The 144,179-nt window shown below is 38.1% G+C and overlaps 1 protein-coding gene across 1 annotated transcript; it reads right to left on the bottom strand.

The window, feature by feature from the left end:
* Positions 1-34,192: 34,192 nt before the first annotated feature.
* Positions 34,193-118,200, bottom strand: CFAP95 (cilia and flagella associated protein 95). Its single transcript, XM_007182246.2, has 6 exons — positions 118,049-118,200; positions 96,554-96,662; positions 80,344-80,462; positions 79,406-79,465; positions 51,764-51,821; positions 34,193-34,470 (listed from the first exon to the last, which is right to left on the bottom strand). The coding sequence occupies exons 1-6, from the start codon at positions 118,198-118,200 to the stop codon at positions 34,279-34,281; spliced, it is 690 nt and encodes a 229-aa protein (XP_007182308.1). The 3' UTR covers positions 34,193-34,278.
* Positions 118,201-144,179: the final 25,979 nt, after the last annotated feature.

Here is a 144,179-nt window from a genome sequence, read left to right as displayed (position 1 = left end):
CCATTGGAGATTTGGATTAATTTCAAAGCAATGTAGATATTCTAGGATGTCAAGGGGGCTTTGGAAAATTATGTAGTCTGACGTCTAATTCTTGGATGAGGAAATTAAGATCTGAGAGGTTAAATGACTCATCTGAGGTCACACAACTAGAGGCAGAGTTGGGACTAAAATCCAGGCCTTGTGACTCATAAACTGGTCCTTTCATCTCTAACATGGCAGCCTCCAGCAAAACAGTCCAGAAAGAAGGCACCCATCTACAAGCCGGGAAGAGAGCTATCACTGAAAACAGAACCCTGTCAGTCCTTGATCTTGGAATTCCCAGCCTCCAAAACTGTGAGAAAATAAGTTTCTATTGTTTAAAAAAAAAAAAGTCCAGAAAAATGTTTATTGCACAAATTTTAAATTTATACGATGAACCCAACGCTACTCTAAAAATATATATATATAAGTTAAAATGAAGGGCTTCCCTGGTGGTGCAGTGGTTGAGAGTCTGCCTGCCGATGCAGGGGACACGGGTTCGAGCCCTGGTCTGGGAGGATCCCACGTGCCGCGGAGCAACTGGGCCCGTAAGCCACAATTACTGAGCCTGCGCGTCTGGAGCCTGTGCTCCGCAACAACAGAGGCCGCGATAGTGAGAGGCCCGCGCACCGCGATGAAGAGTGGCCCCCGCTTGCCACAACTAGAGAAAGCCCTCGCACAGAAACGAAGACCCAACACAGCCATAAATAAATAAATAAATAAATAAAAATTTTAAAAATGAAGAACGAGGCACCAAAGTAGGAGTTCAAAAACATACTGGATTTTGATAAATTCACTCTAACAATTTCTTTTGAAAAATAGGTGAATGATGATTTAACTGGCATTTTAAATTTTTTAAAATGTATGTTCTTAGCGAGGTGTCTGACTACTTTTACATATGGGAATAGCCTTTTCTCACACTCCTGAACTATGAATTGTCATTTTTTGAGTTTTATTTTGTAGATTTGGTGATTTTTTTTTCCTCTGCAGCAATGAATTAATGCTGTGTTCAAAAGTATTCATCCTAAAGAGATTCTATTTTAAAGAATTCTGACTCAATAAACCAATAAAATGGTTATATACCTGTTTATAATCAACCTGGTTTTCAAAGATTGAGTTAAAAAAATCTGAACATTACAACTGAGTCAATCATGTTGTGGTATTTGTGTGTAATTATGTGGAACCAATGAAATAAGTTTTCCTGCTTAGATATAATTAAAGCCAGAGATATTTATTTCTCCAAATCAACTTTTCTAGTGAAAAAAAAGAGGAGCTATAAGAAAATGAAAAATTTCAGGGCAAAATTGGAGAAAAAATTAAAATACACTTTCCGATGTTGGGAGAAAAGGGTGTAATTTATTGTATTTAAAAAGAGTGTGTTGCCCTGAGAAAACCATAATTCAAAAAGAGTCATGTACCACAATGTTCATTGTAGCTCTGTTTACAATAGCCAGGACATGGAAGCAACCTAAGTGTCCATCAACAGATGAATGGATAAAGAAGACGTGGCACATATATACAATGGAATATTACTCAGCCATAAAAAGAAACGAAATTGAGTTATTTGTAGTGAGGTGGATGGAGTTAGAGACTGTCATACAGAGTGAAGTAAGTCAGAAAGAGAAAAACAAATACCGTATGCTAACACATATATATGGTATCTAAAAATATATATATATATATATGGTCACAAAGAACCTAGGGGCAGGATGGGAATAAAGACGTAGACCTACTAGAGAATGGACTTGAGGACATGGGAAGGGGGAAGGGTAAACTGGGTCAAAGTGAGAGAGTGGCATGGACATATATACACTACCAAACGTAAAATAGATAGCTAGTGGGAAGCAGCCACATAGCACAGGGAGATCAGCTCGGTGCTTTGTGACCACCTAGAGGGGTGGGATAGGGGGTGGGAGGGAGACGCAAGAGGGAGGGGTATGGGGATATATGTATATGTATAGCTGATTCACTTTGTTATAAAGCAGAAACTAACACACCATTGTAAAGCAATTATACTCCAATAAAGATGTTAAAAAAACAAATTAATAAATAAATAAAAAGAGTATGTTGGGTAGATATAATAGTTAAGAAAAAAGCCAACCTAACTGAACTGGATTATGTTAAAAGAATTCTATTATCTCAAAGACTTGGTATCCATAGCAACTGAGACATCTCTATACTTACTTTTTCTATCCATAACAAGGGAAATAAATAGCCAAAGAGCTTGCTATTTCCTGATGTCATTATATCATAGCTAATAAATCACTATTTGACTGAGACATTTTAACAAACCCTACTGTTGTTTTACTTTAAAAACAGGACCCCCTCCCCAAAAAAAGAGAAGAAATAAGAAAATGTAACCAAAACACAGGAATGAAAAATCAGCTCACAAGGGAGAGTTGCAACAGCACATCTAAGGAGGGAAGGAGTTACTCTCTGAACTTGGCCCCATGCTGGCTGATGTCCAAGGCAGAGAAGCATATTCTGGGCTCCTGCCAAGCTACGGGTCACCTGGTCTTCCGACCATGCAGACTCGCTTGGTTTGAAAGGGAGTCCAGACCCAGGCAGGCCAACCTCAGACAGACCAAAGATATTTTAAACAGAATGTGCAACCACTGACAGAGGTGTGCCTTTTGCATATATAATTGATTGTTGTTACAGAATAACTTTTTTCATTAATTAAACATTTGCTGTATGTCTATATGTACCAGTCACTGTGTCAGGTGCTAAGGATGTTAGATGTGAACAAGGCAGTCCCAGATGACAAGAGGCTCACATCTCGCGTGGAACCTAGATATATCAAATTTTCTACTAAGAGCAGGAGAGACTCATTAACATCCATCTATGATGGGCACATCATTATATAATATCCTTAGTACCCAGGACAGTTTTTTGCAAACAACTGACACAAAATAAATGTTGACTGAATATAAGAACTCAAGGGTATGATCAGGATGAAGCTAACAAACAACACTGAAATTATCTTAAGAGGGAGGTCTTCAAAACACAAAACCTCAAGTTTTAGTTAATGAAAGGAATGCAGTTCAAAAATTGTTATAAATAAAGATAAATAAAATTAAAGTTTTCAGAAATTCATGATAAAGCTGGGATTTGAATCTGTGCAGCCTGGCTCCAGAGATTTCCTTTTTTTTTTTTTTGGCCGTGCAGCATGCGGGATCTTCCCCAACCAGGGATCGAACCCATGCCCCCTGCAGTGGAAGTTTGGAGTCTTAACCACTGGACCGCCAGGGAAGTCCCTCCAGAGATTTCTGTGCTTAACCATTGTACTATGCCACCTTTTAGAGCAAAGTAGAACAGAAAAGGAGGACAGATGTTAAATTCTTTCTACAGCTGCAGTAATTAAAAAATAAAATAAAATAAAACTAGTCCAAAAGTGCAAACTGCAAACCTTTAGAAGCCAAACATACAGTTTTAATTACATCTATTCATTCATTCATTTATTGAACAAATATTCATTGTGCCTCCCTGAGCCAGGCATTCTTCTGAGCACTGGTTTTCATGTATAAACACTTTAAACCATTGCTCTCATGGTCTCTTTTCTCCATAGGATTGGCTACCTTCAAACACACCTATGATTTACTTATTTATTAAGCTTATTGTCTCCTCTTAACAGAATGTACATTCCATGAGGACATAAAATTTTGTGTTTTGCTCCCTGAGAAAAACTGTCCTTAGAACAGTGCTTGGAACACTGTAAGAAACATTTGTTGAATGACTGAATCATGGAGTTTACTTTCTAGTGGGAGATAACGTAGGTTTTTAGAATGAAATAATACTTAGGAATATGTGCCGGGTAAGATCATAAATTTCCTGTGCCTCATTTCTCTAAAGTACAGCAGAGATAACTCTTAATTACTATTGGATTTGGAAGGACATTGTAAGTTTTAAGCTGTATGTGCAAACACTTTGGATCCCTGGGAAGACTGTGGTCCCTAAAATATAAGAAAGCTTTATAGTCTCCGTTTCTAAATGCCTTCTATTTTAAAGTATTAGGGAGATAAATCTGAATGTGTATTTATTATTTTCAGTGTTACTCCAGCATATCAATAAATGATACAGGTAATGCAATGACCAGGCATCCTGCCCTCACAGATGCTCAAAACCCCACACTGACCAACATCCGCACTATTTTACGTATTTTATCCCTATATTTGTCTTCCTTCTTTCAGCAACCCTTTATCTTTTAAACATTTTTGGGAATTCCCTGGTGGTCCAGTGGTTAGGACTCCGCCCTTCCAATGCAGGGGGCATGGGTTAGATCCCTGGTTGGGGAAGTAACATCCCACAAGCCCTGCAGCACAGCCAAATAAACAAACAAAATTCCCTCCCCAGCCTTAAGCAAACATTAATCTACTTTTTGTCTCCATAGATTTCCCTATTCTGGATTTTACTTTTGAGTAGAAGCATAAATATGTGGTCTTTTGTGACTGGCTCCTTTCACTTAGGATGTTATCAAGGTTCATTCAAATTACAGCATGTTTCAGTGCTTTATTTTTACTTTTTGGCCAAATAATATTTCATTGTATGGATATACCACCTTTTGTTTATCCGTTCATCTGTTCATGGATATTTGGGTTGTTCCCACCTTTGGGCTATTATGAATAATGTTGTTATACACATTTATAGGCAAGTTTTTGTGTGAACGTATGTTTTCTTTTCTCTTGGATATATACCTAGGAGTAGAATTGCTGGGGCATGTGGTAACTATGTTTAATCATTTGAGGAACTGTTTCCAAAGCAGCCACATTTTATGTTCCCACTGGCAGTGTATGAGGGTTCCAATTTCTCCACAACTTCAGCAACACTTGTTATTATCTGACTTTTTAATTCTAGCCATCTTAGTTAGCATAGTGGTACCTCATTGTGGTTTTGATTTGCATGTCCCTAATGACTAACGATGTCAATCATCTTTTCATGATTTGTGTATCTTTCTTGGAGAAATGTCTATTCAGACCATTTACCCATTTTCTAGTTGGCTCATTTGACTTTTTCTTATTGAGTCATAAGAATTCTCTATATATTCTAGGTACAAGTCCTTTATCAGATGTGTGATTTGCAAATATTTTCTCCTATTCTGTAGCTTGTCTTTTTATTTTCTTGATTGTGTCCTGTGAAGCACAAAAGTTTTAAATTTTGATGAAATTCAATTTCTGTTTTTTCTATTGTTGCTCCTGGTTTTGGTGTCATATATAAGAATCCTTTGCCAAATTCAAGGCCATGAAGATTTGCCCTATATTTTATTCCAAAAGTTTCACAGTTTTAGCTCTTACACTTAGACCTTTGGTCCATTTTGAGCTGACTGTTATATATGGTGTGAGGTAAGGTTCCAACTTCATTCCTTTGTATGTGGTTATCCATTGTCCTAGCACCGTTTGTTGAAAAGACTATTCTTTCCCCATTGAGTGATCATTGGCATCTGTGTTATAAATCAGTTAACCATAGAGGTATTCATTTATTTCTGGACTCTCAATTCTACTCCATTGATCTGTGGTAGCCCTCCTTAAAGGGGGTACATTTGTTCCAAGACCCCCAGTGGATGCCTGAAACCATGTATAGTACCAAATCCTCTATATACTATGTTTTTTCCTATACATAATACCTATGATAAAGTTTAATTTATAAATTAGGCACAGTAAGAGATTAACAGCAATAATAATAAAATAGAACAAGAGAATATAACAATATACTGTAATAAATTTCTGTGAATGTGGTTTCTCAAAATATTTTATTGTACAAATTTAATGCCCTTTTCATCTTAACTAAGTATGTATCATGCACTATGGCCATAACTTTTGTAGTTTGAGGTACAACAGCAAAACTAGCATGAATTTCTTTTTTCTTCCTCACAACTTCATGGACAGAAGATTTGTTTTTACTGTAGATCTTAGCAACTTCAGCATACAATTTCTTTTCTTTCCTTATTAAGTTGAGAACTTTCACCTTTCCACTTAAAGGAAGCATATCTTTGGCATATCCAAACAGCCAGCATCACTACTCTTGCTCTTTGAGGCCATTATTAAGTAAAGTAAGGGTTACCTGAATATAAGCACTGTGATACCACAACAGTCAATCTGATAACCAAGACAGTTACTAAGTGACTAACAGGTGGGATAAACTGGACAAGGGGATGGTTCACATCCCAGGTGGGATGGAATGAAATATTGTAAGATTTGATCATGCTACTCAGAATGGCTCACAATTTTAAACTTATGAATTGTTTATTTATGGAATTTTCCATTTAATATTTTCAGACTATGGTTGACTGCAGGTAACTAAAACTACAAAAAGTGAAAACGGGGATAAGGGGAGACCACTGTACATGTCTATTATTGTGCCAGTACCATGCTGTCTTCATTACCATTGTTTTGTAGTAAACTTTGAAGTCAGGAAGTATGCGTCCTCTTATTTATTCTTTGTTTGCAGGATTTTTTGGCTATTTTTGGCCCCTTCAATTCCATATGAATTTTAACATAAGTCAATTTCCACAGTTGGCAATTTCTACAAAGAAATCAGCTCAGATTCAGGTAGAGATTGTGTTGAATCTGCATATCAACCTGGGGAGTATTGCCATCTTAACAGTGTAATTTTTCCAATCCATAGACACAGGAAGGTTTTCCATTTACTTAGATCTTAATTTCTTTCAAAATTGTTTTGTAGTTTTCAGAATGTAATGCTGAACTTCTTTTGTTAAATTTGTTAATAAGATTTCATTCTTTTTGATGCTACCATAAATGGAGTTTTCTTAATTTCGTTTTTGGTTTACATGTTGCAAAGTGTATAAAATTACAATTGATTTGTATCCTTCAAACTTTGGGTATGCCCTCAGTAACCCTGGGATGACAGTGATATTGGTAGGGCTCTCTATTTTTTTTCTTTCTCTGACCACACCCAGCTGTTAAAATCCACTAATTGCTAGCTAGTTGTGCTATTGTTTTGTATGATACCCATAAACAGCTCCATAAATTAATCCTATCAAATTGTGGCTCCTTTGAAGGGATGGTTTCTGATGTCAGCATTTGATATTTGTTCTCACCCCAGGAGGGTTCCTTCCAACTGTCTTATTCTGGTGTTCTCTTGCAAAGTAGCCAAGATGTAGCCAACCTCCCTCTAAGCTCTATTTTATTAAATCCACAAATTTGCCTCACAACTGCATTTCGCCACTATTTCCACTGTTCTTAAGAGTGCCCTTTGGCTTGTATTTCTCCATGGTTTATTGTGAATGAAGTCAGTTTTGAGGGGAAGAGATTGACTGCTGTCTGTTTTGTGGCCTGCTTCTTTGCCCAGGTGAAAATCTCTGAGCCAGGGCTCTGGAGCTGGGGGTGGGAACAAAGGCAAATTTCTCTCTGAGTGACACCTGTGCTCTAGGAGCTGTGAACTTGGTGGATGGGGGAGGCAGGAGCCTGAGTTTGCTTATCCTGGCATGAAGCCACTATGTCATAAGCTGGGGTAAGGGTGATGGAGCCCCAGTACTCTCAGCATGTCATGCGCAAGGTAAGTCACCATTCCGTGAGCGGGGCCTGATGGGAAGGGCACCCTCATTTATTGATTGTACTGACCCAGGCCTTAGCCTCAGCAACAGAGAGCTGGAGAGCAGGACGAGAAATGCTGAAATCCTATGGAAGCATAAAAGACCCAGAATTGCCAAAGCAATTCTGAGGAAAAAGAACAAAGCAAGAGGCATAACCCTCCCAGACCAGACAATACTACAAAGCTTCAGTAATCAAAACAGCATGGTATTGGCATAAAAGCAGACATATGGATCAATGGAACAGAAGAGAGAGCCCAGAAATAAACCCATACACCTACGGTCAATTAATCTTTGACAAAGGAGGCAAGAATATACAATGGAGAAAAGATAGTCTCTTCAGAAAGTGGTGTTGGGAAAGTTGGACAGCCACATGTAAATCAATAAAGTTAGAACCCACCCTCATACCATACACAAAAACAAACTCAAAATGGCTTAAATACTTAAATATAAGACATGACACCATAAAACTCCTAGAAGAGAACATAGACAAAACATTCTCTGACATAAATCGTACCAATGTTTTCTTAAGTCAGTCTCCCAAGGCAATAGAAATAAAAGCAAAAACAAACAAATGGGACCTAATCAAGCTTACAAGCTTTTGTACAGTAATGGAAACCATAAACAAAATGAAAAGACAACCTATGGACTGGGAGAAAATATTTGCAAATGAAGCAACCAACAAGGACTTAATTTCCAAAATATACAAACAGCCCATACAACTCAGTAACAGAAAGAAAGAAAGAAAGAAAGAAAGAAAAGAAAGCGGGAGAGAGAGAGAGAGAAAGAGAGAGAGAAAGAGAGAAAGAAAGAAAGAAAGAAAAAGAAAGGAAGGAAGGAAGGAAGGAAGAAAGAAAGAAAGAAAGGAAGAAAAAAAGAAAGAAACCACAATAAAAAAATGAACAGAAGACCTAAATAGACATTTCTCCAAAGAAGACATACAGATGGCCAACAGGCACAGGAAAAGGTGGTCAACATCGCTAATTATTAAGAAATGCAAATCAAAACTACAATGAGGTACCACCTCACACCAGTCAGAATGGCCATCATTACAAAGTCTACAAATAACAAATGCTGGAGAGGGTGTGGAGAAAAGGGAACCCTCCTACACTGTTGGTAGGAATGTAAGTTGGTACGGCCACTGTGGAAACAGTATGGAGGTTCCTCAAAAAGCCAAAAATAGAACTACCATATGATCCAGCAATTCCACTCCTGGGCATATATATGGAGAAAACCATAATTCGAAAAGATACATGCACCCTAATGTTCATTGCAGCACTATTTACAATAGCCAATACATGGAAGCAACCTAAATGTCCATCAACAGATGAATGAATAAAGAAGATGTGGTACATATATACAATGGAATACTACTCAGCCATGAAAAAGGATAAAATAATGCCATTTGTATCAACATGGATGGACCTAGAGATTATCATACTAAGTGAAGTAAGTCAGAAAGAGAAAGACAAATACTATATGATATCACTTATATGTGGAATCTAAAATATGACACAAATGAACCTATCTACAAAACAGAAACAGAATCGCAGACATAGAGAACAGACTTGTGGTTACCAAGGGAGAGCAGGGTGGGGGAGGGATGGACTGGGAGTTTGGGATTAGTAGATGCAAACTATTATATATAGAATGGATAAACAACAAGGTCCTACTGTATAGCACAGGGAACTATATTCAATATCCTGTGATAAACAATAATGGAAAAGACTATGAAAAATAATGTATATATATGTATAACTGAATCACTTTGCTGCACAGCAGAAATTAATACAACATTGTTAATCAACTATACTTGAAAAAAGGAAATTTTTTAAAAAAGAAAGAAATGCTGAGGTCCTGTTTCTCCTGGGAAGAAAGCCCTCCAGCTGGGAACCGGGAGGAGAAAGATCCCTGTCTTGTTGGCTGCAGCAGTCTGGCATGAAGTCTCTGTCTCACTGAGCTGGGAGAGGAGAAGGAGAGAGTGCTCCTTGTTCACCTTTCTTACCAAATTTTTGTAGATTTTCTTGAAGAGATGTTCCTTCATTTGCTGTTTGTTATTAGGACCATTTCCAGAGGCTTTAATATTTTTTAAAGTAGTTTTCAGCAGTTTCTCTGTGAAGCAAGTCATCAGATCTCCTCACACTGTAATGCAAGAGGTCCAGCAAACCTTCATTTTAATGGGTTTATTCATTGCTAACTTATAGCAGAATGGCCATGAAGTACATGCTGTCCATTCATTAATGCCAAATGGATTTGTATCAACTAGTAACATGATGTGAAGTCCCCAATTAATAGCGGCAAGATGCTTATGGTGAAACCATGCTTTGCGCTGGTGAGATCACAGGCACTAAGAGAAAACAGCTCATAGAAGCTGTCGGTTTGTCAGTAATCAGATAGACACCATACACTAACACAAATGATTAAACTTCTAAAACTCAACCTGTTGTATGGGCTTTGAAGAAGCTGTGAACCAATTAGTCTTTTTATCTTTCAGAAACAGCCTGGAAAACAGGATCTTAATTCTAGCTCAGCTTGATTTCTGGGCTGAAAATAAGATGTCGGTGATATAAAACAGGGAACAGTTGATTAAATCTCATCTGAATTTTAAAAGCTAAATGCTTGGAAAAGCTCTAGTCATTTGCAATAATCACGTTTACATCTACCTTGATGAAAATGAGATACTGCTAAACCTCAGAATCATTCTCAGCTCTGGAAGGCATTTCATGCTGTCCAAAGTCTTCAGAGAGGTGTTGAGGAAGCACCTGATTTTACATTGTGAATATTAAGAACACAGAGTCCTTTTGTTTGCAGTTGCGCCTTTCCTTTGATGCTAAAACCTAGCATCCAAGAACTACCAATGAGTTTGAAAAAGAAGAGTCTATGTTTTCTAAAGATGTTTCAGGAGGAAGAGAGATGTGTTGTGCTCAGATATAATTATTTGACTTTTGACTCTAGGGGTTCCTGCTCCCCAGTGGACTTAAAAAAAAATCATTCCCATAATGATGTTATATCTTCTAAGCAGAAAATATGGGAACAGCAGGGGACTGACATTTACTTCATTAGGTTGGAATTGAGGTTTCTCACACTGATGCCTCTGGGTACTGAAAAGGCACACTCTCCCCAGAGAATAACCTCTCCCCCACATCTGTGTGTCCAGAACCAGCATGAGGTGGTATTTATTTAGTTGGGTCTCATTTTGTAAGTTGTCTTTTTAATCCTTTCTTAGAATTTATATATAACATATTAGTTTTCCTTGCACTTACAAACTGAGTGATAATAATGTAAGTGGATACATATATGTGCTTACTATATACCAGAATCTGTTCTAATGGCTTCGTGTATATTAGTTTACTATTCACCACCATAACCTCAGGAGGGATGTGAGGCATAAAGAGGTTAAGTAAATTTCCCAAGGTGAAACAGCTGGCAAAAGGCAGAGCTGGGGCTTGAAGCTCTGGCAATCACTACAATGGACTGCCTCCACATGAATAATAACTTAACATTGCTTCCTGAGGCAGCAGAATAAGTGAGCAGTAGAGTGGTCCAAACAAAGTCAGAATGGCTTTAGGGCTCTATTCTCTCTGCTCACTAGTTCACTATTAGGTGAGGGTCTGCACACACACATACGGGTATGTAGGAATGGTGTTACTATAATGGATGTGGAAGTTCCAGTGGGCAGATAAAAGTAACATACTGAACTGATTACAAAAGGTTTACATAGGCATTTTAGCATTGCAAGATGAGCTTAAGGCTGAGACTCCTGGACCAATAAATAGAACCAGATATGCAGATGTGCTTTCTAAGGAATCAACTTATGAAGAGTCTAACATTTCCATTAAAAAACAACTTTAGATTATTCACTGAGATAATCCAAAATCATCTTCTACAGTAATAATGAAACCAAAATTTTGTAACCCATCCCAACACAAATATCACCCTCTCATCAAAATCACTAATTTCCAGTTCAGAAAGCCAGTCAATCCTCACAGCTAGCTATATGGGAACCAACACCCAATCAAGGAGGTTAAGTGGCTATGCAAAGAAATTATCAATCGTCTGTCAAGAATTAGTGTTTCTTAATGTGAAAAAGGTCACTTAATTTGGCCATTTGGAGTTGCAGACCAGGTAGCTGTGTTTAACCTGGAATCATCATTCATACAACTTAATGAACTACAAGCTCTTTGAGGAGCAAAGATCATGTCTCACACATTTTTGTATATCTCTTTTTCTGACATGTATTAGGCCATCAAGAAATATTTATTAACTTATTTTGATGCAGTGATTGCTATAAAATGTTAGAGACATGCATCATACATAATTTGTTATACATGCACAGTTGGTCAATCAGGCAATTTCCATATGCATGAAGATTGGAAAAACCTGAGCTATGAACCCCTGTCCTGCATATGCTTTTTGGACCTCAGTTAAACGGAAGGGAGGGAAAGTATCATATCCTCCAGCAGAGGGAGCCAGATTTTAAGCGTTAACCAGATCACAATTTATTCCATAGCACTGTGTGCCAGATCTAGAAAGAGAAAATAAGCATTTTGATACATAATCTTCATTTCTGGGTCTTAAATAACACAGTAAAAATGGTATCATAGAGACCAACACTAAAGACAAGATTTTTACCTAGCAATAAATGGTAATTATTTCTTCTGTTCTAACCATTCTCTATCAATTTCATCAGAAGTGGTAGGAGTTTTACAAACATTTACTCAGCTTGTGGGTATCTGAGTTCAAGTTCAAGTAAAACTTAGATATATAAAGGTGTCACTACAGTTTGGTCATTTTTTTTAAGTGGGAACTTTTTCATTTACAGGTAAAGAGAAAAGTCTTTGTTTTTTATTGAGATATAATTGACATATAACATTGTATTCGTTTTAGGCATACAACATAATGATTTGATACATGTATATATTGTGAAATGATTACCACAATAAAGTTGGTTAACATCCATCACTACACATAGTTACAATTTTTTCTTGTGATGAAAACACAAGAAAAAATTAAGATTTTTCTTAATTTTTAAGAAAAAAAGAAAAGAAAAATTAAGATTTTTCTTCAAGTAAATTAAAATTTACTTTCTTAGCAACTTTCAAATATATAATACAGTATTATTAACTATACTTCTCATGTTGTACATTACATCCTCAGGACTTATCTTATAACTGGAAGTTTGTACATTTTGACCACCATTTCCTCCACTCCCCATCCCTGCCTCTGGCAACCATCAATCTGTTCTCTGTATCTATGAGTTTGGTGTTTTTTGTTCGTTTGTTTGTTTGTTTTAGATTCCACATATCAGTGAGATCATATTTGTCATATCATATTTGTATTTGTCTTTCTCTAACTGATTTATTTCACTTAGCATAATGCCCTCAAGATCCATCCATGTTGTTACAAATGGCAGGATTTCTTTCTTTTTTTATGGCTAAAAAATAGTTCATTTTATATATATATATGAAATATATTTTATCCATTCATTCATCAATGGACAGTTAAGTTGTTTCCATGTCTTGGTTATTGTAAATAATGCTGTAATGGTACAGATATCTTTTCGAGATAGTGATTTCATTTCCCTTGGATAAATACTTAGAAGTTGAATTGCTGGATCATATGGTAGTTCTATTCTTAATTTTCTGAGGAAACTCCATACTGCTTCCCAAATTTGCTGCACCAATTTAAATTCCCAACAACAGCGTTACAAGTGTTCTCTTTTCTTCACATCCTCTTCAACACTTGTTATCTATTGTTTTTGATAATAGCCGTTCTAACAGGTGTGATGTAATATCTCATTGTGGTTCTGATTTGCATTTTCCTGATTAGTTATGTTGAGCATCTTTTCATGTACCTGTTGGCCATCTGTATGTTTTCTTTGGAACAATATCCATTCCCTTCTCCTGCTCATTTTTTAATCGGATTGTTTTCTTTTTCTACTGAGTTGTATGAGTTCTTTATATATTTTGGATATTAACCCTTTATCAGATATATGATTTGCATATATTTTCTCCCATCTGTAAATTGCTTTTTAATTTTATTGATGATTTCCTTTGCTGTCAAAAACTAAAGATTTTAACACATATATATGGAATCTAAAAAAAAAAAAAAGGTTCTGAAGAACCTAGGGGCAGGACAGGAATAAAGACGCAGACATAGAGAATGGACTTGAGGACATGGGGAGCGGGAAGGGTAAGCTGGGACGAAGTGAGAGAGTGGCATGGACTTATATATACTACCAAATGTGAAATAGATAGCTAGTGGGAAGCAGCCACATAGCACAGTGACCTTAGTTGGCTTTGTGACCAACTAGAGGGGTGGGATAGGGAGGGTGGGAGGCAGACGCATGAGGGAGGAGATATGGGGATATATGTATATGTATAGCTGATTCACTCTGTTATAAAGCAGAAACTAACACACCATTGTAAAGCAATTATACTCCAATAAAGATGTTAAAAAAAAAAAAAAAAACTAAAGTTTTTTAGTTTGATGTAGTCCCACTTGTTTATTTTTGCTTTTGTTGCCTTTGCTTTTGGTATGATATCCAAAAGGTCATTGCCAAGACCAATGTCAAGGAGCTTCTTTTGGGTTTCCCTGGTGGCACACTGGTTAAGAATCCACCTGCCAATGCAGGGGACATGGGTTCAAGCCCTGGTCGGGGAAGATCCCACATGCCGTGGAGCAACTAAGCCCGTGTGCCACAACTACTGAGCCTGCGCACCACAACTACTGAGCCTGCATGCTACAACTACTGAAGCCTGCGCGCCTAGAGCCCGTGCTCCGCAACAAGAGAAGCCACCGCAATGAGAAGCTCACGCACCGCAACAAAGAGTAGCCCCCACTCGCCGCAACTAGAGAAAAGCCCGCACGCAACAACGAAGACCCAATGCAGCCAAAAATAAAATGAATAAATTTTTTAAAAAAATGAACTGTTTTCTTCTAGGATTTTTATGGTTTCGTGGTTTGGGGTCTTACATTCAGCTCTTTAATCCATTTTCAGTTGATTTTTGTGTATGGTGTAAGATACGGGTTCAGTTTCATTCTTTTGCATGTGACTGTCCAGTTTTCCCAACACCATTTATTGAAGAGACTATCACCTCCCCATTGTAAATTCTTAGCTGAAAAGTCTTCATTACAGTATTTTGGGTGAAGAGGTCAAGATGGCAGAGTAGGAGGATGTGGAGTTCACCTCCCTCCACAAACACATCAAAAATACATCTACATGTGGAACAATTCTCATGAAAAACTAACAGGAACTGGCAGAAGAACTGCACAATCAAAGCTATAAGAAAGATCTCCATGTAACCGAGTAGGTTGGAAAAAAAGGCATCAGCTTGGGACCTGCGCCCCAGAAGGGTTCTGAAAGGAAGAGAAGGTCCACATGGGTGGACCCTTGCCCTGGGGAGCGAGCAGGTTGAGCCACAGTCTGGGCATCCCAGTCCTGTGGTCCTGTGCAGAGGAGACAACCCCCCCATGGCTGCTGGGAGAACTGCTGGGACAGACAGAAGGGCTGGAGAAGCCTGGACGCTACTTGTGAGGAGTGTATGCATGCTGGCTTGCCAAAAGTCAGGGCGGAGAAAGCCTTGCACTGATGGCTGCCGCCTTGCCACACTCCTCAATCTGATGGGGCAAGGACACCAGCCCTGCTCATTCTACACCACAGCTTGGTGTGAGATCTGGGCCAACTGAGCCATGGGAAAAGATTCAGTCTAGCTATGCAGAGACAGACTGGGGGGCCTGGGGTGTGATCTAGGTGGGGCAGAGGTGGCCATTGGCAGTGCAGGCATGGGGCGGTAGTGCTGCAGGAGTGTGCAGCAGGTCATCTCCCAGAGCACTCTGGCCCTGCCCACTCCATACCGCAGCTTAGCGCTACATCTGGGGCAGACAGGTCCTGGGAGAAGACTGCCACAGAGGCAGCCCACATCTCTGGCAGCAGCACAGCCACCTCAATTCCTGCAGCCACAACACCCTGACTCCCAGTCCCAGCCTAGAGAATGTTCTGGCCTCACCCACTCCACACCACAGCCTTGCACTAGATCTGGGATGACCGCAACAAGGGAAGGGACGCTATCTTGGGCTGTGCCTAAGCAGAGCCACGGACACCCACACAGGTGGCACATCAGTCCTCTGTGAGCGCACGAGCCCCACTTGCTTTAGCAATCGCCTCCTCTGGGCCAGGGCATGCACTCAAGGGGAATGGAGACTGACTGAGACTGGCCCTCAGGGCTTCTACTCCAACAACTGGGGAGCAGACCACACTCCTGACAAGGTGGTGATGGCCACAGAACAGAGGAGAAGTCCCACCTCACACCTTGCACAGGCTTTAGATCCCTCAACACCAACCACAAGTCCTATCAAGGTGATAACGTCCAGCAAACCCTGTGGAAAGACGTGGCTGGTGTCCATATCAAAAAGAGCCTTCACATCAAAGACATTGGACACACACAGTCTACAGAGGGATGCTCCCGCATAAAAGCACTCCTTCAAGACCACAATAGATAACTGTTTCTCCTAAATTCATAGAGTCTGAGAAAGTTAGGTAAAATGAAAAAGCAGAGGAACTACTCACGATTAAAAGAGCAAAAGAAATCCCCTGAAAGAACAAATAATGAAACAGAACTCACTACTCTACCAGACCCTGAGTTCAAAAAGGTGGTAATAAAAATGCCAACTGGATTAAGAAAGATCATCAATAGAAATGCAGATCACTGTAACAGGGAACTAGAAACTATAAAGATGAACCAATAAAAAATAGATAATTCAACTTCCAAGATAAAAAGCAATCTAGAAGCAATGAATAGCCGACTAAATGACACAGAAGAACAAATAAGTGTCATGGAATATAGAATAAGGGAAATCACCCAATCAGAACAGCAGATAGAAAGACAAATTTTTAAAAAATGAAAGCAACATAAAAGTTCTATGGGGGATAATATAAAGTGTGCCAACTTATGCATAATAGTGGTTCCAGAAGGAGAAGAAAGAGAGAAGGGGATCGAAAATGTATTTGAAGAAATTATAGCTGAAAACTTCCCAAACCTGAAGAAGGAAACAGATATCCGGGTACAGGAAGCAAAGAGGATCCCAAACAAGATGAACCCAAACAGACCCACAGCAAGACATATAATTAAAATGGCAAAAGTTAAAGAGAGGATTCTAAAAGCAGCAAGAGAAAAACAGAGAGTCATATACAAGTTTTCTAAGAATTTCAACAGACTTCTTCGATCTCATCCAATCCATTAACTTCCCCCTCAGTCTACTTTAGTGATGCCCCATTCATCTATTCAACAAATATTTATTGAGCACTAATTATGTGCCATACTCTGTCCTACATACTAGGCATACAGAATTGAAATACTCCTGTTCTCATGGAACTCACATTCTATTTATACTCAGAACTAGCCCAGCCTGACTATCTAAATCTCTGGTAATGTATTCTCTTATCACAAGCTCACACCCTGTTCATTTTCTTATCCCCTCACTCTTCCAAATCCCATAATTCCATCTCACAAGGTCCTCCAGTCTCTTGGCCACTCCATACATCCACACTTGACCACGCTTTCCTTCTTAAAGAGTTTGGACCCATGCATATAGTACAGCACTTCAGCAACACTCTTAACAGTTTCAACTGTTTAACCCTTTTATCTACACACCCTCATCCATGATGATCTTCTTACTCTTCACAAGTAAACTCAGTTTTAATTACTAACTATGTATCCACCACAGAAAACTCTCATAGCTCCAGATCATTCTTCTGGGCCCCATTCCCATTATATCCAACCAGCTGCTAGACATCCCCACCTGGATGTCCCAAATTCAACATGTCCCAGACAGCACTCATCTTCCTCCACATTCCCACTTTTCCTTCGGTGTTCTCTATCCTTATCAGTGGTACCATTCATGTCATCTTGGACTCCTCCCTGTCGCCCTCCCTAACTAATCAATCACTAAGACCTGCCAACTCTAAATCTTAAACTTCTCTGTCTGCTGCTCTCTGTCCACACTGACATCATCTCTCTCCTCACTCTTACGGTAGCTTCTTCACTGGTCATTCTGCTTCTAGTCATGCTCCTTCCAAGCATTCCTCCACACTGCCTTTGAGTTATCTTTCTAATCATATTTCTTATCATATTACTCACTGCTTAAAGCTCATAATCTCCTGGATAAAGTTTTTCCTTCTCCATGATATATATGGCTTTTTATGATCTGGCTCCTGTCTTCCTCTATTGCCTCAGTGTCTTAGTCAGTTTTGGCTACCATAACAAAATACCATAGACCGGGTGGCTTAAACAATGAACATTTATTTCTCACAGTTCTGGAGGCTGGAAGTCGAAGATTAAGATGCAGGCAAATTCAGTGTCTGATGAAGTCTCTCCTCCTGGCTTGCAGACAGCCATCTTCTAACTGTGTCCTCACAAGGTGGGGAGAGAAGCGGGTGATGGGGGGCAAGCTCTGGTCTCTTCTTATAAGGGCACTAATCCCAAAATAAGGACCCCACCCTCATGACCTCATCTAAACCTAATTACATCCCAAACACCCCACCTCATAATACCATCACACTGGAGGTCAGAGCTTCAACTTACGAATTTCAGGGAGGACATAAACATTTAGTCAATAACACTTAGCTTCCATCACTTCCTGCCACTCTCCCAATCAAAGAATTTTTCAAAATTCATCCTGCCTCTGTGACTTTTCTCTAGCTGTTACCTCTGTCTAGAATTCTCTCCTCATCTCACCTTGTTCAATGGTAACAATACTCACTCCCTTTTAGGCAACTGTGTGCTCTTTCATCATGTTTCAACTCATGTGTCCCTCCTTATTGAGTAGCCTTCTCTGACTTTCCCCTAACAGACCAAAGAACATCTCTAGAATTCCATTACATTTGCACACATATCCATTATAGCAATTATCATATTACTGTCTATTTATAGATTTATTTCCTATATAATCTATGGTTTTAGATACAAGCCAGTCCTAGGTGTTTAATAAATATTTGTGGAATGAGTGAGTAAGTGTATGGACAACATACATTTCTAACAACACAACACTACTAGGTCTTCTGCTTTGAAATGTGTTTACTATTCAGAAACCATTTATAGTCCACATTTTTTTAAATGTTGAAAAGCAATTTGGCAAACTTCTCAAGTTCAGCTGTTTTCTTCAATAAACTTTTAAATTGAAGTATAATATACATATCAAAAATAAGCATACAAAGGCTTACAGCCCAGTGAATTTTCGCAAAGTAAATATAGTGTGGTAACTACCATACAGATCAAGAAAAGGAGCATTATGCTCCCTGAAGCAGCCCTAATGCTCCTCCTAGTCATATCCCCCAAAATAATCACCATTTCAACTTCTAACATTCTAGATTAATTTTCCCTTAATTATATGTTGAACTTTTTATAAATAAAATTACAGAGTGCTTTTTTTGCATCTGTGGACCCTTTTCTGTACTTTTCACTTTTTTTTTTTTGCCTACCAGATTTCTTTTTTGGAACTAGTTTTGCTGAATGCATGTAGAAGTATTTTAGCCATTTAAAAAATAAGGTATTTCATCCAAGCAAATCAGCTTATGGAAAAAACAAGCTTCACATCACAAGGCTTGGCTATCAAATATTAAATATCACATCTTTGTGACAATTTCTCAGCCAACATCTTCAGGTGCCAGCATTTATCATAAACGCTTTTTAAAAAATGTTTAAATAAAATTTTCATTTTAGAATAGTTTTAGATTTACACAAAAGTTGTGAAGATAGTACAGAGTTCTCATATACCTCTCACTCAGTTTTCCCTATTATTAGCATTAGAATGGTACATTTGTCACAATTAAAGAACTAATGTTGGTGCATTATGATTAAGTCCCAACTTCATTCAGCTCTCCTTAGTTTTTATGTAATGTTCTTCTGTTGTACGATCCCATGCACGATGTCACATTACATTTAGTAATCATGTGTCCTTAGGCTCCTCCTGGCCATTACAGTTTCTCAGACTTTCCTTGTTTTTGATGACCTTGACAATTTTGATGAATACTCATCAGATATTTCATACAGTGTCACTTAACTGGGATTTATCTGATTTTTTCCCATGATTCAACTGGAGTTAGGGGATTTTAAAGGAAGCCCACAGAGGTCAAGTGCCATTTTCTTCATATAGTATCAAGGGTATACACTGTCAACATTACTTATCACTGCTGATGTTGACCTTGATCACCTGGCTGAGGTAGTGTTTATCAGGAGTCTCCACTACAAAGTTACTCTTATTTCTGCACTTACATATGGTACAATTTGTAAGAAAACCACTATGTGCCGCATACACTGAATAAATTGGACGTTATGCTCACATGCCCTACTGTTCTACTGTTTAGTTCTTCTGTTTAGAACTAAAATTCTAGAAATATTTTCTACTGTTTAGTTCTAAAAGTCTAGAAATATTTAAAAATTTCATCACTGATATTTTCCCATGAATAATCATCACCTTCACTCCACATCAGCAGCAATTGAAAGGTGAGATGATCCACTTATCCTCTACTCAGAAAAACTCCTTCCCCTACTCCAGGACTTTAACTGAGGCAAGCTCATCTTCAGAGAAATCGAAGGTTCTTTAGCATGCCATCTGTCTGGCAATCTCTGGAGATACTTTTCTCTGTCTGATTTCTCTGAAGTGAGAGGCATTAAATTTGCCTCCACACTTACTTCATCTACTTTTTTTTAAACTGTCTTATCGTGCCTCTCAATTACCCATTTCCTTGAGTTTTTTCTTGTCTTTCATAGCTACTGTTTTGCAGTTATTCAATAAAATCAGAAATTCCAACAGCTTTTTTCTCTATTTTCCTGCTTTATGAAAGAGCTTTTTGCATACTCCACTGGACTTTAAACTACTTATGAGAAAGAGGCATTCTGAAAAGAAATGCTCTTTGCTTTATGATTTCCCTACGTTCTTTTCTTTTCCTAAGCTGGCTTGAACAGAAAAGTGTTTTCAGATTCCTATATTTGCTTGAGCCTTTTAGAAATATTTGTTTGATGTACTTCAGTTTTTAAAAAGACATTATTTACACTATGCAATTTGTTTTTTAAGCATTGACTAAGGGCTTTCCTGTGGTCAATTCTTGGGTCTCATTAAAAAAAAAAGCCCAATCAACTCTTTAATTGCCAGTGTTATATCAATTATCTTATCAATATACTATCTGAAATAAGTCTACTCAGAGTTTGTATAATTTTTTAATAAAAATGTGAATTAAATCATCAAAAGTGTACAATATTGAAAAATATGCTACTTTTAATCCATTTTTTCTCTCCTCACTTTCCAATTACAACTTGAATTTCTCCTCTCCCAAATATTTCCAAATTTGCTCCAGATTATCCCTTTCAGTCTGTTTTCTTAACTGGCAACTCTATCTATTTGTATAGACTTAAGTTTAATTAAATGCAATTTTTTTCTGATAGTTCTTAAGGGTAGGCTAAGAACCTATAGAATCTTACATTCTCATGTTCAATAAATAAATGGACATTTATTAGGCATCTATATGAATTCAACACATTGTTTTAAGGTAGGACTTCCCTGGTGGTGCAGTGGTTAAGAATCCGCCTGCCAATGCAGGGACACAGGTTCAATCCCTGGTCCGGGAAGATCCCACATGCTGCAAAGCAACTAAGCCCATGCACCACAACTACTGAGCCTGCGCTCTAGAGCCTGCGCACCACAACTACCGAAGCCAGTGCACCTAGACCCTGTGCTCCACAACAAGAGAAGCCACCGCAATGAGAAGCCTGCGCACCGCAATGAAGAGTAGCCCCCACTCGCCGCAACTAGAGAAAGCCCGTGCACAGCAACGAAGACCCAATGCAGCCTAAAAATAAATAAATGAATAAAATTTTTTTAAAAAATACCAACCAAAATATTAAAAAAAAGAGTTTTAAGGTAAAAAGAGACTCTTGTTAAGTCCTTGGTCTGGTAGTACAATATAGAATAAAATATTTATGACCTATGAATACTTGATTCTGCCTATAATAAAATGATAATTGAAACCCTAGGCCACAAATTTTAGTGGCTTTTAATGAAAATCTCAGAGTGAAATGTGACACAAGCAGTTTTCAGAAGGTAAAGCAGAGTTAGCCATTACCCTTCATTTAGAAAGATAAGGGAGAAAGAGTAGAACATGTACATGCCAATTACCATAACATTTAAGGTAAATCTATACTTTGTCATAATGAAGTTGGATTTCTGTCTAAGTCTGTTTACTAAAAGAAGTACTTGGGCTTTTTTTCCTTATTAGTGGTATTGGAATTTTTTTTTTGAAATTAGGAAAATACCTTTATTATATCTGAAATGTTCCAATATTCAGTGTAAAAGCCATGATAATGGCTTTTTCACAACTTCACAAATTATAGAAAAATGACTTTCCACCTTCTTTACAGAATTCCCCCCCCCCCCACAAATTAGACAGGGCTCCATGATAGCTGACACAGGGCAGGAAGGAGGGGCAGAGAATACAGCAGGTAGAACCAGGGCTGTCTTAAGCAGCCCGAGGCTTTTCCGGCACAGTTAAAGCCCAGGCTGAGTCCCAGAAACCTGTGAGCCCTGTGAGGGAGGCTCAGCCCACACACATCTGTGGCACACTGAGGCAGGCCTCTGTCTCAGAGGCAGCCCTCTGTCTCAAAGGCAGGCCACCCACAGAAGGCCTGCAGCGTGGCACGTGTGGCTGGCAGGCCCCAGTATTGGAATTTTTTTAAAAATCTACTTCACCTATGAATATGGTTCTTACTAGACACTCAATAAATATTAATTTTGCTCCTCATCCTTATTTAGAAAATGCTTAGAGTGATGTTTTCCCTATTTTCCATGAAATACTAATATCCCAGGATATATGAAAACATATTCCCAGCAAAAATGATTTTGTGATGAAATAAACCCAGGAAATGATAGATTAAATAGGGGTTAACTGCCTTCTGTTCTACAGAATTTCTCAGGGTCTTTAATATTTGAATGTGCATTGTAATGCTTCAAGACAGGGATATGGTATATAGTATTCCCCAATGGCATTTGGCCAACAGAACACTTTCTTCAAGGAACACCTATTAAATCCCCAGACCAAATTTTGGGAAGTGCTAGATTAATAGAAAGAGCAATGGAGAAAGAAATTAAAATGACTGCTGGGAGGACAGTGATGCTCTTAATAGCAATAGGAAATAGGAGAGATAAGTTTGCAGTGGAAGATTATTTCATCTTGAACCCTTTCCTGTCTGGTGGAGATGAGCAGCATATATGAGACTCAAGCTCAGGAGAGAGGTCAGGTTATCGGTTATTATTGATTAGAAGTCCTCTACTACACAGTCTCAGCACTCTGATCCATTGCAATTGCTTGTGAGATAGGTCACAAGTAAACTTTTACTAATATTGCTCAAAATACCAAGTTTGCAAAAGCTTTACACTTTCAAAGAAAATAGAGTATTATAGACTTTTCTCTACATAATGATACGAAGAAAATTTCTTTTCTCAGCAACTGCTGAGTAAATGGGTACTTCGATAAATCTGAGGGTTGCAGCTGGGCTTCCAGGGCCACAAATCAATAGTAGTAAGCAGAGATTCCCTGCATGAGACAAGGAAAAGGGTGTGAGTTCAATTCCTGAAATAGAAAAGGGGAGAGAAACTATATGAGGATTTGATGAATGGAGGGATGCAAGAGAAGGGGGAGGAGGAAGAGCCGTGAGAGCAGAGACACTTAATGGGGGGTTTTCTATTAAACTGTCACGTGCTATATGATTTAACATCCTCACGTCCCAGTAACTGAAGTAAGTTTTCAAAAAACCATATAATGAGTGTGGTTTGATTCTTTTTTTAAAGAAAGCAATCTTTTGTTTAGCAGAGTACCAAGACAACACCCAGTTGCATGAAAAAAAGGGACAGCCAAGATCCAGGTGACTCACTTGATGGACTTTGTTGGCTACCTGCCCAACATCTGCTTCCCCCTTCTTTCTTCTTGACACCCTGCTTTGCTTCAGGTAACCATGTAACAGGATCCAGTGGAAGCCAACCCCATTTGCAGCTCAGGAGGAGATTCCGGTTTGTCTAAGCCAATCATGGTATCCCCCTTGCCAGGGATGGTTTTAGGAATGTACATATGAACCAGTTCTGGCCACTGAGATTACATGAAGGAGACTTTCAGGAAAGTTTTCCTAGCTTCTGAGAAATGCATCAAAGAAGAGACAATCATTCTCTTTCCTCTGAACATGTTCATGCCTGGACATGAGGCCTGGAAGAGCTTCACCCATTATGTAGCCAGTCTGAGGAGGGCAGAGGCAAGAGAACTCAAGAGCCTAGACACAGCAGACCAAGGGCCTGTCTTACCTTTGAACTTCCTGTTCCATGAGATGATAAATGTGCTTATTGTTTAAGCCAGTATAAGAATTTTGTTTCTTGTAGGCAAAAGTATATGAACTACGTGCGCCAATAATAAATTCACTCTCACTGACCTGCATTCTGAAAAGCTTTCCCAGGTGGGAGAGAAAGCAGCACAGTTAAACCCAGCCCGACCTAAATATTCTATTATCTGCAGTCAATCTAATCCATATCATACCTTTGTAAACTGCTTTAGTGACTGTCATGCCCACCCTCTTCCCCCACCTGAAAGCATTCTATGCACTATTACATTAGTCAGGGTTCTCCAGAGAAACAAAACCAATAGGGTGTCTGTGTGTGTGTGTGTGTGTGTGTGTGTGTGTGTAGATAGATAGATAGATAGTTGGATAGATAGATAGATAGATAGATAGATAGATAGATAGATAGATAGATAGGAGATAGATTTTAAGGAATTGTCTCTTGTGATTATGGAGGCTGGCAAATCCAAAATCTGCATGGTGGACTGTCAGGCTGGAGACCCAGGAAGAGCTGATGTTGCTGTTGAAGTCTACTGCAATATTCCTTCTTCCTTAGGGGAGGTCAGCTTTTTTGTTCTATCCATCAAATGACTGGATGAGGCTCACCACATTATAAAGGGCAATCTGCTTTACTCAAAGTCCACCAATTTAATTGTAAATCTCATCCAAAAACACCCTCACAGAACACATCCAGAATAATGTTTGATGAAATAGCTGGGCACCATGGCTCAGCCAAGTTGACACATAAAATTAACCATCACAACTATTTTTTTAGTTCCAAACCAATTTCTTCGGACCTCATCACACTTTGGGCGAATTCAAGACATTATGTCATACACGTGATTATTTTCTGTCATTGGCATCATGATAAATAAAAGAATAAAATCAGTTCTACATAAAGGTAATAGTTGAATCCAAGATATTGTATACCGAAAACAGGGTAAAAGTCAACCCAGGGAAATACCTGGATATTAGATGTAGGAAAAGGAAGACATCCAGCAAAGGAGGAGTTGAAGAAGGGAGGGGCAGTGCATCCACAGTTCACAAAAGGAGTCTAGGGTCAACATTGCCACTGCTGTGAGAAACAGAAGGTGCCAGAGTCCAAAAGACAATGTTGGGACTAGATCTGTAAGAGCTCATCTGTTTAGGGATCCAGGCAGGAAATAGATAACATGCTCAATCTGGGCTATTTAAGAAGCATTTAATAAAGATAGTATTAAAAAGGTATGGGGGACTTCCCTGGTGGTCCAGTGGCTAAGACTCCGTGCTCCCAATGCAGGGGGCCTGGGCTCGATCCCTGGTCAGGGAACTAGATCCCACATGCAGCAACTAAGAGTTCGCATGCTGCAGCTAAATATCCCACATGCCGCAACCAAAAGATCGCGCATGCTGCAACTAAGACCGACACAGCCAAATAAATAAATAAATAAATATTTTTTTAAAGGTATGGGAAGTGTGAGAAGGAAGTAGGGAAATGACAAGGGTTAACGAAGTACCCAGGTACTATTAAGGAGGAACAAAGAATGTGAACATTGGAGAAGTATTTACCTTCCCTAGGTCAGAAGGCACTTGGGAAAGGAGAGGTTCCTGGAACACAATGACTGCCTGACAGGAGCTGTGACCATCTGTCAAGGGATAAAATCAGCCTGTATCAACCCAGCCAAGAGGGAACAGGGCAGGGAAATACTATGACCTCACTCTCATTTCCTCGGTTACCTGTTAGTACTCCCATTGACTAAACCAATGGGAAGCCAGAGTAGGGTTGTCAGATAAAATACAAGACACACAGTTAAATTTGAATATCTGGTAAATCTAAGTGTTTATATTCATATGGCATGGGGCATACACTAAAAAATTATCGATTTACTGGAAATTCTAATTTAACCAGGTGTCCTGTGTTTTCATTTGCTAAACCGGTCAACCCTAAGCCAAGGGCAATGGAGTCTACTGAAGCATCTCTAAAGTACAACCTCTCAGGGTTCAGAATAGGAAGAAGTGTGGGAAGTGGATCCGAAGGGCAATAGTTGATATGCAGCACAGATGAACACAGAAGCCAGACAGGAAGGAGTGGGTGGGCAGAAGGTGCAGACAACTAAGTATTGTCCATTTTTTGAGAATGACACAGTGGTTTGAAAGAGTAGCAGGATTAAGGGGTGGGGTGCATAACTGATGTAACAAGCTGCAGAAGGGACAACCTCTCAAAAGCCCGATTGGAGAGGCCAGGGCCCTTTTCCTTGCAATTTGTGGGACTGCTTTAATGCTTCTCCTCCAAAGGAAGTCACCTATGTTTCTCTAGTTGGTGCACTGGATGCTCTCTAGAAAACATTCTTAAAGGATAAAGATCTAGAAAATGAAATTAGTGGATAGGCAATACTTTTAAGATTTCATATTTAACTTTTAACCAGATTGCTCATTAGTATTAACAAACTCAGGAGAATAGAATAACCTACTTTTTCTGACTCCTCAGAGTTGAATTATTATAATTTTTTTCTTCAAGTACATCTCTTCCTTACATTGCTGTATACCAAGACTGCAGATTGCCGCCTTCTCTTGTTACAAATTTTACTATTTGGTCAACCTCTATATTTTTAAGACCCAGGTACTGTTAATATAAATTGAGCTTTCATAAAGAGAATATAAATTTTAAAATAATATTTTTATCTGGAAGATGCGAATTGGTACCCACCATCAATGTTGTTTTTTTTTTTTTCTTTTAATTGCAGCTCTGTAGCGTACCTACTTCCATGGTTAATTCTTGGTCATCTGTGGTGCTGTAAATAGGTATACCATGGAGAAGTCAAATTTGAATGTCATTCATTTTGATATTTTTGTTACTTATTTCAGCCTTTTGGTTTGTTTACGTGTTTTACTTCACTGGGACAGCTGCCATCCACTCCTAGTATATGATAGGAAGGTGACATAAGAGTAAGGTAGTTTGTGTTCAGACAACAACAACAAAAAAGACAAAATTCTGTCACTTACTCATTAAATATTCCTCAAGCCCATAACACAAACAGAAGGCATGAGTAGAGATAAAATGAGCCATCACAAGTGACCTTCAGAGTACTTATGAAACAATCTCATTTTCTACAATAAGAAATTTGAGTGAGGAGGGCTGAGACAAACACAAAAAGGCAAACTACACCACATTAAATATTTATCCTCAAACATCCAATTCATGACCATCATTCTCCAAGTTTATAGCTGCCATGGTCTGTTACACTTTAGATAACCAAGTCTGTACAATGACTGTGGACCTGAGAAAGGTAGTGTGCATACTGATTTACTTTCGGTGCAGCATTTCTTCAAAACAGCTTTCCTCTCAGCTCCTCTTCCACGCCAGCTTTTCAGCTCTCAGTCTCACTAGCTGCCTTTATCACACCTATTGCGCTACATCATTCAACTTTCACCATCTTTGGGACATGAGCAGTATTTGTTCAAATTGGTGCTCTGGTTTGTGAGCAAATTTTTTTTTTTTACTTTAAGGAGGATTTCAGTCAGATTAATGGATGCTCTGGCAAACTGTCTTGCCATACAGGACATAAAATTTTCTTAGGCCAATTTTGCCATTCCTCCCATTTCCCAAGATTACCACTGAAGCTCTTGGTAATATAAACCTGTTAATTATCTGAGTCTTTTTAGCTAAAACCATTCTGACCATATGGATTGCAATTATTATCAATAACCCATGCACTCACTATACCAGCATATGGTTATGACAGATGTCTTTATGCCAATTCCCTCAGCATTTCTGAGTGCCCACTGTGTTTTAGACACAAGTGAACCCCAATGAGTACACATGATGCCTGCTCTCCAAAAGCTGTTAAATTGTAGTAAGAAAAGCAGGTGAGTGCCATAATAGAGAGACACACAAAAAGCACAAATGACTGGTGAGCAACCAATCCCAGACTTAAGGAGAATTAGGGAATATTTTAGAGGGGGGAATGTTTCTCAAACAGTCAGAAATGGTCACAAATCCATGTTTTGAGCCTCTAAGTCCATAGCATCCTTTATCTTCTGGTTCATAAAAACAACGGCTGATAAATTACATGGAAAAACAAGGATTTCACATACACATAACATCAGGCAGAAGGTGGTCGGGCTAAAGAAGTAAAGAGCTAGCTTTCTATTAGGAGGATCAGGTGGGCCATGGATTGTGTGGCCATTTGACAAACTGGCCACGACACAGGACACTGGAAAGTCACAGGCTAAATGAACAGTATCTCCTTAATCTCCAAGAGTTGAATCATACTCGCCTCAACAGTGAGGATATGGAGTTGTGAGCTCACTTTCAGGCGATCTTGGTTTGCATTCCAACAAGTCCCTTCACCAATTGGAGGCTTAGGGGCCAAAGTGAAGTACTAATAATAATCACACACACACACACACACACACACACACACACACGTACATATACACACACACATATACACATCCAATATCCATTGAAGTTGTTGTGATGATGAAATGTTGTAAGTATACTAAAAGTGCTGGCACATGTTGGTTCTCAGCTCTGGTAACTGACTCTAAATCTGTACATTCTGTACTCTAGCCTCTAACCACTTTTAAGAGACTCAGTTTAGTCTCCTCACCTATGTAACTGTTGCCTCCTCCAACTTCTAAGCCTGGATGACTTGGCTTCAGGGTATCAGCAAACCTCCCGAAATGGTATGTAGCATTGGATGGATGGTACTGTCCTACAGTGTGCCAAATTTAAGGGCTGGCTGCCTCCCTGAGCTAGAAACTGCTTTGATCCTTTAACTGCAACGAGACAGTTCTAGGATACCAAGAGATAGAGAGAAGTCAACATATTATTTTTTTTCTTATTCCTTTATTCTCTATTTGCACTATTTCCAGATCTCTGACAAAGGAGGAACTCTTCACAATTCTCAGCTATCCAGGACCCCTGAGTGGAGGGGTTCACTTTGTCTTAGGAATGGATCCAGAGAGGTTATCCTAGCCCATAACTAGGCTCCATGAAGACCAACAACTACATGAGCAAAGGGCCTCAAGTGACAAAAAAGCACCAAATTATGTTATCAATTTAACACAAATGGGGAAAACTCCCTCTCTATGCTCTAGTAGAAGTACTGAACAGGAGGAGGCATAACTTCTGTACAAAGGACTTTTCATAAGAAGCATGCAACAGTAAAGACTGTGGTAGACTGTAAAAATGGACACAAATTACCCCCTCCTTCTACCCACAATCTTTGGTAGAGCCCACCCACACAGACTCCAGGCTGGCCTCTTGACTTGCTCTAGACAGGCTTTAGTAAACATGACACAGGCAGATGTCTGACAAGTCCTTGTGCACAGAAGCATCGCCATTTGCTGCTCTTGGGATCCCTGCCACTACTACCAAATGAACAAACCCAGTCTGTTATGCCACATGATGAACAACTCATGGCCAGGGCGTCCCTGACATCCCAGTTGTCTTTGAACCAAGGGCCAACCAGGAGAGGCCATCCTAGAACTGTCCAGCCCCAGAACACAGAAACCACCCAGTGGACCACAGAACAATAAGAAATAACATTTGTTAAGTCAGTATGTTTTCAGGTGGTTAGCAAAAGCTAATTGATAAAATTACACATTCTCTTTCATGGTTGCCAAATATAAATACATTATGTGCGTGTGTGTGTGTGTGTGTGTGTGTGTGTGTGTGTATACATATATACATATACGCATGTATACTTTGCCTTCTGGAAGTGGACACACAAACCTAATATGAACTTGTTAAATATTCACAATTTAGTTAATCTACTTCCAAAGGAAAGGAAAACTTCATTACTTAGTGATGTTAGAATGTTTCCCAATGTTCTTCTCTTAACAGGAATATTTGTAACTTTCTCAGGACAAAAGGTCTGGATTTCATTAGATCATCAAAGGAGTTTATAAGCACAGCAGGTTGAGATCCATGCTTAAAGGGGAAATTCTAGTACTAGGGAAGAGTGTTAGAGAATGAGATGAATTTGATTCCTGGAGAACAAGCCCTAGTTATTACCCTGACAAATGAAAAGTAGAACTATGTGATGAAAAATTAAAGAACACATTTCCCCAGAATTTTTTGAATAATTTCAATATTACTTTATTGACTTACTGTATCATCATTATCACTACCATTATCAAAAATATTGATTAAACCACATACGTGTATTATAAATTTTCACTTGACAGTGCCTGCCTACAAGATCTTCCAGGTTCTATTCATTTTCAAATATTCTGTGGCATTGGAACAGAAATTCCAGTATTTGATTCTAAATGAAAGCTTCTAAGCTACTTTTCAAGCCCAAACGAAAATCTTTTTTTTCAGATTATGTGTTCCAATTTTTTTGAAAATTGTTACAAAAGGTTATGATCATAAAAGCTAAATAACCCAATTTAAAAATGGAAAATGGATCTGAATAAAGATTTCTCCACGGAAAATACACAAATGGCCAATAAGCACATAGAAAGATGCTCAACATCACTAGCCATCAGGAAAATACAAATCGAAACCACAACTAGACACCACTTCACACCCACTAGGATGGCTATAATCAAAACAATGGAAAATAACAGATGTTGGCAAGTATATTAAGAAACTGGAACCCTCATGCATTGCTGGTGGGAATGTAAAATACTCTAGAAAATAGTTTGGCAGTTCATCAAAAGGTTAAACATAGAGTTACCATATGACCCAGCAGTTGCATTTCTACATATATGCCCAAGAGAAATGAAAACATATGTCCACACAAAAACTCATACATAAATACTCATAGCAGCATTATTTAAAATAGCCAAAAGGCAGAAATAACCCAACGTCCATCAACTGATGAATGGATAAATTGTGGTATAGCTGTAAAATGGAATATTATTCAGCCAAAAAAGAATGAAGCACTGATACTTCATTCAACACGAAACCTTGAAAACATTATGTTAAGTGAAAGAAACTAGTCACAAAAGACCACGCGCCGTATGATTCCACCTATAGAAAATATCCAGAATAGGCAAATCTATAGAAACAGAAAGTGGATTAGTGGTTGCTTAGAACTGAGAGATTGGGAGGGAATGGGGAATGACAGTTAATGGATATGGGGTTCATTGTGGGGGTGGTGAGAATGTTCTAAATTGATTATGGTGATGGTAGCATACCTCTGTGAATCTACCAAAAATCATTCAATTACATACTTTAAAAGGGTGAACGTTATCGTTTGTGAATCATATCTCAATAAAGCTGTTAAATATTTTTATAAAGCTTATGATCTTAATATTTGGGACACTGATTTACTGTGTGAGATTTTGTTTGGGTTTTCCACTTTGATTTACAATATTTGCCTCATGCTTGCCCTACCATAGCTATTTGGAGTGGGCTTTCAGCTACTGGCAAACTGCACTGCTGCTGACTCTAAAGTTAGCTTTTGGTCAACATAGCTTTGAGAAAGAATCTGCTGCTCTATTCTTGATGGTGGCAGTGCCAGGCACTTCTGTGGTCTCTACCAGCCTGCCACCTCTACTCTATGTACCATAGGAAGGACATTACTATTTCTGCCTAGAGTCTTGGTGAATCTGGAGTTTTTCTGTACCTCTAGAAAAAGGAGCCCAGGGGGAATCCAGGGGGTGATTTTCCTCTGTAAATAAACCAGTGAGCTGGCTGGGCCCTGCTTCTTGTCTTCATCTGCCAGCTCCATATTCTAGGGGTTGGGTCTGGTACCCTCACTTCCTGCCTCAGCACAAATGTACTCCCAGTATAAACCAGTGGATCTAAGATTATATTTCTAAGGTGAAGCGCTTGACCCACTCTCCATCTCTATTTTCTACGTCATATACTCCGGGATCTTGATGCCTACTTGAACTTAACCAGATTTGCTGTCTCTACTATTAGGATGTGGCTTCTGCCTTTATCATCCTAATCTTAGTCACCAAGAAGCTGCCAATTTTGCCATTTTTCTACCACCCCCTTCCCTCTACAACTTGTTATTTCATATTTGTCTGACCTCTCCTTAGGTAAAGGGTAACAATGCCTCCATAAATAAGTACACCAGGTGAGAATTACAGCAAAATGATGAACTCACCCCCATCCAAAGAGGGTCCCCTATCATATCCCTGCTGATTGTTGCTGTATCAAAATCAGACCAGTGCTGCCAGATCTGCAAATGTGCCAAGGACATAAAAATTCAAATTTTAAAGTAAAATGTCCTAGTCTATAAAATTTGGCTCAATTTTTTAAGATTAATGAAAAAAACACTCTGAAGACTAAATAAAACTTATCTGTAGGCCAAATTTAATCAAGGACCACCATTGCCATACATCTACTTGGGATTTGCCCAACCAATTACCCATTCTCCCAGCAGCAGTCTGCATTCTGCCATAGTGAGCTCACACCAACAGTTCTGACATAATAACACATAAAGGCCAAAAGAAAAATACTGACCAAATATGAATGCTAACTGTATAAACACACAAGATACAGTGTTATTTTGGTGTCTCAGGTGGAATCCTATGAAGTATACATGTGGAACCATCAGAAGTCAGTGTGGTCATTTCCTAAGGAAGACATTCTCCAATGATCATATCTGAGTTCCACTTTTTATTGTTTGAAATGGTCTTTGATACTGGTGAGGTGAACCATTAAAGAAGTTATCTAAAGAAATCCAAATTAACACAAAATAATTTTACCTGAAAGATCTAGGTAATCTCTATTTTTTTCAATGCATCATTTTATTCTACTAGTTTAAATAAAATCCCTCTTATTTCATTCTCCTTCTAACCAAACAAAAACTGATTTCTAAATTGATCCCTCATGGCAGGCCCAGGTCATTTATGTAAAATGTAATGTTAATCATTGTGACAATATAGAATTCCTGATAAAGTAGGTGAATTTTTTTCTAAGTAAAGGCATTGTTCAAAGGTAATGATATGGCCATTAAGACTTTTCCTCCTTCCAAAAGGAAAAAAAAAATCAAATGATGAGTAGCTTGACATACAGATTTGCATACTTCAAACATCTGTCCACCCTAGATATGTTAATGAATGTTCGGAGTGATTAAACTTGAATTTGTAGTCTGTGGAAAGAAAGGTAATCCTAGGTAGGTATACCCTAGAATAGGTAATATATAAAGAATTAACAAACTAATGCACCATTGTGAAGCAATTATACTCTAATAAAGATGTTAAAAAAATTAATTAATTAAAAAAAAGAACTAACATTACGTATTTATATATAATATACATATTTATACATATATATTTGTGTATATGTACAGACATACTTTAAAGCAGCTAGAAATTATAGTAAAACACTGCTGGTGAATGCTTCCTTGGCATATCCACATTTTCTTTATTTACTATCATTTCTCTACTCACAAGGCTTATAGTTTTCCCCATATTTTGCTAATCAAATTAGCATTTATCATGAAATACTATTTTATGAATTTCTTTTTTAAAGAAAAACAATGAGAGTAAATTTAACCTAGGCCAACCAAATAAATAAACCCATCCTCAGAAAAAAACAAAAGTTCAAATGTACCTCAAAGATCAACTAGAATCTATTTATGTAACCCTGGGCAAGCTACTTGAACCTCTGTGAGTCTCTGCTCATCTGGAAAACGGGAGTGCGAGTCAAAACAACTGCTAAGATTTATTCTACACTTAACACTAGATGACTGGATTTTCCATTAAACCCCTAAAGTTTCACTAAGATTCTGTCTGCATCTCAGCTACTTCATACAATAAAAAGTGTTATATTGTATAAGGAAAAACACCATGCTGAATGATAATCCACAGAGCAGCTAGCCACCATAGATATGTTAAAGTCTATAAACAGACACACTCCTCCCCAATAAACACACACACACACACACACACACACACACACACACATGCACTCAACATTATTACAGGGCCCTGTTGCTCAAACTTCAGCCATTTGAGTTTCATGTAGAATTTGAGTACCACCTAAATTTTTATTCACTCAAAAGTGGAATTTAAGTTATCTCTTTTTTTTAAATCAGACACACCCTAAGCAATCATGAGCTTGATTGTGTGAGCTTTATGCATTTTTTCCTAATAAAATTTAAAATAAATCCACAGTCAATAAAATAAAACAAAATAAAGTAACATAAAATAAAATTCCTCCGAGTACCATCTAGAATTGGGTTATATACCTTCAGTGAAAAACATACTAAACTTTGGAAAATACCAGAGTAGCTTATGAAAAGAAAGATATACACACTGTTCTAGAATATAAGATTTTGTGTTAAAGGAATCTATTATCATAATATTTCCACTGCATTTATTAGGATAGAAAATCATCAACTGCTACATCCATTACCTTTCATTAGTTATAGAATCTGATTCCATACATTATTTTAAAAAGGGAACAACAGGGCCACTGGTTAATGGGTAGAGTTCTCGTTTTACATATGAATTGGCATAAGTCCCACTCTCATCATGCCAGGTGTTGATGCCAAATCTTTTGGAACCATTTAGATCTGTGAACTGAGAATGGCATTTTCTGTGGACAACTGAATAATCATCATCTTGACAAGGATAACCCTAAGGGAGGAGGGAGAAAGATAATATTAAATGACTGAAATATGTAAAAAGGAGTGATTTCCAAAAGTTGATCTTTAATGTGTTAGTTGTATTATGATGAAAAGTTAATTTTCAAACAATTGATTAATTTATTCTCTCAAATTACTAATACCTCTTGTATTTGGCTATTGCATTTATAAGTACTTCTAATTCTGAAAGAAGAATCTAGTTCATGGCTGTTTTATTTATAAAATTAAAATTACAAATTATCATATATGTAAATTTTTCTAAACCATAAATATACAGCATAAAGAACCATTTAAATTGTATGACCATCTGCAGAAAGACAAAAACAATTACAATTTAACTACCATTCAATATCTTTTTTACTAATATGTTATAATCATTCCAAAGAATAATATCGTGGGTTATATTTTTAATAGTTGCTATCAAGTCATACTTGCCAGTAAATGCCAAGCTGGAAGATTCATTCCTATGAGAAATTTACATCAGTATAACCCAGTATAATATTTAAGGTATTTATCCTTAGAGCACTTCATAAAAGCTTCTATAGTAATAAAATAAGACACTATCATTGACCATTTCCCAAAGGAAATATTGATTCTCTCAGATTACATCAAGGGTAATGGTAGACAAGAAACATAAAGCCCTTGCACTGATTATCTAATTTCTGCTTCAAATTGGTACTAATTTTAAAGCACTAGGACAATATTGAAATTAAATCACCAAAACTATAAAACAATGAAAGAACACCAAAACAGTTCTAATCTTAGATTGGCTTTATTGAAAATAAGTGAAAATTCTAACCATATAATAATCATTATAGTGTCTATTTATTTACTGAGTGCCTATTATGGGTTGAACACGGTAGTTGAGTATTTATAACTTTTAATCCACAACAGGCTCTGAAGTAAGAATTATTACTCCCATTTCACATACAAGACCATTTGCTTAAAATCTCAGGAGAGAATCTAAAGAATGCTACTGATTCAGCCAGGGCTTCAAGCTATCTGCCTGTAAGACACATTATCCCACCAGCACCCTCATGAAATTCTTAATATTTCCTTTAGGAAAAGGACCGGATTCCAGAACTATGATTAGAACTAGATCTCAACAACTCACGTGTCATTAACTGATGGATGTATAAACAAAATGTGATCTATTCACACAATGAAATATTATTTGGCAATAAAAGGAATAAAATACTGATAGTTGTATAGCATAGATGAACCTTGAAAACATTATGCGAGGTGAAAGAAACTAAGCCAAAAGACAGATTGTATGATTCCTTATATGAAATGTCCAAAATAGGCAAGTCCACAGAGACAGAAAGTAGCTTTGCCAGGGGACAGTGGGAGGGGAAGGAATGAGGAGTGACTATTAATGGGTGTGATTGGATCACGAGGCACCAAGATATGTGGCTAAACATTATTTGTGGGTTGTATCTGTGAAAGTGTTTCCAGATGAAATTAGCATTTAAACTGATGGACTCAGTAGTTTGCCTTCCCCAATGTGGGTGGGCATCATCCAATCTGTTGAGGGCCTGAATAGAAGGGAAAGGCAGAGAAAGTAAGAATTGGCCCCTTCCTGCTTGATTGCTCAAGCTGAGACATTAATCTTATCCTGCTCCTTGGTACTCCTGGTTCTCAAGCCTTCAAACTCAAAGTGAATTACGTCACTGGCTTTTCGGGGTTTTCAGCTTTGGTTTTGTTTCTGTAGAGAAACCTAACTACTACAGTGGGTATGGGGTTTCTTTTGGTGGTGATGAAAATATACTGAAATTGACTGTGGTGATGATGGTATGACCCTGGAGATACACTAAAAATCACTGAATTGTATGTTTTAAAAGGGTGAATTTTATGGCAGGTGAATTAAATCTCAGGAAAGCCATTATTTTTAAAAAGTGGTAAGTAGGGGTGTGCAAATCTGAAGTTAGGAAAACTAATTAAGAGAATGTTTGTTGCCTGTTAACACATAAAACTGAGTGCCTCCCATTATCAGAGATGTATTGGTAAACCAGCTCCCCCCACCAAAAAAAAAAACCCACACAACTGATTTGTAATATTTGACAATTTCTGTGGTGTAAATACTCCTGCCATGGTTGACTTCAAGCTACCAAGTGAAGTCAGTAGTGAACACTGAGTTGGGAAGACGTGAGCATGCTCATCTCATGCAAACTTTAAGAGGTGACACCAGCTCACCCTGAATCCACCTCTCCCATTTCGCATTGTGTAGTAGCCATGCAGTGTGAGTAGGTTAACCCCCCTCCAGGTCTAGGGGCAGAATCTAATTGGCCTAAGACAATAAGGATAATCTCACTCCACTCTCAATGACAGTGATTGGTTCAGTGTTAGGCATGTGACTTGAGTTTGTCCAAACAGCTTAAAGCCTAAGGTTTTGTTCAAGGGTTTGGGGGAAAAACATTCTTTTTTCCACTATTGGACATAAGTAAGGAAGCATCTAGCCCAGGTTGCTGTTGGCAGCCTGCCTACAATCAGTATAGCATGAAACCAACACCATAAAAGGCAGGTTTGAGGGTCAGTAAAAAGTATGATGAAATTGCTGTATCAATCCTTTCTTGAAGCCAGACTTTTCAAAAAAATATGAGCAAATAAATTACTTTTACTGTCTGATCTGGTTTCAGTTGGTTTTTGCACAACCTACTAAAAGCATCCTAATATATACGGAATAATCTGCAATATTGAAACACTGAGGTTCTGAGAGTTAAAGCAAGGAAATGGAGCAAAAACAAGGGAGCAGCTGGGCATATATAAAAAAGTAGGAGTCAAGGCAAGCAGTAAATTTGTGCCTAAGCATATACTCAGGAATTAGAAGGATGCAAACATGGAATAGGTGAATAAAGAAGGTTTTCAAAAATAAGAACAAACTATCAGGAACCGGGAGGGTATAATTATTATAAGAAAGCAGAACAAAGTATGTTTTCCAAAGTTTAATACAAAAGGCACAAAACAGCATAGAAAAAAGCAGCTTCACCAAGAAGGTCCTACCTCAAAGGACCTTTATATTGACTGCAGTTCATACCCAAGGCTAAAGTGAGATGGTGGGAGTTTTGGACAAGTGAGTAATTTGGTGTACCTCTCAAACCAAGTATACAGGGAGGGTGTAATCATTTCAAAATTATTAGTAGTTTTCCCTTTTCTGTGTGTGTAACCACCCATTTTCCCAAGGGGAGATCAAAATTTGTTTTAGAAAAAAAATGGCAACCAAAGAGCAAAGTAATATCACCTTCTAATGCAAAATAGGGTTTTTCCGAGAGACAACAGCCTTGCAATCCAGTTCACAGTCTTGAGGGTTTTAGAATATCAATGACCATACCTGGAAGACTCAGATCATAGATTTCTCCAAGCATGTAGAGAAAACATCCTTTGCCATGAAGGCTTAAACTAGAGTTGGAATGGAGAGTAGGAAGATAGGGAAGAAGTCTGGGGCATTGTACGAAGACGAAAATAAGGGATAAGTAAAGCAGGACAGCAGAAATAGTCGATGCGTTTCCCAATTTTCCCATCCGTAGACTTAAATCAGACAGAGTCTCATTGACGTAGACAGAGTCTCATTGATGTGGACAGAGGGAAGTGCACTGGATAAATGAGAATAATGGCACAAAGGTATAAGGGGTCTCCTGGCCCCCCATCTCTCATGAGAACTCGGAACAGACCACCACTCAGGCTGTTCTTTCATTTGCCTGGGGCACAGCCAAACCCAAACTGGCGGAACAGCATGGTCAGGCAGAGGGAGGCCCTGAGAATCATCAATTCTGAGCCACGTTTGTATCCTGTGGCATAAACAAGACCCTGAAGTAGTTGTAAGTCTGCAGAGGGGGTTCAACTGTTAGCTGCAGAGCTGAGCATTGGAGCTAGGTACTGAATGGGAGTCACAGAAGGCTTCTGTGGGGTCCACAGTATCTATGGAAGTGGAAATGAGGCTGAATCATCTCAAACATGCCGTCTCAAACATTTCAAACATGCCATGAGGGCTCCAAACAAGCCCAGAGAAAAAGAGTGAGAAATAGAAAAAGACTGACAGTTAACAACAGCCATAGACTATAGCCACTTATGCTGGCAAGGGAAAGAGCAACAAGCTGGACTTGAGATATCATCCCAGAGACCAGAACAGGCAGAGACCACCGCACAGAAAATGCTGCTCTTCCCCTCTGGCATCAGGATGCTAAGTTGCACCCCTCTTTCCATATACCGGGATGCCATCTCAGGGAAAGATACAGTTGCTATTGCTGCATAACTGGCCAACCCATACATAGCAGTGTAAAACAGTAGTCATTTCCAGATTCTTTGGGTCAGGAATTTGGAAAGGTACAGCAAAGCCATCTTATTGCTTCACAATGTCTGAGGCCTCAGCTGGAAAGACCTGAAAGCTGAGAGTGACTTAAGTGCTGGGGTTGGAAACATCTCTCATTCCAACTGGTAGTTGATGCTGGCTATCTGCTGGGACTTTAGCTAGGACTGTTGATGGAACAGCTGTACAACAACTCCTTGTGCCTGCATGGGGCTCCTCACAGCATGGTGACTGGGTACTGAGAATAAGGATGGCAGAAAGAGAACCAGGAGGAAGTTGCGTTGCTTTTAATCAACTACTCCGGAAATCACATAGCATCACTTCCATCATAGTCACAGTTCACCCAAATTCCAGGGGAGGTAGCATGGACTCTGCCTCTCCATGTGAAGAGTGTCAAAATCACACTGTAAGAGCATGTGCGATGCCAGCACATGTTGCAACCATTCTGGGAAAATAACAATCTGCCACAGGGAGAAAAGTAGGGTGTGTTGGGATTCCTAAGACCACCCCTAGATTCAGTGACTTGGCAGGAGGGCTCATAAAACTCAATATATAATTGTACTTGTGGCTATGATTGATTACAGCAAGTTGATTCAAAGCAAAGTCAGCAAAGGGAAAAGGCACATGGGCTAAAGTCCAGAAAAAACCAGGTGCGAAATTCTGAGACCAAGAGCCCCTCTCAGTGAGTCACACAAGATGCACTTAATTCCCCCAGCCATGTGTTGTGAAATGCTATCTACTGGGGAAGCTCATCAGAGACCCCAAGCCCTAGATTTTTCCTGGGGGCTGATCACATAGGCACCCTCTGCCTAACACATACCAAAATTCCAGACTCGCAGAAGGAGAACAGGTGTTCAACATAAACCACATTGTTTGTGCAAACAGTTTAGACACAGTGAGCTACTCCTACTCAGGAATTCTTATCTCTAGATGCCAACCAAAGGCCAACCTTGTAAGCAGGACTTTTAGCAGATAACAGTCTCAAATCTGCTTTTCTACACATAGGGGATGGGAGAGGATCTCTGAGAAAGTGAGAGTTTTTTCAAGGAAGGTAAAATATCTCCTATAGGAACTATTTAAATTATGGAATCAGACTAAGCTTTAAGAGTTAGTGTTTTCCCACTGGTTATGGGCTCGGGAAGAGGGCCAGTTATCAGTTAGACATACTTCCTCTGCATATGTGAGTTGCAGATAGTCGTTATAGTTTCAACACCCTAACATAATATTTAAATGTTTATTCAACATTTATTTAGTGGAGGTGGGAAGAAGTATTTAGAAACTGTGTATAGAAAGAGATTTGTGAATTATCACACATTATTGGCTGATCCACTATTCTGGGGCCACACAGACCCTGAGTTCTGACAAAGTTCACTTAAGATAGGACAATCACTGCAAGCTTTTTCTGAGTCCTCCAGATAGATGAGGGTAACTGAAAGCATTTGTCTGAAGTGTGGAATGCGTGGGTATCAGAGCACAACAGCTTAAGAGGAGCTGGACTAGAGGAGACATTTCACAGAAAGAATTTAGAGGACTTACCAGCCTAACTGTGGATAAAGAACCAAAGATGTTCCATAGCTTCAAACCCAGATGTCTGAGAGAGTTCTAACACTGCTAAAAAGAATAAAAAAGACATGGAGATGGAGAGGACTTGTTTAAGGAGGGAAATGATGAGTCACTTCTCAGACATTTTTAATTAGAGATGACATCAGTACAAAATGTAAAGGCAGTGTTGTGGGACAGATGGCCTGGAGAGAAGTCAGTGCCCTGTGCACAGCAGTGATCATTGGCTGGGGAAACAGCTATAAAGAACATTACTGGGATCATGGATTGTATTTGAATATGGACTGTGGCTTAAATAATTATACTGTATCAATTTTCCCCTAGGTTGAAAACTTTACCATAGCTATGTGTCTTTGTTATTAAGAAATACACATTGAACTGTTCAGAGGTAAAGGGGAACAAAGTCTCCAGCCTATTCTCAAATGGTAAATAATTTCTGACTCTAGGTAAAGATTATATGGGAGCTCCTCTTGCTAGTCTTGTAACTTTCCTATAAGTTTGAAATTATATAAAAATAAGTTACCCCCCAAAAGTGATGGTTATAGAGCCATGGGAGTGGATGAATTCTCTGAGATTATGTACAATGAGAGGAGCAGGGTTCTAGGACCCAAATCTTTGGGACATTCATGGCTGGGTTCATAAAGAAGCCATGAAAGACAGAGAAGAAAAGGTATGGAGAGAGTGTTGCAATGTCATAAATTCTGAGGAAAGGGAGGGCAAAGAATGCTGTGGTAACCAACAACTGCTCACTTCCAAAGAAGCATCATAGAGGTCAAGACCTGACAAAACACAACCAACAGTAAGAAGCAATCTCTTTTCATCTTTGAGTGTGCTGTTTCAGAGAAGGGTTGAGGACGTTGAATGAAACATCCTGATAGAAGACGGAAGAAAGTGTCAGAGAAAAGAATGCTGAGGGCAAACAGGTCCTGTAGAAACAGGAACCACTAAAGACCCAGCAAGACAATCACTGTAGGGAAAATCTGCGTTAAGGTTAATAAAGCTTTCTTCTTCCTTTTCTTCTCTTTCTCTCCCTTCTTCTTTTTAACAGATCATAGAAAGACAGGTTAGGATATTACAGAAGGGTCCTCTTGAGTCCCCAGTCGACCTTCCCTCATTGTGAAAGACAAATAGAACACAGTTTTACCACTTATATCAGTAAAATGTATCAGTGTATCTTTAAGTGATGGGTATCCAATTCTTAGATTCCTATCCCCTTCCCACCCTCATTCCCATAGCCTCTAAGCATCAATATCTCCCAAACCTTTTTTTTTTAGAATAAGATGACATTGCTGTTTCTTAGACAACCATATACCCAGTCCTTACCCATTTTTTCCCAGTCTTCCAAGGGGTTGTTCTGTGGTTACACTTATTCTTATTTGATTTCATCCTTTTTCTTTAGGACCTTTTATTTTTCATAGTTTTATTTTTCAAGGTCATTTTCAGTTTTAGGCCTGCCTTCTGGAACATCAGTAACTCTGCCTAATTTAATATTACAAGATAATTTGAAAGCACAGTCTCAATTCCTTCATCTAGATAGCTCATCCATAAAACTACATAATGGGTTATGTTTCCTGGCCAAATCAGTCACTGCAAACTAACCTTGTGTCCACCATTACAGATAGCTATTAGCCACCTGGCATTCATACAGCAAAGATCATTCTTCCCTAGCATGCCTGTAAGTATCCTCATTTGGTATACTCCATTTACTCTTAAAAAGGTATTGAGGCAACAAGCTTATTTATTTGAATGTCACATTGGATGGAATGAAAATAGATATTAAAGTAGATTGCTGTGATGTTTTGTTTGATTATTTTCAGTATACATTATGTATAAAATTCTTCCCCACTTATGTGCACTTGAATGAAGACCCACCTTCCCCTAGTAAGGTTGTGTCCTAAGCACACATGCAGAGTGATGTGGGAAGAAAAGAACAATTCCCCTACAGCCAAAATTACTTTACTAACCCTGGGGATCACATGGGATAGGCATCTTAGACAGATCCCTTCGTTCATTTCCCTTCACTACTTTTAAAATGATTTCATTCCTATGGGATATTTTTTCTCCCAGTGATTGAATTACAGATAAGAGTAATTGGCAAATGCAGCTATAAAGAACATGTAATTAGTTGGATATATTACTGTTACCTATTTAAGAAACCGTTACTATCTCTTTTTATTTGATAAAATTTTGCAAAGAAGAAGCATTTGTAAGCAACACAGGTATTCAACTAAAGAAAAATAGTTATGGGAAATGCAAGGAAGTGTAGGCTGTGAATATAAGTATAAACATCTATATCATTAATGAGTCTGGTCATCACAAAGAAAAATATGGAGATCTATATGAACAATCACATCACAAAATAAGCTGATTTTTTTTTTAAACATACATATTTTTACATGTATGTAAATGAAAACCCAAAGAAGTGGTTTAGTGGGTCTCCGAGGAACCCTGGTTCTTTTTTTTATATATAAATTTATTTATTTTATTTATTTTTTTATTTTGGGCTGCATTGGGTCTTCATAGCGGTGTGCGGGCTTCTCATTGCAGTGGCTTCTCTTATTGCAGAGCACGGCGTGTGGGCTTCAGTAGTTGTGGCATGCGGGCTCAGTCGTTGTGGCACGCGGGCTCTAGGGCGCAGACTCAGTAGTTGTGGCGCACGGGCTTAGTTGTTCCATGGCGTGTGGGATCTGCCCTGGCCAGGGCTCGAACCCGTGTCCCCTGCATTGGCAGGCGGATTCTTAACCACTGCGCCACCAGGGAAGCCCCTAAGCTGACTTTTAAAGACAAATATCATTCAAACTTTAGTAATGGCCAGCATCAAAAACTAAGCAATACACTATTAAACCTTAGTTATTGACAAGTTTTTCTTTCTTATGCACAAATTTTGATTGTTCCTATCATTTTAATATAAAAAATAAACATCATCTTTCTTATTCCTCAGTCTACATTCTATGAGGACACTTGCCACTGTTTTATATTTATAGTGGTGTGGTTAGATATAAATTTGAGGCCCAGGGTTCTTGATTTTCAATTCTTTTTTTTTCTTCTTTACAAAAGTCAAATATGCTCACTGTAGAAATTTAAAGATAATCAAAAGGAGGAAAATAAAATTTCCCAGAATCCCAAGTTCCCTGAAGTAGAACTGAGCTTTTATGACTTGACCCAGAAACAAAAGGAGGTCATGGTTACTTAACTTCAGAAAGCAATATAAGATGAAGGTATACTATCAGAGGAAACAGGGTTCTTTCCACTAAAAGGACACAATGCTAAAAAATACTTGGGGATCTGAGTTTCCTGAGAATCAAAACCCAAAATTTCTCAGCTGTCGGTGATACATGAGGTGAGCAGGAGTTAAAATATTTATTTTTTAACTTTCAAGTAGACTTGAATTAAATGTCTGCCAAGGTACTTATTCAAAAAGATTACTTGGTCACAAATAAATAACTATTAGGATGAGAAAGGATCAATGAGAATCAAATCAAATCAAATCATAGAATTTGAGAGCCGGAGAACTCATAAAGATCTTTCTGTCTATATCAGTGAGAGTTCTCCAGAGAATCAGAACCAACAGGAGACAGATAGAAAGAGAGAAAGAGAGCATAGAGAGATATGATAGACTATCTACCTATCTTATCTATCTATCTATCTTATCTATGTATCTATCTATCTCTGGGGAAGCCCTGTGGAGCTATATGAGTAGCTGCCAGCAGATCCTAAGGTTGAAGATGGGGCCTAGGAAATGCGGTCCCTTAGTGCTGGCAGAATGCCATGAGACTCGGATTCAGAATTGTTTTCCTATAAACTACAAAATCATGCCTATATGTATACATATAAGGTCAGCACACATATGTGCAACACACATTGAATTTAGGTGGAGGAATTTAGGTGGAGGCATGAATTTAGGTGGAGGAAGGCCACCATCTCCTTCTGAACCCAAGTAATAGAGGGCTGTTTCTCTGGTTAACTAGCAGCAGCATTTTGGAACACCTTGACATTCATCAAAGAATACTAGGTACAATCAGGTGACCCCCTTCCCTCTTCTCCAGTTCCACTCCCCCACCAGCACCTCTTTTGCAGAAGAATCTAAAACTCTAATTTCATTTCAGTCAATAGCACATAATAAGATAAACAAGCATAATCAGCAAAGGGCCATGATTCTTTTGTTAATAGATAGTGATTCAGAACCTTAACAGGACAAAAAAGAGAAAATTAAATAGTAGATATATTAAGATGCAGTACAAAGCAAAGTAGTACTAAAATAAAAGTCATGAAGACACATCATTAACTCTGAAACATTACCTAATTAAAGTTCAGCCTTAATTTTCTGAATAAAAGTTTGGCAAAACCACACTTTAATCTAGACTATAAGGCTTACACATGATTATTCCCTGTGGCCAGAATTACATCGCACAACTTTTTGTGCTATTATGTTTTTAAAACAGAACAACAAAAACAACAAAAGAACAAGAAAAAAAGAAAAAGACTGTCTATACTGGAATGAAATTATGGAAGATCATGGGGACACAGAACGGAGCAAAGATACAAACAGAGGGCCTTAAAAAGAAGTGGGAATGAAAGCTAATTTAGTTGACAGGTGATACTTCCTATAGAACCACCAACCTGTTCTAGATTCACTTTCTGACCCAGCTGTTGGTGGTTTTCAGAAAGTCACTCTTTTCCTTATCTTCTTTTTAAAGCCACTGTTAGACATCCCTTCCTAGGAAGCAGGAAACTAAAGACAATTCTAGCCTTTGGGGAGTCTCTTTCATATGACTGAGCCTAATAGAACAATAAAAGGCTTTTGATGATGCTCACCTGACTCCTAGCCAAGGTGTAACTTGGTCTGGGATGATACTCAAAGTATTTATAAATTAGCACACACCAGGCAGTCAGATTAGGCAAGTTCTAGATGCCCCTGGTCAGGCAGGTGTTAAACTACCATAAGGTCCAGGCTGGGCCCATTCAGCCATGAGGCACAGAAAGCCCAGTGCCTATGGCCCATAGTATTTTAAAGGGCCCACAAAAATGTTTTCATTTTTTGTAAATCAGAATTTTCAAAATGAATATAACAATAATGTGAATGTACTTGGTGCCACTAAATTGTACACTAAAAAAGGGTTAAAATGGTAAATTTTATATTATGTATATTTTACCATAATAAAAAATGCAAATGCCATTTTGAAAAACCAACTCTATTAAGTGATAGAAACTCATACTGAAGCTAGGAAATGATGTCAGTAATTTAATATCCATAAACATCTTAGGGCAGTAAACAATGGCAGCTATTATGCAGAAAATTTTGCTTAAAATAGGGTACAAAAGTCCAAAAGTACTTCTCAGAAAAAAATGAGTATTGTATGATTTAGTTTTGTGTAATAACACTCCTTAGTATATTGGTAATAATTTCAGGAAGCTTAACAATAACATGGTCACATAACATGGCCATAAAATACCATAATATAGTCACAAATAGTCATAAATAGGCAAGAAGACAAAACAGTATAAAAGTATAAAAGGAAAAAGGATAGGTAATCTTTACAAAATGCCAACGAGAGATACAGCCTAAGAAATATATCTCTTTAATAAGCCTTTAAATCCAAAAAAAATGAATATAATCCAACCTGGATTATATTTGTCTTTATAGCAATGCAGTTGTAAAATATATTAATTTTTTTTCCTTTCAATGGAAGAAACTCAAGGCCACAGCAAATTTCCAAATAGCACAGAAATATCAATATTTTAACAATGCTATATCTGTACTAGGGCATAGAACCCCAGTGATAGGATAGGCCAATCCTACCACTCTTGGTAATATTTTAAACAGATACAGCCTCTTTTTTTTACCTACTATGAAACACTGCTTGGATTCCTTGTAATCAATTTGGAATGCATGCCAGCTTTAAAACATAATTCTATTAAAAACTTCCTCAGCTTTTTATCTCTGAAACAACTAGGATATGCAGCACTTTTTGGTTTAAAGCTACTTATATACCTGGAAAGATAATTCAATAGGCAGCTGTATTTAGGAAAACAAAATGGTACTTCACACAAAATGATCAATCAGATGTACTCAAATGGCAGCTGCAGGGCTGGGAGGAGCCATGTACCTCCAAAGTGCTCCCACTGAGGGACTGGTCACTTGAGTCAACCTTTGGCCCTACCTTTCTATCCTGCTATATTGTAGGTTGACTTCCAACACGCATATTTAGAATCTAGCCAACACTCTGGCTTATCATTTTTTCACCTTCTCAAGTCAATGGCTTGGATTCCATTATAGAAACTCATTCCCATGACCACATCTTGGGATCTGTCATTCCCCAGAATTGTTCTACATCTGAAGTATCAAAAAATTCCAGTACATTCCCTTTGCTCACTACTTCTAATTCTTCTAGCTCTCTCACTCCTTCACTACTGTCGTGCTTGTTCTTTTTTTAATCCCCTGGGCCCTTCAACTTTCTGAGTTTGCTAGTCTGTGCCTGAACTAATTATTTTCCTTACTAATCCTGAGTGTGTTCAGTTGACTCTCCACCATTACCCTCAGCTCACTTGTCCTTTGTCTCAAAGGCTCACATACCCTACAAATAGCCAGCTTTAGATCAATCTTCTGATGTAACTTCTCTGCAACTTTTCCTTTATTTTGGTTCTTTGGGAGAACGATAGGGTAGCTTTTAAGAGAAGGTATCTTTCATTGAAATTGGGTGAGTCATAATAAGTACAGTGAGTCCCCTACATACGAACCTTCAAGTTGCAAACTTTCAAAGATACGAACGTGTGTTTGCATGTCCATTCATGTAAATTAGTTCACGTGCCTGGTGTACATTGTCACGTGTGTGCATCCTCTACAAGTGGTTGTGCCTTTGTGTGCTTTACTGTCCAGCACTGTTGCTGTGCAACACGAGGAGCTTACTAATGAAGACCTGATGAAATTGGAGGCCCAGAGAAAGGACGAAGAGAGACAAGAGGAAGAAGTAACTGAAGAACTGAAGAGATTCGCGACACAGGAAGTGCAAGGGGATTTTCTTTATTCGAGGAGGCACTGTTAGGTTTTGAGGCACAGGACCCGAACGTAGAATAGTACATGAAGGTTCCAGCAGCCATTCAGAATGCAATCCAGTGCTACCGTGTCATCTATGATTAGAAAAAAAGAGCTACTACCCAGACATCACTGGATCGTTTTTTCAAGAGGGTAGATAGAATTGAATCCAGCAAGGAACCAGAACCTGTGCCTCAATGTCAGGCATGAGTGAAACTGCAGCTTGCCCTCTGTCACCTATTGCTGACTATCCTCCAGCTCTACCATCTCCCACCTCCACTCCCTCCTCCATTCAGTAACTCTTCTTGCCTGTTCACTTGATACCAGCCCCTGTATGCCAGCTGTTGTACTGTACTACTGTACTTTTCAAGGTACTGTACTGTAAGATTTTAAATGTTTTCTTTATTTTTTGCATTTGTTTGTTTTTTATGCATTATTTGTGTGAAAAGTATTAAAAAGTATTATAAACCTATTACAGTACAGTACTATATAGCCAATTACGTTAGTTGGGTACCTAGGCTAACTTTGTTGGAGTCAACAAATTGGACTATGAACATGCTCTTGGAACAGAACTTGTTTGTATGTAGGTGACTTACTGTACCCAGCTTTAAGAGGTGAAGTTCTGAAGAAGTAGCTTGCAATTCTCTTTCATTTCTCTCCTTGGAAATGATTTCATAGCTTCCTAATATTCTGTATTTATTCATTCATGTCTAGAGCTATGGGGAGATAATTTGCATTCTCTTAAGACTTCTTATGATGCTATCCCACTTTATGCAATTATGAATTAAGCAAATGTAAGAGACCATAATATAAAAATTTATAAAGTCTCAATTCATGCACAAAATTTAAAATAATACAAATCAAAATATTTTGAGATTTCTTCAGGAATTGCATAATTGCAAAGGTGGTAGCCTGAGTGAATGGTGAGCTGGGTTTATGCTAAGGCCACATGGTAAAGTCTCTAGCAAGTAAAAAATATTCTCCTTATTTTGTCAGTATTTTATGAATCATACATTTGTTTATGTGCACAGTAACTTCTAAGTCAGAGTTCAGTCACTATTCTGCTGTTACTTAACCATTCATTGTCATTACAATTTAAAAGATTTTTTGTATTCTATAACAATGCAATGCAAGCATTCATTAAATGGGGTGCTAAAAACAGTGCCTCAAAATCAATTCCTTTGATAAAGAACTTAGAAGTGAATGAACAAAACTCTAAATAAAGCCAAACAACTGCCAGCGCATGCTGCATGCTGTGCTGTTAATGTGGAAATAAGCAACATGAGAAATACTAGAAATAATGCTGAAAAAATTAAAAGCACAAATATATAACACAATAGCTAAAGATTCATGCACCCTGAGAATACATTGCACATTCTTTATATTTATGCTCTTGGGGAAACTAGTCCTTTGAATTTTGTGAGTTTTTAATTACATGTCTTACAACTTCCCTTTGTTTGGAGATGGAGCCAAATCCCATGTATATAAGGAAATGAGCCTGAATTGCATTTTTACATAATATATTTGTTTCCTTGTGGTTTTTCTGATTATAAATCACCATGCTTACTACATTGGAAAATGCTGAAAGTATAAAGATGAAGAAAATCACTTAGAATTTCACCATTCACTAGTCAACTTTACTAGCATTTTGACAGTTTCTTCAGGCTTTTTTCCTCTATACTTTTACATAGTTTGGATAAAATACACATACAATTTTGTATCTTAATGTTTTTCTTGACCTTAAATAAGAAGATTTATCAAGACAGTAAGAACTATCCATGGACTTTCTAAAGGCTATAAAATATCTCATCATGTGATTATAACCTATTTAATTAGTACTGTCAGAGAGGAAAAAAACTTTCCCTTACACTTCTAAGTTCTTCTGACTGGTCTAAGAATTAAACTGACATGAGACAGATTAACAGGAGGAAGTCTAACTTATTTTCATACATACAGGAACCCCACATACATGAGAAGGTCAGAGTCCCTATGTACATGAGAGGTTCAAAGACAGAAAGGTAAAATAAGGTATACATGTCATCCTGAGCTAAGAATGGGATAGGGGCCTGGAGCTTCCAAGAAAAGGAGGGTTCACAAGACAATAAGAAAAGCAGATGTTTGGCAATTAGACATTTGCCCTACCATACAGATGGGGCTACTTAGCTAAAATTTATCTCTGTAATAACTTTTTTTTTTTCTGGGAAAAATTCCCAGTTTAAATTCTTCTAGGTAGTTAAGGGAGGAACAGTAGGTTATCTTGAACACACAGGGTCTCAATGTCTTTAACTCAAAAAAAATCCTCATGCAGGCGTGACAAATTTTGGGGAGGCTCATTCTGAATCCCTAGAGCACTACATCTAATACTAAAATATTAGGTAATTTCCAAGTTTTGCTGTAATAAATAATTCAGTGATGAGTATCTTTGGATATAAATTTTATCCCTGGTATGAATTATTTTTCTTTGGGGAAATCCTTAGGAGAATTATTAGATCAAATAGTATCTCAATTCATATCGCCAAATTCCTTCCAAAAAGAATAAAATAATTTACAATATTCCTGGCAATAGAAAAAAGTACCCATCTCACTCCACCTTTACTCAACTATTATTATTTTTAAAAATATTGCCAATTTTATTAGCAAAAAAATTTATTGCTTTAATTCACATATTCTATTATTCGTAGATTGGGATTTTCCCTGTATTTATCAGCTAGTTAATAATAATAATTTCCTACTTTGTGAATTGTCTTCATATGACCTTTGCTCATTTCCCTAGGGTTTTAACATTTTTTCTGCCAATAGGTCTGAGTTCTTTATGTATTAAGCATATTAATCCATAAGCCATCATATTTGCTTTTCTTATGGCTTGAATGCTATTTTTTAATGAGAAAAAATAAATAAGATTAAACACAACGAAAGTAGTATCATGAATAGTTTACTTCCCTAAATTGGTTATGTCACTGTTTCAAAAAACTTTTGATTATTCTCATCTGTTTATACTTTCAAATAATTTTCAGAATCTTAGAGTTCTGACAGAAAACAAAATCCTTTGGAATTTTTAATGTAATTATATTAAATTTATAAATTTAACTTACAATTTAGTTTTCCAGTCCCCTCAAATGGTAGTTAGTGCCTTGTATTTGAGATTTCTGTCTCAGTTACCTTTGGTGTATATTTATTAAAAAAAACAAAACAAAAAGAACCTTAATGCCTTCAAATAACAATTTATTATTATCTTCTTGGAATCTCTCATGGTTTGCAGCCAGATGGCAGCTGGAGCTGCAGTCCAGGCTTACTAGGGTGGATGTCCAAGATGGCTTTGTCACTCATAAGTCAAGCTCATCAGTGTTCCTTCTCATGGCCTCTCCCTCCAGCAGAGTAGCCTAGATTTCTTACATGGTGGCTCAGGGCTCCAAGAGTTGGAAGCAGTCTTATTAAAGATAGCCTAGATTTGGCATAGGATTACTTTTGCCACGTTCTATTGATCAAATCTGTCACGTGATAGCCTAAATTCAAAAGGTGGAGGAACATTTACCTCTTGCTGGGGAAGCGGCCTGTCCACCATCTTTGGAGATGAACTACCACATATTCTTTATTGACTTTTATTTGATCTAGAATTTTCTTCATAAAAGTATTTAAAATTTGTGTTGTTATAGTAATTTGTATGTTTTTTCTTTTATAGCCTACTAAGCAGTTATTGCTAATATGAAGGAAAGATATTGTCTTTGATACATTTATTTTGTATTCAATCACCTTACTAAATGGTCTTATTCATTCTAGTTACTTATTTTAACATCTTGGTTCTCCTGAGAAGATAATCATACTATCTGAAAATAAAGATTGTTTTTCTCCTCTTTTTCAATAGTTAAGTCTCTTATCTATTGCACCAGTTAAGACTTCCTAAAAAAGACTAATAGGAAGCAGCCTTGTTTTGCTTTTGTATAATTGTTGTATAATTTTTAAGTACAAGTATATTGAAGTTGTAAGCTGGACATATTTTTCCAACATACTTATTTCCCGAAGCTAAATTAAACCACTTATTTTCATATGCTAATACAATACAAATGAATAGAAAGGTAGGTTCTTATTCCAGATAAATTGAATTTAGGGAGGGGGACAATAAAATAAGATGAGGAAGAAAGTAACTAATATATTTTGGACACTGCAATATTTTCTCCCTGAAATCTATAAACTTATTCCCAAAATAAATCATAACCATAAAATATTCCATTAACTCCCACAAATAGCTAATATCTCTAAATAAATATAAAACATCATAAATCTCAGCAATTTGTCCTTTCTTCTCAAGCATGACTATTTACACTAGATGTAAAGAATCATATTAAGTACATAAATATTTAGAATATGGCTTTTCAGCCCTCTTATACTCACAAGTGGCTGATATTCATACGGTGGAGCATATTCTTCAGCATATGTTGTCAATGCACACCTAAGAAGGGTAAGTCAATATTTAAGAAAAGAATGACTCCAAAAGAAAAATATTTAAAAAATTTAGTAACATATGTTTTACACAAAATAAAAACATTTCAAGGAAGATTGGCCCTAGTAAAAATTTTAAAATTCCCAGGCCTCATTTATAGTGTTAACTAACACCAGCAAGGTGCCTTTCTTCAATTACTTCCAATTCAGCACCACCTACTATTCTTCAGTACTAATGATATGCTACCAACTCCAAGTCCCTAAGCTCAGGTGCATTCCAGACAAAGGGTTCTCTTTTCCACTCACTTTCTGCTTCTCAAACCTTTTTGACCCTATGCCCCGTGTTCTCTGCTAGATGACAACTGAAAAATAATAGAAGACAACCAGGTGGACTGAGATTACATAGCTTCCCCAACCTCCATCCCATGAAACACACAGAACGGGTGAATGAAATACATCCTCCTCCCCCAAGTCTACAAACAAAGCCAAGGGAAACCATGCAGTGCTAGAAATGAAGAGGATATTCATTAGAATGGGAGGCCATAAGCTGATGTCCCAAGACTCAAAGCTGGAGTTTGAACTGCCTATCAAGGGCAGGAGACATGGCCTTGGGTTCACAGAAGGCACAGAGCTAAACTGCTACTTACAGCCAGGAGTCTGTAAAGGCTGTATCTCATATCAAAGAGACCAAAGAAACTCCAGCCATCAGACCAGAAACTTGCAAGAAAGTTTCTCTCTGTTCAGCATTCAGAATGGGGGAAAAAATTATTCTCCTATGAGAAATTACAGTCCTGCTTCTGTTCCTGGCAATATTATGGGATTAGATGGTCAAAGAAACTCCTCTGAGAATTGCACTCCTAAAAATATCAGGTACAATGAAATTTAAACATTTTAACGCATGGCTGACCTGGTGGGAAAGCAGAGAACTCAACAAGTAAAAGAATTCAAAAATAATTAGGAAGTCAACTAGGAATGCTTATTGGCTACAGGTGCTAATATTTACCTGCTGGTAACCACCAATTGCTGCTGGTCTTTCAAGGTGTGATTTCCAGAGGGGCAACATTAGCATTATCCGGGGACTTGTGAGAAACGCAAATACTTGGAGGCTACCCCAGATCTATTGAATTAGAAACTCTGGGGGTGGGCCCAGCAATCAATGTTTTAACAAGCATTCTAGTTGATTCTAAAAGTCTGAGTATTGGCAATTAAAAGAACAAAAATTAGAAGTGTAACTTTCAAACCAGTAAATAGGATATTATTTTTAAATAACAATCTAAGAGAAAGCAGGAAAGGAGAAAAAAAGAGAAAAATCTTTTCTGCTCAGAAGAACAAATTAAAATCATAAAAAATTAAATATCTTGGCAATCACAATGAAAGTAAAGGGACTAAACCCATCAGTGAAAGTATTTTCTCAAACTTAAATTGAACATCAAGTTGTATTATATAGCTCAACTCTATGCTTTTTTTTTTTTTTTGCTTTTCAAGTATAGTTGATTTACAATATATTAGTTTCATGTACAGCATAGTGATTCAGTATTTTTTCTTTAAGTTTTTTTTTTTAAATTATTTATTTATTTATTTATTTATTTATTTATGGCTGTGTTGGGTCTTCGTTTCTGTGTGAGGGCTTTCTCTAGTTGCGGCGAGCAGGGGCCACTCTTCATCGCGGTGCGTGGGCCTCTCACTATCGCGGCCTCTCTTGTTGCGGAGCACAGGCTCCAGACGTGCAGGCTCAGTAGTTGTGGCTCACGGGCCTAGTTGCTCCGCGGCATGTGGGATCTTCCCAGACCAGGGCACGAACCCGTGTCCCCTGCATTGGCAGGCAGACTCTCAACCACTGCGCCACCAGGGAAGCCCGTGATTCAGTATTTTTATAGATTATACTTTATTAACAGTTATTACAGGGGGAGAGTTTCAAGATGGTGGAGGAGTAAGACACGGAGATCACCTTCCTCCCCACAAATACATCAAAAATACATCTACATGTGGAACAGCTCCTACAGAACACCTACTGAATGCTGGCAGAATACCTCAGACTTCCCAAAAGGCAAGAAACTCGCCATGTACCTGGGTAGGGCAAAAGAAAAAAGAAAAAACAGAGACAAAAGAATAGGATGGGACCTGTACCACTGGGAGGGAGCTGTGAAGGAGGAAAAGCTTCCACACACTAGGAAGCCCCTTCACTGGCAGAGACGGGGGTGGCGGGAGGGAAGCTGCAGAGCCATGGAGGAGAGCACAGCAATAGGGATGCAGAGGGCAAAACAGAGAGATGCCCGCACAGAGGATTGGTGCTGACCAGCACTCACCAGCCTGAGAGGCTTGTCTGCTCACCCACCGGGGCGGGTGGGGGCTGGGAGCTGAGGCTCGGGCTTCGGAGGTCGGATCCCAGGGAAAGGAGTGGGGTTGGCTGCGTGAACACAGCCTGAAGGGGGTTAGTGCGCCACAGCTAGCCGGGAGGGAGTCCAGGAAAAAGTCTGGAGCTGCCGAAGAGGCAAGAGACCATTGTTACGGGGTGTGCGAGGAGAGGGGATTCAGAGCATCGCCTAAATGAGCTCCAGAGGCAAGCGCAAGCCGCAGCTATCAGCGCGGACACCAGAGACGGGCATGAGACACTAAGGCTGCTGCTGCAGCCACCAAGAAGCCTGTGCGCAAGCACAGGTCACTATCCACATCTCCCCTCCCGGGAACCTGTGCAGCCCGACACTGCCAGTGTCCCATGATCCAGAGACAGCTACCCTGGGAAAACACACGGCATGCCTCAGACTGTTGCAATGTCACGCTGGCCTCTGCCGCTGCAGGCTCGCCCCACATTCCGTACCCCTCCCTCCCCGTGGTCTGAGTGAGCCAGAGCCCCCTAATCAGCTGCTCCTTTAACTCCGTCCTGTCTGGGCAGGGAACAGATGCCCTCAGGCGACCTACACGCAGAGGCTGGGCCAAATCCAAAGCTGAACCCCAGGAGCTGTACGAACAAAGAAGAGAAAGGGAAATTTCTCCCAGCAGCCTCAGAGGCAGCGGATTAAATCTGCACAATCAACTTGATGTACCCTGCATCTGTAGAATACCTGAATAGACAATGAATCATCCCAAATTGAGGAGGTGGACTTTGGGAGCAACTGTAGACTTGGGGTTTGCTTTATGCATCTAATTTGTTTCTGGTTTTATGTTTATCTTAGTTTAGTATTTAGAGCTTACTATCATTGGTAGATTTGTTTATTGATTTGGTTGTTTTCTTCCTTTTTTTTTTATATACATATATATTTTTCCTTTTTCTCCTTTTGTGAGTGTGTATGTATATGCTTTTTTGTGTGATTTTGTCTGTATAGCTTTGCTTTTACCATTTGTCCTAGGTTCTGTCTGTCCGTTTTTTTGTTTGTTTGTTTGTTTTTTAGTATAGTTTTAATGCTTGTTATCTCTGGTGGATTTGTTTTTTGGTTTGGTTGCTCTCTCTTTCTTGCTTTTTTTTAATTTTTAATTTTTCAATTTTTAATAATTTCTTTTATTTTTTAATTTAATAACTTTATTTTATTTTATTTTTTCTTTCTTTTTTTCCCTCCCTTTTCTTCTGAGCCATGTGGCTGATGGGGTCTTGGTGCTCTGGCCGAGTGTCAGGCCTGAGCCTCTGAGATGGGAGAGCCGAGTTCAGGACATTGATACACCAGAGACCTCCCAGCCCTGCATAATATCAAACAGCGAAAGCTCTCTCAGAGATCTCCATCTCAAAGCTGAGACCCAGCTCCACTCAACGACCAGCAAGCTACAGTGCTGGACACCCTATGACAAACAACTAGCAAGACAGGAACACAACACCACCAATTAGCAGAGAAGCTGCCTAAAATCATAAGTTCACACACACCCCAAAACACACCACCACATGTGGTCCTGCCCACCAGAAAGACAAGATTCAGCCTCATCCACCAGAACACAGGCAACAGTCCCCTCCACCAGGTAGCCTACAAAACCCACTGAAGCAACCTTACCCACTGGGGGTAGAAACCAAAAACAATGGGAACTATGAACCTACAGCCTGCAGAAAGGAGACCCCAAACAATAAGTTAAGCAAAATGAGAAGACAGAGAACTACACAGCAGATGAAGGAGCAAGGTAAAAACCCACCAGACCAAACAACTGAAGAGAAAATAGGCAGTCCACCTGAAAAAGAATTCAGAGTAATGATAGTAAAGATGATCCAAAATCTTGGAAATAGAATGGAGAAAATACAAGAAACGTTTAACAAGGACCTAGAAGAACTAAAGAGGAAACAAACAATGATGAAAAACACAATAAATGAAATTTAAAATTCTCTAAAAGGAATCAATAGCAGAATAACTGAGGCAGAAGAACGGGTAAGTGACCTGGAAGATAAAATAGTGGAAATAACTACTGCAGAGCAGAATAAAGAAAAAAGAATGAAAACAATTGAGGACAGTCTCAGAGACCTCTGGGACAACATTAAACACACCAACATTCAAATTATAGGGGTCCCAGAAGAAGAGGAGAAAAAGAAAGGGTCTCAGAAAATATTTTAAGAGATTATAGTTGAAAACTTCCCTAATATGGGACAGGAAATAGTCAATCAAGTCCAGGAAGCACAGAGTCCCATACAGGATAAATCGAAGGAGAAACATGCCAAGACACATATTAAACAAACTATCAAAAATTAAATACAAACAAAAAATATTAAAAGCAGCAAGGGAAAAACAACAAATAACATACAACGGAATCCCCAGAAGGTTAACAGCTGATCATTCAGCAGAAACTTTGCAAGCCAGAAGGGAGTGGCAGGACATATTTAAAGTGATGAAAGAGAAAAACCTACAACCAAGATCACTCTACCCAGCAAGGATCTCATTCAGATTTGACGGAGAAATTAAAAGCTTTAGAGACAAGCAAAAGCTAAGAGAATTCAGCACCACCAAACCAGCTTTACAACAAATGCTGAAGGAACTTGTCTAGGCAGGAAACACAAGAGAAGGAAAAGACCTACAATAACAAACCCAAAACAGTTTAAAAAATGGTAATAGGAACACACATATCGATAACTACCTTAAATGTAAATGGATTTAGTGCTCCGACCAAAAGACATAGACTGGACTAACAGATACAAAAACAAAATCCGTATATATGCTGCCTACAAGAGACCCATTTCAGACCTAGGGACACATACAGACTGAAAGTGAGGGGATGGAAAAAGATATTCCATGAAAATGGAAATCAAAAGAAAGCTGGAGTAGCAATTCTCATACGAGACAAAATAGACTTTAAAATAAAGACTATTACAAGAGATAAAGAAGGACACTACATAATGATCAAGGGATCAATCCAAGAAGAAGATATAACAATTGTAAATATTTAAGTACCCAACATAGGAGCACCTCAATACTTAAGGCAAATGCTAACAGCCATAAAAGGGGAAATCGACAGTAACACAATCATAATAGGAGACTTTAACACCCCACTTTCACCAATGGACAGATCATCCAAAATGAAAATAAATAAGGAAACACAAGCTTTAAATGATACATTAAGCAAGATGGACTTAATTGATATTTACAAGACATTCCATCCAAAAACAACAGAATACACATTCTTCTCAAGTGCTCATGGAACATTCTCCAGGATACATCATATCTTGGGTCACAAATCAAGCCTTGGTAAATTTAAGAAAATTGAAATCGTATCAAGTGTCTTTTCGAACCACAACGCTATGAGACTAGATATCAATTACAGGAAAAAAATACTGTAAAAAATACAAACACATGGAGGCTAAACAATACGCTAATAAATAACCAAGAGATCGCTGAAGAAATCAAAGAGGAAATCAAAAAATACCTAGAAACATATGACAATGAAAACACAACAGCCCAAAACCTATGGGATGCAGCAAAAGCAGTTCTAAGAGGGAAGTTTATAGCAATACAATCCTACCTCAAGAAACAAGAAACATCTCAAATAAACAACCTAACCTTACACCTAAAGCAATTAGAGAAAGAAGAACAAAACCCCCCCAAAGTTAGCAGAAGGAAAGAAATCATAAAGATCAGATCAGAAATAAATGAAAAGGAAATGAAGGAAACAATAGCAAAGATCAATAAAACTAAAAGCTAGTACTTTGAGAAGATAAACAAAATTGATAAACCACTAGCCAGACTCATCAAGAAAAAAAGGGAGAAGACGCAAATCAATAGATTTAGAAATGAAAAAGGAGAAGTAACAACTGACACTGCAGAAATACAAAGGATCATGAGAGATTACTACAAGCAACTCTATGCCAATAAAATGCACAACCTGGAAAAATGGACAAATGCTTAGAAAAGCACAACCTCCAGAGACTGAACCAGGAAGAAACAGAAAATATGAACAGACCTATCAGAAGCACTGAAATTGAAACTGTGATTGAAAACAATAGCCCAGGACCAGATGGATTCACTGGTTAATTCTATCAAACATTTAGAGAAGAGCTAACACCTATCCTTCTCAAACTCTTCCAAAATATAGTAGAGGGAGGAACACTCCCAAACTCATTCTACGAGGCCACCATTTCCCTGATACCAAAACCAAAGATGTCACAAAAAAAGAAAACTACAGACCAATATCACTGATGAACATAGATGCAAAAAACCTCAACAAAACACTAGCAAACAGAATCCAACAGCACATTAAAAGGATCATACACCATGATCAAGTGGGGTTTATCCCAGGAATGCAAGGATTCTTCAATATATGCAAATCAATCAATGTGATACACCATATTAACAAATTGAAGGAGAAAAACCATATGATCATCTCAATAGATGCAGAAAAAGCTTTTGCCAAAGTTCAAAACACATTTATGTTAAAAACTCTCCAGAAAGCAGGCATAGAGGGAACTTACCTCAACATAATAGAGGCCATATATGACAAACCCACAGCTCACATCATTCTCAATGGTGAAAAACTGAAACCATTTCCACTAAGATCAGGAACAAGACAAGGTTGCCCACTCTCACCACTATTATTCAACATAGTTTTGGAAGTTTTAGCCACAGCAATCAGAGAAGAAAAAGAAATAAAAGGAATCCAAATTGGAACAGAAGAATTAAAGCTGTCACTGTTTGCAGATGATATGAAACTATACATAAAGAATCCTAAAGATGCCACCAGAAAACTACTAGAGCTAATCAATGAATTTGGTAAAGCAGCAGGACACAAAATTAATGCACAGAAATCTCTTGCATTCCTATACACTAATGATGAAAAATCTGAAAGAGAAATTAAGGAAACACTCTCATTTACCATTGCAACAAAAAGAATAAAATACCTAGGAATAAACCTACCTAAGGAGACAAAAGACCTGTATGCAGAAAACTGTAAGACACTGATGAAAGAAATTAAAGACAATACAAACATATGGAGAGATATACCATGTTCTTGGATTGGAAGAATCAACATTGTGAAAATGACTATACTACCCAAAGCAATCTACACGTTCCATGCAATCCCTATCAAACTACCAATGGCATTTTTCACAGAGCTAGAACAAAAAATTTCTCAATTTGTATGGAAAGACAAAAGATCCTGAATAGCCAAAGCAATCTTGAGAAAGAAAATTGGAGCTGGAGGAATCAGTCTCCTGGACTTCAGACTATACTACAAAGCTACAGTAATCAAGACAGTATGGTACTGGCACAAAAACAGAAATATAGATCAATGGAACAGTATAGAAAGCCCAGAGATAAACCCATGCACATATGGTCACCTTATCTTTGATAAAGGAGGCAAGAATATACAATGGAGAAAAGACAGCCTCTTCAATAAGTGGTGCTGAGAAAACTGGACAGCCACATATAAAAGAATGAAATTAGAACACTCCCTAACACCATACACAAAAATAAACTCAAAATGGATTAAAGACCTAAATGTAAGTCCAGACACTACAAAACTCTTAGAGGAAAACATAGGCAGAACACTCTATGACATAAATCACAGCAAGATCCTTTTTGACCCACCTCCTAGGGAAATGGAAATAAAAACATTTATTAAAAATAAACAAATGGGCCCTAATGAAACTTAAAAGCTTTTGCACAGCAAAGGAAACCATAAACAAGTCGAAAAGACAACCCTCAGAATGGGAGAAAATATTTGCAAACGAAGCAACTGACAAAGGATTAATCTCCAAAATTTACCAGCAGCTCATGCAGATCAATATCAAAAAAACAAACAACCTAATCCAACAATGGACTGAAGACCTAAATAGACATTTCTCCAAAGAAGATACACAGATTGCCAACAAACACATGAAGGAATGCTCAACATCACTAATCATTAGAAAAATGCAAATCAAAACTACAATGAGGTATCACCTCACACCAGTCAGAATGGCCATCATCAAAAAATCTACAAACCATAAATGCTGGAGAGGGTGTGGAGAAAAGGGAACGCTCTTGCACTGTTGGTGGGGATGTAAATTGATACAGCCACTATGGAGAACAGTATGGAGGTTCCTTAAAAACTAAAAATGGAACTACCATACGATCCAGCAATCCCACTACTGGGCATATACCCTGGGAAAACCATAATTCAAAAAGACCCATGACCCCAATGTTCATTGCAGCACTGTTTACAATAGCCAGGTCATGGAAGCAACCTAAATGCCCATCGACTGACGAATGGATAAAGAAGATGTGGTACATACATACAATGGAATATTACTCACCATTAAAAGGAACGAAATTGGGTAATTTGTTGAGACGTGGATGGATCTAGAGACTGTCATACAGAGTGAAGTAAGTCAGAAAGAAAAAAACAAATATCGTATATTAACGCATGTATGTGGAACCTAGAAAAATGGTACAGATGAACCGGTTTGCAGGGCAGAAGTTGAGACACAGATGTAGAGAATAAAAGTATGGACACCAAGGTGGGAAAGCTGCAGGGGGGTGGGGATGGTGGTGTGATGAATTAGGCAATTGGGATTGACATGTATACACTGATGTGTATAAAATTGATGACTAATAAGAACCTGCTGTATAAAAGAATAAATAAAATAAAATTTAAAAATTAAAACCAAAAAAAAAAAAAAACAACTAATACTAAACTTTCTTTGGGTTACTTGTATGGAAATATGTTAATATAAATGTTTCAGACATTACATGAAATTCCTAAAAATCTTATATGTTCTGGTATAATGCTATAAGTCATAATTCTAGTTATTATTTTAAAACGTATATCTCAGAAATAACTAAATTTCCTTGTCAATTGCATTATTAGGAACTTTCATCAAATCTTTAACTGTGGTCATTTTAAAGTCTTTTGTCATTTATAGACAGTTCTGGGTGTACTCTGATGCTTTGGCAAAAATGTTCCTATAAAAGGGTTTCATCTTCAAGGAATTCATGGAAAAGACCCTGACCAGCACACGTTTCTGGTAACTGACTATACTGCTGAACTGAATGAATAAGCATTTTCAGAACTCTAATGGAAAACTGATGAATTCATAAAAGTGCTAACAAAAGATCAAGATGAATAAAACATTAATTACATGGGACTGAGTGAAATGATGAGGATGATTATAATTTTTGTGACTTTCTGTTTGAATAAAAGACAAAAAAACAAAAACAAACAAACAAAAAGAAAGAGTCATGTACCATAATGTTCATTGCAGCTCTATTTACAATAGCCAGGACATGAAAGCAACCTAAGTGTCCATCGACAGATGAATGGATAAAGAAGATGTGGCACATATATACAATGGAATATTACTCAGCCATAAAAAGAAACGAAATTGAGTTATTTGTAGTGAGGTGGATGGACCTAGAGCCTGTCATACAGTGTGAAGTAAGTCGGAAAGAGAAAAACAAATACTGTATGCTAACATATATATATGGAATCTAAAAAAAAAACATAACACATAGTTCTGAAGAACCTAGGGGCAGGACAGGAATAAAGATGCAGACGTTGGGGCTTCCCTGGTGGCACAGTGGTTGAGAATCTGCCTGCCAACGCAGGGGACACGGGTTCGAGTCCTGGTCTGGGAAGATGCCACATGCCACGGAGCAACTAGGCCCGTGAGCCACAATTACTGAGCCTGCGCGTCTGGAGCCTGTGCTCCGCAACAAGAGAGGCTGCGATAGTGAGAGGCCCGCGCACCACGATGGAGAGTGGCCCCCACTCGCCACAGCTAGAGAAAGCCCTCGCACAGAAACGAAGACCCAACACAGCCATAAATAAATAAATAAATAAATAAATAAATAAACCCAAAGTTTAAAAAAAAAAAAGACACAGACGTTGAGAATGGACTTGAGGACACGGGGAAGGGGATGGGTAAGCTGGGACGAAGTGAGAGAGTGGCATGGACTTATATATACTACCAAATGTAAAATAGATAGCTAGTGGGAAGCAGCCGCATAGCATAGGGAGATTAGCTCGGTGCTTTGTGACCACCTACAGGGGTGGGATAGGGAGGGTGGGTGGGAAACACAGGAGGGAGGATATATGGGGATATATGTATACATATAGCTGATTCACTTTGTTATAAAGCAGAAACTAACACACCATTGTAAAGTAATTATACTCCAATAAAGATGTTAAATAAATAAATAAATAAAATGGAAAAAAAAAAAGAGGGCATCCTTCCCTAATGGGAAAATACTGAGAACAAGTCTGAGACTAGAGGATTTGAACATTGACTTTCCAAGAAAAAGACTTGGAAAGTATGCAAGACTGTAACAGCAGTCTTGGGAAGGCACTGCTCTGAGGAACTAACAAAGTAAAGAAAAATAAGAAATCAAGCCCAGAAATTAAGGGTCCTAGAAGCACCACTCTTCCAAAAAAGATGTCGTTAATGAAATAAAGTTCACTTCACTGATTCAACAGAAGAGGGCACTCTTGAACCAAGATATTGAGGAAACTGTCCAACCTTCTCATTTCCCCTCTGTACAATTACCTGATTGCTGCTAGTCCAAGAAAATTCAACATACTTAAACAGCAAAGTGCAACATTACTATGAGAAGAAAACAGTAAATGAGAATCAAAATTAAGCTGATGAAAATCCTCCCCAGAAACATTTTACCAAATAGTCACAGAGTCCATCAGCATTTCTATTCAATGATGTACTAGAGATTCTAGCAAATACCGTAAAATAAGAAAAAGAAGAAAACTGGAATGGAAGAACAATATTTTCATTTTCCAACAGATGATAAGGTTGTATGTTAGAATACCCATGAGAATCTACAAATCATAAAAGTAGGCAAGTTCCAGGAAGGTTGTTGGATACAAGATCAATATACAAAAATATCATAGCAATACACCAGCAACAAGAAATTAGAAAGTGTAATTAAAGTGGTAAAATCCCACTTATAATTGCAATAAAATCTCTAAGCTTCCTATAGGAATACAACTAGTGTAAGATTGACATTTATGGAGAAAATTTATTAAAATTTTTAAAGGACATAAAATAACTCCTTTATTTATGATGGATGACTTAACGTATGTTATATATGTGTATGTATATGTATATACATATATAATTTCTAAAAGGTTTACTGTCTGACATTTTATATATAGCTCTTGATTAAATTATAATTTAAAAGTTCTATTTCTCAAAAGACAGTATAAACAGAGTTACAAGAGAAGGTATAGACTAGAAGAAGATATTACAAAATTAACCAAAACAAGATTAGTACCGAGAATAAAAAATTCTTACAAATCAATAAAAGAAAATCCCATAAAAATGGATTTTTAAAATAACTAGCCAATTCACAGTAGAAGAAATCAGAATGGCTAATTATTATTTGAAAATAAATTCAGGCTTAAAATTCAGTCTTAAATTCAGTAATTAGTGAAATGCAAAGTAAAACAACAATGATGTACCATTTCATATCCATTAGACTGGTAAAAAGGAAAAATTTTCTACAATGTTGATAAGGATATGAAAGAATAAACATATTCATACACTACTGGTGGCAATATTTTGCAAAACTGAAGGTGCACATATCTTAACACCCAGCAATTCTATTTCTGAGTATAAAGAAACCCTTGCATATATACTCAAGGAGACAAGAATACAGATACTCACTGAAGCCTTATTTGTACTAGTGAAATTTTGGAAACTAATGTCCATCAATAGGGTGGATATATTGGATGGCTAGATAAATCATTTCTCCAAAAAATTATGAAGTAAATATGGTAAAAATATTAACTTAACTGGATAATGAGCAGATGGGTGTTTGAAAGTATTTTATATGGAAATATTCCATCTTAAAATGTTTAAGTGTGAATAGATGACAACGAACTTGTTTCCCTGCTCTATTCTCATCTAAAGTTATGACTCAAATGATATAATTATCAGTCAAATATAAGAGTTTGCTTTAGGCAGGCCGACCTTGCAAGCCAGCACCGGGCATCTCTCAACTCACTCATCGGGCGTTTCTCACAGGCAGAAACCCATTCCCCATGTTCAGGCTCTTCTCCCTCTCTTTATTTTCACCTCCTAGCACAGAGTCTGATACAAGGTAGGCACTGAAAAATATTTACTAAATGAATAAAGCAATAAAAATAAAATTAAAATATAAAGAGATATAGATTTACCACAATGAGAAATCAAAGTAAATAGAGGCGGAAGATTAAAATATTCAATTATCTTTTTAAAAAGGCAATGTAGCTTGACCAAATGGAAACTTTTACAGCACTGAACGATGAATTTCAGTCAGTTACAGTTACTTATAAACTCTTTGTGATTCCCCCTTCTTTTTTTATAAATTTGAAGAAGGGGCTAACAATATTTAAGTGATATATTTAATCAAATTTGATTGTTTTTTGAGAATAAAAATATGAAAAACCAACATGGATCTTCCTCTTAGATATCAGCTTAAAGTTGTAGCCAAATAAATAATATAAGGAAGGAAAGATCAAGTCCATTAGAAGAGAAATGGCCTTCAGAGAAACTCAGGAGAGCAAAAGGGGAGAAAGATAAGAGAGGCATTGGTTCTAGGCATATCCTGGGGAAGAGGTGTTCTGGCTCATAAAGAGACCTCTCTGGTTATAGGAAGCGAGCTGGAGTATATCAATGTCAGGGCTCAAATCCAACTTATGGCAGCCAACAATGACTTTAATTCACACCTGGAGCCACAGGAGCAAGCCTATGCCAGGTGGCCCTCCTCTACCACTCCATCACTATCCATAGCTGATAGGTCCAAATGTCAGCCTCCAGCCCATGTCAGTCAGAGCCCTCCCATGGGATTTCTTAATAGACACCAATAGGAAAGGGTCAGTCACTCTCCTGTGATGAGAACCATGGGATGTAATGTCCCTACCCTCAGAGGGAGCAAATGAAGCCAACAGGAAGAGAATCCTGTAGGTTTTCTAGTCCTGATTCCAGCAGTCTCTGAAGCCCAGCTCTTCAACGGACCTTCCCAGAGTTCCATGAGGTACGCCAATACTGTTTTTAATTAACTCCTTTTTTGGTCCAAGATAATTTTAATTGTGCCTTCTCTCACTTACTACCAAAGGAGTCTTATTACAATCAGGCAGTCAAAGTCTGAGGCCATTGATCATTGTAATCAAATAACTAACTCCCTTCACTCTGATTCCAAGCAGACTGGCAACAATTTGATTACAGTTTGGCTTTCTATACAGTTTTTTTTTTTTTTACTGAGAGAGAATGCTTTTATTAGGCTGACATGACTGGTGTGCTTGAAGATTTTATTTCTCATTATAAATTAACTAATTAGAATTCTGGCTTTTCTTGTGAGTTTAATGAGCACAAGTCAGTTTCCATGAGTCAGATAAATTCTGAAGCACAGATAAAATTGTCTTTCTGGAAATGTAAAACTAAAGACCAGATGCTGGTAAATTCACCAAGATAATGCCACCATGAAAGGACGCTTGGAAGTTCGCCAGCTGGCTTTCACCCAGCACCACCCATAGTTTGCCACATATGCCCTCTTCAACCTTTAACAGTTGTAAGGTAGAGAACAACTAAAGGTGTTTTGTAAGATGAGAAAGGAAAAGGGGTCTGATATTGAAGTTATCATTAAAGCCATAGTATTATTTAAAATACCTATACCTGCAATAACACCAGTGGTAACATGTGTGATTCTATGACAAGATGATGTACCAAAATCTAGGAAAAGATGATGTACCCTGGAATCATGGTTTCTTAAATCTGGAAGAACTTTAAAGGTTAACTGCTTCTTTTCTGTTTTGTCAAGAGAAGGGGCAGATACTTTCTTACCCAGCTTCCCAGCAGCCAGAATAATGGCATGTGACATGTATTCAACAAATCAGATGGTCCCACCTAAGAATCTGAATCTAAGTTAGTAACTCAAGGAAGCAGAGAATTAATTTGGAATTAATCTGATCGCTGGCAGCAGTAGAAGCAGCATCCATTATTTAGAATGAGTACAGCCACAGAGGGCCACGAATTCTACTTGACTCTGTGTGGTATGAGGGAAAGGGGATCTTACAGCCACTCTGGGAAATTCTGTCTCATTCTCGACAGGCAACCATCATTAAAAAAAAAAAAAATCTCATATTGAGTTAAAATGGATATCCCCGTCATTTCCTCCTTCTATTTACTGAGGAAGCCACGAAGACCAAATCTGACAGTTCTTCCACAACTGCTGAATGCCAGGACTATTTTTCTGAAACCAACCTTGAAGAAGCCAGTGGGAAAGAGGTGGGGAGGAAAGATGAAGTGGAGGATAATTTGAATTTGCTTTTACTACTGATCCAAGCCAAGCCCTGACTTAGTTCCCTAGCAGTTTAGAAGCAGTATTCTCCTCCCATCAAGAACACAGAACTCTGAACCCAGAGATTCTAGTCTCTGCTTTACAACCAAGTGGTCATGGGGCCTTGAGCAAGTAATTTAAACTCTCTGCATCTTAATTTCCCTTATGAGTATCCAATCTATATATATTTATAGAAGGGATGGATTAATTAATGAGGAGTTGGGGTCCTTTATTACCTCTGTGCTTTGATTTACTCATCTATACAATTAATAAAATACATACCCAAATGACCTTGTAATGAATGTTAGGAGGAAAGGGTTAGTGGATAATGCATGTGAAAGTACTTTGAAGGATACGGAGCACTCTATCCGCTTAAGCATGAAAGACAGCGTACTACAGTGGTTAAGAACAACACAGCCTCTGCAGTCAGACAGACCAGACATGAATTTAAAACCCAGCTCTGGTGTTTACTAGGTAAGGAACTTTTGGAAAGTTACTTTACCTCTCTGAACCTTTGTAACGGAGATAGTTGCAGCCTCCATTTCAAAGAATGAGAATTAAATGAAATAAGGTACTGAAAGCCCTTAGCTCAGTGCCAGACACATAGTATGTGCTCATTAACACTAGAATAAAAAAACAATACTGCAATGATATTAAGTAAACAGTAGAAGAACATGATTTACTTTGCATTTTAATTGGATTATTCAAGCTGCTGGATGGAGAACGGTTTGAAAGGGACAAGACTGGAGGCAGAGGAACTAGTTAAGATATTTATATTAGCAACTGGGTCTGGGTCAGTGACCTCTCTTATGCTCCAGTCTCAAATATCCACTTGCTATCTGACATTTGATCTTCCTCCCATCTTCACTGCCTCAATGAATGGCCCCATTAACCCCCAGTTGCCTAAGCCAGAAGCCTGGTATTCTACCTTGAGTCTTCTTTACCCTCATAACTAACCAATCATCCAGTAAATGTCTATTCCTCTCTTTTAATACGTCTAAAATCTGAACCCTTTTTTTCCTCCACACCACCATCACTAAAGCTCAGGGCCTTATTATGTCTTGCCTTGATTAGTTCAACTAATCAATCAACTAGTTCAATAGTCTTCTGACTATAGTCTCAGGTGCCTACCAATCTGTTGTCTGCTTTATGAACACAAATCTGATCATTCCTACACCACGCTTGAAAACCTTTCACTCCTGCCTGCAAGATAAAGTCCAAATTCCTTAACATAGCTTTCAGGCCCTGCTTGCTTTGTCCCCAGCATCTCTCTCCAACTTTAGCTGTCATCAGTGCAAACATGTACTCTGTGAACCAGGTATGCCCATCATAGGTCCCACTCCTCCCTGCCTTTGTATGGCCTATATCCTCTGCCTGGGGTGCCCTTCTCTCCTGTTGGTCTGGCTAATTCCAACTCCTATTCCATGATTCAACTCAGGTATCACTATGTTTACCCTAGCATGTTGTAGGGTATAGGTTGGCTTATTCAACCCCTATTCCGACCTCCTTTCTCCCTTGTCTTTCTCTAATTAGAAGACTCTTGTAGCCAAGGGTGGCCAGCCAAGGGTGGCCATGTCACAGTCTATCCAATAGATGTAAAATGAAGATCCTGAAGAGGGTTTCCTTTATCTCTTTGTTTTCCCACGTCTTCCTTTCTAGAACAGATTGCTGTTGGGAGACATAGTAACCATCTTGAGAGTATGGGGATGAAAGCTACCTAGCAAAGCTGGTAGAGAAGAAAGACAAAAAGACCCTGTATCCTTGATGACATTGTTTAGGTGCCACATCAGTCTTGAACTCCCTTATATTTCATGCTAGATGACCAAATTACTTAATTACTCAAGTTGCTACTAGTTAGGTTTTCTGTTACTTTCAGCCAAGTATATTCCTTACTAATACACGAGTATTGACTGGTTATTTTTCTGTTTCATATATGAGATAATGAGCTACTTCAGGAATGGGGGTGTCTTTTGTCTCTATATTCCTAATACATAATAGGCACTCATTAAATGTTTATGTTGAAAGAATAAACTCAGATATGTGGCACAAATATAATTTCTTCAGGCCTAATAACTTTTGGAAGCCATTTGAAAACAATATATTGTTCTTACATGTTAGGGTAATAATTTAACTATGTAAGTAGCAAATATGGGACCAAATTAAATATGGATAGCAGCAAAGATTTCTGTAATTCTGGAAAGTTCTTATTCCTGTGAAACCACCTCTGTGGCTCAAAGATGCATAACATAGTTCTATCCACTGGGACCCACTGAAGACTTATTTTAAGTAATTATAAATAAGGATAAATTTATGACAACCACATAAACTTCCAATATTATAAAGAGTAATACTAGTAATAGAGGCTCATCATTAATGGGCATGGGATAAAAGGAAATGGGATTAAAAATAAATTACATGACATTGACATTTTGAAAATCTTTACCACTAATTTGTTTTATTAGCTCATCAGTTTCAAAAGTTTGAACTGCTTGCATGCCTGATGGATTAGCAATGACAAAACTATACTAATAGGCCAAATAACGGTAGAAGTAGCCATGTAATCATGGTAGTTAGAGACATGAAGTTTGTTTTAATTACCTATTGCTGTGGCTTAAATGTTCCTGGCTTAAAATAACAACCATGTTATTATCTCTGATTATTATGTAAGATCATGGGCTCAGCTGGGTGGTTTTTCTGTTCCATGTGATGTCAGTTAGAGCTACAGTCATCCAGGTATTTGACTAGACAGGAATATCCAAGATAGCTCACTCCCATGGCTGGCAGCTGGTTTTGTCTGTTGTCTGGGAGCTCAGTTGGAGCTGTCAAATACAGTGTCTTAGTTCTCCACCATGTGGCTTGGGTTACTTATAGCATGTTAACTAGAGTCCAAGAATCAGAAAGCAACAACTACCAGTCCCTTTAAGGTCTGCACTCAGAAGTCTGAGGACGTCAGTTCTGCTACATTTTATTGATCAAAGCCAGTAATAAGGCCAGCTCAGAATAACCTTGCCTCTTCATGGGAGCTGTAGCATGCATGTACAGAGAGGGAAGGAACTGTTGGCGGCCACCTCGGGAGACAAGTGACCACACTTTCACCAGTACTTCCTTCAAGAGCTTGGTGCTCAAGGATAAATGTAGCAATTATCTCTGGGTTTACAGAGGAAAGTGATAGAGTCTTAGTTGATCTATCATTCAGAGAAGCAGTTTAGTAGAGTAGCTAAGACCATGAACTTTGATGTATGACTGTCTCAGTTAAAATCCTGGCTCATTATTACTTACCAGCTGTGAGAGTTTGAACATGTTACCTGACTTCTCTGTACCTTTTTTCCCCCCTCCATAGAATGTAGATGATGATGGAACCAACTCACAGAGTTTTTATAGGGAGTAAGTAAGTCAGCACATGTAAAACCCTTATAATGGTGCCTGGCACATAATAAACACCATATAAGTACTTGCTATTATTAGTATTACTCAAGTTATAAGTTATTCAAGCTTGATGAAGAGAAAAAAAAGGGAAAATACCAGCACACATAAAAAGAATATAATCAGAACTCTTTTTCCACACCTCTGCTTAGCTTCATTTACAGATAGATGCTCCACTAGCAGCAAGACGCCCTCTGTAACTTGTCACCTGGAGCACTAGAGGGCACCTTGCTCAAAACTCCGATTACTATCCTAGAGTGCTTTCTGATTGGCCTGGCCTGGGTCATATGCCCAACACTTGGGTTTGTGGGGAGGTGGGAGTGGAGAACAGAATCAGCCCATTTATCATACAGACTAACTGGATTGCACTGAATGGGAGACAGAATGTTATCCAAAAGAAGAAAGATGGACACACAGAAATAAAAGGTCCTACAACAAATAAGAAGGGGAATCAACAAAAAGATACATGCACCCATATGTTCATAGCAGCACTATTCATAATAGCCAAGACATGGAGACAACCTAAATATCCATCAACAGATGAATGGATAAAAAAGATGTGGTACCTATATACAATGGAATATTAGCCATAAAAATGAATAACACCATTTGCAGCAACATGGATGGACACAGAGATTATCATACTAAGTGAAGTAAATCAGAAAGAGAAAGACAAATACTATATGATATCACTTATATGGGGAATCTAAAATATGACACAAATGAACTTAATCTACAAAATAGAAACAGACTCACAGACATAGAGAACAGATTTGTGGTTTGCCAAGGAGGATGGATTGGGAGTTTGGGATTAGCAGATGCAAACTATTATATATAGAATGGATTAAAAAACAAGGTCCTACTGTATAGCACAGGGAACTATATTCAATATCCTATGATAAACCATAATGGAAAAGAATATGCAAAAGAATATACATATGTGTATATGTATATCTGAATCACTTTGCTGTACAACAGAAATTAACACAACATTGTAAATCAACTATACTTCAATAAAATAATTTTTTTTTAAAAAAGAAAGGGTATCAAGAATTGAATTCAAGGGACTTCCTTGGTGGTGCAGTGGTTAAGAATCCCCCTGCCAATGCAGGGGACACGGGTTCGATCCCTGGTCCAGGAAGATCCCACATGCCACGGAGCAACTAAGCCCGTGTGCCACAACTACTGAGCCTGCACTCTAGCGCTCACACGCCACAACTACTGAGCCCGCACACCTAGAGCCCATGCTCTGCAACAAGGGAAGCCACCGCAATGAGAAGCCCACGCACCACAGCGAAGAGTAGCCCCCACTCGCCACCAACTAGAGAAAGCCCGCGCTCAGCAACAAAGACCCAATGTAGCCAAAAATAAATAAATTTTTTTAAAAAAGAATTGAATTCAGGTCTGTCTCATTCTCATTCCATAGCCTTTTCACCACACCATTCTCCTCTCCACATTTTCTTTGTTGTTATCCTCATCACCATCACCACAGGGCAATTTTTAAACTCTTTTTCTTATGGACAAATGTCCAACAACTGGGTGGTATTTTACCAAGAGACAAGCCACAACACAAGCGCTTGAGTAGAAAAGAAAGTAAATGCCTTGCACTTTGAGAAAAAACAAAAAACAAAAAAAACCTCCTGCTATTCATATTCAGTCCCTTTCCTCTGAAGAGGGCCAAAGGTTTTACAAATGTTAAATGCCCCAGTGAGAGGAGTAAATTGAGAGAGTTTAAACTGTGGCCTAAGCTTGCTACTGCTGCTGTGAGGCAATCATTCCACACACATATGGATAAGTGCTCTCTGCCAACAATGGAAACTTAACCGTCTGAACTACTTTTTGGCCTCATTTAACTTGTCCATTTATGTGACTACAGATGCCTTTCTTCTTTAGAACCATAAAATTTTAGAGCAGGAAAGGACTTTACAGATTAATTGGTTCAATCCTCTCATTTTCCAGATGGAAACAACTGGAGCCCAGAGAGGGTTATTAGCCAGCACAAAGTCACATAGCAGGTTTAGTACAGGTCCCAAAGTAGAATCCAGGTCTCCTATTTTCCTACACCCTTTCTTAAAAACCACACTATGTCCAAAAAGCTACCCAGTGATCTAAAACACTACTAATTTCTTTCTTCTCCCGTCATGTGGATCACATAAATGTTTGGATGATTCTGGAAACAAGACAAGTTTATCATAAAATTTCAACAATAAACACTAATCACTACCACCAGAAGGCAATGAAATTTGGCAAAAATGACAGGACACATTAGTTAGAGCTGGCCTTGTAAGAGGTCTACCTTGCTTCATCTCTATCCTCTAGTAGGTGGTCAGTACTTCTGGGCTGACCTCAAACTGACCCAGGAGCCCATGGACCTGCTTCTCACCCAGCAAATATTCTATGCCAGAATTGGCTTTTTCCTGTAAAAAAAAAAAAACTTCTCCTGTGAACCATTATCCCAGGACCACATACAGTTATATATGTATATTTAAATAAGGGCTTCTGAGAAATAAGATCTTAAAATTATATTTATACTATATCTCTTTCAAAATTGGATTTGCTTTATATAGTTTTTGTTGTTGTTGTTTTGTTCTATCATTTTGCTTTCTGGTTTTTTGTTTGTTAAATGGTCACAGACACAGTCGAGATATTATATGTGGAAAATCTTACTTCTTAGAATAAATCAGCTACAACTGTCTGGTTCTACAGACGAATCATATGATTTTGTATTAGATAATCAGACATCGAGGAGCCTTCTGATAATTAGTGAGTGAGTTTTCCATGCCTCATAAAGAGTACTTCCAAATTAAGTGAACGTTCCTTGAGGATTCTTGAGAACCAGGTAGGAGGGCAAAGAAAGACTCTTAAATTAACTTACATCTTCGTGTTCCCATCCACTTTTACAATGTGCCTTAAAGACAATGTGCCTCACTACTTTTCTACAACTTTAATGTCTCTATCCATGTAGTAAAAGTAATGTATGTTAGAGACCCCTAAGCATGCAACTGTACCCATTTGAGACCATAAGAGCACTGTTAATGTCTAAGAGGTCTTTGAGCCTCCTTGACTTTCACCCCTTCCATCACTGGCCAACGCCAATTTCTTGGTAACTCACTGATGCAATCGACTGTCAAGAGAAGGAATAACTCTAGTTCTGGATGAGCTCAATCTAGCCTCAAAGCATACTGATCTCATTTTTAAAGTGTAAGTCATCAATATCACTTTTGGTCTTAACCTGACTGTTCCATATATTGGAATTGTTTAAAATTTATCTCCATCTGTGACACATGTGGAAGGAATTATCCACCAAGCCCTTTTCTCTAGTTTAGGTGAGGAGTGATAAGTCCAGTGGTGTCAAACATTCTAGTTGTTCTGATTTTCAATATGTTCTACTGAGATGTTTGCTGCCAACTTAAGGAAGAATGGTGTTGCGTCTCCTTCACATTGGTTCAAAATAAAGTAGGTGGGCTATTGCTTGAGTTGTGAGAAAAGAAACAGACTGTCAAATGCCATCACTACATAATGGATGTTATCTAAAATTAAGATAAATGCATCTGACTAATGTCTCCTTAATAACAAAGCTATACCTGTATTCTGATTTTTTCCACTGAGGTAACCTGAAGTTTAAATTTACATTATGATTACAGTTTTTCTTTTATAAGTTGAAGCACATTATTTTGGTCCATTGAGCAAACTCATTTTTATTCATTGCCTTTTAAAGTTGACATTTAACTCCTACAGCTGTACAGTTGGCAAGAAGCAAAAGAATATTTAATATTTAAGACAGCAGATTCTAAAACACCACAGCATTCTATTGTATGGAACTTCCTATAATTAGTGTACATTAACTGAAAGAAAGAATTACATATGGAATTAGTGGAGGATGGTTGATGGTGCTCATGTATTTATTTCCTTGTTAATACCTGTGAATCAAGTAAAACAAACAAGTAATTCTAGCAATTCAAACTAATAAGGGCTGATTTTCTAAAAGACCATGTCTTTTAATGTATTTACCAGAATAGAATTGAGAACAACTTTGGTTCTTCAGGACTTAAAGTCCTAAATCAAGTAAAATAGGAATTAGTCATACCCCTTTTCCATTATAATTTGCTGTTCAACATCAGAAGTAACTAATTTGTTCATTCAAGAAATTAATTATATCTGCTGCAGGTCAGGCTCTCTGTTAGGACTGGGGGAGAGCTGCAACAGCCTTGTGCTTCAGAGCATTGAATTCAGAAAGAAAGACAAATAAGAATGTAAGTAATAGCAACCTAAATGAATAGTGTAAGGATAAAAGAAGTACATGGTGCTATGAACACCCACAAGGGACCTACCAGATAGGCTGGGGGTGGCAGTAGGAAGGGAAGGTCCTCTGGAGGAGGTGACATTTCATATGAGACTGAATGACTTCAGGGTTAAGATTGAATGTACACATCGAATCTTGCTTCCTCAAAAAGCTCCACTAAAATCAAAGATACTCAAAAAAATAAAAAATAAAAATAAACCCACAAGAACAAGAAGAACGTCCTCTGGAGGAGGTGACATTTCAGATGAGACTGAATGACTTCAGGGTTAAGATTGAATGTACACATCAAATCTTGCTTCCTCAAAAAGCTCCACTAAAGTCAAAGATACTCAAAAAAGTAAAAATAAACCCACAAGAACAAGGAGAACAGAAAAGGGACAAGAGAAATAAATTTTGGAAACTCAAGAGATGGACGAGTGGTCTCTGACTTAGCAGAAAGCTGAATAAATCCTAAATAAGCAAAGGAGGATTGGAAGAGAGCTGTTTGAGAAGCACATGAGCTCCAGGCTCCTCCTCTACACCCTACTGCTGGATAACTGCCCCTCTCCTACTCCAGCAGGAAACTAGAAATTTATTCACTAGGAAGGGTAAAAGAGAAAGTTCTTGACCAACAACACAGTTCGGTGACCATACACGATGAAGGATTAATATTGATGTCCCAGCCAACTGCCCTACTCACTTCAAGAACACAGGCACCAGCCCTTCGCCATTTAGATGGGCAATTTGGGGAACTTCCTCTGGGGAATGTGACCAGCCCATGAGGAAAGACTAAAAATACTGATACCAGGGCTTCTACAAAAAAAATGGCCCACCTAGATTCCTCCAGTGAAGCTCCAAATCAACAAGCTTCACACACAGGTTCTGACCTTCATCTCTTAATCATGCACAGAGAACCAAGAATTAATTATCAAACATCTGAGGAAAGCTTCTAGTATAGAGACCAAGCAAACAAATAAAAGGCAAACTAATAAAAAGTATCTTGGAGGAAATAGATACGATGCATGAAGAAAAATATTAAGGAAAACAAACTATTATTAACATCCCCACACAGATAAGATAGTTCAGTCATGAAACAAACAACAAAAAAGGATTCTATAAAAACAGAAGGATTCAGAAAACAAAAAGAGAACTCAATAGTAGGGTTGAAGACACAGAGAGTAAAGTAGACAATAAAGATAAATATAAAATAGAGAGAAGATGAGAAAATTAGAGAACCAGGCCAGGCAAACCAACATCCACATAAAGGATTTCCAAAAAGTGAGAACAGAGAAAATGGAGGGTATAAATCATCAATGAAATAAATCAAGAATATTTTCCTGAACTGATAGATATGTGTTTCTAGACGAAAAGGGTTTGCCAAGTGTCTAGCCCAACTGATCTACATAGCATTTACCATGTATGCACAAATTACTATTTTAACTGTTTTACATGTATTAACTTGCTTAATTGTCACAACAACCCTATAATATGGTGGCTTTATAATTATCATCCCCATTTTACAGATGAAGAAAAATGAGGTACAAAATGGTTAAGCAATTAGCCCAAGTTCACACAGCTAGTAAGTGGCAGGGCCAGGATTTGAAAGCAGGTAATGGAGCCCTGAAGCCCACTACACAGTACTACCATGCAGGAGGCAGCACCATTGTGAAATTTTAGAATACACTATAGACAGTTCTATTTGATTTTTTAAAAGCAGGAGTATGTACTATTTTGATAGTGCATGCAGAGCCCAGCCCTTGACTAAGAACCTGAGGGAAATCCCATGCAGACTACTGTTCCCACCTCCAAACACAACTTCCTTCTGTCCAATACTGTATCCTACAAATTCCAGTTACATCAGAAGCTCTAAATTCCTATTCCCGCCTCCCAGCTCAACAATAACACTGCTCTACTCTTGGGCTCACCCCGCTGCGCTGCAGCCAGGAAAAGTGACTTCAGTGCATAAGTGATGCTCACATCTCATCTTCAGGAGCACAGAACCACGCTGGCTGCTATCCAACCCTTGACAACAGTTGCCTAATATGTTTTGCTCAGTCCTGTAGTTATTTGTGGCAGGATAGTAAGTCTGAAACCAGTCCTCATATGCCTGAAGATATCTTTATTTGACTCTCAAATTTAAATAATTCTGAGTTCAAAATTCTTTTCCTTCAATATTTTAATATTATGCTCTTGCATCCAGTGTTGCTGTTGGGAAGTTAATGTCAACCTGATTTTTATTATTTTGCCTTATTTTGTAACTGTCTTTATTTCTCTAAGTAATAAAGCTTTAAATTTCGGTTCCATTGGTTTTAAATTCCTGTTACATTTGTTCCATCAGGTCTACTTCATCTGGTATAGGTTGCCTATATCTTTTCATTCTTCATGATGCTTTTGTTCTTTACATGTGTCATGATATTTTTTTAAGACCGGGAATTCATCTGTATTATTACTAAGATGATCAGTTGCCTCTGCTTTTTTTTCTTTTTTTTTTTTTTTAATGTGTGCCTCTGCTTTTGATGACTACATAAGTGGTCCACTGAAAAGGGAGGTTTAGCTGGTGTCTTCAGTGTATGTGTAGGAGATATGAGTTGAGTGCCTCTACTGCACTTCTCTGGGCTTAACTGCACTTATTTTCCCTGGCATTTCTTTCTCCTCAAGATATACTGCCTAGGGCTTCCCTGGTGGCGCAGTGGTTGAGAATCTGCCTGCTAATGCAGGGGACACGGGTTCGAGCCCTGGTCTGGGAAGATCCCACATGCCACGGAGCAGCTGGGCCCGTGAGCCACAATTGCTGAGCCTGCGCGTCTGGAGCCTGTGCCCCGCGACGGGAGGGGCCGCGATAGAGAAAGGCCCGCGCACCGCGATGAAGAGCGGTCCCCGCACCGCGATGAAGAGCGGTCCCCGCACCGCGATGAAGAGCGGTCCCCGCACCGCGATGAAGAGTGGCCCCCGCTTGCCGCAACTGGAGAAAGCCCTCGCACGAACCGAAGACCCAACACAGCCAAAAATAAATAAATAAATAAATAAAATCAAGTAAAAACTTTAAAAAAAAAAAAAAAAAAAAAAAAGATATACTGCCTAGTTCCTCTATATCTGAGATTGCTTTCCCTAATTGGAGTTGGGGGAGACAACTCAGGGTCCTCCTGGCTATCTGTACTGGCATTATAGATCTCAATGCTGAGATCAGAGCTGCAGGGAGGTAGGTTGCTGGCATCAAAATTTCTATTATGTAAAGCCCTGGGTGTCTCATTTTCAGTCCTGGGCTGAAAACAGCAGTCAAAATCAATGCAGAAAAATCCAACTTGGAGCATATAATCCAAGTTTGCAAACTCAATAGATAAGCCTTGTTCAGCTCCTATCCAAGCCTGGCCCACTGAGATTACAGCTCTCACCCTGGGTTGGCCCAAGTCTCCATGTAGAGACCTCAACCCTGCCTTCTCTCTTCTCCCTTCATCCCATCCCTCAGCAATCTTCTGCTCTAGCCCATCATTTTCTAAAGATTTTCTCAGAGTTTTGATATAGCTGTCAAAGTCTGCCTCTGGATTCATTCTGTCTACCCATGTCTTTATTGGAATTTCTAGATTTCAGTGCAAGAAAGGGAGCCAGCAGGATGTTTTTAGTTCATCACCTTGATGGAAGCCAGAAGCCCACCTCCTCAACGATCATTCTGGGAATACTCCCTGTGGATCTTCCAGCCTACTTGGAGATGCTACAGCAGGCTGTAGGGGACACAGACCAGGCCAGCCTTGCAGGAGTAATGAAGATTAGAACCCGCAGTTTAGAACACCTGGCCAAAATTATAACAGATGACTATGAATGAGGTGGGGCATTATCATTTAGGGTACTCTCCACCCCCACCCTAGGCAGACTCTGCAGAACAGGTTAGCTCTAATGCCAGACAGCTCTCAAAGGAAGCAAAAACATCTAAATTTCCAGTGATGATATATACTCATATCTTCATAATACACAATCCAACACAGAATTTTCTCATGCTTGTAAGTACCTATATTTCATCACTTATCTATTTATCATTACAGAAATTATGAAAGTTTGTCTTCTTTAGAAAGATGAGTAGAAATTTCTTTTCTGTAGTAACAAGTCATGCTGCCCCCAAAAGAAATTTATTTATCAGTAAAAAATAGTAGTTTCTTGCTATACACTCAATTCTCATTATTCACAGTAATATTCTATAAAGGCACTGTGAACACTGAATTAGCAAACCCTGAACCTCTTCCTAGCTCTGTAGGAAATACAGAGCTAGGTTCCTTCAAGCCTCTGGTCACAACATTTTCATCAACCAATCAATACATACCTTGGTGTTATGTGTGTTTCTGTTTGAGACATTTTATTCAATATATAGTTGCCTCATTAATGTTGAATATGGCCAACCACACTGTAACTCATGCCTGAAGGAAGCCTATCTAACACACCTATTTTCTTCATAAGGCACAGCACAGCCTTCTTGCCCTTAGAAACACTAGATAGCACTTTAGCACTACACTTGGAAGCCATTTCAAACAGCAAAATCACCAACAAAAACCACAAAAAAATGCAAAAAAACATACATGACCATGAAAAGGACACTCGTGTACAGTATGAGAGTTGGACCAAGAAGGCAGAGTCTTGCCTTGTTCCACCTCAGCTGGGAATGTGTGCATTGGGTGGCTCAAATTTTTTGCCACTTTATGCATATCCATTAATGACTGCAACAGCACCCTTAGTATTGATTTGGGGGTTACAAATAAATTTTAGCAAGTAAGAGAACTTGTAAATATAGAATCTACAAATAATGAGTATTGACTACTATATTATTATTATTATTATTATTATTATTATTATTATTATTATTATTGCTTGCATATTGATGGGAAAAAACTTTTGTTAAAGAAGTCTAATGCTGATTTTTTTGTACACACACACAAATACACACATATCACTGTTCATAATTGTTTTTAAATGATAATCTATTTTTCTTCTAACAGGTTTGTTGGTATTAATAAGTTGGAAAAAAATAAACACCATTTTTTTAAAAAAAGGAAAGAAGTCTGTAAGATGGCACATAAAGGGCACTTTGTTGACCTTGGTTCACCCCTCACTCCTTCACCCCTGCAAACAAACCTCCTGAACCATTAAGAAACATTTTGTGCAATCTGCAGCAGTTTAGGGACTACGAACATTTCGTACCAATCTGATGGGTGTCTAGGAAAGAGAGCTCCAAAACCTGTGGTAGGCAATCCAGTGTCCCTGGAAACAAGATAACAATTTTTAGAAAACATGTCCAGTTGATATTTATAAACTTTCAGAGCTATACAAAACTAATTTGGGAGCTGAATTTTTATTATAATTTTTTTAAAGGATTTCCATGTTTGCAACTTTAATACACTTTGCAAAATAAAATGTCCCAACAAGTAAATGCAAAGAAATTTCAGCATTTTGTCCAATAACTACAATACACGATGAAGTCTATGTCACACATTTCCATGGAAAGGCACTATGCCAGGCTGCAGGACTACAGATGTGACTAAGAAACAGTTCCTACCCTCAAGGAACAATCTCAGAGGAAACATTTTCATATAAATAACTTGAATGTAAGTCCAACTGCTATGTAGAACATAAACAAAATGCTCAGAGAGCAAGAATATGAGAGCAATTAATTCTGATTAATGACAGCTTACCTAATTCTTACTGCATGTCAGGCAGCATTTTTATGCACATTTCATACTTCTTTTCATCTAAACTTAAAACAACCCTATGAAGTAGATACTTTTATAATTCCCATTTTATGAACTGAGGATTATAGATACCACATAATTTTCACAAGTAAATTGTGGAGATGGGGTTCAAACCTAAGTCGTCAGAACCAGGACCAGAAAAAAATGTGTAAAGGGGAAATGACATTTTAGAGGGACCTAGAATGCGTAGTGCTGATTGGCAAACAAACAAGGGAAAGGAATTCCAAACAGAGGGAACAGCATGAACAGAAAGCATGGAAGCTTGGGATGTGTTGATTGTGCTTGATGTGGTCCTGTAATATGTACCTGGGGCCACTATACCTCTTCACTACTTATATAAACCCTTTCCTGAATGTGCCTGTTCTAAGCAAAGGACAGTATGAAGCATACCTTTCAATAATTCCAGAGCTCATCGTTTCCTCATTCAATAAAGCTTTGCTCTTTATTTCAGCCAATTCTGTGTTTAAACAAACTTGTGCCATTTTCTCATGTGTTTCTGATATCCAAATCTGGAAAAATAAAAGCCGCATACAAGGAAAATAAATGAATTGCCACAAATGCTCAATTACTAAAATATATTTCTGAAGTACATTCTGATTTTAATTGTTGACTCCATTAACATTCAAAAATAAGAAATGTCCCATAGCAGTCAATGATTACATCATAAATATGTGAAAGTGGCAATTCTTTACTATGTTTTGTTGGAAAATAAAAATCAAATTGGTGTTTCCATGAAATGGAAAGTACCGCATTCAACTACATACTAATGCTTATTTGCTTTCTATTTCCTTCTCAAGATTAGTATATTTTAACTTCTCTAAGTAAGAAAATGTACCAGTCACTTTGTAAATTGCATAGAACTTCAGATACCATCATCATCATCATTATCCATTCTCTATCACAGAGGATAATTCAATGAACTATCAAGCAATTATCACTATGAGAAAAACCTGATAATTACAGGGTGTACTAAAGTCAATTGCAGAAGCATCATGGTAATATCTAGAGGATCTCAGAACAAAAATGGATGCTGAGGATTCAATATTCTTCCCATACAAAACTCTAGAAGATCACAAATGTGGAGGTTCACAGCAGAGATTCAGAACTCACTGCCACCGAGAAACCAACTACTTTCTCCAAATCTGAAGACTAGCTTCCCTAAGACATCCAATGAAGCCCAAGATCACATTAATTCCACTAGATTTGTTCAGAAAAGAGAAACTACTGTTTAGAAATTTGGAGACTTCAGCTGCAAGAGTATCATAGCTAGAGTCAAATTCCTTTGGTCCATTTTTGTTAAGTATAAAAAGACTCTGTAAAACTAAGAACCCATCCTACGCAAAGCAATTTTAACTGTAGTCTCTGATCCTGGCTACCTGGTCTACTCCTAGGCTTCTATGACCACTGGCCCCTAAGACCTCAACCTTCTGAATCACCAGCCTCCCAGCCTAATTTCCTAGCTCTGACTCCTATATTCTTAGCTCAACTACTCCTCCTCATAGATTCCAAAGTTCACAAGTCAGTGGCAGGGGACACTGTATTGGGCTTCATATTTTATACTTCAACGAAAAATAAGACGTTATCTTTTAGGGAAAAAAATTACTAGGTATCATCTTGTTTTAAGGTAAGGTTGACCCCAAAATTAACCTTAGATATGCTCTCATCATTTTTTTAAATTTTATTGATTTATTTACTTTTACACAGCAGGTTCTTACTAGTTATCTATTTTATACATATTAGTGTATATATGTCAATCCCAATCTCCCAATTCATCCCACCGCCACCACCACCACCCCCGCTTTCCCTCCATGGTGTCCATCTGTTAGTTCTCTACATCTGTGTCTCTATTTCTGCCTTGCAAACCGGTTCACCTGTACCATTTTTCTAGATTCCACATATATGCGTAAATATACAATATTTGTTTTCCTCTTTCTGACTTACTTCACTCTGTATGACAGTCTCTAGGTCCATCCACGTCTCTACAAATGACCCAATTCTGTTCCTTTTTATGGCTGAGTAATATTCCATTGTATATATGTACCACTTCTTCTTTATCCATTCGTCTGTTGATGGGCATTTAGGTTGCTTCCATGACCTGGCTATTGTAAATAGTGCTGCAATGTACATTGGGGTGCATGTGATATTTTGAGTTACGGTTTTCTCTGGGTATATGCCCAGTAGTGGGATTGCTGGGTCATATGGTAATTCTATTTTTAGTTTTTTAAGGAACCTCCATACTGTTCTCCATAGTGGCTGTATCAATTTACATTCTCACCAACAGTGCAAGAAGGTTCCCTTTTCTCCACACCCTCTCCAGCATTTGTTTGTAGGTTTTCTGATAATGCCTATTCTAACCAGTGTGAGGTGATACCTCATTGTAGTTTTGATTTGCATTTCTCTAATAATTAGTGATGTTGAGCATCTTTGCATGTGCCTCTTGGCCATCTGTATGTCTTCTTTGGAGAAATGTCTACTTAGGTCTTTGGCCCATTTTTGGATTGGATTGTTTGTTTCTTTAATATTGGTGTGCATGAGCTGTTTATATATTTTGGCAATTAATTCTTTGTCCATTGATTCATTTGCAAATATTTTCTCCCATTCTGAGGGTTGTCTTTTCGTCTGGTTTATATATTTTGGTGATTAATTCTTTGTCCACTGAGTCATTTGCAAATATTTTCTCCCATTCTGAGGGTTGTCTTTTCATCTTGTTTATAGTTTCCTGTGCTGTGCAAAAGCTTTTAAGTTTCATTAGGTCCCACTTGTTTATTTTTGTTTTTATTTGCATTACTCTAGGAGGTGGGTCAAAAAAGATCTTGCTGTGGTTTATGTCAAAGAGTGTTCTTCCTATGTTTTCCTCTAAGAGTTTTACAGTGTCTGGTCTAACATTTAGGTCTATAATCCATTTTGAGTTTATTTTTGTGTATGGTGTTAGGGAGTGTTCTAATTTCATTCATTTACATGTAGCTGTCTGGTTTTCCCAGCACCACTTATTGAAGAGATTGTCTTTTCTCCATTGTGTATCCTTGCCTCCTTTGTCATAAATTAGTTGACCATAGGTGTGTGGGTTTATCTCTGGGCTTTCTATGCTGTTCCGTTGATCTATATTTCTGATTTTGTGCCAGTACCATATTGTCTTGATTACTGTAACTTTGTAGTATACTCTGAAGTCAGTGAGCCTGATTCCTCCGGCTCTGTTTTCTTCCCTCAAGATTGCTTTGGCTATTCGGGGTCTTTTGTGTCTCCATACAAATTTTAAGATTTTTTTGTTCTACCTCTGTAAAAAATGCCATTGGTAATTTGATAGGGATTGCATTGAATCTGTAGATTGCTTTGGGTAGTATAGTCATTTTCACAATATTGATTCTTCCAATACAAAAACATGGTATATTTCTCCATCTGTTTGTGTCATCTTTGATTTCTTTCATCAGTGTCTTATAGTTTTCTGAGTACAGGTCTTTTACCTCCATAGGTAGCTTTATTCCTAGGTATTATATTCTTTTTGCTGCAATGGTGAATGGGATTGTTTCCTTAATTTCTCTTTTTGATCTTTTGTTGTCAGTGTATAGGAATACAAGAGATTTCTGTGCATTAATTTTGTATCCTGCAACTTTACCTAATTCATTGATTAGCTCTAGTAGTTTTCTGTTAGCATCTTTAGGATTTTCTATGTATAGTATCATGTCATCTGCAAACAGTGACAGTTTTACTTCTTCTTTTCCAATTTGGATTCCTTTTATTTCTTTTTCTTCTCTGATTGCCATGGCTAGGACTTCCAAAACTATGTTGAATAAGAGTGGTGAGAGTGGACATCCTTGTCTTGTTCCTGATCTTACAGGAAATGATTTCAGTTTTTCACCATTGAGAATGATGCGAGCTGTGGGTTTGTCATATATGGCCTTTATTATGTTGAGGTAGGTTCCCTCTATGCCCATTTTCTGCAGGGTTTTTATCATAAATGGGTGTTGAATTTTGTCAAGAGCTTTTTCTGCATCTATTGAGATGATCATATGGTTTTTATTCTTCAATTTGTTAATATGGTTGTATCACATTGATTGATTTGTGTATATTGAAGAATCCTTGCATCCCTGGGATAAATCCCTCTTGATCATGGTGTATGATCCTTTTAATGTGTTGTTGGATTCTGTTAGCTAGTATTTTGTTTAGGATTTTTGCATCTATACTCATTAATGATATTGGTCTGTAATTTTCTCTTTTTGTAGTATCTTTGTCTGGTTTTGGTATCAGGGTGATGGTAACCTTGTAGAATGAGTTTGGGAGTTTTCCTTCCTCTGCAATTTTTTGGAAGAGATTGAGAAGGATGGGTGTTAGTTCTTCTCTAAATGTTTGATAGAATTCACTTGTAAAGCCATCTGGTCCTGGACTTTTGTTTGTTGAAAGATTTTAAATCACAGTTTCAATTTCATTACTTGTGATTGGTCTGCTCATATTTTCTATTTCTTCCTGGTTCAGTCTTGGAAGGTTATACCTTTCTAAGAATTTGTCCATTTCTTCCAGGTTGTCCAGTTTATTGGCATAGAGTTTCTTGCAGTAGTCTCTTACAATGCTTTGTATTTCTGTGATGTCCGTTGTAACTTCTCCTTTTTCATTTCTAATTTTATTGATTTGAGTCCTCTCCCCCTTTTTCTTGATGAGTCTGGCTAAAGGTTTATCAATTTCGTTTATCTTCTCAAGGAACTAGCTTTTAGTTTTATTGATCTTTGCTATTGTTTTCTATTTCATTTATTTCTGCTCCCGTCTCTATGATTTCTTTCCTTCTACTAACTTTGGGTTTTGTTTGTTCTTCTTTCTCTATTTCCTTTAGGTGTAAGGTTTGATTGTTTATTTGACATTTTTCTTATTTCTTGAGGTAAGATTGTATTGTTATAAACTTCCCTCTTAGAACTGCTTTCGCTGCATCCCATAGGTTTTGGATTGTCATGTTTTCATTGTCATTTGTCTCTAGGTATTTTTTGATTTCCTCTTTGATTTCTTCAGTGATCTCTTGGTTATTTAGTAAAGTATTGTTTAGCCTCCATGTGTTTCTGTTTTTTATGTTTTATTTCCCTGTAATTGATTTCTAATCTCATAGTGTTGTGGTCGGAAAAGATGCTTGATATGATTTCAATTTTCTTATATTTACCAAGGCTTGATTTGTGACCCAAGATGTGATCAATCTTGAAGAATGTTCTGTGTGCACTTGAGAAGAAACTAATCTGCTGTTTTTGGATGGAATGTCCTATAAATATCAATTAAATCTATCTGGTCTATTGTGTCATTTAAAGCTTCTGTTTCCTTACTTTCTGTCTGGATGATCTGTCCATTTGTGTAAGTGAGATGTTAAAGTCCCCCACTATTATTGTGTTACTGTTGATTTCCTCTTTTATAGCTGTTAGCATTTGCCTTATGCATTGAGGTCCTCCTGTGTTGGGTGTATATATATTTATAATTGTTACATCTTCTTCTTGGATTGATCCCTTGATCATTATGTAGTGTCCTTCCTTGTCTCTTGTAACATTCTTTATTTTAAAGTTTTATCTGATATGAGTATTGTTACTCCAGCTTTCTTTTGATTTCCATTTGCATGGAATATCTTTTTCCATCCCCTCACACTCTGTCTGTATGTGTCCCTCTGTCTGAAGTGGGTCTCCCATAGACAGCATATATAAGGGTCTTGTTTCAGCCAGCCTGTGTCTCTGGTAGGAGCATTTAATCCATTCACTTTTAAGGTAATTATCAATATGTATGTTCCTATTACTATTTTCTTAATTGTTTTGGGTTTGTTTTTGTAGGTTCTCTTCTTCTCTTGTGTTTCCCACTTAAAGTAGTTCCTTTAGCATTTGCTGTAGAGCTGGTTTGGTGGTGCTGAATTCTCTTAGCTTTTGCTTGTCTGTAAAGCTTTTGATTTCTCTATCGAATCTGAATGAGATCCTTGCTGGGTAGAGTAATCTTGGTTGTAGGTTCTTCCCTTTCATCACTTTAAATATATCATGCTGCTCCCTTCTGGCCTATAGGGTTTCTGCTGAGAAAACAGCTGTTAACCTTATGGGAGTTCCCTTGTATATTATTTTTCATTTTTCCCTTGTTGCTTTTAATAATTTTTCTTTGCCTTTAATTTTTGTCAGTTTGATTACTATGTGTCTCGGCATGTTTCTCCTTGGGTTTATCCTGCTTGGGACTCTCTGCGATTGCTGGACTTGGGTGGCTCTTTCCTTTCCTATGTTAGGGAAGTTTTCGACTATAATCTCTTCAAATATTTTTTTGGGTCCTTTCTCTCTCTCTTCTTCTTCTGGGACCCCTATAATGTGAATGTTGTGGTGTTTAATGTTGTCCCAGAGGTCTCTTAGGCTGTCTTCATTTCTTTTCATGCTTTTTTCTTTATTCTGTTCCTTGGCAGTGATTTCCACCATTCTGTCTTCCAGGTCACTTATCCGTTCTTCTGCCTCAGTTATTCTGCTATTGATTGTTTCTAGTGTATTTTTCATTTCAGTTATTGTATTGTTCATCTCTGTTTGTTCTTTAATTCTTCTAGGTCTTTGTTGAACATTTCTTGCATCTTCTCGATCTTTGCCTCCATTCTTTTTCTGAGGTCCTGGATCATCTTCACTATAATTATTCTGAATTCTTTTTTCTGGAAGGTTGCCTATCTCCACTTCATTTAGTTGAGTTTCTGGGGTTTTATCTTGTTCCTTCATCTGGTACATAGTCCTCTGCCTCTTCATTTTGTCTCTCTTTCTGTGAATCTCATCATTTTTGACAGTAAAATATTTCAATAAATCAATCAACACCATTGAAAATTATATGAAACAAAGATATTGCCAAACTGAAATAATGAGTATTAAAAGGAAATTAATAGCACTACTGGTTCTTAAGTTTATTGACTGCTTATTCTGTATCAGACACCATATTAAGCACTTTATATACATTATTCCCCTAAATACTTAAAGCAACCCTGAGTGTTGTATATCAATCATCGTGGCAGAAGGAAAAGAAAAATCAAATGGGGAATGAAGAGAGTTTAATAAAGAATCTATTTATAAAAGTGTGGCCAGAATTCAGAAAATAAACAAACAATGATGAAGCACCCTGAAGACAGCAATATTGGGGAGGCATAGGGTAGGGCAGTTATGGAACCCAGCATGATCTACTGCTGTAAAAAGAGGGTCACTTGGTAGTTGTGGCTTTCAGAACAGACACAGTGTTTTAGTCTGTTCAGGCTATGTTACAAATATTACAGTCTGAGTGGCTTATAAACAACAGAAATTTATTTCTCACAGTTCTGAAGGTTGGGAAAGCCAAGACCAAGGCACTAGCAGTGACTGGTGAGTGCCTACTTCCTAGCTGATAGACAGCCATCTTTTCACAGTGTCCTCGCAATGGCAGAAGTGGGGAAGGAGCTCTCTGGTGTCTCTTTTATAAGGGCATTAATCTCATTCATAAGGACTCCACCCTCATGAATTAATCACCTCCCAAATGCCCCATCTCCTAAGTCTATCACACTAGGAGTTAGAATTTCAACATTTGAATTTGGGAGGGATACAAACGTTCATCCCATAGCATATAGCCACTGCCAATCCATGGCCCTGCAGGGAGGAAAGCACAGGAATAAATGTCCAAGCCAACTCTCCTCCCACTGCTGATCACCTGTCAGTGCCTTCCAAAGGCCAATTCCTGGCAATTCACAGGAAGCCAGAGGGCAAAAGAGCTCACTGATGCAATCCATAAAGGTCAGCCTGCTTGGCACAGAGCAGGGTTGAGAAGGGTGGAGAGTGGATCTGGAGGGAGAAAGGAAGGACCTTTGGCATAGTTTATCTTCATTTTAAGGAAGGGAAAACTGAGGCTGAAAGGGATAAAGTAATGCCCAGCTAAACCAGAGAGAAAAGTAGAAGTTCCACAATTCAAAACATGCAGTCTGACTCATTCATTCATTCATCCATCCATATCTGTGAAGTGTCAGGCATCCTACTAAGTTCTAGAGCTAGAGTATTAAATAAAACCCAGAGGCTATCCTGGCTGTAGCTTAGATGAGTTGCAATAAATCATGGGGATAATGGTAATAACAAGAGCACATGGCCAGACACCATTCTAAATGTCTTCACATTAAATGCTCATGAAAACTCTATTCCCACTTTACACCCAAGGAAATAAAGACATGGAAAACTGTAAACTCTTGACCAAAGTTACAACCTAGTAAGTGGTGGAGCCAAGAATCAGTAAGAAGCCATCTGACTCCAGAGCCCACTCTTAACCTCTGTGTTCCTTGTATCAGAGGTAAATGTTATCCCCCAATATTAGACTTCCCATCTTCATCAATAATAGAACCCCCAAATTTTAGCTGGGCCCATGAGGCTTCAGACTACATTTTCTAGTCTCCCTTATACATAGATATGACCAGTGACTGGTTCTGGACAACAGGGCATAAGTGGAATAAATATATACAACCTCCAGGAAAGGTCCTGCTTCTGTTTCTCTTCTTGCTGCATGGAATGTGGACATAATGACAGGTTTCCAGCAGCCATATTGGGCCCTACACAAGGGATGGCAGAGCAAGAAGCTAGAAGTGGTAGGTCTCTGACAATTTATGGAACTTCCATACCAGTCCTGGCTTGCTATCCTCTAGACTTTTTACATAAAAGAATAAAACCTTATGTGAACAGCCACTGTTGATTTTTGGTTTCTGTTGCACATAGGCAAACCTAATCCTACACCACCTTAATGTGAAAAATCACTTTGGTCTAGAAATGTTCATAACCTGACATAGGGTGGATAATTTATAAAAGCACTTCCATATGTTTAAAAGTCTTTGGGGCTTTATATATATATCACAAACTGGAGATTGGCAATTTGATATGTGAGATAGCTAAATTAACACAGCACCAACTCACAGGATAATCACTAAAATTTCCATTTAATTTGCATAATAAAATCTAGCTTGAGTCAAATGGTAATATAAAAAATATCTAATGTGTGTACAGGACGTGCACTTCATGATATCATTCTTATTCCCCGTTTTCCTGAGTATCAATTTTTTTAAGTCCAATTTCTAATCTTCCAAGATGAACTCTTCCCATATGTGCTACGTTTAAGAAAACCCAGGGACTTCCCTGGTGACACAGTGGTTAGGAATTCGTCTGCCAATGCAGGGTACATGGGTGCGAGCCCTGGTCTGGGAAGATTCCACATGCCGCGGAGCAACTAAGCCCATGCGCCACAACTACTGAGCCTGCACTCTAGAGCCTGCGAGCCACAATTATTGAGCCCGTGCACCACAACTACTGAAGCCCGTGCACCTAGAGCTCGTGCTCCACAACAAGAGAAGCCACTACAATGAGAAGCCCGCGCACCACAACAAAGAGTAGGCCCCGCTCAACGCAACTAGAGAAAGCCCACGCACAGCAACAAACACCCAACGCAGCCAAAAATAAATAAATAAATAAATTTATTAAAAAAAAAGAAAACCCAGTAGACATATAACCTGGGTAACAGGTACAGGAAAAGAGCAAGTCACTTAGGGCTTCCCCTCAAGTTCCACATTTGAGTGTAACCAGCCTCTTTGTGCTGAGGATGACTTACCCCCTGGCAGAATATCTCTTGGCAAGATTCATTTTAAATGATGCCCAATTGACATTTCTTTTTTGGCTTCCTTATAGAGTTCCCTGAAAGCATGCTCCTCTGACCCATACTGACGGAAGTGCAGGTAATTCTCAAGTCAAGTCTCCCCTCTGATGCCACAGGCTGCTTCAGGAACGAGTCAGATCCCAATCCACCTAGTTCCCCGACTTCAGGGCAACATTTATCAAATTGCCGGTCTGATAATGTTCAGGCCCCACACTATAGCTTGATGAGCAGGACATGCTTCCACCCAGCACTGGTGGGTGCTTCCCCACCCAGTGGGGACAAGAGGGATGGGACTCAGCATGTACACCCCTCCAAATGACTCCCCCAAATTCCAAATACTCTCATCCAGGTCTCTTCAATTTCAACATTTTCTTTCTTTTTTCCTTTTTTTTAAACCTTCAACGTGGATGAGAGATCAAGAGGTTCAAAACCAGTTACTACCCAAATGTTCTGCATGTTCTCATTATGAAATGGAGAAGTTGGCATCTTTTATCTTAGATCTTCAGTCATAATTGAGGAAGAGTCTTATTTTATCCTGTTAAACAGCACTCCCCCTACCACTGCCAAAAAAGTCATCATCAAAAAGTAATACAGGGCTTCCCTGGTGGCGCAGTGGTTGAGAATCTGCCTACCGATGCAGGGGACACGGGTTCGAGCCCTGGTCTGGGAGGATCCCACATGCTGCGGAGCGACTAGGCCCGTGAGCCACAACTACTGAGCCTGTGCATCTGGAGCCTGTGCTCCGCTACAAGAGAGGCCGCGATAGTGAGAGGCCCGCGCACCGCGATGAAGAGTGGCCCCCACTTGCCACAACTAGAGAAAGCCCTCGCACAGAAACGAAGACCCAACACAGCCATAAATTAAATAAATAAATAAATAAAATAAAAAATAAATTAATTAATTAAAAAATAAACAGCTGTTGTTTAAAAAAAAAAAAAAAGTAATACAGATACTTTGTTAAAAGTCTTTACCTTTAAAAATCATCCAAAAGGCTATTCTTATTTCTCAGCAGTAGTTTTGTCCTGTTTTCTGTTTTTGTGGCTCTACTTTCATGTCTAAGTGAACACAGTAGTACCACATACAGATTATTTAAAGGATCCCAGAGAAGCAGAGAGGCCCCCTTCCCATCATTATTTTGAACAACTGAGACGTACAGGGTGCAAAAAATAATTTCATTATTTTTCTTCACTGCCAGTTCAAGTTAGCCTTTATGGGATTGTTCTTTCCCTGCACCTAGAAGAGATAAATTATGGACAAGTGCCATATTTTCTTCTGGTCACTTTCAGGTAACAAAACCACTGCTTGTCACAAAAGCAGTCTCAGTTAAGTAATTAATATTAGTAGAATAATCACAAGAGGGCCTTTTATTTGTCTAGTTGTCTGAGGGAAGGACGGAGCAGACTAAGCAAAGAAATAGAAAATCAGCCAACCCTCCTTCTACACACACATTCCGCTGCAGACTTCCCTGGCCTGGAGCAGACTCTAGCTGGAGGAGAAGAAAATCTTTAACCTTAAATAAAATTCATCATTTTGATGAGATATTTTAATTATTGAAATGTGACCAACAGACTTTTAATTATCTGAGAGTGACCATAAAAATTATGGAAATTGCACAAGATCTCATCCAGGGGTAGAGAAAGAACTAATTCCACAAAGTAGGGTGAAAAGACAACAGAGGCAAAGAATGTGTGTGTGTGTGTGTGTGTGTGTGTGTGTGTGTGTATGATTGCACCTTTTGAGTGCCATTTGTTCAACCTAACAGTTATACCTGCTTAAGCAAACTGATATATATGAAATATTAAAATCTAGTTTCTCTAAAAGTTAAATTAGGGCATGATTATTGGTATAGAAAAAGAGTTGCAAAGGAGGGTAATGGGATCAAAATGGCAGATGCCTCATTTCATTCATGTTCCAAATCCCTAGAAATGGCAGATACTTGATAGAATTAATAAGCCCATAGTTACAGCATAAGACAAAGAAAGTACACTCAAGTTGGCCAAAAATTATACAGAATTCCCGAAACAGGAAAGGCAGATGCAATTGTGCTGATATTGGAATAGACAATCCAAAGTAGATCCAGGAGAGGATGCTAGAACCTGTGGCATCAACTCCAAACTCAGAGATTATGGAGATAGGAAGCAAGAGGGAGCCCTGACTCAACAGCCCACTCTCCCTAAATATCTTCCTTTTCCCTGGTGCAAGTGGTTCTCCTCCACTGACATTTTAAATTACTCCATTTACAACAATTTGATCCATATGCCTCTTTCAGGTACTTAGATCTGAATGCTAGAAGCATCTGTAAGACTGTAGTGCTCAAAATACTATTCTACTATATTAATCAAAGAAAAACATACCTGAACCAATTAAGTAAATGATAATTGAATTTCTCTGATCCATTATAATTATATGCCTTTTAGGGTCACTAATTTTTATTTTTAAAAATTTTTCTTATTATTTTTTTAACATCTTTATTGGAGTATAATTGCTTTACAATGGTGTGTTAGTTTCTGCTTTATAACAAAGTGAATCAGCTATACATATACATATATCCCCATATCCCCTCCCTCTAGTGTCTCCCTCCCACCCTCCCTATCCCACCCTTCTAGGTGATCACAAAGCACCGAGCTGATCTCCCTGTGCTATGTGGCTGCTTCCCACTAGCTATCTATTTTACATTTGGTAGTGTATATATGTCAGTGCCACTCTCTCACTTCGTCCCAGCTTACCCTTCCCCCTCCCCGTGTCCTCACATCCATTTTCTACGTCTGTGTCTATATTCCTGTCCTGCTAGGGTCACTAATTTTTAAATGTTGTATTTTCATCCACTAAAACAGCTCATATTTGAGACCTACTTAGGTATTCATCTATTCATAAAATGAATGTTAGCACACATTTGTACACTTTTAGCACACTTTTTTCATTTATTTGTCATTTTTAAGTCCAAAGTGACTGTGATGCTGTTAAAACTAATATTAGCCTAATTTGCTCATCAGTGTTGTCCTGTTAGTTCCAAAAATGCCTTGGCATTGATCCATAAGCTGTATAAGAAAAATCTGTTTAATGAAATTTCTCAAGTTCCTCTTTGTTCCTTTATATCTAAAATTTCTCACCTTCTATGACACAGCATCAAATCTGCTCTGTATTTAATCCTTCTGAGTTTATGGGATTCAACATGCAGCACTTCCTCAGAAGTGCCCTTACGTAAGCCATTGTGACAGGGCCTTTGGTAGTGCCGTGAGGGTCCATGGGTGAGGAACTTTACAAATGAAGAAACAATGATAGAAGTACTCTTGATCATTTATTTTGCATGGGACTCACTCTGTTATAGCTAAGTAGTACATCAATAAAGTCCAAATAAAATACCAAAACAAAATATTGGAATTTAAAACACTATTTCCCATAATCACGTGGACTAATAAGACAATCAGAGAAACTCCAGTGGCTTGAATTAAATTACTGCTCTGCTGTGAATCCATGGTCCCACTCAGCCTCCTGAAGCCTGAGGGGCCACTGGGGTAGGAATTCGATTATGCCACTACTGAAACTTAGGTAGTATGTTTCCAGATTCCACCAACAGATGGTTCCTTTAAACATTCACCTCAGGAGCTTCACGGTGGTCACCTCCACTAGAAAGCCATCTTTTTTTTTTTTTTTGGCTGCACCACCACTCAGCTTGTGGGATCTTAGTTCCCCAACCAGGGAGTAAACCCAGGTCCTTGGCAGTGAAAGCACAGAGTCCTAACCACTGGACCGCCAGGGAATTCCCTAGGAAGTCATCCTTGACCCTCCCATCAATCCATTTCAGTTCAAGTGCCCCTCGCAGCATCCTGATCTTCTCCGTGTCATATCATCCATCATGCACACTGCCACTGTGGTTGTAGGCACCCATTAACCCCATAAGCCTGTGAATTCCTGATGTACAGTGACCTTGCTTTGAATTATGTTTCTTACCCCAGCACTCAGTGTGGTAACTTGGCACACATTTCTTATCCCAGCACTTAACAAAATAACAGGACCTTAATACATGTTTGTTAAATACAGTCTTCTTTCCTTTCTTCCTTCCACAAATATTTACTAAGCGCCAACTATGTGTCAGACACCATTCTGGGAACTGGAGATACAGCAGAGAACAAAACAGACCAAAGTCCCTTCTCTCATGAAGGCCTGTATTCTAGTAGGGGGAGACAGACAATTAACAACTAAAAAGTCTTAAGTATGTCCAGTCATTGAAGGGCCATGCAGAAAACTAAAGTGAAGGAAAGGGATAGAGAGATGTGAACAGACTTCTGTTTTACACACAAATGGGCAACTGGCTCATTGAACAAGTGGGACTTGTAAGTAGGTACAATTAGAAAACAAATCTATTCTTCTTCCATCGCTGCCCATTCATAGTTACTTGGAGGGTCTTATTCTTTTTTATGTTCTTTGATGAAATATAGGACAGGCTCCAGGGCTTTTCTGGTCACTCTCAGATAATATATTGATAAAAACCTTCTTGCTACTTCTGTCTCAAGAAGAGCCTTTTTGAGGTAAGTAAAATGCCCAGTCCCATGTACTAGCCAAAACTTCATTTAAAATGAAAGATTCTCATTCCTCCACCTTGGGCATGTTTTAGTCTGGCCTGCTTCAGTTGGCTTCTTCCCAATTGTCCCCCTTGGACTTCTTCCTTATACACCAACTCCTTCTGGCTCCTTGAGCGTTTAAGATGAGGGTGAGGGGACATGAGGAAGGAGAGAAGCAAATGCAGGAAAAGCGGATATGTAATCTTGTTTTGGTTTCCTCTGGGCGTGTCTGTGTCTGACCCTGTCTGGCACTGAAGGACGTTCAAAGCTGACTTTCCTAGGGTGTTCTAATAGAAGCTGAGAGTCTTTCTGGGAATATTCAATGGTATGTTCTGTGGTGCAGGATGCCAATTTCTGCACTTAAATGTCCTGTCTTAGCCCATAGGAATACAGTCGATCCCTCTTCCATCGCTACATGAGGTGCTCTTGGGCAGGCTCTAAAATGGCTGTCATCTTTCTCTTTTACATGGCCCATATCTGATCCCCCAATGTCACATCTGGGCCTGAGTACTCGCTTATCCTTGCCCCACCACTGATGTATATGTAGCTAGTTCCTCTCTTTCTGCTCTGCTGCTTCAGACAGATCACCAGAGCCTCATATCTATAACTTCACCAGGAACCCAAAGGGGTTTGCAGATGAGACTTACAGCACACCTTTTTCAAAATCCTGTCTCTATTTTCAAACTGAATTTTGACTTTGCTGCATGTTGGGAAGCGGACCCAAGTTTGGTTCAGTAACATTCCTATCTAATACACACTGTAAACCTGGTAGAGGAAGGACAAGGTTTCAATGACTATGAATGAAAGTCATAAAGAAGGTAAATATTATTTATACATCCTCTATTAAACTAAGGCTTAACTGCTACAATGCATGGAATATAAGGAATGAATATTTGAGGTTCCTACACCTCATATTTCACTTCATCGCACTTCCTCCCACAATCCAGAGACCAAGAAGATTTTCACTTATCAAAAATAAATGTTTTTAAGGGTCAAAGATGCTAAGTGCATGCCAGGCAATGCCTGCCTTGCCCAACTTGTTCTTGTCCTCACCATGATCAAGAAAGCAAGGGTAAGCTGGGTTTGGGAGAGCAGGGCAGGGTGGTTATTTTCTGAGTTGGGCATTGGCCTCTAGAGCTCCCTCCATGTGCTGGCTAATGACCAATTAGGCAGCCTGCTGCAAAGGCAAGAAGGCAGGGTGGAAACTGAGGAAACCATCAGAATGCCCCTGAGATTTAAGCTGTGGGACAAAAGAAGAACAGAGCAGAGAGAAACAGAGATGCCGAGAGACTGTGTGTGTGTCAGATAGAGAGAAGAGAGAGAGAGAGAGAGAATGTCTTGCTTTAGAGCCATCTTGGTTCCTATAAGTGTCCTCGTTCCATATCCAGGCAGCCGTATCTTTATAATAAATCCCCATTTTTCAGGCTATCCTTATTGTTCTCTGTCTATGGTAAACTATAACAGGAAGGGAGGAAACAGCATGGACTCTGCTAAGCTCATTCATTCCCATCACCCTGGAGAACAGAGAATTTTCTAGAACCATTCTCAAAGTAGAATTATGGATCTTCCTAGGCTTACCCTTTTTCAAAGTAGCCCAGCCTTTTGGGGGCAAAATATGATATACAAACCCAGTCTTCTCAACACATTCACATCCATCCTTGTCAAATTACCAGCTCTTCAGGCCCCAAGGCCATCCTATGAGGTTGAACTGAGTCTTCAACTAGTCCCAAAACTCTTGACATTGTAGGACACAATTTGGGAGTCTTTAGGGAGTTGAGTTCCTGCACACTGATTGAGCAGACACCTAAATAGCCAAGGAGTAACCCACCCACAGCAATTCAAATAGGAAGTACCTATGCAATGGATACTCCTTTTGTAACTTAGTTGTACAAATGTTATGAGAATAACAACAGCATGTTTAAATTACTCACAATTCTATCCCCTTAAGACAAGTAAAAAAGATCTGAAACCCAAAGAAATGGGTTCAGACTCTCACTCTTCCACTCCCTGGCTGGGTGACTTTGAGTAAATCACTTAACCTCTAGGAGATTCTCCCCAGTTGTAAAATAGAGATAATAACACCTACTTCACAGGGTGATGGTGAAGCTTAGTGGAGACATCTAGCAAGATGTTACAGCTGCAGCAACAGCATCATAACAATAATGATAATTTCTTGAGCACTTTCTATGTGCCAGGCATTGAGTTAAGCACTTTATTTGCTTTATTTTATTTAATTTTCCAATAAACTTATGAAGTGCACCCATTTTACAGGTAAGGTCACTGAAGCACACAGTGGCTAGGTCACCTGCCTAAGTTACTAACACAGCTAAGAGGAGTACTGACAAAGTGCTCCTCCCTCTACTTTTTCATGTTTTACTAGGAGGAAGATTCCGGACTTAAAGAAATTAGTAGCTACTACTTACTGGGGGTTCGTTGGTTCCAAGTCGCCAATATGTTGAATTACACAGTTTTTTTACTTCTTCAGGACCCTCTATATCATAATCTTTGGGATAAGTTTCTCTGTCACGGTGCCTTAAGAAAAAAATTAGAATCTGTTAAGGGATAAACCTTATTTATCATGTATTGCATTTGAATGTTGTAAAAATGATGCAATGAAAATTTACTATATTTGTGACCTTGTTCTAATAATAAATTTACTGGATTTGGGACATGTATTTCCCATCTCTTTTCAAGTAATGCTGAGGCTACTTCCTAAAAACAATTTAGCACATGTGATAAAACTAATAGTATCACGAAAACAATACTTATCCAACACAGTAATTATTCAGTGACTCCAATGAAGTGAATCTTATTTAATAATGTAGATTAGTTACTGAAATAAATTCTAAAATAAGACATGTAGTATATTAGAAAGGCAACTTACCACTTCAGAAATTTTTCTACCATGAATTTTAATTACAATTTTTTTTCAAAACAAGAGCAAAATATTTACTCATATGGATTTATAACAGTGCTTCCTGCTCCTAAAGAGGGTCTAAAGGAAAAACCGTTCTTAAAACATGTAGATGAAAGAGGAAAAAAATATTCTGAACATCTTGACTGAAAGGGTGGTTGGATAATAATAAAGGAGGGATTTGGGGATAGGAAAGGAAAAAGGAGGTGAGGTGGCCCGCAACCGAAGTAGCTATTTTCACAAAGCTTTCTTGGGTGAGATAAAGGAAGCTGAACCCAAACACCTATCAAAAGATGCTCTGCTATCAAGGGATACAGGGCTAGGACTATGTGAGGGACACTGAGGTACCCAAGAATTCTTCCATCCATACACCCATCTGTTCATCCATTCAGCAAATATTTAAAGTACCTATTACATGCCAGGCATTTTGCTAAGGGATACAATGGGGAGTAAGTGTGATGTAATCCCTGCCTTCAGTTGTTCATAGTCTGGAGAGAGACAGGCAGTTAAACAAGAAAAATCTACAGTGTGGTAAGTGTGGGCACAGGACTATAGAAGCAGAATAGTATGCACTAACCTGGATGGGGCACCCAGCCTCCAAGTTAGAAAACCCTTTAGGATCTGACCCCCCACCTAATCCCACTGCACTGGAGCTGGGCCCCCACACTGCATTCAGATTATACACTTACCTCCCCACCTCCAAGCATGGAAGCAGAGCTCTGCAAAGAACACAGCAGAGAGGGAGCCCAGCATGTGAGCCCTCTGTCCTCCTCACGCCTGAGCATTAATTGCTAAACACTAAGAGTATTTTGGTACCATACCATTTTTTGAGAACCTGAGAGAAAGCCCTCACTGAAGTTCTTTGGGGAAATATTGAACATTAAGAACCAGGAGTAATAGAGTGTATGGGGCCATGGGTTTGAGTCATTGCTCAGCCAGGTCCTAGCTGTGTGACCTTGGGGGAAGTCACTTAATTTTTCTGTGCTTTTATTTTCACATGTGTAAAATGAGGACAGAAATTATACCAATTCCTTTTAAGATTTTTATAAGAGTTAAAAGGAAAAAAATTAAAGGTGGAAGGTCCTTCAAATACTGTAAAGAACCATATAAACTTATGTACAGTGAATACTAATCCAGCTTCAAAAAATTCTGGTGTACAAGAATTGCAACTTAACTTTTCCATAATTGTACTTAATTTCTTTTCCAAGTGCTCATATTTCCAGGTGGAAAAAAGTTAATCTTGGTCAATTCTGGGTCCCTTCCAACTCTAAAGAGTTCATGTGATACCACAATGGCAAGAATCCATCTTTGTTGTCATCATATCTCCTTGCTGGCATCTGTGGAAACATCCTCATTCTCCTGTGGTCTTCCATTATGGATCCGTGCAGATCTCTGCTGTGCCCTCCTATTCCTGCCACACAGTCTACACAGACTGGTACTTTGCCATAAGGGTGCCACTATCCACCCCACCAAAAACCTTTTTGTGCCCCTCTCCACCCAGGGTTCCTGGAAACGCAGATCCTGTCCCTGAGCTGTTTGCCTGGCCCACCAAGAAGGCACTTGTTTCATGTCCCCACCACACTAGGCTTGGGGGAAACAAGAGCCCCACATTTCAACAGCCCTGAAAACACTACCCTGGGAATGAAGGGTTAGGCAGTGATAGGTCCCATCTGCTCTAGGATTTCCAAAGTCTTAATTCAAATTGGGGATCCCAGACAAATCCACATGTTCTCAACTTCTCTGGCCTCCTCCATCTTCAGTCCATGAACTCTTCATCTACTGAGGGAGAGGGCAGCCCAGCTCTTCATCTGTTCTTCCAAATCTATGGTGTAATCCTAAAACCTAAGCTTTTGAACTCAAAGCCAAGAATTTGGCTCTTTTGCTGCCTGCTGGGTCATTCTTCCCTGAGGCAATACAACCAGAATATCTCGCTAGGAGCATAGGAGTGAAGGGGAAAGCACCAGTTAACATTTCAATGTATTATCTCCAGGGCCCACCTCTTTTTTTTTTGAACATCTTTATTGGAGTATAATTGCTTTACAATGTTGTGTTAGTTTCTGCTTTATAACAAAGTGAATCAGCTGTACATATACATATATCCCCATATCCCCTCCCTCTTGCGTCTCCCTCCCACCCTCCCTATCCCACCCCTCTAGGTGGTCACAAAGCACCAAGCTGATCTCCCTGTGCTATGCAGTTGCTTCCCACTAGCTATCTATTTTACGTTTGGTAGTGTATATATGTCGATGCTACTCCCCCACCTCTTTTTTAGGCACTGTAGGCACAGTGCCCAGGGCTTGTGATACTTTTAGGGGCCCAGGAGAGTGTTTTAATCATTTTCAAATCAGAAAAAAAAAGAATATAATCCAGTTTGAATTATATCCATCTTTATACCAAAGCAGTCATAAACTATCATTTTAAACTTTTTTTTAATGGAGGAAGAGGCCCATGGAGGCAAAGATAAATAGTGTCCATGAAAGTCAGAATGCAGCCTGATTATCCCATCATGTATTTTAAGTTGTATTATAACTAGATTATTACAAAAAATGCAGACATGTTCCTTTTCTTACCACAATCTCAGATAACAGCCAAAAGCCCAGCACTAAAACATGAATCTATAATGAAACTTTGGAGGACTGAGCTAATGCAGTTGGCATTCCCTAATGCCTGCTAGCTGCCCACAGATGATGTGCCCACAGCCTGCAGGCTCTGAGAGATACACAGCTGAAGACCTGCCCCTACTTCCCAGAGGCTGCCAGCCTAGCAAAAATAAATATACATGTTTAAAAAATTATAAAATATATAAAAAATGGTAAAATATAAAATTAAATATAAAATATATATGTACTATATACTAAATATGTATTTGCTACATATAATAACAGTAAAAATGATTAGTGTATTATAAAGGAAATGGGAGGCCTAATTATTACCTGACTTTATTACGTCAGTTGAACATTGGCTTGTGCCTCAGTTTCCCGGAGATGAACTGAGAATCATACACTGAGGACAAATCAATTGATTGAGAGTCTCAAATGAAAAGTGACATAAAAATGCAAATATTATTATGTGTAATAATGTTGTGTCTAGGGGCTTCCCTGGCGGCGCAGTGGTTGAGAATCTGCCTGCTAATGCAAGGGACACGGGTTCGAGCCCTGGTCTGGGAAGATCCCACATGCTGCGGAGCAACTAGGCCCGTGAGCCACAACTACTGAGCCTGCGCGTCTGGAGCCTGTGCTCCGCAACAAGAGAGGACACGACAGTGAGAGGCCCGCGCACCGCGATGAAGAGTGGCCCCCGCTTGCCGCAACTAGAGAAAGCCCTCGCATAGAAACGAAGACCCAACACAGCCAAAAATAAATAAATAAATTAATTAATTAATTAAAATAATAATAATAATGTTGTGTCTATCTACAATATGCTTTGTTGGGTATTCTTAAATACTTTGTCAATACCCATTAAGTTTTATAGCATCTTTGTAAGACAAATATATATATACACATAAAAATAAAAATAATCAAGGTGTTATTTATATATATATGCACTTTATATAGCCTTGTTTGCCTTGCTACCTGCCTTTATTTATGGTTGCCATGACTTCTCATTTACTGCAATAAAAATTCTTTATGGGAAAATAATGAATATAATGATATAAAATTTACAATGTCTCTAGAACAGTAACTTTCAAACTTTTTGATCACAGTCCCCACCTATATACCATTACAATCCACCCTGAGACGTTTGCCAGTGTCTGGAGACATTTTTAGCTGTTGCATCTGGGTGGGGTGGGTTGTTACTGGCATCTAGTGGGTGGAGGCCAGCAATGCTGCTGTGCACAGGACAGCCACCACAACAAAGAAATATCTGATCCGAAATGTCAAAAGTACCAAGGTTGAGAAAGCTCTAGAGAATGACTGTGTACCAGATTCTTAGATTAGTGGTCCCCAAACCTTAGCATTTCATGGAGCAGCAAAACTTTACACTTGTAAATTTGTAAAACCAACCTAAAATTGCCAACATTTTGTCTTGACAGGAACATTAAAAATAAAATAACCATCTATCATCTTTAATACAGAGACTTTTAACACCAAAGTAAAAACGATCTTAGAGTCTTTTAAGCTGAATAAATTTAGCTATATGAAAACCTTGCTACATTGCTACGTTGTCTTTACAGTTTGTAAATCACCTTGGATTAGTAAAAAAGGTCATTATTGACCAGCACTGGTCTAGTCTACAGACTGGATCTGCAGATATTAATTTTCCCCAGACATGAATTTGATAGCAGCAGTCAGTTCAAGGCTAAAGCAGCTTGAATATAGGTATTCTGTGCTACTAACTGAAGGAAGAGCTGTGTTTTTGATGTCAGGTGTGCAGACACAGGCTGACATTCTTGCTGGGAGGAGAGCCTCCAGGGCCTCCTGCCAGCAGGGCCAGAATCTTCCTTGACAATCAGCCTTGCTTCTGCTGAGGACTTTGCTCTATCAAGCCCAAAGCTAAACACTGTGGCTATTTCTTTATAAGAGAAATCTTTACATAAGACATCCTTAATTACAAGAAAGGAAATTTGCTTTCTCTACCGTACTGTGGGAGAAATAGTATGAATATGAATAGAATTACAAACAGGGCAAAGGCTGACAGGACAGGATCAGAGCTGTCAACTGTATAAAAAGGAGCTTGGAACCATGACCCTGCTGTCAAAAATGCCACTTGGACTGATTCAGAGAGGATTAAGGTCAACAGAATCTAGTAGAGCAAAGATAGCACGAGCAGGTCCCATTCTAGACAACTCCCCACCACCAATCCTACAATCACCTGACCACTCTAGCTCCTGTATTTCCTGTCTCCTCCAGCCTAACATAGTCCCAAGTAAAGCCTTGTGAAAAGCACTTTCTGGATCTGTATCTGGGGTCCTTTGGGAGCTTGAGTTTCCTACCATAAGAGTTGGATGATTTCACATCAAATCAAATCTGTAAGTTCCCCTTGACTGAACACATATAAGTCCTTAAGTGAGTTGCAGGACTAAACAAACAACTCCAGAGCATACTCAGGTAGGGATCTGCAGCTCCCCTCAGGCTGCCCCAAGCCATCGTGGTCCAGTTCCCAGAGGAGGACAGGTGGGGTTAGACCACAGGATTCTCCTTGCAGGAGAGGAGACCAAGTTACTCTCTACGGTTTCTGTGGTCCCATGACTAAGTGGGGGAAGCAAAGTGGGGGTTTGCAAAGAAACCATTATCTTTATCACGTCTCCACCTTTCACATTTTAAAATAATTGTCCATTAATGAATCTTCCTTTTCATTAGACTAAGAACGTTTAGACACAGGGATCATTTTGTACTCATCTTTGTGATCTCAGTGCCTAACAAAGACTAACACGTTGTAAATGCTCGTTAAATCTTAAATGATTGATTGATTGAATTTCTTACATTTTGTTACTGTCACCTTAATATAAATGCTGAAAGCAAAGGCTTTCAAATGTGTCCATAAAAATAAAGAGCATCCCAGCTCTCTCTACAAAAGCACACATAAAAAAGGAGTGATTATGCATATAGAGATGCTAGTTCTTTGCAACAAAAACTTGTCTCTAGAGGAATTATAAATCTGCTTGCTGAATGGGAAAACTCTCAGCATACATATGCATGACACTGATTGCAAAGGGGGTGTGGATCCGAGCAATATCTGACATGTGAACAATGAAAATCGAGCCGAATTCTGGTTTCTGGTTACTTGACAAGAGACACATTTTCTTTGTGAATTTCAAAGATGTTAAAATTATGTTTAGTTAAGACTCCAGATAGCAGAATATATTAATTTTAAGTTTTAGAATTATTAATGTAGTTCACAACTACTCTGTCAGCTATTGTTATTTTCTGAGGTAAATCTAAGCCAAATGAGAAGAGAAAGATACCTTTTCCATTAGGTTTTATAATCGTCTGCTATCTAGGACTTTAAGAGAAAATTACCCCAGAGAGTCAGCTATATTTCCTGACACATTAGAAGCATTAAAACCAATAGAATCAAAGACTACAAAGAAATATTTGACAATCCTCTTTAAAGATTTCACAGGCAAATGATTTATATGCCAAGATAATGCTATTTGGCAGCGCATTTATCAAACTGACAAATGAAGACTTTTGGATGTATTTGCAAGAGTCATAAAGAAAATCTTACGTCCTTGGGAAAAATGGTGACATTTCGGACTTATGAAGAGGGACACTGTTTTTCAATGTGTCTCATGCTGTATGCAATCTGTGCATCTATAACTATGAAACCACACAATTTGAAACCTAAACTGCACTCAAAAGAAAAATATTTGACGGAGACAGGTAAGTGAAGTTCTTTTCTTCACTCAACATATATTGAATGGCATGTAAATAAGACCCATCATTATTATGAATTTTTTTTCATAAGAAACTCTTCAAAAACAGGAAGCCCTATGGAGAATATTGGGAGTAAACAAAAGGAATACAGCATGGGAGCCTATCTTAACAGTTGAAATGTTAAATAAATGTTGTCAGTATGATTAACTGCCAAACACATGACTTTGAAAACAGCTGGAGGAACATGTATTAAATGGGGTGACACTATAATTGATTATCCCACCTGGGACACTGTGAGTGGGGAATTAGGTACTAGGTACACTGGGAGTGGTGAAACCAGGATTGTCCTGGTCAAATCAGGATTGGGACATTCTGTTACCCTATGTTTTGACTACTGGATCTCAATTATCTTAAGATCCTAGGAAACTTCTTATGGTTCCTTTGATCTCCCCTCCAGAAACAGCTTATATCGGCTGGCCATAGACACTCTGGGTGGTGGAACAGTAGGACTAAAAAGAGACCGAGTTTTTAAAGTGTATTATATAACAGTAATTACTGTTATCCAAAGAACACCTTGACAGTATATTGGCATGAATGGCATGGAGACCAATTTGGCCCCTGCAAAACAAGAAACAAATGCCTGATTACCTGCATAAACTCCTATCCCTATAGTCTTAATATTACCAGCTTAGATAATTTGAATTAATTACTCTAGAATAACATCAAATGATTATATTATGTGAGCTTAAGGACCATTTTAATGCACACTTCCATGAATCCATGAGCAAAGCATACTGAGTAGATAATACAAGGTTCTGTAGTTTCAAAGCAATTCATTTTATTCACATTAGAAACAAATGAAAAAGCCTTTCTTCATAAATAGTATCAATAGTTAAAAGTCTTCCATTATGCATATAGCTACACAAATGAGCACTTTTTCCATTTCTTCCTAGAAATCATTCAAAAGCAGCAAAGGAAATGGAAAAATTAAAAGAAAACTAATTTTTAGCGAAGTTATTGTGTAATCCCTAGATTACATCATGTGCAAGGGCTACTTTGAGCAGCCAAGATCCAGCTGAAGACGAGTGGAAGAAGCAGAGACAAGAAAGAGGCTATAGCAAGAAATCTCAGTAGTGAGACTGCCCAGAAGTAGGAGCTCTCAGAGCACCAGCCAAACTACATTCCCATAGTTATGCAGATAAACTCTTTCACTGAAAACAATGGAAAATGCTAGAATATATATATATTTACACTTTGACACATTAAAAGTATTTAAGAGCTGAAAATCCAGTGGGGAATTTCCAGGCCAATTTTTGGATGAAAGCCTGTAACCAAAGGGGTAAATAGAACTTTAAAACACCAAATCTGCTGATGCCCTTGGGATATTTGCTAATATTGCACAGGTGCAATGGCTTCAGGGGCTAGAGGAACTAGTCTAGCCCTGGAGCTAACCTAGGAGGGGAGTTTTACAAGGAAGTCTTCCATATGTGATAGATATTCTGCTCGCCAACACAATTTCTCCTTTTTACTGGGAATATAAGAGGTTAAATTCCCAGCTCCCTTGCATTTAGTGAGGCCATGTGACTAGCTCTGGCCAATAAAATAAAAATGAGCAGAAATGATATATGTCATTTCTGGGCTAAGACAGTGAAAGCTCTTATGTAATTCTCAACTCTTTATTTCCCCTGCCAGAGCAATTGATGACTTTCTAGATGGTGGAGCCTCAATCAACCTGAGTCCCAGAGTATCTATGTGGAGGAGTGCCTACCCTCCACCAAAAACCTAAAGCAGACTCTGTGTGAGCAGGAAGTAAATCTTTATGTGTTAGGCCACTGAGATTTTTGGAGCTGTTTGTTATCATAGATTAAGCCTAGCCTATTCTAACACAAAAATAAGTACCAGAAGTGGGGTGGGTGCTATCATAGCAAAAATCTAAAATACATGGCACTGGCTAAAGACCAGGCAAAGACAATAGGAAGCTGGTATCAGAGGCTGGAGAGGTCAAACATTTGATAGCCTCAGTAGGTTAAGAGTCAAACCAGGTACCTAGTGAGATTGGGAAAGAGACTGGAAGACAGTTGTTAGTTCTACATGCAAATAGCTATTGATAATTGGTTTTGCCAAAGTATTTTAAAAAGAGAGAGAGATAAATTCAGGAAATTGTCTAGTTTACAAGAAGATAGAAGGAAATGAGAGATTCCAGAAATTTTGAGCCTTGAAATGTTAAAAGGGCCAACAACTTTTAGATCTCAAACAGTAAGAGAAAACTGAAAAAGACTTTTTCAAGACAAAGTTCCATTAAAGCTCAGCCTGGCAGCAAAGTTCATCCTATTGTTAGACCCTCCCAGTGAGTTAAGTTGCATTGGAGCAAGCATATGCTTAAGGAGAGACCCAAAAAAAAATTCCCAGGGTTTCTGATTTCTATAACTACAATAGTATCAAAGTGACAGTCAAGGTATTACAAGGATAAAAAGTAAAGAAATATAGCAAGTCTGAGGACTTTGTCTAGAAAGAATTGAGAATGAGGTTACCAGCAGCTGGAACTAACTGGATTCAAACATGTAAGAAACTTACTAAGCTTTTAAGAATTGTACTTCCAAGTAAGCCAGGGGTGTGCATTTAAAAATCCTTTAACTGTTCAATACTTAAAATAACTTTTGGCCCCCAAACTTCTGGGAACAAAAGGTGAACTGAAAAAGCAAAACAACCCATAGAAGGGCATATTCTACAACATTCATTGCAGGTGTGGTCAAAGAGAATATTGGAAAAGAAAAGATGATACACAGGGCAGAGCCAAGGGCCATAAAGAACAACGGGAAAAGTATGCTGCCAGAAAACAGAATCAGGGTCTAAGCAAAGAACATTTCTGACACCAATGTAGTACTCCCTAACAATGTCTGTCTGACAGGACTTAAGAAGGACCATAGACAAATGACTGCCCTTTCCATCCTTCCTCTTTCTGAATCGGAGTGCTTATTACAGTTATCTTCTCTCTGTCTCGCCACTTTATATTGGTTATATGGAGACCAAGCAGAAAAATTTTCTGCTTTATAGATTTTTGAACCAAGTAGAGCCACACTAGACTTGGTAGAAAAACAATAGCATAACATATGGAGATCTTGGACTTCTGACCTATGACTAGATAGAATTTGGGTCATTTTCCTTGGGTAAATGGGTAAACATAATTGGTCTGCATGTGGAAAGAGTAAAACCACTATTTGGTGACCTGCCTAAAGAACACAACTTCAAGTGCACATGGAACTTTCATAAAAATTAAGAAAAAATATTTCAATATGTTTGAAAGATATAAATGGCAATACAATAAAACTAGAAATTCATAACACATTTAAAAAGAGATCCTTCTTCAATCTGGAAATATGTAAGCACTTCATCAAACAACTCTTTAATCAAAGATCAATACAAACAAATTGTTGAATTTCTCAAAAATACCAATAAATAGAAATACCACTTATAAGAATCCATAGGATATAGCTAAAGTAGAACCCAGAGAAAAATTCAAGTTTTAAGTACTTATATCAATAGAAAAGAAACAATGAAAATAAATAAGTGAAACATCTAATTCAAAAACATTAAAAAGCACAAGTAAGCCAAAAGAAATCAGAATGATAGAATAATTCAAAATAAAAGCAAAATTAAATAAGTTAGAAAACAGAATAAACAGATAAGTAAGCAAAATAGACAAACTCCTATCTAAAAAATCAAGGAAAAGGGCAGGGGGAGATACAAACAGAATAATATTCCATACATAGGAACATATATTATATGACTCCATTCATATGAAATGTCCAGAATAGGCCAATCTGTAGAGACAGGAAGTAGATTAGTGGTTGTCTAGGGCTCGAGGGCAAAGGGAGGAGGATTTCTTTTAAGGTTAACAAAACTGTTCTAAAATCAATTGTGTTGATGGATGTACAACTCCATGAATATACTAAAAGCCTTTGAATTATACCCTTTAAAAGGGTGATAGCATAGAATGTAAACTATATCTTAATAAAAATAGGATATAAACATCAAAAGAAGAAAACATTTTAAATCATTAGAGACTACTTTCCATAACTCGATGCAAATATATTTGGAAAACTAGACGGCACACATAACTTTCTAAAAAAAACAATTTACAATTGTTCTCAGTAGAGACAAAAAGTCTAAACACACAATTTCCAAAGAAGAAATAGAGAAGCTGTCAAAGGAAAAAAGAGCTACCACCTGAAACAGTACTAGGCCAGATGGTTTTATTGTGGGAGGAAATTTCTTAACTGTGCCTGAATGTCTAGCAGGACATTTGAACTGCCTTGAGCTGCTCACTTGTCAGAGGTACACAGGCATTGGTGGCGTGAAAAACACCTATAATAAATCACATTATATTCACTATACTCACTTTGACAAAAGTGTAAACCAACCTGAAGTGGTCTTTCCCAACTATTTATATTTATTACAGGATTGTTTTAAAATACCAAAAAATTCCCGTAAGTAAAATGTAATTTATCTAGATGAAATTCTTCTAATTCATACAACACACATACTTATTATTTTAAGGTCTAGGTAGAAGCCCACAATATCTTAACCTCTAGGAGATTGCCTGCAATGAAAATTTGGTTGCTTTGTTGGCATGCACCCCTACAATGAGAGCAGGTGCCAATGAGCCCTGAAAGCTCAGGATTCTTATACAAGTAGGGAATTCCTTTTCTGTGAAGATCTTTCAGAGACGTTGCTGATCACACCCTTGCTATGAATGGCCATATGCAAACTAGCTAATATATATCTGTTGTCCCTACCCATATGACTGTAGGTTTATGGATATGTAACTTGGGCATCATATAGATAGATGGATAAATGCTATTAAGATGCTGTGGCCACTCCAGGATTGGAGTCACAATTCTTGCAATCACACACTTGACATCACTAGTTACCAGTCATTGTGCAATCAAAAATGCACACATATTTTCAAACACTCTGGGGGAAGGAACAGTAATGCCCTCAGTTGAAAACTAACTAATGTGCCATCTTTAGTTCTCCATGTGAATCCTAGGAGCTAGGACAACCTCCTCTAGAAAACTTTTCCTGGTCTAATAGTCTAAGTGCTCCTCTTGGATGTCCCCAGAGCACTCTGCTTACCCCAATCCTAGCACATATCACAGTGCATAGTAATTGCCCAGCAAGCCTCCCCAACTCCCGTCTCACAGTAATCTTGACCTCCTAAGGACAGGGAAGATGTCTTGTTCACTGTCAAATCCCAAACCCAGTAGATGCCATTCATAAGAGAACTCTTTATTTAGAAAGAAGAACATTTTTTGTTTTTTGGGGTTTTTTTGTTTGTTTTTGTTTGTTTGTTTGTTTTCAAAAGCTCATTTAATGCTTCTGGCTCCTGGCTGAGCATCTCAGTGTTTTCCCAAGTGTTTAAAAAATTGTGACAAGTCATTCATACATTTTAATTTCAAAATATTCTTCCTACCACTTTCTATAAAAGGAGGCTAAATTCTTTGCAACAAATAAATGACATTATATTAATTCTTCCATTTGACTGAACCTGGAACAATCCAATTGGGGATCTAACATCTCAACAAAGAAACATATTATAATTTTTCTGCCAATTAATTACCTTTGTTAATGCGTCAAAACTTAGTTTGATCAAAATAAAGAAAACACACTGTGTGACTAATAACAATTAAAATGTAATTGTATTTCAAAATTAAACATTAGAAACAATAATAAAAGATGTGTCTATCAAAAACAGTAATACAATATTCAAATTTATTCAGAACTTTTTCAAAGCATCACAAAAATATGTTCACCAAATCTCTACACAATATTTCTGTTTTCTCCCTGTTACATTTAAGGTCAATTTTTAAAAACTGCATGGGTGGGTGCTGGTTGGGTGGGTGGGTGGGTGGGGGAGTTTAAAGTCAAAATAACAACTAACGTAGGAAATCATCAATATATTAAAGGGTTATATTTTAAACTTTTGCTATAAAATTGGGTATTTGGAAATTGGAATTCATTCTACACTGTAGTAGCTCTTTATAGGATATAGCAGATATCTATAGGATAGGATGGGATATAGTAGATATCTATAGGATTATCAGCCTAGCTCTCCTTCTTTCTCCTGGGTATGTCCATTTTGCCCCATGGCTATTGGAAAGCTGTCATTTTCCACCAAACCTTGCCCAGTCAGATGACCCCAAACAAATACTTGGCCTAGAAATGGACATCTGACCTGGAATTTTTAAATTCAGAACTGAAAATACCTTAAAAACAACTTTTTTTGTTGGATGAAGATGTAAGTTATAAATTCCAGAACCACAGCAGCCATGTTTCCTATAGTCTTCAATGATAAGATGAGGCAAACACAATGAGGAAGAGAGAGAAGAAATGAAGCAAGACCCAGATGCACTAGCATCCCTTATGCCTGTTGTTCCTGAGGTCGAGCTGCACCTGTGCCCTCCTTCTTATCTAGTGATCAACCATTCCATGAATATCATGAACTAATTCATTTTCTTGCTTCCTTAGGCTAGTGCAAGCCACGTATCTGTCAACTGCAATCAAAAGAAGCCTGATCAGTACACACAGAAAATAGTACCGATGGGATGGCTTCCAAGGTCAACTAAGAGAAGTTTATCTAACAGTGCTAATTCTAGTGCTATTGAAAACCTTGAGCCCTGAGCCTGGGTATCCTGTGTCCATAGACTGAAACTCTCCTATCAAAATGTCACTAAGCCCCACATTCTTCTTACCTCCTCCTTCACTTCCTACATCCTCACCTAGAAAAGGATCAGCAGTAAGAGAAAGAAAGCTGATGAAAAAGCACTTGTGACTATCTGTGAGGAAGACTACAGCAGCATTATGACAAGCCTCTGGTGACTCCTGTTGCCCAGGAGAGAGATGGTCTCAAGGACACGTAGGGAGTTGGCTCAGGCAGAGGTACTTGTATACAGCAATGATCTTTCCTAATCCAAGTGCACCCACATGAGGAAATGCCTGTCCTACAATACTCTGCCTTGCAGAGCAAGGGTTATCTTGCAAGTAAAGCTGTTTTATTTTGGCCACCAGTTAAATTGAGCAAAACCTCACGAAAAGGTCAAGGCACAATTTTATAACCACTGGTTTTCAGAAAACAAATTTAGTTGGGATTTAATTAAAGAGAATAGCATTGAAAGAAAAATATAGTCATGACAAAAGGATGTAGAATGTCCTGCATCATCCTGAAAAATAGAAAATAAGGTGCTCCCCCCTGCAAAACTACTACATTCAAAAGCATTTGTGGATATGTGTGTATGTTGAGGAATAAGAACGTAGCACTAGATGAAAAGTAACCATGGCACAGGATCTACCATTATAGAACATAGACAAGAATGAAAGCGTGGTTAAACCAAATGAATGTGAACAGCATCATCCTTTTTACCCAACATAAACTAGCAATTAAAAAGATATTTTAAAAAGACTCATAATAAACCATGAAGAATGACTCAGACTCTGAAAGAGATGAAGTATTCTGTTTAAATCCTGATCATTTAGAGAATGTTTGCTTCAGGGGAAAAGCTGTAGAAAGTGATATCAAATTTTTCAAGTAATTTTACTTTATTCTTACTATGAAAATAATACACATTCATTATGGAAAATGTAAAAGTGGCAAAGAGGAAAAAAGAAAAGGACAAATAGTCCATAAATCCACCATCCAGTAATAAATATTTTGTGTTTCATGGTAAATATCCTTTCAGTCTCTTTTCAATACATACAGACATATATTTTTATCAAAAGAATTCATAACATGCTGCTTCTTTTTTTACTTACTTAAAGTGAGATTATATTTTCAAATATTAATCTTTGCACTTTTCTTTGCTTAACTCTTTAAAATAACCTTTGTTCTAATAAATCAGAGGCATCCACATTTGCCTTGGGAAGATATAGGACTGTTTTGCCAGGAATATGAAGAAAAATAAAGTGTTGGTGATTAACTTCTGACTAACAATAAAATTTTTTTAGTCCTGAGTGAGATGTTTTTCTTGAAAGTCAGGACCTGCTAAGAAGTAAAATGTCTAAATTTCTCAAACTTCTATTAACAACAAGATCCAGAAGCTCCCAAACACGGCATAAGTAGGGTGACCCTATCATTTATTTTGTAAAGGAGATCACTTTAAAAAATGAGAGAAGGACTTTTAATAAATCTCAGGCCAATGGGAGTAAACTCTACTGGGCAAACCACAGCATACGCACACCCTCTCTGCAAGGCATTTGATGAAAGCTGAATTGAGCGTCAGTGGGCCAGCTATGGGGCCACCATGTTCAGGGATGAGGTGCCCCTACCACAGTGGCTACCACCAGCCTAAGTCAGGGGCCAGGAGAGGATGAGCATGACTTAAGGATCTATAGTCCTAAGGAGAGCCAAAATGGAAATGAGTCTGAAAGCAGGACCTCAGGTCTTGAACAAACCAAGTGGATTAGTCAAAAATTCACCAGCAGCAGGCACAGAAGTTGGATAAAGGATAAGGTGAACAAGAACAAGGACCCACATGCAGATCTGGGAGCCTCACTCCCCCATCCCGCAAATGTCATATAACTTCAGTCCGTTATGCACACACACACCACTAGGAAAAGGAGAGGGTGGATGAGGTAGGACTCAGAAGAGTGGGCACTGCTCTGAAAGAGACTATTTTAACCCAAAACAAACTGTTTAAACTCAAAGAGACAGAGAAACCCTTCAATTGGCATGTCTGAATTTTTCTCTGGTAACCAACAGTTGAAAAACCATAAGGATCAGTTTTAGAAAACAAATTTTATATATGCATCTGACTTGAATGCAAATTTCTAATTCTGCTACCGACCATATAGTAAATATATTTCCATGTCTTTGGTCTACTATTACATCATCTTAAATGGTCACACAGTATTATAATTTACAATGTTTTTTAAAGTATGAGTTAAGAAATTAAGATGTCTCTTTAAAGTGTGAATACCATTTGTCCCTATTTAACTCAAAATTTCCTAAGTACCCGTCAGTCTCTAGTAAGTCATGTACTGCATCTAGGAAGAACATGAGTTTAGCTCCCATTTTTAAATTCTTTACCATTCTAATTGGAAGCCTAATGATTTATACCCCTCTAAATTCACCTATACAGAGGTGACCAAACATGCTTCAATGTCATCCTGTTGTATCAGGATCAGGGCTGTGCATTTGCAGAAACATGGATGGACCTAGAGATTATCATACCAAGCCAAGTAAGTCAGAAAGAGAAAGACAAATACCATATGATATCTCTTATACGTGGAATCTAAAATATGACGCAAATGAACATTTCTACGAAACAGAAATGGACTCACAGAGTACAGACTTGTGGTTGCCAAGGGAGAGGACACTGGGAGAAGGAAGGATTGGGAGTTCGGGATTAGCAGATGCAAACTATTATATATAGGATGGATAAACAACAAGGTCCTACTGTGTAGCACAGGGAACTATATTCAATATCCTGTAATAAATCATAATGGAAAAGAATTTGAAAAAGATATATATGTATAACTGAGTCATTTTGCTGTACAGCAGAAATTAACATAACATTGTAAATCAACTATACTTCAATAAAATTTTTTTAAAAAAGGATCAGGGCTGTGAAAATCAGCTCTGGCTTTATTACAGATTTGCGTTATCCTGTAGTCCTTACCTCAGGGTCTTCTTAAAGTATAACATAGAGGCCCCCAGCCTGCAGTGCCTTTTGTGTTTGTGTGTGTGTCCTTTCTCTCCATTCATTTGTTAATTTCTTTGATAAACATGATTTGAGCACCCACGGTGTTCTTACCCCTTGCCCCAAGGCTTGCTCTTCTCACTTCTCATTACTGACCAAAAAAGCTTCTTTAAAGTCTCTTCTCTCTCCTTTCCACATAACCAAACATTTAAAATGCACAAAATAAGAGTTAAAAGCTTTCGATTGAGGGCTTAAGTTGTTAAAGTAAAAGGATGGAGGCTTGCTGGAAGGGGAAGCATTTATAGGTTTCAACAGAGGCAGGCTGCAACATGTGGTTACTAAAGGGCTTTCTTATTTTCTTTGCCTTTTTATCCTGAGTGTGCGTTGGAGATGTGAGAAGATGGGATTGCTGGCTACAGAAGATCTATGTAACTCTAGCTTAGTCCTTAGTGGTGTGAAGGACTCTAAATACTTCCAGGTTAGTCCCCAAGAAAACTGCTGATTAAATATAGGAAGAACATACAGCAAATTAGAAAATTCATCTCTGTTTTCTAATAAGTATACTAATGATATCCTAGTGCCTTGAAACTGGATTCTCCTCTGAATGTGGAGTACCTTGAATACATATGAACTCCCTGTTCAAAGAGCACAGTAGGGTGTAAGTCTGAAGAGCATCATCGAAAGCTCTTTAATTTCTTTCTCCAGCCCAAATGATTTTCTGTAAAAATCTTTGAAACTATCAAGTTTCCTACCCCACAATTATCACTGGATTTTAATTTTACTTCCTTTTTTCCCTTTCTCTTTCTGTTTTCTTCCTATAATGCGGGCGGGGCGGGGGGAGGACAGTAAAATGCCCAGGCTCTTTAATTTTGGGCTTACGCAGGAGAGAGAAGTAATTGAAATTGCAAATATATAAAATTAAGCTGAGTCCTTAAAACTCTTAAGTGTCACCATGGAGACCAGAGCATGAACTGTTTCATGGAAACTCGAACGAATTTTTCGGCTCATCACTTATTAACAGACGTCAATTTGGCCAAGGAAGAAGAGATGAGAATGAATAAATAAATAAATAAATAAATAAATAAATAAATAAGAACTAGCCTTACACCAGAGAATTTATTAAGGGCAAATCTAGTTGTTCTGGTTCTTAGTATTCCATTATTCCAGTGAGTGGGAAAATATCCCAAGAGAAAATTTCCCCTTGACTCATAATTTCCGATGGAACCTCTGATGATATAGCTCCATAAATGCTATAGGAATGAATAGAGAAAGATAATTTCTAGAAAAGGCCTTCCTCACTCAGAAGCATCAAGGTGTGATGCAGGTAATATGGCTCTCTATCCACCACTCCAGCTACAAGGAAGACATGGTTCCCAGGCAACCTCTTATCCAATAATGGACCAGAAATACCTCTAACAACCATTCTGGGTATTTCACTTTATCATGTCTATTATACACAACTGTTTTTAATATGTATAGTGAAGTCAAACAGACTGGTATTACATTCCACATAAAGAGTAACACAGGCATCACCCAAATGTTTACTGTATAAGCAGAGGTACCTCAGAATTTCTCCCAGTTAAATTCTATTTTGCAAACCTATAGGCACAGTCCCTTAGTTGATCAAATACTCAGTTGAGAGGCCACCCAAATGGTATATTTTAGGTAGTAGGCATTCATCGATTAAATAACCACTAATAAAAGGTTAAAATTCAATAAATTTTTAATATATAATAAAATAAGTCAATAGAAAGCAAACAATTATGACCAGAATGCATAAAAACAAAATGGTCAATGACATTTATTCATTTGGAAGTTTATACAATTTGAACTTTACGCAGTTTTCTGGGACAGACCTTGGTGACTGGTTGAATACAGAAGGAAAACAAGGATGCCAGTAGCAGAGCCAGCTCAGAGAAATGCAAGTGCTTCTCAAATTTTACAATTGATTCTCATTATTCAAGGTTGTTATGTTCTATAAAGTCACAAACAATTAGCAAATACTGAATCATTGCTCCTAGGGGAAATACAAGATTAGGTTCCTGTGAGCCTCTGGTCACACTTTCAACAACCAATTAATACATGACCCGGTTTTATGTGTGCTTCTGTTTAAAGACATCTTGTTTACTATATCTTGTTGACTCACTAACATTGAATTCACAGCCAACAGCACTGTAACTCATGTCTGAATGAAGCTTATGTAATGCACATATTTTCTCCATAAGGCACATCACAGCCTTCTTGCACTTAGGAACACTAGACAGCACTTCAGCACTATGTTTGGGGGCCATCTGAACAATGATATCACCAACAAAAAGTACAAAAATGCAAAAAACATGGCACTAAATAGACCATGAAAAGAATACTTGTTTACAGTAAGAGGAGCTGAAACAAGAAGGCAGAGTGTCTGACATCAAATGAGAATATATGTGTGGGATGATTCAAATTTTTTGCCTCTCTGCACATGTCCATAAATGACTATGAAAGTGCTGCAAGTATTGATGTGGGGTTCCATATAAATTTTTGCAAGTAGATGAATTTGCAAATACAGAATTTACAGATAATGAGATCAACTGTATTTACCAACTATAGAGAACTCTTTCTATTTCCCTATGATGCTGCTTCTTACTATTACGTTGTACTTGCCTATTCTCTTTTGTATACCTATGGAACTCCTATTCTTCCTTCTAAACCTTGCTCAGAAAACCATATACACATTAACCTCCCCCTCCTGTTACTTTTGCCTCTTATCTCTATTTTGTACAAATCAGATCATACTGAATTTACTGACATTTTTCTTTACTGGCCTATGAAATTAGTTGAGGTCAGTGACCATGTCCTAATACATGTATATAACCTTTACTGTGCTTACTATGTGCCAGGCTATATGTCAGAAGATACTTCACATACAATACCTTGTTTAGTCTTACAAGAATCCTATCACCCCCTTTTTACAGTTGCAGAAACAGAGGCCTAGAACAGTCATGTCACTTGTTATATCACAAGCTGCAGAGATGGTATTCAAACCTAAAGCTCAAGCTTTTAACCATTATGTTATCCTAAATAAATATTAGTTATCATGTATTATTGCCTGCTTACTATGTGCAAGGCATGGTATTAAATGCTTTATACAAATTATCTCACTGAATCCACTTTATCCATCTCTGTGTCTCCAACACACAGCAAAGTGCATGACACAAAAATGTTTGTTGGGTTGAATTTATTTCTTCCTGCCCCCAAACCTTTCTAAAACCAACAGCATGAGAACTCTCTACATTTCCAGCAGTGGCCAGAACGACTTTCAGTGTTACACCACCCTTCTCTCCTACCAAGTTCCTCATCTGCTTCTCAACTATACTCTTCTGTGGTTTTGCTACTTATGTCTATGATGTCCACAAGGCAACTTTTCAAAGCAAAGGTAGTACAGAAGGGAGAAGAAGCACTGTCCACTTGAAAAAGGTCTTTCTCTTTAACAGTAATTTCTGGCAGTGATTTATATTATGACCTAAATCCTTATGGAGTAACAAAATCATGAAAGAGCTAAGTGTTTTGCTTGAGGGCTGTGAGGTTAGCCCTGTATGAGGTTAAAGGAGGATTTTCTGCTTCCCAATGTATATTTTTATTCTAAATTAATATAACCTCTCACAGTGAGCTCAATATAGGCAGAGATTTGGTTTTAGGGATGAGAAGTAAAAGGGAGAGAGCTCATGGGAAAGTGAGTAGGCTGTAGAAAGTTTGCAAGACAGAAACAACAGGATTCACATATTATACATTACATGAATGAATGGGATCAAGGAGGACTTAGCCTTAGGGCTAGAGTCAAAATCATTCATCTTCTTTCAAAGGTGAAAGTATAAAGAAGATTTGAGATTTCATTTCAAATCTTCCTCTTCCCCAGAATATTCCACATAGTCCAAAAACAATTACTGTCAACAGTACAGCCAGGAAAATTGACCCAAAGGATAGAATTCTAAATACCCTAAAAGGCCCCACTGTTCTGCCAATTAAATTTCATGGTTTCACTATCAGTCACTGTAATATTTAATAAACAGGAGAATCTCTAAGTGAATTCCAAACCCAAAGCCTAATGCAGAGGAAGTAAATAAAATGTTTCCTGAAGCCAGGAAAGAACCTGAAATTACCACAGAAAGAAGGAGTAGACTCATCTTAAGGAGCAGCCAGTGTTCAGCTCCAGTACATTCATAGTTGTCAGAAAGAATAAAATCCTCTGTTGCCAAGCCTTTCAGATTTTCAAGAGAAGACACAATCCTAGATTTCCATGTGAAATCTCCTGGTTTTAAATGTGGGCAATTAATTTAAAAGAAAAATGTAAACACAGTGCATGTCAAATAAACTATGTCTGTTGGTTTACCCAGTGAGGGATGCCAGTCTGCAGTCTCTGGCCAGAATAGTCCTAGTAGCCTAGGGAATATTTTAAGGACCTCTTTCAAATCATTCATTGTGCCTCACTGCCCCCCAAGAAACGGCAGTCCTGGAGGCCATTCTCTGAACAGACATCTCCTCCTCCTGTGCCCTTGGTCTCCTAACAGACCCTGCCTTTTGTAAGTAAGCACTTGTCTCAGAACATGATTTCCAGGCCTCTGCAGACACCCTCCACCTACACTCTCTGTGTGGGCGATCTATGACCTCTGGCAGACAGGGTCTGGATGCAGCAGGTCTCCGTGTGTGCTAAGGAGCTGCTCTTGAAGGGCTTTCCTATCTCGTCCTCCCTGCCCCTACTCTCACTCTGACCCTCTCCATCTCTCCTTTGAAGATGTTTCCCTTTCCTTTCTCTCTCTTCTCTCCCAGTTCTCTCTCTTGTATGATCTTTTTCTTTCTCTGCTTTTCTTTTCCTCTTTTCTCATTCTTTTCTGTTTATTTTATCCTCTCCACCCTTGTCCTCTCTCTCTTACTCTCCTTTCCTCTCCTCCCCCAACCCTTCCCTTCTTCTCCCTCTCCCAGCACCTAGGAACTGCAAGAGAGCTCGCTCACCAGGAATACACCAGCACTGGCTTCGAGTATTTCTTGTGATGGGAGCGGAGGGTTAGGGAGCCCTTGCGCTCCATCAAGTCCGTGGGTCCGAGTTCAAACCAGTGTTGCCTACCGCTACACCAACCCTGGCAGGAGCTGTCACAGCTCCCCATGGCTGCCCTCCTGTTACAGATCTCAGAGGATTTCTCTCTGCACCTATCCTGCTGCCTGTGCCGACATAGCCCAAGATTCGGCATCTCTCATCTCCTAAGCAACCTGGGGCGGGGTCAATGTAAAGGGCGGGGCCAGTAGAGAGACGGTTCTCTCAAGCCTAAAAGCCCTGGTTTCCTAGACAGTGTTTGCAGATACTGCTTAGAAACTACACTTCCCAGAATGCAATGAGGGGAGCGAGCAGGCTACATAGAGGTTGAGAGGGACAACTGCATCCTGGGATCTGTAGTTTCGCCCTCCTAACAGTCTACTCCTCAGAGTGGGCGGAGTTAAGGGGGAGCGCTGGGTCAGTTAAGGAGGACTAAGTGGACCTGAGCCCGGAGCTGGTCTATTCGGGCTGTCCTTGAGGAAGTTTCTTTTTACCATTCATCATCTGTTGCCACGACACCTTCTGCTTACAAGTTATGTAAATTTGACTAAAAGGGAGCAAGAGAACACCCCTCAAACCATAAAATGTCTTTTCTATACAGCTTTTCTAAATGAGAAAGAGGAGCAGAATCGTTTAGCAAGTCAGCTAAAAAGTTTGAGGATGAAAAAGGCTTGGCTGGTTCCGGTTTCAGCTGTTCTCTCAACCTTTCTGAGCACGAATTTCTTCCTCTGAAAAACGAGAGAGGGAATGGGATCGTGGAGGGGGCTGAGAAGGACACAAGAATCAGAGGTCCCTTCAGGCTGTAATGGCTGAAAGACTCAACCTCTAGGTACAGTTTAGGGCTCTGGGGCATTCAGCTCCCCAAGATTTGCCAAATTCTTCTCGTCTTAACATTTAACATTTAATATGTTGTGACAATACAAACTCATCACATTATTGTTTTGTAAGTTATATGCAAGAAGGAGATTTCAAAAAGATTATCTACAGCATTGCCGTCAGGAAATCTTGTGCTTATTCCACTTTTGAGATTCCAAGAAAAGAATATTTAGCACATCAGAATTCTCCTCCCCAACCTCAGCTGAGCACCTTAAGGGCATTAATGAACTTAATCATGGCCATCCCTCAGACCTGGCATAGCGCTTAGTATATACATACCATATATACATACCATCAGTGAACTAATGAATGAATATTATGTTTGATTACCTTAGATTTATCCGGGCTTCCATAAATTACAGAAGTTTCTTACTTTAAGAAGGCCACATTACACAAAAAATTCAAACTTAAAAACACAAATTAAGAGATATTTCACATTACAAATAGATTTTCTTCACAAAAGATTTATTATGGCACTCCTATAAATAGTGAAGTGCTCTTCTGGATCAGATTTCACAAATTTGATTACACAGAACTACTAAGTGCTTTTTTGTGGCCTGTGGTACCCAGTGTGGGCACCTGTGGTACCCAGTGTGGGCACCTGTGGTATGCTTAGGCCCCTATTTTACTGACAGCTACAGTTAAGCCATGTTTTTTAGAACCAAATAAATAGTCCACTGTCACCAGCTTAGGGCTAGTAGAGCGCTGACAGCTATTTTAGCCCTTTTCTTCTTGAAAGAATGAAAAGAAAAATAGAAATTAAAAGGGTAAACAAGATCCAAGTTAAGCTCAATTCTGTCCAATCAAAGCATAGCACATTGCTGTCACTCCAAAATTATTACCGTCATACTATCTTTCGGTTTATTTTATTTTATTTAAGCTTAAAGTGTATTTATTTTACTTATGCCTTCAGTGATAGCAACATAATATATGTACAACCAAGATGTCAGGTCTCTGTAGCCAATCTGACTCAGAGCCAAGCCCTTTCTCTGGTGCTGCTGAGATTTAAAAGCTCTTTAGCACACCAAGTAGCAATATAGTATGAAAACAAACAAAAAAAAACATAATTTGTTATTTTAGAGTTCCTTAAGCCAAGCTGACAGCCTTTTGAAGTCTAAGAAAATGCTTTTTTCCTCTTTATATCAGCTCTTTCCTCTTTACTCTTTCCTCTTTATATCAGCTTTATAAACTTCATTGTCTTCTGTGTCTACTAAATACTTTTCAACATCCTCGAGTTGAGACGTAGGAAATTAACTCTCTGATACCCTCAAGTTCAGACGTATTCTATTCTCTTTCTATACACCAGTACATTCTGTGGAATTTTTCGTTCCTGATTCCGTCCTTACCAGTAATAGAACAGTATTTATTGCAGAGGGGTTTTGTGAGAATTACATAAGATGATAAATATATTGAAAGCAGAAGGAACAGTTCCTAATACATGCTCAGCCCTCAATTAAATTTCAATTACTAATGCTATTACTACATCCCAACTTTGTCCTTACCATTTTGGAAAAGTATTCTAAAATGTACTTGTTGTTTGTGTAGAGTTTCCTAACTATACTTCACTGTTCTTCAAGCTTTGTCTGTCTACAAGGTCTATTTAATGAATATCTTTTTATCATATTTTAATATGAAATTTAATAGTCTGAATCAGAAAAATGTTGGCAAGATATTTTGATATGTTACCAGTGATAATAACGGTTTCGTATTCATATGGAATCTTTTCAAGACCATTAATAAGCTTTATTCTTTATAAAATCACTGATCCTCAACATACTTGAGTTATTCCTGTTTTCCTCAAGCTTCATCAAACCAATGTAGTGTACGGCTTAATGCAATGCCTTCTATTATATTCATCTCTTTTCACCATAACATCCTTGGGGTCAGAAAATCACAGCTCAGGTGGCTGAAACAGGACTTCTCTGTAAGATAATTGCAGGCAGACCAACTCGGGAAGTGGGAATCCCTTCATCTGAGCCTACTCTAGTAATTTCTTTATTAGCTTTATCAGATCCTTAAAGAGGTTGCCAAGAAGACCTGACGAGAACAGCAAACCTAAAACAGATGTAACCCAGCCAGATGTAAATGCATACAGAGGTTAACCTCTTTACCATCTCCTTTCCTTCCTGTCTTAATAGTCTGCTCAGTTCTTGGAAAAGCCCCTGCTCAGGACCTTCCAAAGTCACCACCATTGTATCCTCTCCCAGCATTAAAATTCGTCTACCAAATGTCATGCAATTATCTGAGAGAAAAATTTTAATTATGTAAGAAAATTAATTTGTACTATCTACATGTTGAATCTAGTTTAAGTCTATTGAAAACTTGTATTTAAATTGTATAAAACTTAGAAGCTTAAAACTGAGTATTTAGGTCCTAATCAAGGGTTGCATAGTAATTTTTTAGTTCCCCACAAATAAGGACCTCCATACATACATCTCGGGGCCCACTTTCAAATATTCTGTATAAAAAAGTTAGAGTCCACCAGTTTGTCAAAATGAATGAGAGGTGTCTGGTCCTCCCCGCTCCCTCTGTCCCCCTATCTCCTGACCTCGCTCCCACCTCTCCCTTCTTCTTTTCCTTTGCCCCACTTTTCCTCCACTTATCCCTTCCTCTTCCATCTCTACTCATCTTCTTTCCTTCTTTCCTCTCCTCTCTTTCTGCCTTCCCTCTCCCTGTTTCCTGTTCCTCTTCTTCCTTCTGTGAGAAGCGGTATGGATTTTAGAATCAGAATCTACTGCTGAGCACCCAAGACAATCTGGTACAATTCAGTTACATGAAAAATATGAAAGAAAAATAGTAAAACCTAGAAATCAGGGCCAAAGTTTATATGAATAAGCTTATGTTTAACGACCCAGGAACTCTCAAAGGAATCAACACCAATGAAAGCTTCAATCTTCTTTCCTTTCCTTTAACTATTCGTAACTACCAACAGTCTTTTCTAGAAGAATTTAACCTTGAGTATGATTCCTCTGTGCTTCTAATTTGTATTGCAAACACATTAGGCATTGACCTGCCCTCAAACCATTATTAACTAGTATTGATTAAGTCCTGTCATGCAACAGGCATTGCTTCTGGAACTGCAACTTTCAGCATGGGGATTAATTTATTAAATACTCAATGTATAGTATTATATAACTCAGCATTTCCCTTATTTTTTTTAATGTCTTTATTGAAGTATAATTGCTTTACAATGTTGTGTTAGTTTCTGCTGTATAACAAAGTGAATCAGCTATATGTATACATATATCCCCATATCCCCTCCCTCTTGCGTCTCCCTCCTACCCTCCCTATCCCACCCCTCTAGGTGGTCACAAAGCACCAAGCTGATCTCCCTGTGCTATGCAACTGCTTCCCACTAGCTATCTGTTTTACATTTGGTAGTGTATATATGTCCATGCCACTCTCTCACTTCGTCCCACCTTACCCTTCCCCCTCCCCGTGCCCTCAAGTCCATTCTCTATGTCTGCGTCTTTATTCCTGTCCTGCTCCTAGGTTCATCGGAACGATTTTTTTTTTTTAGATTCCATATATAGGTGTTAGCATACGGTATTTGCTTTTTTCTTTCTGACTTACTTCACTCTGTATGACAGACTCTAGGTCCATCTACCTCCCTACAAATAACTCAATTTCGTTTCTTTTTATGGCTGAGTAATATTCCATTGTATATATGTGCACATCTTCTTTATCCATTCATCCGATGATGGACACTTAGGTTGCTTCCATGTCCTGGCTATTGTAAATAGTGCTGCAGTGAACATTGTGGTACATGTCTCTTTTTGAATTATGCTTTTCTCAGGGTCTATGCCCAGTAGTGGGATTGCTGGGTCATATGTTAGTTCTATTTTTAGTTTTCTAAGGAACCTCCATACTGTTCTCCATAGTGGCTGTATCAATTTACGTTCCCACCAACAGTGCAAGAGTGTTCCCTTTTCTCCACACCCTCTCCAGCATCTATTCTTTAGGGATTTTTTGATGATGACCATTCTGACTGGTGTGAGGTGATACCTCACTGTAGTTTTGATTTGCATTTCTCTAATGATTAGTGATGTTGAGCATCCTTTCACGTGTTTGTTGGCCATCTGTATATCTTCTTTGGAGAAATGTCTATTTAGGTCTTCTGTCCATTTTTGGATTGGGTTGTTTGTTTTTTTGATATTGAGCTGCATGAGCTGCTTGTATATTTTGGAGATTAATCCTTTGTCAGTTGCTTCGTTTGCAAGTATTTTCTGCCATTCTGAGGGTTGTCTTTTCGTCTTTTTTATAGTTTCCTTTGCTGTGCAAAAGCTTTTACGTTTCATTAGGTCCCATTTGTTTATTTTTGTTTTTATTTTCATTACTCTAGGAGGTTGGTCAAAAAAGATCTTGCTGCCATTTATGTCAAAGAGTGTTTTTCCTATGTTTTCCTCTAAGGGTTTTATAGTGTCTGATCTCACATTTAGGTCTTTAATCCATTTTGAGTTTGTTTTTGTGTATGGTGTTAGGTAGTGTTCTAATTTCATTCTTTTACATGTAGCTGTCCAGTTTTCCCAGCACCATTTATTGAAGAGATTGTCTTTTCTCCATTGTATGTTCCTGCCTCCTTTGTCATAAATTAGGTGACCATATGTGTGTGGGTTTATCTCTGGGCTTTCTATCCTGTACCATTTATCTATATTTCTGTTTTTGTGCTAGTACCATACTGTCTTGATTACTGTAGCTTTGTAGTATAGTTTGAAGTTGGGGAGCCTGATTCCTCCAGCTCCATTTTTCTTTCTGAAGATTGCTTTGGCTATTTGGGATCCTTTGTGTTTCCATACAAATTGTAAAATTTTTTTGTTCTAATTCTGTGAAGAATGCCATTGGTAATTTGATAGAGATTGCATTGAATCTGTAGACTGCTTTGGGTAGTATAGTCATATTCACAATATTGATTCTTCCAATCCAAGAACATGGTATACTTCTCCATCTGTTTATGTCATCTTTGATTTCTTTCATCAGTGTCTTATAGTTTTCTGAGTACAGGTTTTTGCCTCCTTAGGTAGCTTTATTCCTAGGTATTTTATTCTTTTTGTTGTGATGCTAAATGTGATTGTTTCCTTAATTTCTCTTTCTGATCTTTTGTTGTTAGTGTATAGGAATGCAAGAGATTTCTGTGCATTAATTTTGTATCCTGCTACTTTACCAAATTCATTGATTAGCTCAAGTAGTTTTCTGGTGGCATCTTTAGGATTCTCTATGTATAGTATCATGTCATCTGCAAACAGTGACCGTTTTACTTCTTCTTCTCCAATTTGGATTCCTTTTATTTCTTTTTCTTCTCTGATTCCCGTGGCTACGACTTCCTTATTCAACTATGTTGAATAAGAGTGGTGAGAGTGGACGTCCTTGTCTTGTTCCTGATCTTAGTGGAAATGCTTTCAGTTTTTCACCATTGAGAATGATGTTGGCTGTGGGTTTTTCATATATGCCCTTTATTATGTTGAGGTAGGTTCCCTCTATGCCCATTTTCTGGAGAGTCTTTGTCATAAATGGGTGTTGAATTTTGTCAAAAGCTTTTTCTGCATCTATTGAAATGAACATATGGTTTTTATTCCTTAATTTGTTAATGTGGTGTATCACATTGATTGATTTGCATATATTGAAGAATCCTTGCATCCATGAGATAAATCCCATTTGATCATGGTGTATAATCCTTATAATGTGCTGTTGGATTCCGTTTGCTAGTATTTTGTTGAGGATTTTTGTACCTATATTCATCAGTGATATTGGCCTGTAATTTTCTTTTTTTGTGATATCTTTGTCTGGTTTTGGTATCAGGGTGATGGTGGCCTCGTAGGACAAATTTGGGATTGTTCCCTCCCTCTGCAATTTTTCGAAAGAGTTTGAGAGAACAGATGTTAGCTCTTCTCTAAATGTTTGATAGAATTTGCCTGTGAAGCCATCTGGTCCTGGACTTTTGTTTGTTGGAAGATTTTAAATTACAGTTTCAATTTCACTACTTGTGATAGGTCTGTTTATATTTTCTAATTCTTCCTGGTTCAGTCTTGGAAAATTGTACCTTTCCAATAACTTGTCCATTTCTTCGAGGTGGTCTATTTTATTGGCATATAGTTGCTTGTAGTAGTCTCTTATAATCCTTTGTATTTCTGTGGTGTCAGTTGTAATTTCTCCTTTTCATTTTAATTTTATTGATTTGAGTCCTCTCCTTTTCTTGATGTATCTGGCTAAAGGTTTATCAATTTTGTTTATCTTCCCAAAGAACCAACTTTTAATTTTATTGATATTTGATACTGTTTTCTTCATTTCTATTTCATTTATTTCTGCTCTGATCTTTATGCTTTCTTTCCTTCTACTGACTTTGGGTTTTCTTTGTTCTTCTTTCTCTAGTTGCTTTATGTGTAAGGTTAGATAGTTTATTTGTGATTTTTCTTGTTTCTTGAGGTGAGATTGAATTGCTATAAACTTCCCTCTTAGAACTGCTTTTGCTGCATCCCATAGGTTTTGGGTTGTTGTGTTTTCGTTGTCATTTGTTTCTATGTATCTTTTAATTTCCTCTTTGACTTCTTCAGTGATCTCTTGGTTATTTAGTAGTGCACTGTGTAGCCTCCATGTATTTCTGTTTTTAAAAGTTTTTTTTTTCCTGTAGTTGATTTCTAATCTCATAGTGTTGTGGTCAGAAAAGGTGCTTGATACAATTTCAATTTTCTTAAATTTACTGAGGCTTGATTTGTGACCCAAGATGTGCTCTATTCTGGAGAATGTTCCAGGTGCACTTGAGAAGAAAGTGTATTCTGTCACTTTCGGGTGGACTGTCCTATAAATACCAATTGAATCTATCTGGTCTATTGTGTCATGTAAAGCTTGTGTTTCCTTATTTATTTTCTGTTTGGATGATCTGTCCATTGGTGTAAGTGGGGTGTTAAAGTCCCCCACTATTATTGCATTACTGTTGATTTCCCCTTTTATGGTTGTTAGCATTTGCCTTATGTATTGAGGTGTTCCTATGTTGGGTGCATAAATATTTATAATTGTTATATGTTCTTCTTGGACTGATCCCTTGATTATTATGTAGTGTCCTTCCTTATCTCTTGCAACAGTCTTTATTTTAAAGTCTATTTTATCTGATATGAATATTGCTATTCCAGCTTTCTTTTGATTCCCATTTGCATGGAATACCTTTTTCCATCCCCTCAGTTTCAGTCTGTATGTGTCCCTCAGTCTGAGGTGGGTCTCTTGTAGACAGCATATATATGGGTCTTATTTTTGTATCCATTCAGCCAGTCTGTGTCTTTTGGTTGGGGCATTTAATCCATTTACGTTTAAGGTAATTATTGATATGTATGTTCCTATTACCATTTTCTTAATTATTTTAGCTTTGTTTTTGTGGGTCTTTTTCTTCCCTTGTGTTTCCTGCCTAGAGAAGTTCCTTTAGCATTTGTTGCAAAGGTGCTCTGGTGGTGCTGAATTCTCGTAGTTTTTGCTTGTCTGTAAAGCTTTTGATTTCTCTGTCAAATCTGAATGAGAGCCTTGCTGGGTAGAGTAATGTTGGTTGTAGGTTTTTCCCTTTCATCACTTTAAATAATCATGCCACTCCCTTCTGGCCTGCAGAGTATTTTAAATGTAATCATATAGCTCATGCTGTGTCATCTCTTCTCATTTACCAGTGTCTGTTCTATTTAGTTTAAGATGAACTAAATTTCTATTTCTGAGTGAACCTTATCATTATTCTTGAAAAATGCGTCATATTTTCTCCCACTGTTGATATGCATGAGGAGAATATTTTGTGTAAAAATTAACTGCCTTTTTTCCTTGACACATTATGAGGACTATTTTGGAAGTAAAATATATTAACGATTACTCTTATTTACCAAGTTGAAAGTTTTCTTCAATACTGTGACACAAAATTTCCTTCCATTATAGTCAGAATGTGGGATAAATGTTTCTTCCAGATTGGTATATCTTATTTTTTATCTAAATGTATAAGAGTCATGGAATAAACAAGCCTAGAATCTGGGCTCATAGGAAGGGAGAGTAAAGGTTATTTGGTACAGCATCTTAGTCAAAGTAGAAATGTACTCCTGGCCTCTAAACTACTGCTGAGAATAGTTATCTTACCTCCACATAAGCTCAGAGTCTAGAGCACACACTTCACAAAGGCGGCCCATTCCAATACTGTACAAGTATAATCATAGGTTCCATCTTATGCTGAGCTAATGTGAACCTCCTTGTTTGATGCACCTGTTGGTTCTGCTTCTTGAAAATAAAAGATAAGCCTTATTTCTCTCGAGCACATGATCCTTTCAGAGATTTGCAGAGTTATAACATGGCTTCTCTTTTCCCAGCTAAACAAAGTAAACAAACTTACCTGTTCTTCATCTTTATTATGGCTGAACCTCTGGATGTACATCACTTTGATCATGATCTCCTTAAAAAAGTGTTCTCAGAATAGAGCACAATATTTTACTCTTACCAGTGCTGAGTACAGTGGAGCTACTGTGTCCCATACATTTGATTCTGTGCTTTTATTAGCACAACCTAAGCAGGAGAGGAAGTAAGTAAGAGAGGATATGAAAAAGGAAGGAAGAGAGGGCGGGAGGGAGGGAGGGAGGGAGGAAGAAACAGAAAATAGGTGAACTGAAACCAGATCAGGGAGAAATAAATTCAAAATATAAGTATGTCCCAAGGTTAATACTAGGATCAGAACCACCATCTGGAGACAAAGCTTTTGGACCTCTGGCAAGGTTGGAAAGCTTATAGCAAGCCTCCTGCATGAAGCCTAGGGCCTTTAAAACAACAATTGAAGGCGTCTATGAAAATACAAATCCTCTCTGAAGCAAACTATCCCCAATTTTGACTCTCAGGATTCCCCCAGATTAAATTCAACAAATGTGAGCTCAGAAAAAGGACTGGCAAATATAGAAAGAAATAAGCTAGGATGAGCAAAAACAACAAAGAACAGATTTAGGTCCCCTGCCACTCCCTAAATCAGATATTCAAATTATTAGATGCAGCATGTGAGATAACTCTGAACGGAAATTCTAAAGAAACAAATCTCAGAATCAGAAAACAATTTGATTAAGGGATAAATCACTCTCAAAAATAGAGAAACTTTCAATGTGAACATGGATGCATTAATCAGTAGTTTCCCCCTCTCATCATGGAAATCTTATGAAAGCCACAAGTATGTGGAAAACAAAAATTTTTATCTTGTTAAAATTAAGAGAGAGACTACAAAATATTTATAAAGGCTGCTGAGCCTTTAGGATTCACAAGGTAGTAAGTGCAGAAGGGCCTAAGAGCAGTGTGGTAGGCAGAATCCTAAAATCTATGCTCCCCTCCACCCCAACCAGGATTTCCTGTGCTAATCTGAGTACAAATATGATGAATCCAATATTACATCTGTGATTATGTTATATTACATGGCAAATGGGATTTTGTAGATGCAATTAAAAGTACTAATCAGTTGATTTTGGGTTAACCAAAAGGGAGATTATCCAGATGAACTTAATCTAATCACACAAGCCCTTTGAAAGCAGAGAGTTTTCTCTGTCTATTGGCAGAAGGGAAACTCAGAGAGATCTAAAACAGAAGGATTCAAGGCACTGTTGCTAGTTTTGAAGATGGAGGAGCCATTTAAAGGATGGGAGAGTGGCCTCTAGGAGCTATAAGAGTGGTCCACATCTGACAGCTAGTAGGAAAATGGACACTCCAGTCCTACAGTTGTAGGGAAGTGAGTTCTGTCAACAACCAGAATAAGCTTGGAAGTGATTTCTTTCCCTGATACTCCATAAAGAGCCCAGTCCAGCTGACACCTGATCTTGGCCATGTGAAACCCTCTTTATAGAACCAGTGAAGTCTGCCCAGACTTCTGACCTATAGAACCGTGAGCTATTATATGAGTGTTGTCTTAAGCCATTAAATTTGTGGTAATTTGTTATGCAGCAATAGAAAACTAAAATAAGTGATATTTCAGAAAGTACTACTAAAAAATGCCTAAAGATGAGCCACATCTTGATGTACAGAAAGTATCGCTAATGAGCAGCAAGTGGATTGGGAAGGTGAAGTGAATGGTATCAGATGGCCCTATCAGTCATATGACTGATGACTGACATTAAGTAGAAGAAGAAGGCTGAAAAAAGTCTGCTAGTTTATACTCTCCAATGAGCCTAGTTCTTAAAATCTTTGCTAAAAGAGGATATTTTGATTGCTATTTTCATCAATGTAAAATTGTGGCCATTCCATTTTAATTATTTTGACTTTGAGTTACACTTGTTTGAGATTAATATTGCAACATCTACTCTGTGGTTATTTGTGTTTTCCTGGTACATCTCAGCTTACTTTTTATTCTTAGTCATCTAGCATCATTTAGGATGGGGTTCATTTATAGATAGAATATAGTTAATCTTTCCTTTTCACAAAGGAAATTTAAATCATTTTCTTTGTCATAACTTATTTTTTGTCTAGTTATATTATCTTTTTTTCTTTTGAATATTTTCTTGCTTTCCTTTTATTTCTGTCATATGGAGTATGCTTTATTTGCTACTATATTTCCCATTGACTTCAAAAGTGAAACTACTTCATTTAATTTTACTAGTGGTTCTTATGAAGCTCTTCCAACGTATTCTTTAACTTGCACTTCTTTATGTTTCAAGATCAGGAATAAAATATCACGCCTTGATAATATATAAGATGACAGTGCTCAGAACAAGGTATGCCGCCATCAAATGCTTATTCGATTAGATTGAGTTGAAATTAGTTTGTTCTTCAATCTCACTTGAAATTATTTGAGACATGGGATTCATACAACATCTCAGACAGCTGGGGGTGGGGGAAGTTTAAGTAATACAGCCTCTGGTAATGCAAGCAGAAATGTTTCTAAATGAATGGTACAAAAACACTGTCAAAGTTTCATTATTGTTACTACTCATTGTTAGACATTGAAGTACTATATTTTAAAATGTATGTATAAAAATCAGTTCAGTAATTGACAATTAATCTCTCTTCCTGTTCAAACAAAACCCAAGGGAGAAAGATTGGCTCATTTACTTTTCAGTGTCTTTTACTTCCTTCCAATCTAAACTCCCATGCCAAGGATGTAGCAGTACCTCTACAATTCCCAGAAAGAGTCTCTGAGCACCTGCATGTGGTATCCTTTCCAAGGGCGATTTAGCTGTCAGGATATATCATCAAATCCTTCAGCAAGTTGCCCAACTTATCACTACAGCTCCATGAGTAGCTTTATCAGATGACACAGTCCTAAATCACTTATACCTGAGAGACAGCAGTGGAGAGCTATTGCAAAGGCTTACACAGTGGTTGCGTTAAGGTTTGTGGATGAAACATGATGGCCATGAAGGTGTTTTGGGAGAAAAACCAGTCATCACTTCTGTTTCCTTTCCATTTCTTATTCATATTACTTTTCTAATTTCAGGATAAGCCTTACAGCTGATCTAAGGGTTTGTTAGCATGACTCCCAGAGGCTTCTGGCAAAGTGACCCCATTCTGGCTCTGCATTGCTAAGTTTAAGAATGTACTAGGATCGGGACTTCCCTGGTGGTCCAGCGGTTAAGACTCCACGATCCCAATGCAGGGGGCCCAGGTTCGATCCCTGGTCGGATCCCACATACTGCAACTAAGAGTTCGCATGCTGCAACTAAAGATCCCGCATGCCACAACTAAAGATCCTGCACACAGCAACGAACATCTTACGTGCCGCAGCTAAGACCCGGCACAACCAAATAAATTAATTAATTAATTAAAAAAAAAAAAAAGAGAGCTCTACCCACCACCAGTCCCTCCTATCAAGCCTCTTAGACAGCCTCATCCACCAGAGGGCAGACAGCAGAAGCAAGAAGAACTACAATCCTGCAGCCTGTGGGGAAAAAAACCCCACATTCACAGAAAGATAGACAAGATGAAAAGGCAGAGAGCTATGTACCAGATGAAGGAACAAGATAAAACCCCAGAAAAACAACTAAATGAAGTGGAGATAGGCAACCTTCCAGAAAAAGAATTCAGAATAATGATAGTGAAGAGGATCCAGGACCTCGGAAAAAGAATGGAGGCAAAGATCAAGAAGATGCAAGGTATGTTTAACAAAGACCTAGAAGAATTAAAGAACAAACAGAGATGAACAATACAATAACTGAAATGAAAACTACACTAGAAGGAATCAATAGCAGAATAACTGAGGCAGAAGAACGGATAAGTGGCCTGGAAGACAGAATGGTGGAATTCACTGCTGTGGAACAGAATAAAGAAAAAAGAATGAAAAGAAATGAGGACAGCATAAGAGACATCTGGGACAACATTAAACACAACAACATTTGCATTATAGGAGTCCCAGAAGGAGAAGAGAGACAGAAAAGACCCGAGAAAATATTTGAAGAGATTATAGTCAAAAAATTCCCTAACATGGGAAAGGAAATAGCCACCCAAGTCCAGGAAGCACAGCGAGTCCCATACAGGATAAACCCAAGGAGAAACATGCCAAGACACATAGTAATCAAATTGGCAAAAATTAAAGGCAAAGAAAAATTATTGAAAGCAGCAAGGGAAAAACGACAAATAACATACAAGGGAACTCCCATAAGGTTAACAGCTGATTTCTCACCAGAAACTCTACAAGCCAGAAAGGAGTGGCATGATATACTTAAAGTGATGAAAGGGAAGAACCTACAACCAAGATTACTCTACCAGGCAAGGATCTCATTCAGATTCGATGGAGAAATCAAAAGCTTTACAGACAAGCAAAAGCTAAGAGAATTCAGCACCAGCAAACCAGCTCTACAACAAATGCTAAAGGAACTTCTCCAGCTGGGAAACACAAGAGAAGAAAATGACATACAAAAACAAACTCAAGGGGCTTCCCTGGTGGCGCAGTGGTTGAGAGTCTCCTGCCAATGCAGGGGACACGGGTTCGAGCCCTGGTCTGGGAGGATCCCACATGCCGCGGAGCGACTAGGCTCGTGAGCCACGGCTGCTGAGCCTGCGCATCTGGAGCCTGTGCTCCGCAACAGGAGGGGCCGCGATGGTGAGAGGCCCGCGCACCGCGATGAAGAGTGGCCCCCACTTGCCGCAACTGGAGAAAGCCCTCGCACAGAGACGAAGACCAAACACAGCCATAAATAAATAAATAAATAAATAATTTTAAAAAAAAAACAAAAAGAAAATGGTCAAAGGAACATACATATCAATAATTACCTTAAATGTGAATGGATTAAATGCTCCAACCAAAAGACACAGGCTTGCTGAATGGATACAAAAACAAGACCCATCTATATGCTGTCTACAAGAGACCCACTTCAGACCTAGGGACACATACAGACTGAAAGTGAGGGGATGGAGGAAGATATTCCATGCAAATGGAAATCAAAAGAGAGCTGGAGTAGCAATACTTGTATCAGATAAAATAGACTTTAAAATAAAGAATGTTACCAGAGACAAGGAAGGACACTACATAATGATCAAGGGATCAATCCAAGAAGAAGATATAACAATTATAAATATATATGCACCCAACATAGGAGCACCTCAATACATAAGGCAACTGCTAACAGCTCTAAAAGAGGAATTCGACAGTAACACAATAATAGTGGGGGACTTTAACACCTCACTTACACCAATGGACAGATCATCCAAAATGAAAATAAATAAGGAAACAGAAGCTTTAAATGACACAATAGACCAGATAGATTTAATTGATATTTATAGGACATTCCATCCAGAAACAGCAGATTACACTTTCTTCTCAAGTGCGCATGGAACAATCTCCAGGATAGATCACATCGTGGGTCACAAATCAAGCCTCAGTAAATTTAAGAAAACTGAAATCATATCAAGCATATTTTCTGACAACACTATGAGATTAGAAATCAATTACACGGAAAAAAACGTAAAAAACACAAACACATGGAGGCTAAACAATACGTTACTAAACAACCAAGAGATCACTGAAGAAATCAAAGAGGAAATCAAAAAATACCTAGAGACAAATGACAATGAAAACATGACGATCCAAAACCTATGGGATGTAGCAAAAGCAGTTCTAAGAGGGAAGTTTATAGCTATACAAGCCTACCTCAAGAAACAAGAAAAATCTCAAATAAACAATCTAACCTTACACCAAAAGGAAATAGAGAAAGAAGAACAAACAAAACCCAAAGTTAGCAGAAGGAAAGAAATCATAAAGATCAGAGCAGAAATAAATGAAATAGAAACAAAGAAAACAATAGCAAAGATCAATAAATCTAAAAGCTGGTTCTTTGAGAAGATAAACAAAATTGATAAACCATTAGCCAGACTCATCAAGAAAAAGAGGGAGAGGACTCAAATCAATAAAATTAGAAATGAAAAAGGAGAAGTTACAACAGACACCGCAGAAACACAAAGCATCCTAAGAGACTACTACAAGTGACTCTATGCCAATAAAATGGACAACCTGGAAGAAATGGACAAATTCTTAGAAAGGTATAACCTTCCAAGACTGAACCAGGAAGAAATAGAAAATATGAACAGACCAATCACAAGTAATGAAATTGAAACTGTGATTAAAAATCTTCCAACAAACAAAAGTCCAGGACCAGACGGCTTCACAGGTGAATTCTATCAAACATTTAGAGAAGAACTAACACCCATCCTTCTCAAACTCTTCCAAAAAATTGCAGAGGAAGGAACACTCCCAAACTCATTCTATGAGGCCACCATCACCCTGATATCAAAACCAGACAAAGATACTATAAAAAAAGAAAATGACAGACTAATATCACTGATGAATATAGGCGCAAAAATCCTCAACAAAATACTAGCAAACAGAATCCAACAACACCTGAAAAGGATCATACACCATGATCAAGTGGGATTTATCCCAGGGATGCAAGGATTCTTCAATATACGTAAATCAATCAATGTGATACACCATATTAACAAATTGAAGAAGAAAAACCATATGATCATCTCAATAGATGCAGAAAAAGCTTTTGACAAAATTCACTACCCATTTCTGATAAAAACTCTCCAGAAAGTGGGCATAGAGGGAACCTACCTCAACATAATAAAGGCCATATATGACAAACCCACAGCAAACATCATTCTCAATGTTGAAAAACTGAAATCATTTCCTGTAAGATCAGGAACAAGACAAGGATGTCCACTCTCACCACTATTATTCAACAAAGTTTTGGAAGTCGTAGCCACGGCAATCAGAGAAGAAAAAGAAATAAAAGGAATCCAAATTGGAAAAGAAGAAGTAAATCTGTCACTGTTTGCAGATGACATGACACTATACATAGAGAATCCTAAAAATGCCACCAGAAAATTACTAGAGCTAATCAATGAATTTGGTAAAGTTGCAGGATACAAAATTAATGCACAGAAATCTCTTGCATTCCTATACACTAATGATGAAAAATCTGAAAGAGAAATTATGGAAACACTCCCATTTACCACTTCAACAAAAAGAATAAAATACCTAGGAATAAACCTACCTAGGGAGACAAAAGACCCATATGCATAAAACTATAAGACACTGATGAAAGAAATGAAAGATGATACCAACAGATGGAGAGATATACCATGTTCTTGGATTGGAAGAATCAATATTGTGAATATGACTATACTACGCAAAGCAATTTACAGATTCAATGCAATCCCTATCAAATTACCAATGGCATTTTTTACGGAACTAGAACAAATCATTTTAAAATTTGTTTGGAGACACAAAAGACCCCTTATAGCCAAAGCAGTCTTGAAGGAAAAAAATGGAGCTGGAGGAATCAGACTCTCTGACTTCAGGCTATATTACAAAGCTACAGTAATCAAGACAATATGGTACTGGCACAAAAACAGAAATATAGATCAATGCAACAAGATAGAAAGCCCAGAGATAAACCCACGCACCTACGGTCAACTAATCTATGATAAAGGAGGCAAGGATATACAATGGAGAAAAGACAGTCTCTTCAATAAGTGGTGCTGGGAAAACTGGACAGCTACATGTAAAAGAATGGAATTAGAACACTCCCTAACACCATACACAAAAATAAACTCAAAATGGATTCGAGACCTAAATGTAAGACCGGACACTATAAAACTCTTAGAGGAAAACATAGGAAGAACACTCTTTGACATAAATCACAGCAAGATCTTTTTTGATCCGCCTCCTAGAGTAATGGAAATAAAAACAAAAATAAACAAATGGGACCTAATGAAACGTCAAAGCTTTTGCACAGCAAAGGAAACCGTAAACAAGATGAAAAGACAACCCCAGAATGGGAGAAAATATTTGCAAACGAATCAACAGACAAAGGATTAATCTCCAAAATATATAAACAGTCATGCAGCTCAATATTAAAGAAACAAACACCCCAATCCAAAAATGGGCAGAAGACCTAAATAGACATTTCTCCAAAGAGGACATACAGATGGCCAAGAAGCACATGAAAAGCTGCTCAACATCACTAATTATTAGAGAAATGCAAATCAAAACTCCAGTGAGGTATCACCTCACACCAGTTGGAATGGGCATCATCAGAAAATCTACAAACAACAAATGCTGGAGAGGGTGTGGAGAAAAGGGAACCCTCTTGTACTGTTGGTGGGAACGTAAATTGATACAGTCACTATGGAGAACAGTATGGAGGTTCCTTAAAAAACTAAAAATAGAATTACCATATGATCCAGCAATCCCACAACTGGGCATATACCCAGGGAAAACCATAATTCAAAAAGACACATGCACCCCAATGTTCACTGCAGCACTATTTACAATAGCCAGGTCATGGAAGCAACCTAAATGCCCATCGACAGACGAATGGATAAAGAAGAAGTGGTACATATATACAATGGAATATTACTCAGCCATAAAAAGGAACGAAATTGAGTCATTTGTTGAGACGTGGATGGATCTAGACACTGTCATACAGAGTGAAGTAAGTCAGAAAGAGAAAAACAAATATCGTATATTAACACATGTATGTGGAACCTAGAAAAATGGTACAGATGAACTGGTTTGCAGGGCAGAAGTTGAGACACAGATGTAGAGAACAAATGTATGGACACCAAGGGTGGAAATCTGCGGTGGGGTGGGGATGGTGGTGTGCTGAATTGGGCAATTGGGATTGACATGTGTACACTTATGTGTATAAAATTGATGACTAATAAGAACCTGCAGTATAAAAAAACAAAACAAAATAAAACAAAACAAAAAAGAATATACTAGGATCAGGATGCAGTAGTTTGCATGCACCAAGAGTGATGAATAGGGGCTGTTTAGGCTTAGGTTCACTGTACTGTACTGTATTGTACTGTACCGCCTCCTATAATCATATTGTGTTCTGTACTGAAAGATTTAATGTAAAAATAACAATGACCAAATCATATATAAAAATAGATCTCTGACCCACAACCTGCAACAACTTGGCCAGGAAATCAACCAGCCCCAGGAAGCCAGCCTGCTATAAGTCAGACTTGCAGGAAGTCAAACTTCTATCTCCAGTGATGGTCCAGGAAGCCAAACAGTAACCCCTGTAACAACTGACCTCAAATGGCCAGGACTTGATTAATAATTGACAGCTTTACTAATATTTGTCCCCAGCCTGCCTACAGCTTCCTCATGGCAACAGCTTCCAATCAGGGCATACATGAAACCTTCTCTTTTTTCCGCTCCTCTGCCTGCCTTTGAGTCTCTGCTAAAACACAAATGACAGTGGCTGACTCCCTTACTATAGCAAGCTCTGAATAAATAGCCTTTGCTTGCTTTCATTTGGTTAGTCTTCACTTATTTCCACAGTATAAATCTGAGTTTAAAGAGGTGCTTGTGGCTCCAAAGAAGTGGTCCCCAGCACATATCCAGGCAGTCTACTTAGAGAACTGATCCAGTCTTGTGTACTTAAGTCTAAATGCAAAGTGAAAGACTACTAAGAATAATATTACTCTTATTCAGATGTTATTATGTGTAACTATGCACCCAGTGGTGAGGATTTCAGAAGCTGGAACCCCCATCTGTCCTGAAATATGTTGCTGACCTCTGCGATGTGTATCATGATTGTGCTGATTTCCTTTTATATTTACTTTAGATAATTAAACCCTGCTTGATCTACCCAAGGAGCATGTATCTGGTCTTTCCATCAGTCTGAGCTTACAAGTAACACTGTCAATACAATGATCATGCACATTCTGCTTCTCAGATTAGATAGGTAGGGCTTGTATATTCTGGAGAGGAATATAAAGATTTTTGTCTTCTGTCCAAGGCTAGAATTTATAGATAACTGCTAATGGTAGTATTTCTTAACCTAGAGCCAGGTACCATTTGGGGAAGAAAGGGCAATAAAGGCAGAGATAGCAGCGTAAGAAAGGTGAGGAGGCAGGAACACATAGAGCAATGTTGTACATCTCAGGAGCCTCCAAAATATGCCATATGGTTTATATCAAACTTCAAATGTAGACTTCCAACTTCTACAAGCTGAGGGAATAGGGGAAGGAAATACTCTGAGGCAAACTTTACCATGAGGGGAGTTTTTTTTTGTTTTTTTTTTGTTTTTGTTTTTTTAAATGGTAGGTTTCTGGTTTTAAGATTTTTTTTTTTTAATTGATTGATTGATTGGTCGCTATGTTGGGTCTTCGTTTCTGTGCTAGGGCCTTCTCTAGTTGCGGCAAGCGGGGGCCACTCTTCATCGCGGTGCGTGGGCCTCTCACTATCGCGACCTCTCCTGCTGTGAAGCACAGGCTCCAGACGCGCAGGCTCAGTAGTTGTGGCTCACAGGCCTAGTTGCTCCGTGGCATGTGGGATCTTCCCAGACCAGGGCTCAATCCCGTGTCCCCTGCATTAGCAGGCAGATTCTCAACCACTGCGCCACCAGGGAAGACCGAGGGGAGTTTTTTTTAACACCATTTATTTCTGGGTACTCTTGCACTAAGAGGACAAGCAACATCTATAGCCAAATATAGAGTTAAAAATTTAACAACTAACTTTCTCTTTTAACTCATGCATTAAATCAAATAATGTACACATGCTGTTTCTCTCTGCTAACTATGCTGATAAGTGCTATATTGTTTGAATAGTTCTTCTTGAGTCACAGGTGCATAGGATCAAGCAGTCAGCAGAAAAACAGTCAGCACATCTTGACTGGAAGCAGACAACAGTAATGGCCATGAATCACAGAAATATCAAAAGAAGTGGCGCTAGCCCAGAGAGGTCTCGGTCATGTAGTCCTGCCAACCCCACCCTCAAAATTCTCCTTAAATAGACCTGCCCTCTTTCAGAGAGTAAGACACTAATTTTCAAGATGATAGTCTGCTGCCCTCCTCATTTGCTGGCAAATTACTAAATTTCTCTTTCCTTTATCCTCAAAACTTTGTCCTCATTATTCTCATTCGGCATCAGGGACAGGGACGGAATTTTCAGTTTTATATCCAGGTAGGTGCCACTAAACTCCCAAGACATCCCCGTCTGCTGTTCTCCTTCATTCTCACTGCACAAGGATCACCATCATATTTGACTCTAAGTGGGACCGTGACACAGTCCAGATGTTCATTTTCAATCATTTGAGACCTAAATATGTCAACAAATATTTTCAAAGGGAACATTAGGTAAAACAATTATGTGCTAAATACGAATGTCTACTTCTCTCTTTGCATTGCCAATTCCCTCTTTGGTATTAATCACAGTTGCTAATATTCATGTCATCATCTGTAATAGAGCTCCCACTTCTGTCGATTTGCAACATATCATTCAAGTAGCAGCAATTTTCTTTTTTTAACCTCAAGATTTTTCTATCCTATATATATGCATCGTAGAAAATAAGAAAGAGAAATGAAAGAAGGAAAGAAATATTGAGGGAAGGAGGGAGGGAGGGAGGAAGGAAGGAAGGAAGGGAGGGAGAGAGGGAGGTAGGTCACAATACAAACACCACTATTAATATTTTGGTATAAAACTTTCCAATTATGCTTGTTGTTAGGTAATCACAATATACAAACCATTTTATAACTTTCTTTACTCAATAATATGTTAACATTTTTCCATATCATTAAACATTCCACAATGTAAATATTAATAATGGAAGATCATTTCAAAGTTTGGGTAGTCCATACAATGTCTCCTGTTGTTAAATATTTATTGTTTCCCGTTTTCCATTATTATAAGGAATTCTGCAATTAACATCCTGTAACTAAATCTTTTCCTGCATGCATGATGACTTCCACATCAAAAAAAAAATGTAGAAATTGAATTTATGTTATCAAAAGCTAAGCGCATCTTTATAAGTTTTGATCTATGTACCAAATAGCCCTCCAGAAAGGTTATAAGAATTTATACTCCTTCCACAATGCATGAGTGTGTTCATTTCCCCATACCCTCTTTGTCTGAGTATTACACTTGAGGAGGTAATTTTCCCGCTGGCTTTGGCCCTTCTTCCCTTTCTACCTCTTGCCACCTGTTAATGCAATAATGTACCAGATTTTTCCTAAAACAAAGGTTTGTTTGTCTTACATAAATTTCACTACAATGCATCCCAAGGATCAGTGATACACAGAATCTGAAGGATGTAACTCAGCCTCTCCAGAATAGATCCAGGGTCCTGGGGGGAAAGCACAGTAACAGAAAAGGCTGGGGTGGGGGCGGGGGGGTTGGGACAATGAGGAAAATGAAAAATGATCCTTGGATGTTTATCTAAGAAAGACTCTAAATAGAATGAAAGGTGACTCAGTGGGAAAAGTAAGTCACCATTTTGCACCATCTTCTGGATACAATGTTCAGCCTAAACATTATCCCTGAACTCCAGACTTATATATGTAACAACCTATTTTGAGATTTACACTTGTTTAGCTGTTTTCTCTCATCACTACTACCACCAACATATAGTCAATTAGAAAAACCTATTCATTCTTCCTCCAAAATATATCTTTACCTGGTCCACTTTTCTTCAAATTACTGTTTATTATTGCCCTCTCTCATCTGACCATAGATTCTTAATTGTTCTCCCTGCTTCTACAATCCATTCTCTACACAGCAGCCAGGGAGTGACAGTCATAACATGTCATCTCCCAGCTTAAAATAATTCAATGGCTTCCTCTGGCTCTTGGAATGAAATTACAACTCTTTATGTGGCTTACAAGCCCTTACACACAAATAGGATTCTATCCACCTTTCTGGTGCCATTTGGTACTACTTTCCCCCTCTATCACCCTATACCAACCACACTGGCATCATTCTGCTTCTATAGCATGCTGAGTTCTTTCCCACATTAGAACTTTTGTCTTTGCTGTTCCACCTCCTTGATCACACTTCTCCTCACTCTTTTTTGCATGGGCCGATCTTCTCATCTATCATGTCCCACCTCAGAAAGAGCCTCTCACACTATCCTACTAAGGTTGTCCTCAATCACCAATGCAGTAATTCTCCATCACATACCCTTATTCTTTGCCTTCGTTAGAAAACCAAAACAACCTTCTTTATTTCTTTGTTAACTTGGTTGTTGTCTTATTCTCTAGAATGTAATCTCAATGAGGCCAGTGACTTACTTTTCATAGAACCACTGTATCACCAGCACCTACTAGAATGGCATATTGTTGATACTCAAAAAAGTTTGATGAAAAAAAAAAAGGAAGGTATATTCATGATCAACTGAAATCATATTTTCTTTGTGATAACAGATTTTCTTACATATACATATAATTATTATAGCCATAACTGAGGAGTTACTTGATTTTTAAATAATTTTTAATTCAATTGGTGAAAAGGAATATGGCATTGTCTGAATAGTCTAATATTCATTTAATCATTGTCCCTTATTTTTGGAAATATAGTTTTCACCATTTTTCACAATTATAAGCAATATTATCATATATAAACAAAGCTAATATATAATTATTAAAATTTCTTACTGAAGTGGCTTTGCTAGATCCAAATCTTTTTATATGTTTCAACAAATTTCCTTCTGAAAATATTAAACCAATTGACTTTCCATTAGCAGTAAACTAAAATTCTTATGTTCATTTGGTATACTAGATTGCATTCAGCTAAAAGGAACAGAAAGCCCCAATGGAAACTGGTTAATAAGGAAAAATATCTTGAAAAATATAAAAAGGACCAATGATAGAGCAGTTTTTAGTACTGCTTGATTAAATGGCTCAATAAAATCATTCTTCTTCTCTCTACTTTGCCCTCAGGATTACAAGATAGCTGAAGCAGTTCTGGGCTGAACATCCCAGCAAGACCAGAACCAGAGATAAAAATGGATCATATCTCCTTGTGTCTCCTTCCTAGGAAGAGGAACTCTTTCCCAGGAGCCCAATAGCAAACTTCCCTCAGGTCTCACTGGCTGGAAATGGGTGACATGTCCTCTCCTAAACCAGTCACTGATAAGAAGAATGGGACTACCAGAAAGACTTTATAGCTAAACCTTAAGCCTATCTGGATTCTATCCCAGAGTAAACATAAGAATTCTGTCAGTAAAAAAAAAAAAAAAAAAAAAAAAAAAAAATTTGAGGTGGGATGAATCTTGGTAAGAAATGAGTGGTATCTGATAATACGGAGTATTAACACTGAAAGAAGAACTTTGAAAAATTTGTTGATGAAGAGTTATTATTTAAAATTGCATTTATTTGATTACTACTTTGCTTTAACATTTTCTCATATGTTCTGCTCTCTATTCTGTCTTTTTAAACTCCTTTGGGAGGGCACAGCCCTTTTTGGTAGCAGTAAAACAGAAGAGAAAAAGGAAAGGAATCCAATCTGCAGACTGACATCAATATTAAAATCTCAAGGTAGTTTACAAGAGCCACCACGTCAGAAGTCTCTTTATAGTTGCCAAATACACGAGTTTCATCCAAGCACTGCTGACTGCTCAGTAGAACAGGTGAGGCAATATGAATCCACAAAACATTATTTGCACTAACCATATCTTCATTGGCAGGTTGATGTCAGTAAGACTAAGAAGTTTCCCAAGAAGTTTCTTAAGTTTTGCTGACAGCTCAATACTACACCCTTGTAATTTCCTATTATAATGTGTTCTAGACCTCTCCTAAACTTGTCCCTAGAACTTCCCTAAAGGTAGAACAAGTTAGAGCAAACATAGCTTCAGCTCCAGTTACCATTTGGCTTATTTTATTATGGGTTTTCTATTATAATATCATTAACTTAGGGAGTAACTGATGCCACTGATAGTGGAACCCACACAGTATATTCTAATTAGACTATTAGCTCCATTAATTTGAACTCCATTGCAACAATAAATCCTCTGCAATGTCTCCTTATCTTAACCCGTTTTCTGCTAACATTTCCATGTTAGTTACTAGTTAAGTACATTTAAATTATACTAACTAAATAATAATACATTTCCTTCTTTTGAAAAGATTTACCTTTTGAACAATAATAACATGTTCATTGGACAGTTATTGGTTTGCTTATCATTTGCTGATTTTTATATGGGCTATTTATATATTAAGAATATTGACTATATGTCTTTTTCTTATTTTATTTTTGTCTTTCAAACTTGATTAATGTGATTATATATATATAATATATATATATATATATATGTATGTATCATCTATCAATCTTGTTTCTTTATGTTTTTTGACTTGGGTAACATGTTTAGGAAGACTTTCCACTCTGAGATCAGGTATATCCACCTTTCTTTACAAAGATCTTAAGCCTTCTGATTTTGCAGTAAATGTCAGACTTTATTTATGTGTACAATTATATATTTAGCTAATGAAAACCTTTCAAATACCAACAAGAAAATTATTTGGTGCAATACATTTAAATTGTAATAATAAATGAGGTCTTCCATGCACAGCATTGTCCTATTGATACTGTTCCTTTCTTTCACATTCATTTGCTCTCCCTGGATGACAACATCATCACTCACAATGACCACTAAATCCAGGTTTCCAGGTCAACATACAAAGGAATTCCCCCAGCCCATGAGAAGTAGGAGAACATTAGAGTTAGGAGGAAAGAATTGAGACTCAGGGGCAAAAGGATTGAAGGAAAGGTGACTGTTGTGAATGGTGAGCTAGCTCTGTCATTCGGAAGCAAGGGGTTAGCTCTATTTCATTAATCTTCTATTTGTTCTGGCCAAGGTCAAAGTGATTCCAGCCAGTCTGCCATAACAAGAAAAAAATGGATACTATTTAGAATCAGAAAATAAAGAATTGTGGGGAGGCTGAAGAAGGAAAATATTATTCACGTCTTTTTCTCAAAATATGCATTGGTGGGGAAACCAGCAATCAGGGATCTCGTAATAACTAAAGAATACACACCTACTTAACTGCCATAATTACAATTCATGAACTGAAAGGGAGGAAAGAGGTTTTCAAGAGTCTTTTCCCTCTGAGTATATGTCTTAAATATCTATTTTTTACATAAAGTGATTGGTACACTGATATTATTTTAAAAACTATTTTCTATTCAAAATTAAAACCTGCAAATCAAAATAGAGAGATCAGTTAGGCTTAATTTTCCAGAGATAAATCAATGAAATTCTTAAACTATTCTTACATGGTACTCTGAGGGTTTTCATAGAAATTAATTTAAATTAAAGTGAGAGAATTCAGGATACAGATGTTTGAGGTTGTTTTGTTTTTACTGAATTACTGACTAAACTGATTGGTTTAATATTCCATATGTTCTATGAGGGGAGGCACAGGGGAAATGGTTATTGACAATTTAAACTTAAGAAAATAGACACCTGAAAAAAGTTGAAAAGGCTGGACTAAGAACACATAGCTAGAAAGGGGCAGAATTAGGACTGGAAAATCAGGTTTTCAGGTTCTAATCTTGGTGTTATTTCTACTCTACATTTCTTTTACTATAAAATCCTTATTTTATAGGATTTTTATACTAAGGCAATAATAAATAATCTGACTTTTAGCAATTTTAATGGCTTAGTAATACTGGAGCACTAAGAAATAAGGTTGAGGATATGAGAAGATCAAAGAAGAAATGTTGTCATCATACCCTTTCATTTAATCAGTATGGCTTTGAACCAAAGAGAAAAGAAGAAGGACCCTGTAAAAAGCTGGTGTGTGACATTCAAAATTCTAGAATTAGCTACCCTCGATTTTAAAAAGAAAAAAACCCCAAACTTCTAACCATTCTCTTAGAGGAAGGCTCAACAGAAGAACATGGGCTCTGTCACAAAGCTGATCTGGGTTCAAGATCTAGCTCTGCCACTAACTCATTATGTGCCTTTGGGT

The sequence above is a fragment of the Balaenoptera acutorostrata genome, chromosome 6 (genome assembly GCF_949987535.1).
Source record: "Balaenoptera acutorostrata chromosome 6, mBalAcu1.1, whole genome shotgun sequence".
In the NCBI taxonomy this organism is placed as follows: Eukaryota; Metazoa; Chordata; class Mammalia; order Artiodactyla; family Balaenopteridae; genus Balaenoptera; species Balaenoptera acutorostrata.
The sequence above is the reverse complement of the archived record's forward strand: the minus strand, read 5'-3'. Positions and strand labels throughout refer to the sequence as shown.

Bases quoted from the DNA above. Each gene is read 5' to 3' on its own strand.
- CFAP95 (XM_007182246.2), bottom strand. From the start codon at position 118,200: ATGGGGAGCTGTGACAGCTCCTGCCAGGGTTGGTGTAGCGGTAGGCAA. The intron at 51,822-79,405 runs GTACGAAATGTT...TACCCTTCTTAG, and splicing joins CCTAGACACCCATCAGATTG to GTGTGCATTGACAACATATG. The intron at 34,471-51,763 runs GTGAGTATAAGA...CTCCTCCCTTAG, and splicing joins CGTATGAATATCAGCCACTT to GGTTATCCTTGTCAAGATGA.